At 41.5% G+C, this 144,179-nt stretch overlaps 3 protein-coding genes across 11 annotated transcripts; all 3 read right to left on the bottom strand.

Annotated features, from left to right (window-relative positions):
- Window positions 1-27,016: 27,016 nt before the first annotated feature.
- LOC132072258 (toll-like receptor 2 type-2) lies at window positions 27,017-32,989 on the bottom strand. The gene is made up of 2 exons (XM_059470422.1): window positions 32,910-32,989; window positions 27,017-29,376 (listed from the first exon to the last, which is right to left on the bottom strand). The coding sequence occupies exon 2, from the start codon at window positions 29,366-29,368 to the stop codon at window positions 27,017-27,019; it is 2,352 nt and encodes a 783-aa protein (XP_059326405.1). The 5' UTR covers window positions 29,369-29,376; window positions 32,910-32,989.
- Window positions 32,990-34,280: 1,291 nt separating this feature from the next.
- Window positions 34,281-42,022, bottom strand: LOC132072694 (toll-like receptor 2 type-1). 2 transcript variants are annotated; one of them, XM_059471186.1, is made up of 4 exons: window positions 41,943-42,022; window positions 41,753-41,871; window positions 38,805-38,874; window positions 34,281-37,008 (listed from the first exon to the last, which is right to left on the bottom strand). In XM_059471186.1, exons 3-4 carry the CDS (start codon window positions 38,816-38,818, stop codon window positions 34,623-34,625), a joined length of 2,400 nt encoding a protein of 799 aa, XP_059327169.1. In that variant the 5' UTR covers window positions 38,819-38,874; window positions 41,753-41,871; window positions 41,943-42,022; the 3' UTR covers window positions 34,281-34,622. The 2 variants fall into 2 exon arrangements, with proteins under 2 accessions (XP_059327169.1, XP_059327167.1); XM_059471184.1 differs by having other exon boundaries at window positions 38,805-39,423; window positions 41,943-41,975.
- A 14,984-nt stretch (window positions 42,023-57,006) lies between these two features.
- TMEM131L (transmembrane 131 like) lies at window positions 57,007-136,378 on the bottom strand. Of its 8 annotated transcripts, none has more exons than XM_059470385.1 (35): window positions 136,252-136,378; window positions 135,894-135,964; window positions 128,807-128,850; window positions 102,257-102,328; window positions 101,231-101,354; window positions 100,073-100,189; window positions 97,952-98,062; window positions 92,116-92,193; window positions 90,026-90,179; window positions 88,169-88,227; window positions 87,704-87,812; window positions 86,637-86,742; window positions 85,842-85,995; window positions 85,042-85,212; window positions 84,669-84,738; window positions 82,592-82,709; window positions 81,876-82,017; window positions 80,773-80,882; window positions 79,074-79,146; window positions 76,881-77,023; window positions 76,122-76,264; window positions 75,610-75,796; window positions 74,329-74,514; window positions 73,319-73,468; window positions 72,158-72,771; window positions 69,862-70,016; window positions 68,464-68,588; window positions 66,787-66,944; window positions 65,788-65,973; window positions 64,633-64,711; window positions 63,510-63,595; window positions 62,045-62,165; window positions 59,879-59,967; window positions 58,924-59,066; window positions 57,007-57,419 (listed from the first exon to the last, which is right to left on the bottom strand). In XM_059470385.1, the coding sequence occupies exons 1-35, from the start codon at window positions 136,373-136,375 to the stop codon at window positions 57,141-57,143; spliced, it is 4,851 nt and encodes a 1,616-aa protein (XP_059326368.1). In that variant the 5' UTR covers window positions 136,376-136,378; the 3' UTR covers window positions 57,007-57,140. The 8 variants fall into 8 exon arrangements, with proteins under 8 accessions (XP_059326368.1, XP_059326370.1, XP_059326371.1 ...); XM_059470387.1 differs by having other exon boundaries at window positions 63,510-63,592; XM_059470388.1 differs by having other exon boundaries at window positions 81,876-82,014.
- Window positions 136,379-144,179: the final 7,801 nt, after the last annotated feature.

The following is a 144,179-nucleotide window of genomic DNA, read 5'->3' as shown; positions in this document are numbered from 1 at the left end:
GATTTTGGAAATGGGACCTAGACTGCTGAAAATATTAGCAAGTAGAGGTATTATAATCTATCCGACACATGTGAAATGATGAATTTGGTTTCAATATTTGACTAGAATATGATACTTACTTGAAGAGCTGAAATAAGACATCTTCGCTTCCCCACAGAAACAGACTTTGTAAATTCATAAGGTACCTCTGGAATGCTAAAGCTAGCTCTGCCTTCACAAGTAAACACTGCATGGAAATCAGTCCCTCGATTCAGAACTGAGCTTTAGAAGCCTTGCTAGGAAGATTAGCATCCTTCTCAACTTTGTACTTAAGTAGATGAACTAGAAAAGATTTGTATTAAATACTTCTGTCTATAATACAATACAGCTGGAAGCTACATTAACTGTTGACACTTGCCTTGCAACTGCTGCAACTCAGTAGTACATAGCAAGGAGTAGTGTAAAAGTCAAAAGTATAGTTAGAGTACACAGAATCACAGAATATTTTGAGTTGGAAGGGACCCACAAGGATCATCAAGTCTGACTCTTAAGTGAATGGCTCATACAGGAATGAGATCAGTGAACTTGGCATTATTAGCACCATGCTCTCACCAGCTGAGCTGATCTCAAATGGATGAAAGAGATGCATTTCCTTGCATATGAAACTCAAAAGGACCTCCTAGACACGTAGAATATGGATTACAATACACCACATCTATGCTGGTAATGTGCCATCACCTACCTTAGGGTGAAGTTCACCCAGCAATAACTACACTTACCGTTTGCACATTGCATCCAAATGTGAGCTGCTCCATAGAGCAAACATTTTCTGCACTCCACTGCCAACTGTGTGTTCCCACCATCTTCCTGGGTCACACAAGGCAGGCAGTGTGTGGGCTCAGCTCTTCTGCCCAGCCCCAGGTGAGCCCTGAATGAAAACAGCCAGATATCATGAGTGGCTTGTGATGAGTTTGGCAGCTGAGCAGGGGACATACCCAGCTCCAGCTCCATATCTGCGTGGGGACCAAGCAACACATGTAGGTCACCTAAAGTGCACCTCAAAAACAGGCCCTCAGCCCAGACACTTCCAAAGAAACAAGTGTATTACAGCAGGCTCAGTCTTGATTTGCTGCTGTGGCTTGCCCAGCACCAGTTGGTGAGGGCAGCTAAAGCATTTGCAGTATCAAATTCATCTTGGTATAGCCCTGGAGCACATTAAAGGGTCCCCCAGGGACCTTCCCTTCATGACAAGGAGCCTGGGCTGGGGTGCTGTTCCAGCCCTTGATCTCCCACAGGCCAGGAGAGCAGCAGGCAGGAGATGCCAGTCGAATTACTATCTGCAGGGCAGGGCTCAGCACACCTGAGTCTTGGCGATTAAAAATACAGCTTTTCAGTCTTATGGTAGTCTTGATAATGCTGAGCACCTCGAGGCCCAGGCTTGCAGCATTTGCCAGCTGAACTCTCCTCCTGCTTGTCTGTCTCTCACACTCATTCTATCTTTGATCCTCTCAAGAGAAAAAGGATCTAGAAGAATTTGTGGAAAACTTTACACACAGCAGTACTCAAAAAAAGAGATAAGAAGGAGGTGCTGGTGAATACTGTAATGGCATAATCTACTTCAGTGGGAGATTCTAGTCTGGCTGATGCATTTCATTTCTGACACACTATTGAAAGGATAGTGTAGAGACAGAGGTTAAAAAAAAACAGAGGGCAAAATTTGCCAGGGAATTTGGTACCAACACATATTCTAGGTGGACTTAATGAAGTGTGAAATGATGACCTAGAGCTGGTCCTAGGGAAATAAGCAGTAAAATTCCATATACATTAATAGAAACAGAGGTAGCAGCATTGACTGTTTTGAAGTCTGACTCTTCAACAGCAAGAGAATCTATTTCTAATTTTCATGGTATGTATAAGTCAAGGACACCAAGGATTCAGAAGAGCCACTCCTGCTCAAACTCCAAGTAGAAGAGAAGCATTGTGAGTAGATTTAATGGAGCCCTACTGAAGCCACTGCTCTAATATAGCTGACAGCTAAAATGCAACAGCTCACTAAGTCTGAATAAAACATGTATTTATATACAAATGCAATAGCAAAAGCTATTGGGAAGAAAAAACATCAACCCTGATTGTCATTGTGTGGGCATATAATGAGGTGGAGAAGTAACTGTGGTCAGGAGAAAGTCATTCTCATAGTATAGTGTCAAGCAACTGGCTAAGTGCAAAGCTGCCCAAAGTTCAGTGAAGTCAGCCTGGTGACATGTGGAGCAGATGCTGAAAGCCTGACAGCTGGAAATGTTGGAAGCACTTGTCATCAAAAGGTGGCAGGAAGCTTATGTCAGCTGGAAAAGAGCCTGGATGCTTGTTGCTAGGGCAGCAGAGAGGGTTTTGACAGATAAAAGTGTTGGTGAGCAACGACTAGAGATAAGAGTGCAGATCCCTGGGAAGGCGGAGGAGGGCTGGTTCTTCACGTTTATCTTTAGTGATAGGGATACAAAAGGTCACTGCAAACCCCCAATTTGGGGCAAGGCCTTGCACGGTCCTCAAGTCATCCGCCACTATCTTAACCCTAGAAGGGAATTGTTAGTGTGACATTTCATGCTCATTCTCAGTCTTGTGGTATAAATGCTACAGCTAGCAGGGAGGCTGCAGATAGGAAAGAAAGCCAGGGGTGTGGGGAAGAAAAAATTCGTCTTTGGGAAGAGTTAGATTTGTTAGACTTGACCTTGAGAACCTGAATGACAAAAGTTATGTCCATGCCTGGCAAAGTGCCTTCTTTTTGTATTTTACTTTCCTCTAGACACATTCAGGGTAAAACAACAAGGACATAGCAGACCTGTCCTCAAGTAAATCTTTGGTCCTATAAAAAACAGAGGAGAAAAAAGACTCAAAAGTTCTTTATTGGGCTAGCTAAATCACAAGTATGTTAAAGAACAGGAAGAAAACCAAAGGTCTATCAAAAAATGCACAGTCTTCAGAAAGACTGAAAAATAAAACCTTGTTAGTTGCTGGTTTCAGTCCAGATCCAGTAAAAAACTAGAAAACAACAAAAATTATAAATCCTTTTGCAAGTTATTTTAAACAAGTTTTCCCAACTGTACAATATTGCTCAGAGATTTTCCAGAGCAAAAGCCTCTTCAAAAAACATTATAAAAGTCACAGTATTGATAGCAATTTCAGATAAATGGAACACCCAAGGTCTTTGTAAATTTTCACACTATGAGAAGTTTCATTAATCAAGTACAGCTGGCTGAACATTTTTTTCATTATATGGTTTATTGGTTTGGATGACTGAAATAAATTGGCGAAATTTGCGTAGTGCTGTTTCCCTTTCATTTCCAAGGTTGGCAGTGGACATTTTTGAAGCTATATATTCCAGTTTTGGTACCAGATTTGCACGCTGTCATTAGCTGTACTTACTCATGCACGCCCAAAGAGATAAGTGAGACAAGATGGCAAACACTTGTCCAGGCTGTGGGAGACCCTGGTTCAAGTCTGTCCTCTCTGCCCCTCTGTGTTCCACACCTCAGTTTGCATTGAGACTTCAACCAGTTACCAGAGAATTTGGTAACTACACATTCAAATGGGGGGTATGCTCCAAATGATATAAAGTTATATAATAAATTGGCTGTGCTACTCACTTTGCACAGCAGTGAGAGGACATGAGGTGGAAGGGTCAGAGGCCTTCTCTGATCCTTGGTCTCTCTCATGCCTCGGTAGATAATGTGTGCTATGGTCCCACATCCGTCTCACAAACAGAGAAGATTCAGCACAAGAAAGCTCACTCACAAATTCTGATTTACTTCCTTGATCCATTTGGATTATTTTATAAAATCTAGATATCCTAGAAAAGAAATAGAGCTCCACTTCAGAATAGTTTATTTCCAGCATTAAGACTTTCATCCAAGTGGTAGGCAAACATTTTAGTAAAAAGTTTGAAGCGGTTTGGAGTCTTGAATTTAAGTTTTTAACATCCCAGGTAAATTGCCCTAGTCACTCAAACAGCAGATAAAATGGGAGAGCTGAGACTACTTCTCTCTCATGTTTATGATCCAATCCTTTTCTTTTATTAAATGTACATGAAAACCAAATGAAACAGTTTGCCAGGTGTTAAAAAATGTTTCTATAACCTCAAATCAGTCTTTGTGCTATGCTAACAATTCTAAAGAAATTAAGTTTCCATTCAGTCCATAACATTTTCTTTGCAGCTCAGCTGCCAAAATGCTTTAAACCCAGCAACTATTTGCACAGCCCTATAAATTAGACTTACTAAAGGAAACAATTAGCAAGCCTGTAGCTTACAGGAATTTCAATTAGTACTGCTACAGTGCATTGTTTAAATAATTAGAAAATTATTCCAACTATTGTAAGCATTTGCAACACAAATCTGCTGTACATAGATGCTGTCCTATTAATAATGGAAGCTATAAAAAGCTTGAAAACCTAGTCTGAAGAGGAGATCACATGTTTGTTATTAGTCTAACCAGTATATGCTTCTCATTGTTACTAAATAGCAATATTAGAATAAAATAGGAGCATACAGGGAAATGTGCTTCTGTGCTGCTAAATCTGGGAGAAATCTAAAGATATAGGTGCGTCACTTACTCCATTCAAGTTTAAAGAGATGAGGATCAGGATAAAGACATGAACCCAATAATTATTAAACTTAAGGTGTACCACTGAACTAGAGTTCTGTACTAAATACTTAGCAGAGCTATAAAATCAGTAGCGAGATATCATGAAACCAAAATGAGTTTCCAAATGAATGTCTATTTCCAAATGGAAACAGCCTCAATCATAAATTAAATGTTTTAACCACAATTCAGTACTCTCTACTATCTTGAAATGCAATTAATCTGCTAAAAGACAGCAATACTTCCAATAATGATTAGCAGCCTTAAAAAATCCTGCACCTCTGATTTAGCTATGAAGCTCTAGAGATGGGCTAGCAGCCAGATGTTTATAAACTCTTTTCAGGTTACAATTTAGTTACGGTTACAGGGTTAGACAATGTACTCTCATTTAGCCCTCCAACTGACTAGCTTAACCATTATCTGTCACTTCACTGGGCATATGCACCCTGCTGGCTGCCACTGTCCAATGCCAAGTCATCTATTTCCCCACCACTGCTCGGCTGAGGCTGCTCCATTCATCCCCTAGACAGCCTCCTTTCAGGGGAGCATTACAGGCTCAACAGACCTCTTTGTTGGAGCTCTATTTTACACCACCATTTTTTGTTACCCGGATTGTGAAAGGAAACAACAGGGGATGGAGAGGAGACGGACTGCTAACACAGTGGACCAGAAGTCATCAACCTCAGCTCTTTGAAGTGATATGCACAGTAAACACAGAAACTATACCAATATGTGAAATAACCTGGTGGTCTAAGTGCAGGTCCCAACAGACACGCGGATCTATATCTACAAGAAGTCAGCATCATAATCAGCAATAACTGGCAACCTTCCCCACTATTTATAAAGAGCTGCAGTGTAATTATTCACCCAGCTCCCATTGATTATAATGGGATTTGGCTGGATAAATCCCCATGTAGCTCTTTGAAAATTTGGGAGCTTTAGGGCAGTCGCTGCTCCGAGGTGTAAAACCTTATACACATTCAGATGGAATGTGCTCCCTTCTGAACGCAGCAAAATCGCAGCAGTAAGCACTGTGAGCCCTTGATTACTGCTGTCTGCAAGCTGTTGTGAGATAGAAATGCACTCCCTGCAGCAGGACAGCACACTGACCGTGTGCTTGCAGGGCAAAGGAGTGCTTAAGGAGCACATGCCAAGCTTTGAAGATGTGCTTAATTCCCTTTGACTTCCACGGGACTAAAGCACGCACATGACTGCGTGGTGGCATGGATTCCAGCATGTGACCTGGGACGTAAGGCACTCTGCAGTGCTCCAGAGGCCTCGCAGCATCTTCACTTGTCAGGTTTTATTTGGGGAAGCTGCTGTGCACACACACCAGGCTGCTGAGCAGCTGCCTCCCCGGTGAGCCATGGGCTGGCTGCTCCATGCCTGCACCACAAAGGCTTTTGCAGCCCCATTGCTCCACTCTGTTGACTTCAGCAGGAGCAACGCTGCATTTCAGTGAGCGATGGCATCACCAGGGCTTTACATGCTGAGGTGACAGACACAGTGTGTTGAACCATCAGCTGAGCAGGCATAAAGGGCTTGGAGAACTAACTCTGTGCCTTTCTGCCTCCTACACCAGATAGCAGCTCCATTAAGGGTACATGTGCATCGCTCATTTCTTTGCCAAACTCTGACTTAAATACACCTGTTATTCCCCAGCCCTGTTATCTTTATTATTTAGGGCAGCTCTTTATCATCCAGCTTCAGCTTCCTCCCTCTTCCTCTTTCCTGAGCTTCTCTGAATGGCAGCTCTGTGCCCCTGGTTACCAGATTGTGTTTGCAAGGCCATGGCACCTTGGCCCATTGGTCCTTCCAGCACTCTCCACTACCATCTTCCAATCCAGCGGTGCCTTAGGCAAAATAAACACCACCAGAGGCAAAGCTAGTGTTACTTCTCTGTGACAACCATCTCCTATTTCTGCAGTGGGAGAGATGCCAAACAGTGGTGGTGTGGAAGATAAGCCTGCATGTGCTGCATTTACCATGGCCCACAACCAGTCTTCCAGAACATTTTACTGGTGCACAGATCTTGGGGTTCTGAGATGATAAATATTTCACCTGCTTTCATTTTATAAAATGCATGTTTTTTGATTCCCTTTTTCAAACAACAACAACAAAAAAAAATGAGGTAGAGAAGCCTAGTATCTAAAAATTAAAAATTACTAAGAGAAAGTATGTTGTTATTACAGAAAATTTTCTCTTCCTGAACCAGTCACATCATTGGGGAAACAAGGGGTTGGTCCTTGAATTTTCACTACTTGAAGTAAAGAGGCTTGCTTCACTAATTTTTGCAGATTTGAGGAGAAAACACATTTTAATATCCAACTTTTTGGCAGATTAATTTACTAGTTTTTGTCTGGTGTGTTTTGCTGCTTTTTAAGAACACCTTCACAAGCTAAAAGTGTTCTTCTTTTATCTGACAGTACCCAGAAACTGGACATAAAACAAACAATGTACAGACCAGTGTGTTTGTGTGCATGTTTCAGTGCATAGAAATTTGTACTTTTAATTTTAACCAGTGCAAATGGCAACTAAAACCAACAGCCTTTCAACTTTTGCAAAAAAAAAGTCCCATTTTGCATTTTATGGGGTAGTTAGAAAAACAAAATTTTATTGCCTGTAGAGGGGAACAATTTTCAGTAATTTGAGCTTATAGTGAAACCAGCTGATCTCTATCTTGCTTTATCTGTATTGTTTTATTCTTTGATCATAAATGTATCCAATGAATATTTTTATGCTATTTTATTTTTTTGATAAATTGTATGCATCATGAGATTAAAAAATATACTAGTGACTATTATTTTCCCACTGGGTTTTCCTTTCCAGTACAGTATTGTTTTGTAGTAACCACACTGAGAATTTGCCAAAGTTACCTGACAGACCCAGACTAGAGCTTCAGCAATACTGACATTCCTGCAAAAGTTCCAAGAACAAAAACAATCCACTTTTTTTACTTCCTAGGAGCCCCAGAATCCAGCCTAGTCAGTCAGAAAAAGTTGCTGTCTTGTAAGGCTAGAGCAAGCCTTTGGAGCATATCAAATTTATGAGAACAGAGACAAATCCAGAAAAGCATTCTTTAGAGAAAAGCTCAAAGAATAAAATTTAAAGTGTTGTGTTCTGTTGATTGATGGGTTAAAGATAACAACTTACGGGGCTGCCTGGTCATCAAGAGGGTGGGATGGAAAAACAGAGCCCCTGATGTTAATTGCACACAATTTAAATTTGGCTTAGGCTATCTTACACAGCTCCTTGCTGTTGATTAGATTTCTGCCAAGTGCTCAGACTCTCTTGTTTGGTAAGTGCTACAAAAATGCAGCATGCACAGGCTGGACTTGGATGCTGTTGGTTTATGCAGAAACATTCCTCTATCACCCAGTCCCATTTTGGCTGCCTGCTCCTGTTTCTTAAAACACTGCAGAAAGAAGGGGAAAGGTAGGATAACAACATATAACTTTTCCCTTGAAAATTTCTGTTTTGTCAGAAGTAAATTCTCTTTAGACCTCCATTTTTCTAAAAGAAATTCTGCTGTTGCATTTTAAAGAGCACTTAGAGATATAAACCAACTACTATTATAACAGAAAAACATCTAATGATTTAAGATTATTGCAAAGATTTTGATTCATATTCTGGGTTAAATGCCCAGTATGGAAGCTATACAATGAAACTGCATTACTTTATGACATGCAACCTAGTGTATTGAAATATATACATATTTTAAAAGTATGTACTTCTAGGAAAATATCTAGGAAAAGTTCACCATGCCACAGTCATTGGGGACTTGTAAAGGGTGGCCATCTCTGCAAGATCCTCAATAATGGATTCAGAAGGGGTCAGAAGACCATGGGCCAGCATCATTTTAGTGTTCTATGCATCAGATTAAAAAAATAAGTCATTACATGGCAACAGCAAACAATAATAAAGTTCAATTTGCTGCTGCCTTGGAAGGCTTTGAGGAGGCTGCTGAAAATGCCTCTCAAACTGCTTCCCCACAGCTGCTCATCAGGCACATGAAGCAAACCCAGCAGGGAGAGTGATAAAGACACATGTGCTCCCTCATGTTTATAACAGAGGGTGGAGAGGCCAGCAGAGGCAGTCTGGGCTGCACTGGGTCAGATGGAACAGGGAACAGCCTTGCCCATGCTTGGTGCCAGGCTGCCAGCGCTGCCACTGACACACTGCGGGCTGGGGTGGGACACCTGGCAGTGGCACCTTCCTTCCCACCCACTGCAGGGGTGTGACTGCCCCATGGCTGTGGCATGGTCCTGGAGGGCAGGGGGTGGCTGGAGAGAGGCTGGTGGTGCCAGGAGGCGTGGGGCAGCTGTGGTGGAGTGTCTGGCTGCAGCCCTGTGTGTGCAGGCTGTGTGCAGTGCGGGTGCATGGCTAAGGGGTGGTGCTGGCTCTGTGGTGAGAAGCCACGTTTTCAGCTCTGGTGACCCACAGGATGGGAGGGGGCACAGGTCTTAGGGGAGGCTAGATGCACCCCAGGCATTGCAAGAAGAGGCAGAGACAAGCCTGCACCCCTAAAGGAAAACCCAGTGTCCTGCTCCTAAAGAGGCACTCATGCTTCTCAGCCCACTTGCCACCACCCATTCTTCCTAGCCAGCCCAGCATCTTTCCTTTGCTCTTGGAGAATGGAGCCATCAAGAGACTTTCAACTATTTCCTGACCTAATGCAGCTTTCACAGAGTTTTACAGCAGCAGGCAAGGGTGAGCTGGTAGCTCTCTGTGCAACTCCTTGCATGAATCATTATCATTCATCATTTCAAGTGTGGTAGTACCAAAAAGCCCAGGCACAATTTTTGGGCAACGTTAATTCACAGCTCGTTAGCGAGTACTTTTTACCCAGCCTGCACAAATGGTATCTAGTCTTTATCTGAGCCTGCTGCTGACAGACACTGTGTTTACAGGAGGGTTTAGCATTTACAGCAAATACTTTTTTGCCAGGTCAGTTTGCCACTACTGAGTGGACACTGGTGAGGGCAAGTCATGCACATGGCCATACATTCACTGATCATCCATTGCATACTGATGTTACAGATCCCTACTGCATCCAGGGATCCATTCTTTTCCTGGAAGCCAAATAAAATTTTCACTGTTGCATCTAAATTCTGGCATAGATAGAAGATGTCATTATCAGAATGTGTAGGGTTAAAAAAAGGCAAACCTCACAAACAAAAAAAAACCCCAAAAAAACCAAAGCAACAAACTGCATAAACAACAATAAAAAACAATAAAAGCCAGTATTTTCTAGAACTTCCTCACTTTTATAAACTGGAAAGGAGTATACAATGCCATGAAACACTAGTAAATGATCTGCTGTCTTTGACATGCAACTAATTTTATTAAGACCCAGTTAAAAGGGTTAAGTTAACTCTCTACTAGATTAACTCCTAGATTGCTACAGAGTCAAATTATGGTGTGCAATGTTGAGTAAAGCGGGATCTAAACTATCCCAAGCAATTTCCAGTTTTATTGCACAGTGACAACAGACATCAGATTCAATTAGCAAGACATGAATGCATTTTCAGAATCTGCAAGTTTTTTATCACTTGCTAGCTGGTAAACAAATAAATTATGCAGTGTGAATTGAAACACATCTCTACTTGGAGCTATATAATGTAATTGTTGTAATTTAATTCAGCTCTAATGAGATTAGAGTTTGCGGATGTGTAATCCAGTATTTTTGTAAAGATACATTACCATACATTTGAACTACAAAAGCAAGGCTGCTTTATCATATTTGCTGACTTGTCAACACCTTTACTTGATTCTGCAAAAGTTTAGTAAGTGTTTGTTTTCTTTAGCCTTGTTCCCTCAATTTGATCCTCATGACCTTCAAAGGACATGAGATCAGGAGCTTCTTGCCTTACACTTTTTCTGACAGAAACAGCAAAAAGAGCTGAGAAAGCAGAATGGCAGGGGGGCACCTGCATGGCTTTGGAGTTCCTGCTAGGTGAAGTTGTATCTTTCAATCCTTAAATCCTTCTGAGTGTACATCTCTCCCCAAGTGAGTGGTGACTTGGATTCCCTGTTTCTCCCTCAGATGAGTAGAAAGTGCCATGCCAGTAGAAAGTCCTTTAAGGTAGATGGTAAAAGTGCAGCAAACCCCTCAGCACTCAGGAGCAAAACTCAAGGGCACATCACCCAGAGGGCTGGTGTATATGGCAGAGGGCTAAGGTGTACAAGGCAAAAAACAACATAAAGGGGCACATTTCAATCCTTATTAACCATAGTAGCCACCACCACATACAGACATTTAAACTGAAAAAAAAAAAACAAACAAAAAACCAACCCAAAACCCAATACATATTTATAAAAAATAAGAAAAATTTATGCCCTTCAGTTTTATAATTTCTATAGAAATTTTTAAGGCATTTACAGATTTGGAAGATCAGGGAGGAAAAACAAAAAACAAATGCCATCTTTGATAATTACCTTCTCTAAGAGAACTCAGTTTGCAACCACAAGTAGACTTTAGACTTCACTGAGTACTCAAACTCAGCTTTTCAGCCTCTTTCTGTGTGAGCTATACCATGGGCTTTATAGTGTACCTGTACAGTTGCTGGATTAAAGCATCTGAAAGATCAGACCCAGACCTTTGTGATCAAGCCTAGAAGACACTTTGTTTAAACCTCAGTTTGCTAATTTTATTGCAAGTGATTTTGCCCCCATTGAATTATTGAAGGAGTACAAGAAGGGCTGGAGAGGCAGTGAAATACCCATCCATGAAGATTTTAATGATTCAGCTGGACTCAGTCCTGAGCAATCTCATGTCCTTTGTTCTATGCTGGTCCAGATCTGCCAAGGTCCCTTTTGGTGAAAGTCTCTAGGCCTTTGGTGTAGGTCTCTAGAATCCCAGCTGGTCAGTCATTCTGAAGGAATTGCATGACCACTGTTCCCGATGTAAGTTCCTAAGCACTTTCCATGCAAGAGGGGCATAGGGAACTTAGCAACATGTCCAGTAACTCAAGGGACAAAAGGGGTGGTAAGGGTGAAGGGAAGAAACCCCTCATCTGGATGTAGTTCAATGTGAAATTATAGTATTTGTTTTGAATGCATTTCAGGAAAGTGATTTGTTATCAGCAGAGGAACAATGGAAGCAAGATAATTTACATATTGCTTGCAAATATTTTCATAATCAAATGATATGTTTATGGCAATACCAGAAACATTTTACATTTTGTTTACAGAAGTATGTTTAATAAGGAATTTCCTTTTCTTGAAAAACTGTACTGGAATTTTAATTATGTCTAGCTTAGTCTAGTTTAATCAGTTCCTCAGAAAAACAAAATAGGAAGTGGCTTTACAGTGATCATATGGAGGTTGCTGCTGCAGTACGTTTTCCTTAAGGCGCAATGGATGTAATGCTTCTTGTCCTTGCAAGTGCGACATAAAGCAATGATCCTTTAGCCATAACCTTAAGAGCTGCTTCTCCGGGGGACAGGTGGAGAGGGTGGGGAGGAAAGCTTGTTACCTCCCTGTTTCTGCTTCACCTTTCCCTAGTTCCTTAATTGCTTATTACCTTCCTCCCCGTCTCCGGCGCCGGGCTTGCCGGTGCGCTCCCCATAAGGGGGCACCCTCGGTTGTGTCCTGAGGGACGCCAGGGCTGCTCGGAGACGCTGCGGAGCCGCGCCGCGCTGCCGGCAGGGCCGGGCCGGGTTGGGCAGGGCCGGGCAGGGCACAGCACAGCAGGGCCGGGTTGGGCAGAGCCGGGCAGGGCACAGCACAGCAGGGCCGGGCCGGGTTGGGCAGAGCCGGGCAGGGTAGGGTAGGGCACAGCACGGCCGGGCCGGGTTGGGCAGGGCCGGGCAGGGCAGGGCACAGCACAGCAGGGCCGGGCCGGGTTGGGCAGGGCCGGGCAGGGCAGGGCACAGCACAGCAGGGCCGGGTTGGGCAGGGCCGGGCAGGGCAGGGTAGGGCACAGCAGGGCCGGGCCGGGTTGGGCAGGGCCGGGCAGGGCACAGCACAGCACGGCCGGGCCGGGTTGGGCAGGGCCGGGCAGGGCAGGGCACAGCACAGCAGGGCCGGGTTGGGCAGGGCCGGGCAGGGCACAGCACAGCAGGGCCGGGCCGGGTTGGGCAGGGCCGGGCAGGGCACAGCACAGCAGGGCCGGGGGGATGCGCTGCGCCGCGGTGCCCGCATGAGGCTGGGCAAGGAAAGGACACGTTCAGCACTGGTGAATAGGTACCCACTGCAGCGCTGCAACATCTAAGCTCAGCACCCACCATCTCACCGCTTCCTTCCAAATGGAAAAAAGTGTGGCTGCTCTTGCACTTTTTCCTCTGAAGAAGGGATGGGAAAGAGCCACGTGCTTCAAACCCATGTCCAGATTTCTGCAAAGTCAAAAGTTTTAATTGGATGCAAGCTTTGGCTAACATGAGATAGTAACTAATAGCAACAAAGAATGGCTTCTGGCTTTTGCCTAGTTGCTTGCTCAAGTCTGGATCCCAACAGGTTTAACACCGGCTGTGTCTGAACAAAGAAGCTGCTGCCCATCGGCAACCACGACACAAGGTCTGGATCTGCAATTCATCCGAGGCAGGCATCACACAGAATGTTGCAGCTGCCTTCCAGGAATGGAGACAGCACATGTCAGTCTCTTCAGCTGGAGTTCAGGTTACAGCTGAGGCGCAGTCAATGCACACACAGATCTGTAAGCCAAGAGGTGCTGCTGACTTCTGAAATGTAGTCTCAGAAGACACCAGGTCAGAGGGAAATTAACATCCAGGTTGAGTCAAGCTCAGATGAAGAATAAGATTCTTAACTACAAGAACATGAGACTCTGATCTAACACAGAAGCTTAGTCAGACTTAGATATGAAAAGATGCATATTTATAGCTCTAAGACAGTCCCCTTCTTCCTTAGGGGCTCAAAGAAATTTTATTAACTCTAAAAGGAAGAGAAATACCCCTTACAGTTCTCACTTTATGTAGAAGGAAGCAGAAACAGGGCTTTAAGCCCTCTTCTGAGTTTCCATTTACTTTGGATATTGTAGCCTTGCCTGTTGCCCAGATTGTGCTTGTTCAGTGGAAACAAAGCCACTGTTGGTCCTACAATGTGAAAGGCTTGTCTTGCTTATGACAACATCTTTCTCAGGTTACAGGTGGGAGTCACAACACAGTCCTCGGGGGTTACATCTAGCAAGACAACCAAGCCTCTGTGGAAAGCAGCAAACCATGGCTTTCAGTCAGGTGGAAATAGCTTTTATATAGGAAGAAAAAAATGAATTGCCTGGGAAAGCCTGGGGGAGTTCTAAAAAGTATGCATTTGTTGTTCCCTTGGCATTATCCTCCTCAGCAGTAATTAAAGTGTGTGAACTATAGAGAATCAACTACTGTCAAAAACAAAAGCCTAAAGCGTACAATTCTTACAGTTCTATTACTTGTGTAACTCAGTCTTCAGCAAATGAAGCTCCATTCCCCCTTTTGTTTACAGGAGCCAGTCACACCAACAAGGTGACATAAGCAATACAGGAAAAAATACATTTTTAAATATGTTTCATCCAATTTAGGGAGGATCTCATACGACCATAACCACACAACACTTTAATAAGTTTTGTGATGGTTTTTGTATTGCATTTAAAAATAAACAAAATATCTGCATCAGGAAAATGTTGGGGCCTCAATATCCAGTGCATAGCCGCATGACAGCATCAAAGGCTCCTTCTTCAGTAAAAGAGGAACTGAAGCAGAGCCTCTTTTAGTAAAAATAGCATCACCAGAAGGTGAAGTTCACTTTACACTGAGTTTTTGCAGTTCTGCTTCATGGTCTGCTTAGCTGGGAGAGTAATGTCTTCTCACACCTACCATCTATCTGTGTATCAAGTTACTTTATAATAGTGAACACTGGTCACCATGGGTCTCTGCCAGTAGAGGGTTTATTGCATTTATTCCATGTCAGCTAATTTAGGAATTATCAAAACAACTTCCAAGTTTGTGTGTTAAGTAGTAACTGTCTTAATGTTTCATCTCCAGACACTTTTGTATAATTTTCTAACACACTGTTGATCTCCTTGCATGAGCTTGCATTCTTTAAAAGCGTGTCACAAAGCAATGCTAAAGTGAAAAATTTCTACCTGTAATGTGACTGCCAAAATCTGGTCCCTATATTTCAAAGACAAGCAAATAGGACAAACAGTGAGAAACAAAGTTGGATGATTAATGAGATAAATTAAAAATAACTAGTATACCGTTTTGTATCAGATAAGAAAGCCTTCTGATTCAGGAGCAGAAAATGTAAGGATGGTTGTATTTCAGATTTAAACAGCTTGGTTAATGCATACAGGAAATTGTCCATTTGACATGAACACAAACAGAAAAAAAATCTTCCTTAAGTACAGGCAGGTCTAGACTTCTGCATTGCTGTTCTTGCAGGTGGCAATTATTATTCTTGCATTCATGTGCATATAGTTTTAGTTTGATTTGGTGAGAAACATTGAAATAAGTTGAAATTTGAAAAACAACCACATACTCATTAGAAACAGCCCTCTGCTTCTGCTTGCTTACAGTTTTTTTTACTTGCCACCCAGCCTTTTCCTACTTGGATTATGCCTGTATAGTTCCCATACAGGTTACACAGCAGAGCGTCTCATACTGGAAGAGAAGACACCAAACACCTTCCTCTGCCCCTAACAACATTTGCATCTTTAGGAGCAAAACAAAAGGCAAATCAGATGAAGAGGTAGAACATGCTATTTCCTGTGGGAGGGGTAAACCTAGGGTTCCCTTTATCTGATCAAATTCAGCTTTATTTTCTATTTTCTGTTCCAAGACCCCAAACGAAGCAAGTAGCCAGCCCTCCATTGCATATCATGGCTTGGTAGACAGCATCAGCTGGCAAAACTTTCTGTCTGAGTCTGAGATCATGGTGGGTCTTTGCACATATACACATCCCTACTCTGGACAGTCATGCTCTTCTCAGACATAGGAAGAGCCCAGAGAGAATTTCACAGCCCTGTTAGTAGAAATAAAGCAAAGGATTGCAATGATTGACTCCCACCCTTCCCTTCAAAGTGCTTTGCAAACATGTGAAAAAAGAAAAGCTTGGTTTCTTTTTGAAAGAAAAAGGAAATGAAGGTCAAAGGGAGCATAAAATCAGCCCTAAATGAAAGGGCATTCATTAGCTTTCTCAAAAAGAACAAAAAATAAAAAGCAGCAACTACTTACTAGATGCAAGAGAAACAGCAACAGCCTGTACCTTCCAAAAGAGCCTTATCCAGGCTTATCGAGAATGTAAAACGTCTCCTGAAAAAAAAGGCATGTTGGGGAAGGCTCCTATTTCAAAGAGGCCAGAGCAAAAAAAGTTGCAGCAAAGCAACCAAGGTTCAGCTGTAGATAATTTTGGGCAAGAGGAAAGAGATTGCCCTTCACCAGATGGCCACATATAAAGTAGTACAAAGGAAGGGGGTAGGAAAAGGGGAAAAAAAAAAAGAAGAAGAAGAAGAGGAGGAGGAGGAGGAGGATTTGGATGTAGTTTTAGTTGGGTTTTTTTTCTATTAAGTCTTGATTTGAAATAAAATGTAGGCCATTCTGATACCTGTGGTTTTTTCCTCCAGATGGTAGCTGACAGTTTGGGGTTAACTTCCACATGAAAAGGAAGCAAATTAGAGAAAACTATTGTTTCTCACTACTTCTGGGAATTTTATTTCAGATTTTGAAAAATAAACATGGAGCCTGTGTTCTGCTAATTCACCTTGTGAAAACCTGATTTCCAGTGGGTTTGCATATGTGTTCAAATAACACTCATTTCTCCATTTTACTCACAAGTTTTGCACTTAACGAGGTGCAGGCAACTGCTTGAACTGTATTATGTATTCTGGAAAGTGGGGTGGCAACAAAGAATGACCATCCTTGAAAAAACATTCTATCCTGTCCTAGCCTAGCCTGTTTTTCTCAACTTAAAGGCAGAAGTCTAATATAGCAAATGGGGAAGAAAGGAAAAAGCTTATTAGTATTCTGAGTCTGTATTTCCCCAAAGGAAATTCTGACTATCAGGTACTCAACTGACTCTTATAATGCAATTTGCTTGCTGTTGGAAGCTGTCCATTGGTGAAAATTAAGTAAATATGATACATAGGAACAAAGTTGTTCTCCCCTGTTATAAAAACATCTCCAATAGAAAGGCAGATGAAACACAAAAGCCTTGTGCCTGGTACCAGAGGTGGCTGCCCATTTTACTGATTATATGACCTGTATCATGTGGCAGTCACGGAATAAGAACTTACTTGGGAACATAGTTGAAAAATGAAACAGCATAGTCATGACAGCATTGATTTCTATACCTAAGTAATGAGGCAAATCTTGAAAAAATAAGGTTGGTTGATTTACTTAACATAAAAATTCCTGCCAATTTTCAATGTGCTGTCAAATATAATCATATTAACTAAACCTTAAAACCCCCAAACAGCCTGATTTATTATTTCTCCAATGCATATGTTTTTGGGTATTTGAATGCGCCTTCATCAAAAGAAACTAGATTTTTAGGGAGCCAGTTAGCTTGCTTTGCCAAGTTAAAAGTTCTGGTAAGGTCAATCTCTTACAACAAATCTAATTATTACAAGTTACTTTCTTTATGTACACAGCTTTTATCTTATGCCATAAGAGGGAAAGGATAGTGGGATAGTGCTCTTAGGTTGAATTTCCTGGTGATAGTCATTATTCCTCAGAGTGAGGGAGAGCATTGTGAGGGAAGCAGAGGACAGATGGATGTTTTTCAGTTGGTGCTTGTATTTAATCTGCATAATTAGAAAATGGGAAAGTTATCTATGACGCTGATGCTGACTTCACTTCTAGGTCTTTTTGAGCTCATTTAAAGTATGGTAATGAGAAAAACATTTTACCTTTGGGCAGCAATCTAATTTGTCAGGAAATTCCTCTTGCTATGATGAGTGGATGAGGAAAATTTGGAATAATATGATCCAGATGTTGAAGCTCCTATTTAGCAGCAATGCAGATGTATTATTTTATGGAATTGTCCAGATGGTGACCTTCCAGTATTACTAATAAATCAATACTGAGGTTTGCATCTGTATGGCTCCATTCCTATCTTTGCTCTCATTTACATGATGAAATACTCATGCATCTCATGTAGAGGCTAATAGTATTAAAATTAACAATCTGGAAGACATAAAAATCAGTAAGGAAAATTGAAACAATTACTGCAAGTAATATATACCAATCGATCTGATAACACTGTCACCCAAAATAAGGTTATGATACCATTTTTTAATTGATTTGCATTTAATTTTGCAGCTAACATGATAACAAAATTCTGTTACAATTTTGTATTAGAAAGTAGCCAATTTACTGAGTATGTGCACTCAAGCAGTTTTGGCTTTACCACTTAAATTGAAACTTAACTTTACTGGGAAAAAAAAAGAGCAATGCAGAGTACATAAGCACAGCACAGAAGGTTCATATTGGGCAGCAGCCAGGCTGGCAGGCAACAGAAACCCTCAGTGGCCTCTGGTGAGGGCTGGGAAAATTCGGGATCTGCAGTCAGGGATGAGCAGAGGCCACTGACCTGTGGCATGTCAAAAGGGCAGCAGGGCATGGAAGCAGCTCAGCCACTTTTACAGTCACAGACAGCAGACTGAGCTCTCCTAAAGTCAGGGCTGCAGGGTACAGAAAAAAACCCTAAAACTGACGTGATCCAGTGATGATGTGTTGTTATCTTCTACAGGCATTTCTATCTCTTAATTTAACCTTATATTGTAAAATATCAGTTTGTTCAAGGGTTCCATGCTTCCTGGGGCTTGGGGGGAATAATTTTTAAGGGTTTCTCCTTCTCCTTAGAGACGAAGAATTGAGTCCTCCTACAGCTGAAATCTGTGGCAAAGCTGTTTTAAGTTTCACAAGATTCAACACACCTTCCTTCAGAATTCTACTTTTTGGATTAAGGAAAGAGATTAATTTTCCATAGAAGTATCCTTTTACTCTAGATGAATTGTGCTTTTTGTTTGCTTTTAATGAATCCCCCTGCACCAAACCAAACATAGATTTTAAAACTGTCCCCCATCTCCCCTTAGAGTTTTTTAAATTTTATTTTTAGCAACATTTCTGTAATGATCTAGGAGTTAACTCTACAAACATGTATACTAAAGTCAGTCTTACTTTGTTTTTGCCATCATCAGGCCTCCACAGTCCCAAATCCATGGTTTATTAACAGAATTACAGAGAAAACTGACCTTACAGGGCTTTTAACTCTTCAGTGGGCATCAAATATGTGCTTATTGGAAAAGAAATAGAATATTTCATCGCTATGGGCAGCTCAAGCTAAATATATGTATTGAGTCTGATGAAATTTCATTTAGGAAAAGGTGTTTAAAACTTTAAGCCACAGCATTTTGTGCTGAAGAAAGATGTTTTAAGAAAGTCCTAAATTAGTCTGGTTATGTACCCAAGCACCACCCAGAGCAGTGCAGCCAAATGTGCCTCTCTGAAAGCTCCTAAGAGCAGCTCTAGGGCTTACAGGGCAAAGTGACTCCACCGACTTCAGAAAGCCTTAACCTTAACTTTAATCACCATACTTCATCTGAGTTCTAAACCAAACTTTAATATTTCTTCCAGTAAAAAATAATTCTATCAATAGACAATTTAGATTCCAAGCACATGATGTGAGGGGTCTGATGAGTTGTATCTCATTGTTATAACCAATTACAACATTGGATTTACCAATTATTTACAGGGTGCCAGGCAGACTAACATTCTAGTGTCAAAGGCACTCCTGGATCAGATACAAGTAACATTTTATGTCTAAAAATGTCTAAGTTTTCCAAAGAAGTAACATTTTGTATCTAAGTTTGCAGTTTGACCGTCTGTCAATCAAACCTGACCACACACAATGGAAACAGGGGATGTCATTACTTTGAAATGACTGTCTCAGTTTTGCTAACAGCCCCACTGCTGTTTATGTGGCTTGTTTCTCTTTATTTCACCATCAGCCTTTGCTGGTGGAAAACCCTGTCCTTGTGTGGAATGCTCACAGTTATTACCCTTACATCACTTTCAGACCAACCTCTCTTGGGAAGAACATCACAGGATGTCCCATTTTTGTTGCTTTTTGAGTTGTTTAGATAAATTTCATAGATAGTATGGTGACTTGGCTATATCTAACTAAAAATAACCTCAGTTATTTTCGACTTCTTCTAGTCCTGTTCTGTCCTTTGTCTCCCTCCATCACAATTCCAAACTGCTAGTTTTATTTATATTAGCAATATTTTCACAATTACCATTTTTTTTGTGAAGACTGAAGCAAAACAAATTGGGTTTGATGGGGGTTCATTCCTTTATTTTTTCCTGTATTATATATTTTTATTCACTTTTAAGAGCTAAATCCAGAAATATGAAACTTGTTGAATTTATATTAATACCTCAGTAGAAGCTACACATCCAGCATTCTGTGCCACTCTGCAAAATACACAAGGTCTTGAGCACTCTTTTTTTCTATCTATATGTTAGTGTACAAATTGTTCCTCATGATCTATAAATGCAACTGAATTTTGGGTTATCTAGATATAATGTTTACCATGTTTGGATTTAATTAGTTCCTTAGGTAGGTAACTTTAGATAAAATTGGGATTGGCAACTATTAGGATTTTCTATTTGATAGATTTTGCTTTGTATGCAGTGAAATTGCTCCAGGCTGGTCTCTTCACCACCCACCCTTTTGCAGAGTGGAGCTGTAGCTCCTCTTACTTCTTGGGGTTTTTTTATTGCATAGCTGACCTGGAGTTTGATATTAAGTCATTTTACAACTCGTGTTTGTGGTGTGAAGAGAGAAGGGGGAAACCCTTCAGCTTTGTACAGCTACTGTGTTCACTCATTTAATGCCCTAAACTCTGAGTTAATCCTCAGTTCTCCATTTATGCACCTGAAGCTGATGAGACATCAAAAGCCTTGACATAATGGATAAAAATAAATAAGAGCATTCATATCAAAACCACATTACAATTCTTTCTGATGATCATGATTTCCTACTCTACCACACTTAAATGTTGCTTGGAGATTTTCTCCATTTTGACTATTGCCAAAGACTTTTACTCCAGTGAGTTATTGCTTCCTCCAAACTACGGGCTAATTTTCATTTTGTTTTGCAGCAGCCAACACCCTAACACTTAAAATATGAATATGCTTGACAGCCAGCAATGTTGAGAGCAGGTTATAAACTACTTTTGGAGTCACAGCTACTCAGCTTTGCTACAGGTTGGCCAAGCTGACAGATTTTCTTATAGAAAGGGACTTTAGTTAAAGTCTTATTATACAGAACAATTAGATTCATTTCATTGTTTTCAGAAGGAACAAGAGTAGCCAAATGCCAATAAGGTGTTAAATGCCAATCAAAGAAATGTTAAATTTCTGTAGCCGAGAGAGCCCACTGAATATAAATTCCACAGAGCAAAATTTTTGCTAAAATGCAGCAATTGGTATTTAATCCCCTACTCCCAAACATCCCAACCCAACAGAGCCTGCAAAAATGTCAATGTGTCCTGTCAACTCTCTGAGACTGTGTTATGTGCAACAGGTCTTGGGAGACTGAAACCTGGCTACAAAATGTCATTAAACTGGAGCTTCTCAACATTAAAAAGGATTGTCATTTCTGCTGCTACAGGACACAGTGTAAAAGCCTTAAAATAAGAGCGGACAAATTTTGTAACTGTATCTTAAAAATACACCGGTGGGGGAATTTAGATAAAGAAAATATTTCAACAGAATAAAACTGAACAGTATTGGTAACACAAGACTGCTATGTTTCTGCCAAGAATTTTCCACCACAGCTACATACTTTTAGATTAATCAACTATACAATTTATGGGCAATAGTTCTGAGACTTAAAGGAACAGCTGATTAAAGGAACAGGGGGGCTGCAATATCTGCAACCTCTTCAGGAGGTGTTTGACTTACATCAGATGCATTATGAGGTTGATCTACTTGTTCTCGAGGAACCCCTGGAATTCCTGGTCAGACAGCAGCTCAAACTGAGTCCAGCACAGCAGCTCTGAGTGGGATGCAGAAATACTGGACAAACATAAAGAAAATTCAAATTCTATCCAGGTAAAATTTCTAGGTGCATTAAGAAGTTCTGGCATTTTGGTGAAGAATATGAGTAATCTTTCGTGGTCTTATGACAGAGAAGTCTGATGACTCTGTGGATTTTGCCATGACACTGCTTTCTTATGTAGTGTACTGTGGGAGTGATGGGAAGAGACTGTGGAGATTTGTCCTGCCTACATGGCTTCCACCACGGCTGTGCCTGCCAGGTACATCACCCCAATACCACTGGCAAGGACCAGAAGTGAGCTCTTGAATCTCTTTTGCCCTGGGTTCATGAGAATAAGGTCTAGGGGATACTCCTGCAGTAAAATAACCTCTCTTTCCCTGAGAAGAACTGTTCTTGTGCCACAGAAAAACGATTGAAGTCCCTCATCAGTCTTATGATTAGGAGAACACTTTTAATGCAGTAGCCACTGACATATGCCAGGCCTTTGGGGATTTGGGGTTTCCAACAGGCAAATCCCTATGTGCAAGAAACTACACAGTTTCTTCCTCCTCCAAAGTCTGTGAAAGACTCTTCTTGTCCTTCCCTTTTTATAGCTCCTACCTTCCCCTTTCAAAAAGGAGAATTATGCTGACATAATCACCTTATGTCCAGTTACTTAACATCCAGCAGATGGTTGCTAAAATTCTTGCATCAGCAGTAAGATTTTAATTATTCTTTGGTAACTGTACATCCTGGCAGTAGTAAACCCTGGCAACTGTAGCCATTTTCATGCTGTCCTTATCTTTGATGGCAGCTGAAATGTGTTTATGCATCCTTGACACTAAGCAAATATTTTGTTGTTCTTTGGCTTCCTTATTTCCTGTAAGTTTGATCTTGACAGTTTTACAACATCAGTGGCATACCAACAAGAAATTTGTCCAATGACATCTGTGCAGTCTGAGGACAGAAAATTTTTGGGGATATAAAAAAATAAGGGATCACTGAAAATACCTAACAGCTGTCCTGTAATCATGGATAGCTTTTCCATTTAATTATGAAACTATTGTTTTCTCCTCTTTTATGCTGCATTAAAAAATAATGATGACAATAAATACCAAGAAAAAAAGGAACTCAAACCACATTCAGAAACAACATTGTGCAGAGGCAAAAATAAAAAGGAACCCAAACTATTTTTCAGTCCTGTTACACAAGTTGAGGCCATGCAGATTTCTGGCTGACAAACTGATGCAAGAGTGGTGATAATCCTATAGTTTCAGGCTTAAATCCACCTTCCAGGTCCTTGATGCACAGCCTTTGTGGGTGTGCCTGGCAGGACATTAGACCAGGCATGCTGACCCACCAGCCAGGCCAGCTAATTCAGGCTCCACTCCTGTGCATTGCAGAGGATTTCCTCCAGCTGTGCCTGGGGCTGCCTGCCAGGTGGTTTAAAGGCAGATGTGGAACCCTTCTAACCAATGTCCTGTACCCTGGAGCTTGGCAGAAGAGCCAGTGACCCACATCTTGCATTCCAGAAACTCAAAATGAAAAGTATTGAATATGTGCTGGAACAATGTTACTAATCACTCACTTCTGCACTTCATAAAAGTATCCTGGCTTCTTGTGAGCTGGAAAATATGAATACCAGTCTGGATGTTCAGGACGTTGGATTCAGCTTTACAATAACTCCAAATAGTCCAAATATTTTAAGTAATTTGAAATTTTTTGGCTATAAAACCAGGCAATGTCCACACTCAGTCATTAAAATTATCTGCTGATGGTTTGACCAGATTTGCAGATGTAGGCATTGAGTCTTTTTTGCATTTGAAAGATTCTTTAACGATACACATGATACTGGGTTTCATGAATCCTGCATGCACCGCTGGTTTATTGTTGGCAAGAACCAAACTCGCCCACACTGCCCTGAGAAAGCTGATTTGAAGGGGTTGTTCAGCAATCCATACCCTCTCTGTAACATGTGTGCTTTTCATTTGGATTTTCTAAACCATAGCCTGATTACTTACTAATTCTTGTTTTGTTCTGCAGTGGAGGGATGAGATGGCCACAATAAATGAATGGAAAATCTGTTGTTATTATTAAGGAAAAATTATATTTAGGGAAGATGATAGGTCTGTTTGGCTTTACCTTATCTAAGACCCCAAGGAAGCTAGGAACAGAAAAGTACATATATATTTTCCTTCTTGATTTCAAGACATCCAGAATTAATTTTTATAATGAGAAGAACACTTTAAAGAATATAAATCATAATTTTATAAAGACCATGCAGTGGATTTTGTTCTTTAATAACATTTTTAAAAAATTATGTAATGCACTTTCAGAACTTTTAAATTATGTAATGCACTTTTCCCTTTTAGTAGTTAGCAAACAAGATTTTCCCTTAAGCTATTAAAAAAATAGTTGAAGCTCTGCTGCTTTAGTTTTCTGTAGAAAACTGCTTGAGTGAAAGCAATATTTAGCTTATTTTCTTAGAGCCTATTTTAACCATAGAATACTTAATTTTAACATTACCTCTATTAAAAAAAAAAAAAAAAAAGAAAATTAAATTACAGGGGGTTAAGGAAGTCAATTATGAACACTAAAAAAAAGTTATTTCAAAAATTTAACCCAATACTGTATCTTTGGTTCTGACTAAAAAAACCCCCCAAGATTTACCTATTGTTGCATTTTCTTTCCAGTTTCTTTATGAAGAGATTGTGTGGGAACACCCAAATATTTTATGGACAGCTTCTGGACTGTCTCTGCTATCTGGTGGTTTGGCAGTCAATTGTTGCAGGCATCATCCAAGGCATTACTACTCACTGGTAAGTATAGTTCTGGAATAGGATGCAGAATTTAATTTTTGGTGAAAATTAAAAGTGTTGGACATTTACCTGCCTACAATAATATGCATATTCTGTACTTAATTTTAAAAGACTAGAGAAAATGGCAATTGGTGGAATTCTGATGTGCTAGAAACGCTTTTGTCTCTTTTTGCATTACAGCAAGGCTCTGCAGCATGCTATGAAAACATCATGTTTTGGAAGCTTGTGCTAGAAAAAAAATGAATGAAGAATGAAGAAATAGATAGCAGAAGTAGCTTCTGAATTCAGATTAAACACGATCAGTATTTTAAGAACCTCTACATTGTTAGTAGAAATCAGAGATAAACTTACTTAATTTAAACTTTAATATATATATATATAAGAATAAAGCAGATATTTTATGAAGTGAAAGTCAAAAAAGGTGAAAAAAGGTTTAGATGCTAAAAAAAAAATTATGAGCTTAAAAAAAATAAAGAGCAAATCTTGAATACATAGAAACAAGGTGGCTTTTTTAGCTTAGATGAAGTAACAAGTTAGTAATTCTTATTTTGTGTTATGCCTACATTAACAAATGCAAAAATGCATGTAAATAAGCTGTTAATTTTCATTGTGCTGTCAAAGTTGCCTGCTTGTGGGTGTAGTGGAAGCTGGTGTGTCCTCAGCCTTCCCAACGGCTGGCAAAGAACAGGGATACCCTGCTCTCACTGCCACTTTGTTGTGCAGAGGAAAGTTCCAAACAGCTCAGTTACAGTGAGGTGTTTGAACACGTTTCTGTACTACATTAGATGCCCAAGACCAATAAAGCAATAAAAACACTAACTTGGACATGGTCTCATCACAGTTACAGCCAAATGTTGTAGGTGTTTCCATTTGAAAGCTTTTAAGACCTGCTTCTATATGGCCTGGAAATGTCCTAAGCTGCGCCCAAGTCCTGAACCAATCCAGAAATTCATAGTCCTTCTGGCCTATCAGAATCAAGATATTAGGGTTCACCCAGAATTTTCTATGGCTGCAAGAAAAATATCACAGAAACATTACTTTCTTTCTACATCAGCTCTGAAGGATGGGTCTGGTGACAGTCTTCCATTTGTTCAATTTTTCAATTAGGACTCTTGTGACAGTAACCTTCTCAGGAAATCACAACTCCACCTGACAGCAAACACAATGTCCTATGTGGGATGTTCTCCACCCACTCTAGTTTTGTGGACTACATCTACAGAGAGAGCAAAAGGTAGGAAACACTCTTTTCATGCCTATGTTAAGGTTCCTGAGCACAGAGAGGAACGTAGTGTTGGGTTCAAGGACAATATTTGTGTTTCCCAACTGTAGCTGACAGCAGCTTAAACTCCACTTGTAAAAGTCAGTAGAGTATTTGAACCCTACTCTGAAGCATCTATTGCAACATATGGTACAATGAAATTAGACACAAATCACCCTCCATTAATGTCTTTCATAAAGGAAATTATAGAAACTAAAAGCTACAACAGACAGAACTGCAGTGAGAAAGCACATTTCTACATTATGCCTTGCAACCACAATTTTCAGGATATCTGGGCATTTAATTTTCTGTGACAATGAAATACAGAGAAACAGTCCTTAGCTTCACTGACTAGGAGAGCTGGGAAAAAATTATTTGCTGCAAAAACTGACTTTTATACCATTTGATGAGAAGTGGTTTTTACAAAGAATGTAGAAAAACCCTTGGCTAGGCAACTTCCCTCCTGAAACTTTTGCCAAGATGAAGATGTATAAACTACACAGCTGTATATCTAAACAACTTTTCATCATTAAATATTTAAATGAAACAGCTTTTGCTCATACTGCTGCTTAACATGTGTAGATAACTACTCTTGTTTAACCTCAAAAGGCAGCTCAGCACCACACATCCACTCTCTCACTCTCCCCACAGTGGAACAGGGGAGAAAATCTGAAGGGTAAAAGTGAGAAAACCTGGGAGTTCAGATTAAGGCAGTCCAACAGGTAAAGTAAAAGCTATGTTCACAAGCAAAGCAGAAGAAAGAATTAATTTACTACTTTCCATCAACAGGCAAATGTTCAGCCATTGCCATGAAAGCAGGACTTTTACTTGGGAAGGCAAATATGGTATCCCCAAACATCCTCCCTTAGTCTTTCTTTCCCACAACTTTTAGTGCTGATGATGTTGTCATGGGTCATGACATTATGTATGGGACATCCTTTTGGTCAGCTGGGATCGGCTGTCCTCGCTGTGTGCCCCTGCAAATTATGACACACCACCTACCTGCTCGCTGGCAGGATGGCGTGAGAAACTGAAAATACCTTGATGCTGTGCAAGCACTGTTGAGCAATAGCAAAAAAGCCACTCTGTTATGGAGACTGTTTTGGGCACAAATACATACCACAGCACCACAGAAGGAGCTATGAAGAATATTAACTCTCTTCCAGCCCAAACCTGTACAACTATTCAGAAAAAATAGCTTCAAAAAGTAGTTATCTCATATCAAGTGTGAGAATTTGCAGTAGCCCTGCTTTCTGTTCTTGAGATGCAGATAAGTGATGGAACAAACAGGCAAGTGAAACAAATGCAGAGTAAATTCACTACATATTTATTTCTCATGCCATTGTCTAGGACCTTAGAGCTATTTTCAAATTATACCAAAACATCTGCTGCTGCTCTTCTTCGAGAGGCCATTCCAGGTAGGTCTTTGTGTTCATGATCTTCCGCAGCTTGCAGAACCTCTTGGGAATGGCTTTGCTCTGGATGGGCTCCAGGAGGATGAGAATCGCTGCATCGTTGTTCTCATCAAAGAGGCGGAAATGCGAGAAGTCCAGCTCGTACTTGCACCACTCGCTCCGCACAAAGTGCTCGGACAGCACAAAGAGCGTTTTGCGGCTCTTCTCAATGGAGTCGATGATGTTGTCCACGATCCACTTCCCCGGCACAAAGTCCCGCTTGTGCAGGCAGAGGCGGAAGGGAGGGCAGGCCTGCTCCAGCTCCCGCACCATGGTGTTCTCCACCCACTCGGAGTCGTTCTCGCTGTAGGAGACAAAGGCGTCGTAGCAGACGTCCTTCGGCGGGGCGCACTTGGGCTTCCGCTTGGCCTGCAGCCACGCCCACGTCATCCGCAGGTACCACACCACGTGGTACTTGTAGCCGACGGCCACCAGCAGCAGGACGACCAGGAACACCAGGACGCAGATCAACGACACCACCAGGGACCTGTGGCACTCCATCAGGGAGAGGCGCACAGCGCCAACCTGCGCCCCTCTCACCGCCAGCGGAGAGTCACACACGTACCTGTCCGGCCACCCCACCAGCACCTGGGCTAGCCCGGCCTTGTGGTGGACGAAGGAGAGGAACTCACAGGAGCAGATGAAGTTGTTGTCACTGGCATCCAGCAGCTCCATTCTCCTGAAGGACTCAAACTCCTCCTTGGAGAAACTGTTCAGCTTGTTTCTTCTGATGGACAAGGACACCAAGTTTGGAATGGGTGCAGCACCCGGCAGCGTCTTCAGCTGGTTTCTTGTGAGGTACAGCTCCTTCAGAGATAGGAGCTCCAGTCCAAACTCCTTCAGGTTGTTTCCACTGACATCCAACACTTCTAGTGATTGAGGAATGCAGCGTGTTACTTTAGGAATGTGAGTGCTGGACAGGTTTAAATATTTCAGGTGTTTTGGCCATGTACACTCCTCTGGAATCTCACCAAAGTTATTTTGGCTAATGTCTAAAACAATTAGGTTTGCTAGATGAGATAAACTTTTACCTGTCATTTCTAAGTCACTCAGTGAATTCTGACTTAAATTTAGAGTTTGTAGTGATGGCCAAGCACCCTGACAGGCTGAATGTTCTAAACTCAGGTCTCCGATCAAATTTGCACTAAGGTCAAGATATATTAATGACCGAAGATGTTGGGAAATTTTACATGGTACCAAAAAAACTTTGGTGTTTTGAACTGTGACTCTTGTAAAAAGAGATAGTAGACTTTCCACAGCCTGAAGATCAGTAAACAAATAAAATTCTTCTATAGCTAAATTCTTTATTGTGAAAACTCTAAGTGTCTGTGATTTCTTTGCTTGAAATTCCATTTTCCACTGTCCAGTTCCCAAGAGTCTACAGTCTACCAGCTCCAGCTCCACTAATTTTGGCATGTCTTCTAAAATGCTGACAATCTCAGGCACTGTAGCATCTGTTAGTAAAGTCTGTCTAAAAGAAATTTTCTTTGCAAAAGATGAAGACATGACTCTCAATACTTGCATTTCTGCAGCATTACTGAATGCTATTCCTCTCACTTCCAGCCAAGAGACAGAGTACACAAGGTCCCTAACAATTTCTGAGAGTGTATTAATACTTCTTATATTTATGATCATGTGATTAATCTGCTTAATTGATTTCAAACTTCCCTGCTCATACTGACTGAGATTGCTACCATCAATCCACAGCTTGTGCAGAAACTCAATGCCCTCAAAGTTCCCTTGCCTTATCACAGAGAACTGTGGGTTGCCCAGGTGGAGAGAGCTCAGGTTCCTCAGCCTAGAAAAGGGGGGGCTCTGCCCCAGGTCTCTGTAGGAATTGCCTTGAAGATGGAGGTGCTGGAGTGAAAAAAGGTGCCCAAACCACACAGGGGACAAGTGAGCCAAGCTGTTATTTGATAAGTCCAAGAGCTCCAGTTTTTCCAGGGACTGAAAGGAGTCCTCATCTATGGAGCTGATTTCGTTGGACTGCAGCAGCAGGGCTCTCAGGTTCACAGCCTGCTTCAGGTCCTGGGATTGGATGTGCTTTATCCTGTTGTGAGCCAGGTTTAACCCTGTGATTTTGGCTGTGAGCCCAGGGGGAATGAATTCCAAGCCCATGGAGGAGCAGTTGCAAAGCTGAGTGGCATCGCATGAAGGACAAGTCTGCTTCAGTGCTTGTTGCTCGGAGAGGCTTGCAGATAAGGCCATGTAGATGGCCAACACTTGCCAGGTGTGTGCACTCATTATATTGCCTAAAATATGAAACACAATCAGAGCAAATATAAGATGCATAGCTGCATTTCGGATAAATCTAAGTTTTACTGTTGTCTTGTTGAAGGCACTGTTAGAATATTTGGTTTTAACACAGTTCAGAATTGAAACAGATTCATTTACTACCCTGATCCTCCTCCTGTTTAATAAGTAGCCCTCATACTTCAATCTCACCTCATGTCTTTTTCTTCTGAATCTGTGAATATTATTTTGTATATCCATTTTTTTACCACAGGGGGTCTCCTGTACGTGTTTTAAATCCTGGTTACATCAAGAAGGGTCAGCATCTTACAGTAGATAGTAGCATTCAGGTTTGATACTTACTTCAAGCATATGTCTAATCTCTATTCTGTCAATAGGAAGAAAAGAAATGCATTTGTTTCAGTCCATTTTTCATCTTACATGCCTTTTCCTACTCTGATTGTAAATGTCCAGTGAGCAGGGAAATAAACACTTGCCTGGATGACTCTCACGTTGCCATCAGTCTGATACCTGCTAATGAAATTTAAGTTTGTAAAACTGACCATTGCTGCCTACTGTCTCAGCTCTTCCTTTTTACTGCCACATCCTTCTCCTCTGCTACTGCCTTTTACTGTTTTGGGAACCTGTGGCACAGAGAAGATCAGGGCAAGCCACAAGGAAGAGCCAGGGGCTCAGATCCGATCAGCTGACTGGACTAGACAGCTTTTTCCAGCCCCACAGCCTGTTTCTGGCCTTCTGGACTGAAATGATTCAAGAGAAGCCACACGGATAAGGATCCTGTGTTACTCTACTTTCACAGTTTTCATAATGATGATTTGGCATAGCTATAGTTTTTTGGGTTTTGGTTTTTTTTTTTCAGATATTCCTGCACTATCCAGCTTGTCTTTACTCCCAACAGGATGCCTTTAGCTCCTCTATCCTTCTGAGGAGCTGAAAAAATAATTTTTGAAGCCTAAGAGAGGTTTTTTCCCTTTAAAACCTTTATTGCATATTGAAATATAACCTTTTGTGACAAGGATCAAAAAGCATTTTTAAAATGTCATTTTTCCCAGCGTGCCACAAAACCCACCTACCTCAGTAGGTATCTTATTGAGGGTGGAAAGAGTGAACAATCCCCAAAGAGGCCAATCAGTGAGTTCACAAAATCTTTGTGGGCTCTCTATCAAGTTAATCAGGTTAGATTGGCTCCTTTAGAACTGCTTTCTTCCTCAGTCATCCCACTAGGATTCTGTACAGAAGATATACTCTAAATTAATATTCTGATTTGTTTTAAAGTAGCTGACCCACATATACAAGTCAATACAGAGAAGTCCCACCCTTCCAGCTGCATTATTTTTAGTCATAACTGCTTAAGATTATCCAAAAGTGGAAAAATTGACTGAGATGGCTTGAGCATATGGGGAGGGGAGGAAAAGTTATGGATAATTTTTTCAGTCACTCCATCTCCTCCCACCTGCAGGACTATAAACATTTTTACCCTTTATGTTACTTTCCTTTTATCTCTGTCTGGCTCTGATGTAGAGCTTTGGATCTTGAAGAACAAGGTTCTCTTCCCTGTCTTTAGATGCCCACAGCTGATCTGGTCATCCACCATGTCCTCCAAAGTCAATGTAGAGAAAGAACATCTTTTAGGAACAATTAATATAGTGTGTCCTGGACACCCAGATTAAGATGCAATAACTCCAAGAGTAATTATCCAATTACCTTAAAATTGGGTATCACAGTTTAGATACCTAGATATTTGATCCCATGAATCCCAAACAAAAAATGGTGGTCTGTAGTTAGACTCATCTTCTGTCCAGATGAGGCTCTTTTGCAGGGCTTTTTGGTCTCCCAAGAGTAACTGGAATAATGCAGGGTGTAGGCTAAAGGAGTACATCTAGGAGTAGTGTGAGTTTTACTAGCAACAGATTTGGGTGGTATTTTTATAGTTGTCATCAAATACTTACTTTTAGAAAATGAAGCAACCAGGCAACCTGATCAGTCCGAAGCTGTCTATAGGCAGGTTATTTATAGGTGGAAAATTGGCAGCACACAAGGGAACTGGGCAGGTACTGCACAGGAATTACCACCAGAGCCTCATGGCTCTCCACCTTACCAGCCTGAAACCATCCAAGTACTGCAGGACTTTAATGCATTTGGTGATTCAGGATGCTGACTTTCCAAGTTTTTTGCTTATCTGTAATCTGAACACACACCCAGAGGAATCCCATTCCCACCCTCATTCACTTTCAGCCATTCTCATCCCCTTCTGATTCCTGCCTAATGATTCTGCTTGAGAACCTGATTTACAAGGTAATTTCAGGCCTCTGCACAGCCCCATGCAGCCCCAGACCATGATATCATTGCCCTATGAAGAAATCACTTCTCCCTGTTGGGCTGGGAATTAAAAAGCCCAAATGAAACTGAAATGCAACTAAAAATACATAAACTTACACAGATGCTGTGTAAACTCACACAAGGTGCTGTGATAAACCAGGCATTCAAAATGTTTCTGAGTTATGGAGAAAGGGTCCAAGCCGTCAGACATGCTCAAGCTTATTTCCCCTGGCCCACATGAGTAGAAGTATTTGAGGAAATACACATGCATTCTTAAACAAAACCATGACTGACAACAAAATGAGATTCTATAAACCTCACAAATGGGGAAGGTTAATGTAAGACCTAAAATAAAGCACCAATGGCGTGCAAATTGATTCTAGCTTGGGGAGCACTACCCAGCCACATGTGGGCAGGTAAATTTGAGCAGCTCTATGGAGCCTGCAGAGGGAGGCTCTTCACTGGTTGGCGAAGAGGCCAAACCACAAGCAGACTGGGGAAGGCTGCTGCTCTCCACCTGGCAGTGTGTGGGTTATGCATGTCCCAGTTCCCAGCCCCCAGCACTGCCCTCACAGCACGTATGCACAGCCACACATGCACACACACAGCCATGCCTCTGCTTGCTTCCAGCACAGAAGGTGTGCAGCAGGTCACAGTTAGGTAAGGAGGAAGCTGATGTCCTGAGGCCATTGTTCAGTGAGCTCTTTCCTGGCTGAATTCCTGAAACCAAGGCACCCCACCTTCACTCCCAGCCTTCCCTGGGCAGTTGGTATCCACACCCAGGGGACACAACATACAAATAGGACAAATAGGACAAGGCAACCTCCCATGAGGAAACTGTGCAGAAATGCTGCAGTCTGACCCAGTTTGTCTCTTCCTCATTTGCTGCTTTCCTCTCTCCTCTTCCCAGAGGACATTGGACTCATCAGCATGTCACATCTCTCTAGGAGAACCTTCCTTTGCCTGCCATGCATCCCTGCCAGATGCCTGTGATTGCACCTTCCTGCTCTGCTTTTGCTGGCAGCCAGAAATCCCTCCCCACCCCACACTCCTGCTCAGCAGCCCAGAGCACCCTGGATCCCCCTTGCAGAGGAGGATTGGTGGCAGAGATTAAGATGCCTCTTCCCAGGGTTCCCTGTTTGCTTCTTGCTCTGGCATTGGAGCTCCACTGTCTTTCCCCACATGTCCAGCCTTCACCTACCTGAAAACTCACCTGTGTGCCAAAAAGATTCCCAGAAATGCCACCTGCAGCTCCAATGCCAGTCAACCGATGCTGTGTTTTGTCTCTCTCTTGCTGATCGTCCTTTGCCCAGCTTGCTCTCACGCCGCTGTTCCGTTTCCACTTCACCTCTCAACCTTGACAATATAAGCAGGGGAATTCCCACCTGGGTGATCTGATTGGCATAAGAGCAGTTACATTATCAGTCCTTTTAAATGTGCCAACAAACAAAAGTCTGGGTCTATGGTAAGAGTGTACTGTGTGAAAACTAAGGCTTCTCCCACATCTCTCTTTGACCCTCTCTTTGTAATGACTGGCAAGATTTATTTCCCTTCTTACCTCTAGGCACACATTTCTCCTAATTTATTTTATCAGGGCTCAGTGTTTGCTCTTGGATGATTCACTCATCAACTACCTGAAGTTCAGCCTTGATTAAGCCATGAGCTATATTTCTCCAAGAGAGTTAACAGAAAGATTGCTTCCTAGCAGACTTGGTAGCCCTGGAGATGACATTGTAACAGGAAAACAGAACTGAAAGTGGTGTTTACAGGCTGCACCTACGGAAATTATCTCGTGTAGACACATGTACACATACACACAGGAGTGTGAATAGATACACATTTATAAAAGCACATACACACACATATATACGTGAAGATGTATAAATATAGCAACAGAAAATATACAAATATACAAATGTTGCTATTTTTCAAATACTTAGTCAGCCCATACACCAAGGCTTTAGTATTTCACCACAAAACAACTGCATGTCTAAAATTTAATCAAGATCTAGACTTTCCTGTACTTAAACTCCAGCAAAACAAGCAATGGGGAACATGAAAATGAGTTGAGTTAGAGAAACCACACCTAACTTAATCCCCTCAGAGAAAATTTCAGGTTCCCATAAGAAATTCTAAAACACAGGAAATCCAAGCACTCAGTGTGGGACTGACTACCTTGATGTAAACATCTGTATCTACCTGCTTGTCTAGACTCCCTTTGTAATCAGTGGAGAGCAATATGATAATTCTAGGAGATACCTTACACTGAAGTAGAGAGATGAACTGCCTCTTATCCCTGTGATTTTCTCCACCGACTACAAAGGAAGGTAGGTAGAACTGTCAGACTTACATGGCCCAGTGATTACATTAATATGCTCTGCAAAGTAGAAGAGCAAAACTTAAAACTGAGCCAGTCTGCAACACCATCTGGCCCACACATTAGAAACACAGTCTGACATCCAAAAATAGAAGGCTTTGGCTATTTCTGTGGGTAGGTAGAAAGGAAAGTGGTGGTGATCATGAAGAGAAAAACAAGCATTCCCAGGAAGAAATGGACACAGGGAAATATTGATTAATGCTCATGGTGTTTAATTTCATTTGAAAAGTACAATGGCATTGTTAGAGTGGTAACAGGAGTAAAAAGTACAGAAATACCCCACACTCAGCAAAATGTACTTAGAAAAGTATATGGAGTCCAACATGGCTTCCAAATATCATGGTTATTCGCAGGGACTTTTAAAGACCAGAGCATCAAATCAATGGAAAGGCTAAAACAGGCCTTTTCCAGCTGGTAAAATGACAATTATCTCTACATAAAACAAAGCCAGTTGCAGTTACAAGGAAAAATACGAAAATAATTTTAGCAGCAACAAACAGTGATATACTGGCTTTTGTGGAAATAGGTTGAAATGGGGACTGCTGACTTTTATGACTTCAAGGCTCCTTTCAAGTTTTCCCAAAACACCTGCTGCTGCTGTTCACCAGCAGGCCACTCCAGATAGGTCTTTGTGTTCATGATCTTCCGCAGCTTGCAGAACCTCTTGGGAATGGCTTTGCTCTGGATGGGCTCCAGGAGGATGAGAATCGCTGCATCGTTGTTCTCATCAAAGAGGCGGAAATGCGAGAAGTCCAGCTCGTACTTGCACCACTCGCTCCGCACAAAGTGCTCGGACAGCACAAAGAGCGTTTTGCGGCTCTTCTCAATGGAGTCGATGATGTTGTCCACGATCCACTTCCCCGGCACAAAGTCCCGCTTGTGCAGGCAGAGGCGGAAGGGAGGGCAGGCCTGCTCCAGCTCCCGCACCATGGTGTTCTCCACCCACTCGGAGTCGTTCTCGCTGTAGGAGACAAAGGCGTCGTAGCAGACGTCCTTCGGCGGGGTGCACTTGGGCTTCCGCTTGGCCTGCAGCCACGCCCACGTCATCCGCAGGTACCACACCACGTGGTACTTGTAGCCGACGGCCACCAGCAGCAGGACGACCAGGAACACCAGGACGCAGATCAACGACACCACCAGGGACCTGTGGCACTCCATCAGGGAGAGGCGCACAGCGCCAACCTGCGCCCCTCTCACCGCCAGCGGAGAGTCACACACGTACCTGTCCGGCCACCCCACCAGCACCTGGGCTAGCCCGGCCTTGTGGTGGACGAAGGAGAGGAACTCACAGGAGCAGATGAAGTTGTTGTCACTGGCATCCAGCAGCTCCATTCTCCTGAAGGACTCAAACTCCTCCTTGGAGAAACTGTTCAGCTTGTTTCTTCTGATGGACAAGGACACCAAGTTTGGAATGGGTGCAGCACCCGGCAGCGTCTTCAGCTGGTTTCTTGTGAGGTACAGCTCCTTCAGAGATAGGAGCTCCAGTCCAAACTCCTTCAGGTTGTTTCCACTGACATCCAACACTTCTAGTGATTGAGGAATGCAGCGTGTTACTTTAGGAATGTGAGTGCTGGACAGGTTTAAATATCTCAGGTGTTTTGGCCATGTACACTCCTCTGGAATCTCAAGAAAAATATTTTGGCTAATGTCAAGATTAATCAATTTGGGTAGTCGAGATATATACACTGTAGTCAGCGCCAGAGATTTTAAAGAGTTCTGACTTAAATTTAAAGTTTGCAATGAAGGCCAGGAACCTTCACAGATTGTCTCATCTAAACGATAATTTGCAAGCAAATTTTCATGAAAGTCCAGATACAGAAGTGATGAAAAATTTCTTGCAAGTTTGCATGGTACCATGAAAACATTAGAGCTTGTGATAGTGAGTCTTTTTAGTTTGTTTATTTGTGATTCCATGCCCTCCAGGTCAAAAAACAAATGAAAATTCTGAATCACTGCCTTTATTACCGTTATGGTTTCAACAAAACTTTGTCCACTCCTTGCAATTTCTTCTGTGTTCCATCTTCCCTTCCCCTCAAGCACACAGTTGATTGCCTGTAACTCTTTTAAAGAGGTGATTTCCTTCAGTGACACTATTGTTCGGCTGACAGTTTGATCTGTGAATAAAGCTTCTTTAAATGTGAGTTTTTGCATCCTAAAAGGATGCGTAGAATTCTGCACCAAGCTTTTTTTTTCAACCGGTAATTCGATTTCTGCCACTTCCAGCCAAGTGACAGAGTACACAAGGTCCCTAACAATTTCTGAGAATATATTACTATTTCTTAGGTTTATGATCATGTGATTAATCTGCTTAATTGATTTCAAACTTCCCTGCTCATACTGACTGAGATTGCTACCATCAATCCACAGCTTGTGCAGAAACTCAATGCCCTCAAAGTTCCCTTGCCTTATCACAGAGAACTGTGGGTTGCCCAGGTGGAGAGAGCTCAGGTTCCTCAGCCTAGAAAAGGGGGGGCTCTGCCCCAGGTCTCTGTAGGAATTGCCTTGAAGATGGAGGTGCTGGAGTGAAAAAAGGTGCCCAAACCACACAGGGGACAAGTGAGCCAAGCTGTTATTTGATAAGTCCAAGAGCTCCAGTTTTTCCAGGGACTGAAAGGAGTCCTCATCTATGGAGCTGATTTCGTTGGACTGCAGCAGCAGGGCTCTCAGGTTCACAGCCTGCTTCAGGTCCTGGGATTGGATGTGCTTTATCCTGTTGTGAGCCAGGTTTAACCCTGTGATTTTGGCTGTGAGCCCAGGGGGAATGAATTCCAAGCCCATGGAGGAGCAGTTGCAAAGCTGAGTGGCATCGCATGAAGGACAAGTCTGCTTCAGTGCTTGTTGCTCGGAGAGGCTTGCAGATAAGGCCATGTAGATGGCCAATACTTGCCAGGTGTGTGTAGTTCTTGATTTGTGGTCTGCTTGGATGGACATTTTGCTGTAGGAAACAGAAAAAAGAGATGGTAGGGTCAAATTTTAATTTCAAACAGCAGCTGAAAACTCTTGAAATGCTTGCTGCACCACTTTTTTAATAATCTCAGATTAATTTTTTTTTAAATGCTATCCTGTGATGTTAGTCTCCCTCTCCTACTTGACCTTCTCAGACCTGCAACCATGGTGTGTTGCTCATCCCTGGAGCACAGCCATATCACTTGTCAAGAACCATAAAGACCATTCTTAGTATCCTGCTTTTCTATGGCACTCACCTCTTTCATCTCTCACATTATGCTCCCTCTCAGCCAAGAAGTTACAGCTGGATGTTTCAGCTCCAAATAGCGGAAGATGGTTAGATCATCAATGATCTGAATGAGGGAAATGAGTGCACACTCAGTTTGCAGACCACACCAAGTTGGGTGGGAGTGCTGATCTGCTGTAGGGTAAGGAGGGTCTACAGAGGGAGCTGGATTGGATGGATCCATGGCCTGAGGCCAACTGGATGAAACTCAACAGAATGAAGTACCATGTGCTGCACTTGGGTCACAACAACTCCATGCCGCACTAAATGCTATGGTCAGAGTGGCTGGGAAGCTGCCCAGCAGAAAAGGATCTGGAGGTACTGGTCAACAGGCAGCTGAATATCCAGTATATGTCCAGGCGGTTAAGAAGGCCAATGGCATCCTGGCCTGGATCAGAAATAGTGTGACTAACAGGACCACTCCCCATGTACTCAGCACTGGTGAAGTCACACCTCAAATCCTGTCTTCAGTTCTGGTCCTCTCACTTCAAGAAGGACATTGAGGTACTGAAGCCTTTGCAGAGCAGAGCAATGGAGCTGGGGGAGAGTCTAGACTTTAAGTCTTAAGAGAATCAGCTGTGGGAGATATAGTTGTTTAGCCTGGAGAAAATGGAGGCTCAGAGGGGACTTTATCATTCTCTACAACTGCCTGAAATGAGTCTGTAGTCAGTGGGGGTCAGTGTAGTGAGTGGGGTCAGTCGCTCCTCCCAGGTAACAAGTAATAGGAAAAGAGGAAACAGCTTCAAGTTGCACCAAAGGAAGTTTAGACTGGATATTAGGAAAAAAAATCACAGAAAGGGCAGTCAAGGACTGGCGCAGACTGCCCAGGGAAGTGGTGGAGTCACCATTCCTGGAGGTATTTAAAAGACATGCAGACATGGTGCTTTGGGACATAGTTTAGTGGTAGGCTTGGCAGTATTAGGTTAATGGTTTGACTCAATGGTCTTAAGGGCCTTTTTAACCAAAATGATTCTGTGATTCTATGATTACAAACTCTCACAGCCCATGCAGCATCAGCCTGCCCATTCTGTATGGCTACATGGCAGGCAGAAGCCCAAACAGAGCCTGCTCTCCCTCTCAGCCCTTCCAGTGGGCTGAGGTTTCCAACAGCACAAACTTTCCTGGAAGAGATCTGAGGGTCCCCTGCATGGAGTCTCACCAGCCTCAGGGCTTCTAAAAGCAGAGCTCTTGCCACACCCTTTTGCACACTGTGTAAGCAGTTCACATTCTTTACTGGAAAGGCAGAACAACCTGATATGAAATGAAGGCTATCAGACTTTTCTGTAAAACAACACCAGTAATAGATGGGATATAGATGTTACTGTCACCCCATAAACAGTGGACGTAATTAGAACAATACTGATTTTAATGTAAAGAAGGGCTGTGTTTCCTGCCACAGGTGCCAAAGAACACTCCACCAAGGTTGAACCGCAAACAGTTCCAGTAGTGCAGATGAACACTACCTGTAAACCCTGAATAAGCAGAGGTTAAGTACTTACCTTGTGTACTGCATGCTGTGTTTCAGTCTCCTTGTGTGCTGGTCAAGGCATCTGAATGGTCACTTTGTACCTGCAAGCACAACAAAAGCTGGAAATTTTTGACAGGTCTGATGAGGCGATAGTCCCAAAGTGAGAAAATATTTCAGCCTCAAAATATTGTTCTCTTCAAACAAAACTTCATATTCCCAGTTTCCCAGTGTCCTTTAACTAGGCAGCCAGTGAATCATAACAGTTTGCATCTCTTCTCTCTAGTGGTGGCTCCCCTGAGGAAACCATGGCTTCTGAAGAGTCCAGGATTGTCCAGCATGTATGGCTCACCCTTCAAACTCACTTTCAACCAATTCTACCATTGCTGCTGATTGGGGACACAAAAAATGAGAAGAGATTGTAGTTGAACTCTCTTCTTTGAAAGATAAAATTTAGTGTCAGTCTCTTCTTTTTGTCAGTCAGCTCCCATTGCTGGAAAGGCTGATGCAACCATTTTGCGCAAGTCATTCTTTCACAATCACTTCCTCCACTATTAAGTGCAGAAACAGTTCCCAGGCAGACTGCATCCATTTCCCTGTATCTCTACTTTCAATACTTTTTGTCTGGTAGGCACTGGGGGTTGTTCACTGTGCTGAGAAACAGAACATCTCAGCTCAACCAACTTATGTAAGTCTGTAAGACATTATCAATATATAGAGTGATGCATATATTATATTGTGTTGGAGTCAAATTGTTTAGTCAAGGAGAGTACTATAGAAACACTCAGCATCCTTTAATTTCCTAGGACACTACAGTCATATGTTGTCAACAGAAAATAAATAACAGGAATGATATTCTCTCTGAAGCAGAAGACACAGTCTGAAGCAAAGTATCTCTCTGTAAACATCAAAGGCAGTTTTGAGAGAGGAGGTTTGATGGCATTCATTTTAACCTGACTGAAGTAATACATGGTTGGTCAAATAGCCAAGCATGCTGTTTACATAAAGGGGCAGGGAGTCATCCTACCAGCTCTGAAAGGCAAGTCCTTTAAATTCAAACACTAACATTCCTATTGCAGTTACCATTTCTTTTCTGTGTTCAGAAATTGTCACCTTTTGCTGACCTCTTGCACCAAGAAGTACTTGCCTGAGAGCAGACAGAGGGACTGATTCCTACCACTTGTCAGAGGGCCCACAGAAGCATCTGTGTGATCAAGGGTGGCAAAGTGCACAGAGAGCCCAAATGCACCTCATAGCAACCTTCAGTCCCACTGCACTGACATGAGCATTGCACATTAGGTTAAGAGAAAAAGAAATTGGAAAATTGAGATACCCTTGAATTCTCTGACTACTACAGAGGGTAGCTGATGAGCATAACATTGTAAAATAGAGGCAAAGCTGTGGGGCAGAGAGGGGGAGGGAAATAGTCTTTCAGTGAAAGGACGTCATCAACTTCCCCAAAGCCACCTCTTCCCTCTAGCAGCTGAAATGGTTCTTGCTCTTCAACAGGGAAGACTTCAGTTTTCAAAATATTAACTCTGGGTTTAATGAGACATGTTACTGTATATTTTTGTCTTCAAAACTGCACCTCTCCCATACAGTAAAAAAATTTCGTTAATTTGAGAAGAGTTTTGGAGAAGAAGAGCATGTACATGATTCAGTGTGAAATGGGCACTCTCTTCTGTCTGTTACAGCTTTATCACCATGCATTTGTGGAGAATTGAGGTATGTACCAGCTGTTTTTTCAGAAGAAGCCACTTTTTCCTAACATACAGGCTCAGCCACCTCTCATTACAGATGGATCTACACTGGGCCAGGCTTTTGGTTTCTCTCAGAAAAAGAAGTCGCTGGTGTGACTACGCCACAGTTCACAAACCAAGCAGTCCATTTCAGCAAGCTGCTTAAAATGCCAAGAAATGTCAGGGCGACTGTCAGGGTTTATCACATTACCCAGACTCAGGAAGGTTTGAGGATGTGCAAAAATGCTCTCCACAAGCTGCTCCACGCACACAGACAAGGTACCAGCCACCTGCCTCCCAGAGCATTACCTTTCAAATTGAGGTGCAGCATGGCTCAAAACTTCTTTTGAAATCAAAGACTCTAAAGAAGGAGAAAGCTGCTGTCTTTTAAGATGAGAATACTCTTCAACTGCTTTTCCTCCAGAGTAACTTGCATGTTTAGCATTGAACAAAGATGCACCTTTTAGGTGCTTTCTCTCCCCTTCCAAGTTTATGCTATAATTAACCTTCCTCTTTAATACTGTTTGAAACAAGATCCATGCCTCCACCTACACTACGTTTTCCTAAGAGAAGCACATGGTTCTGCAACAAAGCTCTGCCTTTGTAACTGCAGGTGTTCCAAGCAGAGACACTGCATGAGCCTTTACCAGCAGTAGATGGGGATAAGACAGAGATGTGGCAATTATGTTTGAAGCTTTCTTGCTTTACATGTTCCCCTTTATCCAACAGCAGCACAAGCAGTACCCAAACTGGGCATGATGCACTCTTTAAGCACTTCCCGTTCCCAGTCTCACACGGAAGGATCCTGCATTCCCCGCCCCCTTCCTCTCTTTCCTTCTCTATGTCAGTGTCCACACTGAGAGCTGCCTGTTGCTTTTCTGCTGAGAAAGGACAAGTGAGCAGTGCAGAGGGGACCTAACCCAGGTCCCAGATCCCTGCCTCAAAGAAAAAGCAGAAGCAGTAGAAAAGGGAGGGAGGAATGAAACTATTGACCATGAAACTATTTCTGCTTGTGATGCAAGCAGAAAGCACACTTTCCAAATCTTTGTAAACAGCACAAAACTGCTTCCTCATACTTACCACTGGAAACCAGGATGTGTCAGTATGTCAGCTTGGCTGCAGCAGTGTCAGGCAGGCTGAACCTGGGATGCTTACCCTAAGTGTCCCCAGAAAACGATGGCAAGGAAAAGCCAAAAGTCAAATCTGTCCTTGCAGTCTTTGGAGCAGGAGGTATAATACTCACGTAATTGAAAGCAGAATGGCTTGGCATCCTTTCATGGTCCTGGGAATAGATTCTTTGCATGCACTGCTGGTGCCTGTGCTTTAATCTGTCTTGCAGAGCTTCAGGTATTCATCTTCAAGCTACAACAAAAAGGTACACAATAACAAAAAGTAAACCATTTTAATTTTGCTGTGTTCTGTATCAGGCCTACCCTGCCAGCTGTTCAATCCTCTGGTTAGATCTTCAGACTTGAAATTTAACTGCAAAGGACCCAATTATTTTTGTTTTTCTTCTGGGCAATCCTGCAGTTGTAGCAGAGCATGTTAATGATATAACTGGTTAGTCATTCAGCAGCCAGCCTACAGCACTGCCTCTGCCAAGGAAGCAGAGTTGTGGATTTATTTTTGTCATATCCTTCCTGAAAGCTTTCAGTCAGAAAAACACAACATTGATTTTCTACCTTAACTGAGGAGCATCTTGCAGGGAAGTTTGCACACTAAGACATCAAAAGTTATCTTAATGATATGGAAAGTTTCATTTTTCTAGAGTAGTTGTAACAGCATGACTCAACAAGAGAAAACATGTAATCTCTGCCAAAATATTTCGGGTGAGTTCTTGACTCCCAAGGAAACTGCTTCAACAGGAAACAGCCTACATGCAAGGCAAAGCTGGACAACACAGTTCCTTTCTTATCTTCCCTTTTAGGTACAGTGAAAAAACTTGTTTCTTACAGAAATATTAGGATATACAGTAAATATATCTTTTCCAGTAATACAGTGGGAAAAAAGGCAAGTTTTGACACCCTATTCTGAAGACCACTGTGACAAACACACAAAATCCTGTTATCACCACACATATTTTTTATTCCGAGATAAGCACTCTGAGACAACTCATGTGGTACTGGGAGCTCAGAGTTCAACCCAAATGTGATTGGGCAGGTAGGCTCCCAGCTTGCTGCTGCTGGTGATCCATCCCCTAAAAACAGACATAATCTAGAAATCATATTTTCTGCAATTTTCATAATGTTGATTGGTACAATGTTATCAACGTACAAAGCTGGTTCTTAAATTTTTTTAGAGGTCTTCAGGAAATACTTCAGTGTAGCTTTCTCAAGTACCACTCACACAGTGTTTTGAACTAACTATCTCACTCTTTTGTGTTGTTCAGTTTGCTTTGCTGTATCCTAGGCTGTTAGACCTAGAGGTCATCTAATATGGGCTGTCCAGAATGATGTTTGGACACCTAAGCCATATTTCCAGTTTTTAAAAGAAGAGGCGCCATTCCTGTTTCCAAACAAAGATTTTGCAGGATTTTGGACAGAGTCACAAACACTTACAGCTATGGGCTCCTAGCACAAGCTGCAATACCAGGGGGGCAGGGTTGGGACCAGAGAGGAATGGGATCTCTTATGCTTGCTGTTTGGACAGCTTCTGCTTCATTTCATCTCACCAGGAGAGAAAATACCCTGTCACAGCCCAGCGGGTACAAACCATCACTGGCAGGCTGTTGTGAGGAAGTTGGGGTTTAACATCCTGGCACCGGAATTTCCTATAAGGAGGAAAAAAGCTTTGCTCAGCTCCAAGCAAAAGCTCCTTCAAGAGAGGCTGGGCAAAGGGACATGCATGTTGGTGCATTCCAGTGTGGGAAGGTCCAGCAAACCTAGTCTTGCCTCATTCAGAGGAATGCATGGACATATTTTGTGCTTATGCCTAACTAGTGCTAGTAGGCTGAAAAAAGTGGGGTTTTTTTCCTGTTTCGTTTTGGGGATTTTGTTTCTTTGAATTTTTTTAATGGAAGGGAAACAGTCCTGGGAATGGGACCAAGTCATTGCAGAACCAGTTAGAGTTTGTTTCCTGTATGGAGGTGGAAAGCACTTTGCTGGGGTGCAGAGATACATATTTAACTGCTTGTTATACAATAGAAAAACAATTGTGTTTAACAGTTGGGCAAGAATCTGAGCAGGAAATGAAGCAGATCATTATAATGTACTATAAAAATATCAAGATTTTTGTATTTGTTCCAAAAAAGATAATGCCAGGATGTATTTTGCACAGGTAGTTCAGGCTTTGCATTCAGCTGCTCTCTCCCCCTGTATCTGATACCATGAAATATTTTAGACATGACAGTGGGTTTCAGAAAGAGAAAACTAGGCAATTCCAAATCATTTTTTCTCAGCTATTCAATACTTCAGAAGTTCTTTCTTCAGTGCATCTGCTTTTCTGCATTTATAGCCTATCAGTATGCCACATTTCTTAAAAATACAAAAATATCTAAGGTACTACTTCCGAGGGTTTTTTTCACTCACTGGAAAAACAACATGTTTTGTGAGTCTCTTGCAGGGATTGTTTCTATTGCCTTCTTTTGCAATTGTATAATTTTTAAACAAACTTTTTAGAAGCTTGACTTCAACCGAGTTGTAAGCATGCATGAAAACATAATTTTTACTGAAAATGAAAAGCCTGATCATAAAAAGATGTCAGTAAGTATTTTAAATCTGTGTGGTTTCTGATAGGGCCACCAGACCATCTTCAAATAATAAGCTAGTTCCAATATTGGACCATTCTCTTTCTGAATTTGAACATGATTGAAAACAGACTGTCCAAGCTGATTTTCAAGCACACACTTAGCTATTTTAATAATTCCTTCTAAATTATCCTCAGATTGCTTTTCTTGCTCTTCTGTAAGTTTTCTCGACTGTAACAGTACCAGTTTAGTAATGACAGATTCAGAAAAGACCATGTAACTTGTGCCTGTGCTGCTAGATGCCTTTTTGTCTCTATTACACTATCTACAGAAAGAAACACATGCCATGATGATCAACCTCAAAACCAAGGCGTTTTCTACTGCTCTGAAATACCTATATTTACAAACTTTGAGCTGAATGTCTCTCCAACATCCCAAGTAAGTTACATGGATGTGCCAGGAAGAGCATGGCAGTGCTGTAGCAATGAAAATGAGGGCTGTAGCAATGCCAAAAAGACTTGTGTATATCTCAGTAAGTATGGAAAGCATTGTAACTCATGCTTTCAAGTAAATTTCTCTGCATTTCACAGCTTTTGGACAGAAGGGTTGTCAAAGGAAGAAGAATCAGAGAAAATATAGGTAAAAAATCAGCAAATAACAACCAAATTCAATCTCCATAGCTGAAACTACATAGCTCCACAGCTAGATCTCCATAGCTCTGAACTGCAGGACCAGAATAAGCTGGTTGAGAGATAGCCACAAGGTAATAGAATTTGTCTACCTTACATCTGCTTTACCATAGGAAAGAACATCAAATTAGATGCACTCTCCTACCTTGTATCAATTCTGATTCCAGTCCTTCAACACATAACTCACCGTGAAGTTTGCACCTGTGGGCACAAGAAGATCTTTGTTTCTTTGGGTCTTATTATCCAATGTCTGCCCAACAGACTGGCCACCTGGTTTGTTTTCAGCTTGTAACTTACACTAGTGTCAGCATAAACATTCTTTTCTATTTATAGAAATTATGTTACATTTACACTTTTTTCATGCTATTTTTATGACATCATTTAAAATTAATTTCCTGAATGTTCCATGATTAATAGTGTCAACAAATTTCTCTAAATTCTGTTCTTTGGAGTACTTTATTTCTCTGGGGTTCATTCCTTGAACTCTTTGTTCCCAGCTCACATCTGGGACTGAAAGGCCAGGCAGAACATACTGAGATGTACAACCCTCTGTTGAGTGGCATCTTTCTTGGAGATCTCTCTGGTGCCTCCATGTTTGCCTCTGACAGTGTCCCCTCTGATATTTGCAAGGCCTTCCAGCTGATCAGAATTTTCAAGAGTCACTAACAAAAATGCAGTAAGTAATGGAAGAAGGGATGGATAAAGTAAAGGTTGGCTGGACTCTTCTCCCCTACTGTTCAGTGGTCTCAATTTTTCTGTAAAAAAAGTATTTCTCATACTTCTCATGATGAAGCACAGCCTGTGAATGAGTTTGGCTTGTTCCCTGTTTCTGCAGGTGGAAAAATCCTGCCTCCTGGCTGGGCAGCCTTTCCTTTTCAGGGGGAACTCAGCAAGGAGCTGGCAAGCTGGTTTGCTGGACAAGAAATCTGTGAGCTCATAACTTCTCACAGAGTAACAGGACAACATTGATACCAGAAACTCAGTCAGGGTGAGTCAGGTCTGCAACTGGATTAAGGGAGAAGGGAACATTTCCATCCGTTTTGGCTCCTCACGTCGAAACAGTCTGCCATCTGTGAAAGGAGCTGCTTTGTGCTCCCCTCTGCTTTTTACTCCTTGCAGGAAGGCCCCAGATAAATGCCCCATTCCCCAGGAATGCCACCAATCATAAAATAATCCCTCTCCAATTGCTCTCCCTAGCTCTGCTGGCACAATGACGACTGCACACTCTGCCAGAGTTAACAAGCAGGCACATTAATCCCCCCTCTTGCTAGAGAGTCTTTCCAGACCTGCCTCAGCTTTCTGTCAGTTGCTGTGCATGGAGGCAGGTTTGTTCCAGGATGATTCTTTGCAGGCATATTTGCAGGAGAATGCCAAGTGTGCACCTAATCTGAAATGACTGAAGCCCTCGGAGGCATGGGACCAGCTGTGCCGTGCTGCTGGCTCTTTCATTTGCAATTTTTCATTCATGTGGTTTACTTTGGCTGCTCGTCCTTGGTAAACATTGTACGACACTGAAACCAGGAAATACCCAAAATAAATAAAGAAATGGACGATGATTAATAGACCTTGCTTTGTCTTTCCAAGGATCTGCCTTACTCAGGCCAAATTCTTGCCATCCAAAGAGGAGTAAAACCTCCCTGAGAGCCTATCAGGAGTGAAGGACACTTCTAGCAGGGAAGGAAGGGATGGGGAAGCTGCTGGTCTCGTGCAGCCACATTAGGGCTGGCTCAGCAAGCCTTGCAAATCACATGCAGAACAAGAGCCTCACCCAGTTGCCTTGGAGGCATGGGGAAGTGGGAAGCTCACCATGGTGCCTCAGAGCTGGTTTGTCCTAAAATGCTTCCACTTCCCATTCCACAGTTCAGCCAGGGGTTTTCCTTCCCCTCCAACCTTTGCTTTTCCTATGACTTCTGCTGTGCAAGAAAACAACTTTGTAGATAAAGCCACACCTATAGCAGTGCAGGTACTTTGCAATCAGATGAACTCTTACTGCATTTTAAAGGGAAAATCAGACAGTGAATGTACTGAGGCACTGCAGGGCTGCCTGTCCGGGAGCAGGGCATCCTTGTTCCCTCTCTTCCAGGGGGGAAGATCCTTGTCAGAAGGGCAACAAGATCCTCTAATTCCCTGTCCCCACCAGTGGAAAAGCAGCTAAAAGTTGGGTCCCTACAATAACATACATCCAATCTACCCTATACATTTGCAGGTAGCAGGACAAGACTGCTCCTGCAACAGAAGGACTGGCTTTGCCTGGCTCTGGGAAGCTGTAACCTTCTGTTCAAGAGGCCTATGGCAGGAGGAAATCACCAAGACAAGCTGTCACCACTGCTCCTTTTCCTGCAAAAAATGCAGGACAATAAGAAAATTCAGGAAAGATACACCATGACTGCTGCAGTTCCATAGCAGAGAGAGGGAATTTTTTTTAATGTGCTTCATAAACCTCTGTAAATGCTACTATAGCTGGGACACAGAACAAAAGGAGTCGCTTCTTCTGGACAAGCTTTGTGAAGGAGCCAAGTGATTAGGAACTGGATTAAGCCTTGCAGAAAATGTGGGCAAAGAAGGTATGAGTGAGCACTTAACCACAGGATACTGTCAGAGATGGATGACATTGTCAGAGCACCAGCTGTGCTGAGACATCCTGAGTATACTCAGAAGCAGACACAGAAATCCTACAGGAATTATGGTATCCAAACTCCAGGGTGTCCAGATACCACTGTCAGTTGAATATGGGACATCCAAAAAGTAAATGCTAAATGCTTTTGTGTCTAAAGAGGCAGCAGGATCTCAAATTTTCACCAAGTCTCTCTCTTGCTTGTGGTAGGACTGTTTTCTAATTCTTAAATCTCAACACAAATGTCAGTAACTGTGACTTGCTGATTCTTCTACAACCTAAGCCTACCCACCAAAAGAGAGCTGACATTCTTTCCTTCTCTTTTTGTTTCAGGAGATACATAAAGTCTAATGGGAAAGATGAAAATCAAGGAAAAAAAAATCCCTGGTACAGGGTTTTTGCGGTGAAATTTTCTGAGGTGACATTGACATTCAGCTTCATATATAGAGCTTCTAGAAACTCAACTCCAGGCTGTTTTGATGGGGAATGCAGGGGAAGGGTACCATTACCAGATCCAGAGATTTCTCAAGTGTGCTTATATTTCCATCTCCACTGCCAAAATTTCACTTTTCAATCAAGCTAAGTAAAAGGTTAGACTTTTTAAAAACAACCATTCATGTAACACACAAACTAGGGAAACAAAAGAGAAGCCTATGTCCTGAGCAGGCAAGTTTCAGTAAGGTAAAAGGGGCCAAGAGTCCTGGCACACACAGCAACATTCCCCTCCCCTGGCACAGGGTTTGGCTCTCAGAGCAGAGCAGCAAGGCACCAGAGAGAGACAGACTGCAAAGCAGTGTGCAGTGTTTGTAGAAAGCAGAAGCAGCTGTTGCGCAGACCAACTTATCAAAGTCAGCATCTTGCACAAGGGCAAGCATTAGCTCAACTGTAACTCCACACAGTGTGGACTCCAAAAGGTTTATTCCAGCTTGTGACAAATGGCCTCCTCTGCCATCAGAATAAATTGTACAACTGGAAAACAGTTTTCAGAATAAACTGTACAGCTGAGGCTGGTTTTTGGAGTTTGCAGCAGCTGGCACACAGCATTTCCACCTGCTGCTAGGCAGTGCTGCAGTTCCCATGGGTTCAGTCATCTTACTCATCATACACACAACCTGTCTGAGACTGTGCTGCAGTGCAGAGCCTGCTTGTGCAAATCTGTGTTGGGCATGCCATGTCTGTCTTCTACCTGTATTTTTCTAGGAATTAATAGAGTTACTCATGAGTAAGCAGACTGATCTAAACAGCAGTAGATGCTGACGTACTCAGACACTTAAGGAGACCTGGGAGGCTCCAGAAGCTTCCTACTCCTTCCTCTCAGGAAATGCTTCCTTACCAGGCTCTCTCTCAGATCCCAGACTTGCAGACTTCTCTTAATACCTGCAGCATGTTTGAAGCAACACTGGGTCCACAGTAATAGTAATAAAAATAATAATAAAAAAACCCCAACCAGAGCAGTCATTAGGCATTTTTCACTGCAGGAGTACAGGGGGGAATTTGAAATTGGCAAATTCAGTCCCATTACTGTAAGGATACCTTCAGTCTGTAATTTATTGGAACACATGGGTGTGTATGCCTGGCAAGTGCTTTAAAATTGTTGTTTTGATCTTTGCTAAGATAAAACTGTAATATTTTATAGGCATTTGAGAACGTTAGTTATTGGACTAGTTAAAAACCACTTTACCACTTGGAATTGATGCCATCTGTTTCCTATTTTTATTCATAGAAATCAATACTTAGTTTTTTGAGGACTTGTCTAATAAACTCTCTATATCAAATATGAGTGATGGTCTGCCCAAGACAGCTGAACTTCTGATGGGGCTGTTCAATTGATATATGACTATTCAGACAAGAGGAAGCAAGGAGAAGGAGACAGAACAAAGGCCATGTCCTTTCACTCATCCCTCAGATCAGCTCATCAGAAAGAACAATACTTGGTTAGATTTCCGGTTTCTCTATTATATGAAATGGCACATGAAGTTCTTGCAACCAAAATCAAACCTGCAGCTTACTGAGCATCAGTCATGTCAGCCATTCTGGAAGATGCATCCAGGCTTACATTTTACTAAGGAAACTAACTTTAAAAAATTCATATTCACTTAAGGATTGTGAAGCATTTGTATAAGTAATTATTTGGTCCTCAACTAACTGTAGTTTATCAGTATTAAACAGAATTGTTATTAAAAACCTTTGAAGTAAATAGAAAGATTACTTCTGAAAACAAATCCAAATAAACCCTCCACCACACATATGCAGTTCATCTATAAAAGGCACAAAGCTATCTGTCCTTAATGCTATTGTGAATTGAGGGCAATCACCAGTTGCACATTGCTGTAGGATATTAAACTGGGTCATGAAGTTCAGCTACTACAAGAGAAACTCATAATCTTGCCTGCAAACTTCACTCAGAAGGCAGAAGTACTTACAGACAGGAAAGTGTGTCACTGTGAGCTAAGCAGGCTGTCCACCCCTGGGCATTTCCATCAGGTCTTTGTGTCCCAGGTTTCTGCTTACCATCAGGAGTATCCCACCCTGCAAGCCACAGATGTCTCAGGCCAGGCCACGCGAAGCTGTGATGTTCCAGACTGCAATCAAAAGCAAAAGCAAACCCTGCAAGCTGGGAGAGGGAGACCAGCTGCACTTGGTGTGATGTGTGAGAGGTGAAGGTGATAACAAAGGGTCAGGAGAAAATTGCTCAGCCACATCTGTGCTCACCAGAGGGCTGGTGTGGGAAAATTAGACAGCTGAACCTTGATTAGCAAAAATTAGATAACTGAACCTTGATTAAGCAAAAGACACCTTTGGTCTGATTTCTAGCAGCCCTGGAGAGTGCAGTGCATGCCAAGGACATACAGATGGGAAAAACTGAAACTTGGTATGCTAAGTCATTTGGCAAATGCATGAACTATAACAGTGCTAACAGGGAGAGCCTGAAATCAAACGCAGTGAATGCCCCATGTCCTTAGCCAACAGGAGGAACTGGAAGGTGCCTAACTGAAGGCTAATAACCAAAGGAGGAAGACAATCTGGGATTAAGCAGAGGCTTTTACCAACAGAAGTAGGGCTGGCATCTCCTCTGGTTAACAGCTGCTTGCTTGTCTGCAGAGGGACTGATCAACCTGCAGGCAGCTCTGGGAAGAGCTGGTCAATACGAAACTGCCACTGAGCTTCAGAAGCCATTCACACCACAGACTGTGGCTTGTGTGGCTGAGAAGTGTGGGGGAAGCTGAGGAGGAGAGGGGCTTCCCACTCTGCTTTAGAAACAAGGCAGCAATGAGGTCATTTTCCATTCCCTCACAAGTGCCAAGTGCCCTGTCCAGGACATACCTGTGCCATCGTGAGAGGGGCTGGAGGCAGAATGAGCCAGCCTGCCTGCAAGCAGCTGGAGGAACACTGCTGGATGCCTTTCATATGCCTTTCTCATATGAATGCAGCTGATAAGAGAGCAATAAGCTCCACTGTCTCACAGGTCTGAGGAGAGTGGTGGGAATGGTACAGCATTTCCTGACATTTCTGCAAGCTTTCCTTATCATCTTCAACATCTGGACTGCACTGTTCAGCATTTCCTACACCACATTGCAAATCACCTTTCATCTAACAAGGCTGTGTTCAGTGAATAAAGTGAAATATTTTTCTCACTAAATTAGAACCAGCCATGGTAGCAGGTTCTTGTAAGACACTGTGCATTGCTGCAGCACCCCAGCATTGCATGAGAAGGAGGTTATTTCCGACTTTGAAATAGCCCTGCACTGTTACTGAATATTATTTCTAATACTGAAATAGCACCTGCTGATGCCCAGCCCAGGGAAGGCAGCCCACCCTCCATGTTGTCTCTGAGAGCTGGAGCAGGGTCCAGGCATAGGCTCCCTACACATCTGTGCTAACAAAGACCTGTGAAAGCATTAGCTTCCTTCACAAACTGTACATCCAGTCAAAATTAAAACCAAATGGCTTCTAGCAAACAGATCATTTTTCCAGAGTGGTTGGAGAAGAGGTCTAGCACAGCCTGTCAGCCCATGGTACAGAAGTCATAACCCAGAGCATGGCAGGGACAGTCATGGGTAAAATCTGTTGCCTTCTCAAAATCCTTGCACAAGAGCTGAATTTACTGAAGAGGATGGGGCCTTTTTGGTCACTCGTGAGGGTGACGTTGTCCTTCCAAGAGACACGAACACTTGCACTCTGTTGCAAGCCAAGCCTGGCTGCTGGCAATTTAGCTGACATGACTAATCATGCTAGATGAGAAGCTAATCCACAACTCATCTGGCACTAGTTTGTACACTGGGCAGGTCCTGCATTCCAAGCCAGCATGGTCCCTATGTGTGCAGGTTGCTGGCAGCCTCCAAGCAGTAAAATCTGCAGAGAGGTGCAGGGGCCCATGTGGAATCACCCAGACCTCCACCACCTCGAAACAAGGCTGCTAAAAATTCCCATAGCCCAGGGAGTAACATCCATATAAAACCGGGGGAAAAAACCTTCAGAGCAACCCCAGGTGTAGAAGAGGTCTGAGGGATTGTGCTGCTGTTGTTGCTGAAGAACTCAGTAGGAAATGAAGCAGAGCAGAAAAAGTGAGCTGTACAGCGTATGGCCCACAGTTCCAAAGGAGGTGTTTTAGTCAAGCTGGCGCAGACAGATTTTGCAGAGAAACCCACTCGGGAGATGAAGGGAGGAACAGCAAGATTCAGTTTGCAGCAGGTCAGGAGTGCCTGTGTCTACACATTAGTAATGAGCTGCAGAGGTAGGTGCAAGCCCTCAGGACCTCAGTTGTGAGACCACCTTGTAGGGCTGGGACAACAAATCCTCTCCCATGCTCTGTTCTTCCACAGTGCTCACCCACTGTCTTCCACTCCTCCACACCTCAGCTTGCAAAGGAAGCACTGCTGGGACTTGCCCAGCAAAGCCTCTTCTCGTGCAGGACTGGGCAACTGCCCCAAGCAATACCAGGGACCTCCTTCTCCTGCTGGGACACCAACCTCTGCCAGAAAGGCACGGTGAGTGTTGCACTGCATAGGAACAGAGTAGGGCCAGGCAGCACAGCAGTCTTGGGGAGACAGTGAGCCTTCACTCCACTCAAGTGTGTTGCAGAAGAGGACGTGATAAACCCTGCCCTGAGCCTTTTTCTCTATAGAAGCGGTCAGAGAGACTGAACAACAGGACGGGGCAGTCAAAGGCAGAAGCTAAACACACCCATGGTGACAGGGAAGTGCCACTGGGCACATTTTCCAGTAACTGCTGAAAGCAAAGCAAGTATGTGAAAAGGGCAAAACCAGAAGGAGGTGACTCAGTGACTAAGAAAAATAAACAATGGGTGTTTCACAAGAATGAAAGGGAAGAAAACAAATGATACCACTGTCAATACCAGCCAGGAGCTCACCTGGTAAGACGGCTCTGCAGGAACCTGTGGTGCTGTGAAGGCCATGACTTCCCAGGAGTCACAAAGGCTTCTCCAGAGGCAGAAAAAAGTTGGGTGGTGGAGCTGCAGGCCCTGCCAGCTCTAGTGTAGGTGGTGGAAACCTCCCTTGCTTCCACCCCTTCCAGAAGATTAAGTTAACAGCTCTCCAATGAGCTCATCTGCCTCCCAGCAGTCAGATCTCTCACCTGCCCTCAGAGCCCTCAGGCTCATTCTGTCAGTACTGGTCATGGCTCCTGTGAGCAGCTGGAACAGTCCTGCATGCCCAGCTCCAGCTGCAGGAGCTGTAGGACAGATCTGCCAATCACCACTGTACCTGTGACAAACTCAGATGAGCAAACAACGACAGTGCTCCCCATGTGGGCCTGCCTCGGGGACAGCCCTGTCCCTGCAGCTCCGAGCCCCACAGGTGGCACTTGCAGCTCGGCCTCGCCCATCTGCTGCTCCCATGGAGCTCAAAGCAGGCTCCCCTGCTGGACTGGTGGCAGCCATGCTGCTGGGCTCTCCAAATGCCTCCCTGCAGGAGCAAGCTCAGCTCTGTGCCAGCCCCACCCGGCAGGGTCCCAGCAGAGCACTCCCCTCTCCTGCAGGGAAGCTGCATTGGATGCTCCCCTTCCCTACAGCGCAAGGCTGGCCCAGGAAAATATCCTGCCACAGATTCTGGCTTTGTCCAGGTGCTGCCTCTCAGTACCAACAGACTCCCAGGAAATGTGACAGAAATATTCTCTGGTTCCATAATGGAAATACTGGCCCAACCAGGTAGGCTTGGCCAGTATGGCCTGTGAAAATCAAGGACAGTGGTAATGTGGTATCCCTAGTTCTCAATGCACATATAAGAAGCCACAAACCTGCTGGGAGCAGAAAGCAGGGGTGACTGTCACTTTGTCCCAGTTTTCTTGGGAAACCAGTGAATGCCCTGAGACTAAGTAGTGCTCACATGGTGACAGAAGTCAATACTGAATGCCTGGAACTGTATCCATGGGGATTTCCCCCCATTCCATCATCAGCCCTACTAGTGAACTGGGCAAGCTACTGCTCTTTTATACTGGTATTTTTGGTATTCCCGTTCCAATTTTAAGCATTTCTTTGGTCAACTAAGAAAACTTTTGCTGAAGTCTCTTAAAACAGTACCATTTTCAGAGAGATCAGTGAGGGTCCCAGTGCTGCTATAAGCACAAGGTAAGAAGCTAGAAATTACTTTGCTCATGACAATGAGATGTCTTAAGAGCAGCCTCTCCAGTTCACTCCAGCAGAACTATAATCACTTTGGTACCAAGCAATTATTTATTTAATATTTCCCTGTACTGTAGGAGGAAAGATTTTTAACTGAGCCCAATCCTACTTGCATTCAAGTAGATTGCTAATTAAGCTACAGATGTCTCCTGATGGCAGCAATTATTTCTAGTAACCTTAATGAGATTGTTACATTCCTTAGTTATTGTCATGAAAAGTTATATGAAAAACTATACCTAATACTACATAGCTCCTAGGGGAATAACTTCTGGATCTGTTCTGGTTTGATTAAAGGGAATGATTCTTTCCTTTCTTAGCAATAGTTCTCAAGCTCTTTGTGGCTCATTCCCCTTGTCTTTTGTTTGCACTTTTAACAAGACTGATGGAATTTTTCACACAGGTCTTCTTTTCCAAACATTCCTATCTGGCTTTGCTCTCCCTGAATTCTCCAGTGCCTTTGCTTGGTTTATTGCATAATTTTTCCTCTCTTTTCCAGTGATTGACTCTGTTTAGAACATACACTTTACTTACAACAGGGACTCAGTGCCTATCAGAGCTCCGCAGGGCTTCAGGTTGTTGTTTGCTGCAGATACAAGAAAACCATGTCCTTACACTGGAACTTGAGGAAAAGCCTCTCTTCAGTGCACAGAAAATAAGGATATCCTTGAAACACTGAATGGAATTAACAGAATAAACTAAGGCAGCTAAGCACATCTTTTCACATCATCTCCTCTCTCCTGTGTCTTTTTGTCCAAAATCCATGCATGCTATACAACAAGTAGTATTATCCAAGGAATAAAGAAGTTCATTCCATTTCAAACCAAAGGATCATTTTTTTTTTAAATCTGTATTTATTGGGTTTATACTCCCACTCTATTCCTCCTGAAGTCTCTTACCATAGGCAAGAGGTGCACAGAAAGCATGTCAGTGGTTATGACTACTTCTCATGGCTTAGTACCATTTTCAGGAGCATCAAAGTTCATAGGAACATGTGAACTTCCCTTCAGAATTACAAGCAATTACGATTAAATTCGAGTCAAACAGATTCCTGCCCAGCACAACACATCATGGAAAGCAGCCATAGACCCAGGTGCTAATTCCTGACCAAGCAATTAAAACACCACAGTTCAGAGAAGCATTCAGCAACGATCTCATTTTTCTGACATTGAAACCAAAGGAAGGCTTTGGAGCACCTTGCACACAAGCAATTAGAGCAGGTAAATGTAGGAGCTTTTGAATTTCCCAACCACTGCCTGATTACCTTCTGAGCTAACCCAAACACTCGTGAAAGCATAGTTGGCAGAGTAACTTTCAACAAAGCTTACTTTGCAGGAACTACTGATTTACTGAAACAAACCTTTTGTGGAAATGCACTGTTTTGGCTAAAATATTTCAAGCCCTGGGATGGCATTTCTCGATGAAACCAGCAAGATAAAGGAGCTGGTCTGATAGCTCAGCAATGAAAGAGAATAGCAGGGCCAGAATTTAGGTCTGAGATTACTGAGTAGCCTTGCATGCAGGCTGTGAACTATTTTGCAGTGCCTTTTCTGCTCTGTCTTTGAATAAAAACATAAAACAGCCTTGATTTCTTAGTGTCAAACAGAGCTCTTGTCTTTCAGTCACTCTGTGAACAAAAGGCAAGATGAAATTAGGTAGCAAAAAGTGAGGAACTTGCTCAAGCTTGCAGAATCCTCAAAATAGTGTTTAGACCCTGATGGTCTCCAGTGTGACCTCCCATGAGGAAAAGGACTGCCACCTCCAGTACAGCAGGTCACATGTGGCTTCATTCAGCCAGGCCATGAACATGAAGAAGAGATCTCTTCACCGGTTGAGGTACCTGTTCTCCTGCAGCATCACCCTCCAAGGGACATCATTCTTCCTCATGTTCAACCTCCCATGGAGCAATCCATCACCATGGCCACTTGCTGTAATGCCTGTGGCCACCACAACATGAATTTGGTTCTGCCATCTCTATGGCTCTTCTTTAAGCAGTTGTACAAAACTGCTACTGGATCCACTTTCACCTCTCTCTTCAGGCCTGACAAGTGCCCTTGTGCCAAGGACATCTCTGAACCTAAGGGACGCCTCCGCCTCCTTTTGATGTCCAGGCACACTCTGCCATGCAGAGAAAAGGGCTCTACAGGAGGGGTAAGCAGAGACATCATGGTGGACTGAGTCCTGGCATGGGTGGCAGCATTTGCTCAGCTGCTCAGTTTTAGTCTCCTAACATAAGCCAGCACATTATCATTCTGTTTGGGAGAGTGGTGTGAACTCTGCTCTCAAAGAAACATTTCTTTCAGCTCAAGCTTTGGCATTTTAAACAAGTGCAATTAAATGCACTGAAAATGCTACTGCAACATGAAAGCTAAAAATAACAACACAAAATGCCAGGAGTCACTCACAAGAAAAGTTCCTGGAAGAAATGCCCACTCACCCACACTGCACAAGCTTAACATTGTCCAAGCGACAGCTTGCAATTTGAAGCCAGATAAACAAGCCACAATTCAGCCTTTTTCCTATTGCCAAAAGTCTGCACTCACTAACAACTGTATCAGCACTAGAATTGACACCATTTGGAAACTCTCTGATCTGCATCAACAGGTAGGTCCCCAGCTACTATTTGGTACAGATGTAATTACTTATGAGTGTAAGTAAGTTTGTACCCACAACTGCTAAACCACTCCTAGTTTATACCACAGAATGTAAACTTCAGAAGAAACATGTGCACTACAGGTTCATGGACGCTCTTAAGAACTAATACTGTCCTTGATGATGATAAAAAATTTGAATTTCAAATTTGTAGCCTTCATCTGACAATAACAGCATCCTGAATATGCTGTACTTTTTAAAATGCACTGAATGCTCAGACTTCAGTAAAAAAAATTTATTTTCAATATAAAAGTGCCAAAATATTCACCAACATTGTAATCTATCCAGCAACCAGCTTACTCTAGTAATCAAAATTGCAAGCATCTTTATTCACATTTTTAAATCAAATTCCTTTCACACGTTTCCACAATAACCCGAGTCCCTCGAAAGTGGGAAATTTGCATTTCGATTGGCTGCTGTAGTCCATATGTCCAAGTTCATGTAGGCACGGAAGGGGTTAAACCTCGGATAGTATTCCTGCTTACACATAACTGCCTGATTCTCCACGTGGGTTGAATGTTGAGTCGTGGCACTGACGGGGCAGCAGCTCTCATAAACATCACTCTGGGGTGCCCAGATGGAACCAAAAAGTCCAGACATTGGAGACAAGCTTCGGGTGCTTGAGAGGTAGGGCTGCAGAGCAAGATAAAACCAGCATGGGAAACTGCAACATGGACCATTTGCCAAGGAAAATCTGGAAATGCTAAGTACTAAATGGGAGAGAGGAAGCAGGATTTATGCAGAAATTTAAGAAATCCACAAGTAGAAAATTACAGAGGAGTTTACAAAGAAATATGGCTGCCAAAAATATTACAGCAGCATTAATGTAAATGTATGTGTGTGTGTATGTGTGTGTGTTTAAAAGCCCTCCACTGAATGAAGTCACATGAGTTCCTCCCTGCACAGCACAGATATTACTCTAAGAACAATATACTACTCAGTTCTGGTCAGACTGTTGAGGGAAATAGAGGAGAAATGGAAGACACACAAAGATCACCATGCATACTTTGAGAGTTAAAATGAAAAGAGAACGATGCCTAGAAATGACAAGAAATGGGCTGAAGTATGCGTCAGTCCAGAAAGACTGTGCATGCTGGGAGCAGAAAGGGATATTCAGTGTGAAAAATGAGACTGTAATTGGGAGCTAGGGAATTTAGTTAGAAAATTTTGAAAGCTTATAAAGAACCTCCTGGAGGGCAAGATGTATTAGTTTGCAAGGAAGTCTCTCAGCGAAGGTCATGGAAGCCTTGGGACTTTTAAAACTGAATGAAACATTGAAATGTATTGTGGAGAAAAGCTCGCCAGGGAAATGAACTGAATTATCTAATGCATTTTCCAATCTCTACCTTCTGTGTTTCCTGGCATTCCTGAATAAAATATGAAATAAAATATATGTTTATTTTAGGAAAAATTCTTCTACCAGTTTTGCCACTTTTTAACATAGACGAATTTTCATTTTTACAGTTGAAAATATTTCTTGCTTTATTTACTTAGTTTCATTCAAAATAAACCTATAGTAAATTTAAAAAAAAACCAAAATACAGTATTTTGAAAAATGAGCAGAAGAGAAGATAGTTACAATTAAAGACCACCTTGAACTGAAGTTACTACACTGCACTGTGAGATGACAAACATGGCTAGTCTGGAGTATAACAGGTTAAAGTCAGGATTCTGAAATCTGCATAAATTCAGCTTAAATCGCTTGAATTTCCTACCAAAAAAACCCCCTGTTAAAGTACCTGAGAGCAGCTGTCCATTCAGCTCTTTAATTTTCAAATCTCTCTGGGTTTTTCTGTCTGCACTTTTTGGGTTTTAGCCTCAGGTGGACACACTGATTTTCACAGAAAAAAGTCTCAGTAGACTACATAAGCCCAAAATATTTTTCCATGTGTAAGCTGATTTTAGTCAATTTTCAGGCAAAAGGATCATCTCAAAATTTTGCAGACAAGGTCAATAACATCCGTGACAAACAGCTGGGAAAAACCTGGGCTACCAATGCTAGCATTAAACACAAACATCAGAATACTTAGAAGATTCATGAAGAACATGTAAGCAACAGGTAGGGAAAAGACAGGAATACACGAGGAAGGCTGTGAAGGAGCACGCAAAGGCAGCGCCTCACAGTGACAATACTCACTGTGGAGTTGACATAACTGGCAGGCTCCCAGGCAGGTGGCATGTTGGGAGGAGCATTCCAGGTGGAGGGACAGTTCTGGTCAATGAAGGCTGTGTTCTGCATTGCTGCAGTACCTGGGAAGCCACTGGGGTAGTTCATGTTCTCTGCAATTTATAAAATCAAGAAGACAAAGTAAGACTTATGCAATATAAAACACTACTAACATTTCTGTGGAGGAATGCTGAATCTTCTTGAGAGTGAGTCAGGCTGGGTCTGACCTAATCCTTCAGTGACTCCATGCAGCGTCAGGGTAGCACAGCAGCGAAGTGTATCAATTTCTGTCAACAGGACTACCACTCTGTATTAGAGACCCACTAACAAATTGTTATCAGGAGGACAGGATAAAGACTTGGCAGTCCCTCTGCTGGAGAACAGAGACAGAACGTGCATGGCAGAACCTCCACAGGCCTCACCGCCAACATGTCTCAGCTCTAAGCACCCAAGGGATCAGCGTGCTGCCTGGGATTCTGCAGTCTGACCTTTCATTAGTACTTAGGTAGGTAATGCTAAAGAATTCTAGATTGCTGCCAGTGTGCTTCCCAAGCCAAGAAACTCTAGCCTGGAAAGATAATTGGTCACAAGAGGCCTTGTATTTCACACACTGGAAGGCTGAAGCCTGCCAGAGGGGAAACAAAGAAGATTGTACAAAAAGATATGTGTAATACTGTAAGCACAAACATTTCTCTCAATTCCCTCTGGAAGTCCTGCATACTGCCTTTTCAGGCTCTATACAAAGGCCAATATTCTCATCCACCACATGCAGTCATTGTTTATTACTACAGAACACACTGCTGGAAAACGTAAAGTTGAAAGCAATGAACATCCGTGTATAGAACAGCTCAACCTTTTGTTCTATAAAAGGTGAGAGGAAAACAACCATGCTCTGTTATAATTAATAAGCTTTATTTCATCCTACCTTCTGGGAAAGCACCATATTCATTCATCTCTAGTGGACAATACATGTTGGAAAACTGGCTGTCACAAGCTGCATTCCAGTCAATGAAGCTGTCTCAAGAAAAACAAAATCTGCAGTCAGAAACAGTTTGCAAAACTTCTGAAAATTACTTAGAAATACTTATTTATTGTAAAGCTCTTGTCAGCAAAATACCTGTAACTGATCAGCAAAATACCTGTAACTGATCATGAGGCTTTTCACATACCACCTGTCAATTTTGCCAGTATCTACTCTATGCTACTACACAATCACAGCAATCTCTCTCACAGAGTTCTTTTTCCTCTGGGAAAATGAACAACTTGTAATGACAGTACCAGAATCCTGCAATGCCTAGCTGGGTTCAACTTTCTTCCCTGTAAAAAGAAAATAACTGTACTTCTTCCCTACAATCAAGTATTATGTGATTTGAGGTGGCAGAAGAAGACATAATACATTTGAATGCTTGAGAATAACAATTAAAATGGAGATTTCTATTTTCCCAACCAAATGTGCTAAAGTCCTGTTAAACAGTGCATTTTCTAAGATACACATAGATTTCTAGGGGTTATACTTCTTTAATTAAAATAATTTCAAGAAGATTTTTTCAAAAGTAATTCCTAAAGACATGCCAATAATAAAATAGGCCCTGCTACACAGCAAGTCTGAAGTAGTCCAACTCTGGATCCAGTCTGCAAAAGGATTTCATAAGAAGCTGCTCTACTTCAATTTTACTATTCAGCCAAGCAGCTATCTGAAGTTATCACTACTAAATATCAATACACAATTGCATGGGTGTGCATGTATTTTTTGCTTATGAAGTCCAAATTGAGATAGGTGTATGAAAGCAGTCACAGAATGGGCAAGGCTGGAAGGGACCACAGTGGGTCACACGGTCCAGCCTCCCTGCTCAAGCAGGGCCATCCCAGAGCACATGGCACAGGATTGTGTCCAGAGGGTTGAATGTGAGAGATTCCACAATCTCTCTGGACCATCCACTCTGGTGTGTGGTCACTGCACAGTGAAGAAGTTCTTCCTCATGTTCAGGTGGAACTTCCTGTGCATCAGGTTCTGCCCACTGCCTCCTGTCCTGTTGCTTGGCACCACTGAGCAGAGCCTGGCTCCATCCTCTTGGCACCCTCCCTGCAGATACTGACAGACATTGATGAGGTCCCCTCTCAGCCTTCTCAATGTACAGGCCCAGCTCCCTCAGCCTTTCCTTGTAAGAGAGATGCTCCAGACCCTTAAACAACTTTGTAGCTCTTTTCTGGACATGCTCCAGGAGCTCCTGATCTCTGTTGTACTGACCGTGGAGTCCGGAACTGGACACCACTCCAGATGTGGCCTCACCAGGGCTGACAGGGGGCAGGATCACCTCCCTTGCCCTGCTGGCAATGCTCTTCCTGATGCACCCCAGGGTACCACTGACCTTCCTGGCCACGAGGACACTGCTTGCTCAGGGACAGCTTGTTGTGCATCAGGACCCCCAGGTACTTCTCCTGTCATTTTGGATGACAGGATACAACTTGAAGAACTGGCCATATTTCACTGCTATGTGGTGGCAGAGTATTTCTGCTCTCTAGTTTGTGGCACATCTTTCATTACTAAAATTTGCTGGGTAAGCAGTGTAAAATATAAGAGCTAATCAAGTTCATTACCACAGGAAGATCAACCCAAATATAGACAGACCCTGAAACATACCAACTTGTATCCCTAAACCACTTTTATAGTGGAATATTGGTCTTTATAAAAATGTCTGTTCCTGCCTTTAACACAAGTACACGCTGCATAACACACCATGTGGCATACACAAGCTACAAGCAAGAGTGCAACAGATTTCAAAGTCAGGCCCTCTGCCTGCAAAATGAGTTAAAGCATTTAACAGCTTTCCAAAAGTATTTAATTAAACTTGAAAAAAGTTCTAGAATATCTATACATGAACAGGGACAGCAGTGAATTTGTATTAGTAAAATTAATCACAATGTACTCATGGAAGAGCATTAACAACTAGAACTAAGACTGAAGTGGCAGAACGACTTTTATTTTAACTATCATCTGCCTTTACAAAAATTATTAGTAAAGTACAGTCCTCTGCATTACAGAAGCCTGAACAAAGCATTATCTGTAGTTTTTACACAAAATGTAACTTGCCTGTTGTGGACAGAGGGGGTTTCTTGGATCATGCATGGTATATTATTCTCAAGGTTGTAGTTCAAACTGTTTGTCATGCAGACTGGCTGGGCAGGCCACAAGTCTCCTGTTGGGTAAAGACCTAAAAAAGGAAAGGGGAATGAAATACAGAGTAACAGGAAGGAGACTCCTAAGATTCTATCACATAGACACTTTACTCTCAGATCCCCAATAAGGACTGTCTGCTAGAAAAAAAAATCCAGAGTTACTAAGCAATTTTTTTTGTGATGAAGGCCCGTCTTTTAACACATCTCAATATTTCTGTTTTTTAAAAAAGATATATGTAAGACCTGAACCGAGAAACCAGAATTCAACAAAACAGGACAAGAAGTTCCTACTGAAGGTCCTTAAGTGTTCAGCTGTCAGTGCCTAGATGGCACACTTCCACAGAGCAGGAGAAACAGCAGGGATGCAATCCCCACTGGCCTCCTTGTGCCCACCCCTTAGTCACTAGTCACTAATCACCTCTGAAGTCCAGCTACACAAATGCAGCAGGAACAGGGTCAGGTTTCTAACACACTGGAGCCATTCCTGACCAGGCAATTTGTGAACTTATTAAATGCTGTATTTAGCCTCTAGCACAGATATTCATTGTGCTGCTCTTCACGGACTGCGTGTCCTGACTGCCCACAGATATTTGGTTCCTATCAACTCTATGAGAACTGGCAGCTGGAGAAAAGAAAAAATCAAATTAGCAATTTCCATGAGACAATGCTTGCAAAGTTGGCTCTATTTCATTATTTCACATGATACATATCAATATTGCTACCATGGAAGAAGGTTATTCAGCATTTATATCCTATCAGACAGTTTAAACCTACAGCAGAAGGGCAGGAAATGCTGCTGCCCAAAGAACCACATGTCCTGACCAGCTTTCAAACTCCACCTCACCATGTAGCATGATGCTTTTATGAATCCCACTCAAAAAGCTAATATTACTTCCCTCTGAGATACAAGCAATGAAAATGCAAGAATTTTAACAGTGCTACACAACCTCACTCATTATTGCTGTCAAAGAGAGCAAGTCCCAACTGTGGATATTTAGAGAGAAAAATGGTCATGTTTGATTTGGTGCCAAGCTTCACTTTAACACAGCAAGCAGTGCTCTTGATCTCGCAGCTGCATTGCTTCTGGACATTAATCTGTACACAGCAAGAAGATGAAAAAAAGAAAGAAGACCTAGAACATGAGTTGAAAGCTAAATGCTGTCTTGACACAGAGAAGATGAAACAAAAAAATATCAAGGTTAAAAGCAAAAACTGTCAAGGTTTTAAACCTTCATTTGCTAACTTTGCACCCAACTTGCTTAGAAGCAAGTAAGTTCTAGTAACAATGTGTTTATCAAGTTGGTGCATGTGTAATTAGCAACATCACTAAAACTGCTGGGCAAAGTGTGAAAAAAACAGCTCCAGTTGTTAGTACTGACCTTTGTTTTTGTCAGGATCTGCAGCTATGTCAGTGAAATTGGGACATAAGGTCTCAGGATATTGGGGGATGCTGTTCATGTCTCTGCTGAATGAAAAGAAAATTTCATTTCTTAAGTCTCATAATCCAAACTATTTCAAAGGAAATATACAGAGATGTAGAAAACATTCTAATGACAATCATAACTGCTATTGTGCTATTGCTTTTCCACTGTCCTGATTCTTCCTATTTCAGAATTACAACTGTGCAATTTTTAAAAGTTTTTTTCCAATTAAAAGCCAGCTACTTATCACACATGCAAAATGAATGAAATTAATACACCTTAATTACCCCATTTTTATTATCCAGTTATCAACCTATTGCAAATTAATTCAACAGCTGTTCTCTAAAACTGGAAAACAAGCTGCAGTTCGTGAACATCAGTAGGACCTCTTATAATTTTTGAACAACTTTCAGGTAAGTTTACTTTTATGTCCATGAAGACACCCAGAGACACATGAGTGTGAATTTGGTATTTATCAAAGCCAACCCATCAAAGGAACTAGTCAAAACAAATAAAAGAAAACATTTTCAAGCACCAGAATCCCAAAGGAAAAGGATTGGAGTATTTCTCCTTGTAAAAACAGAGAGTGGTCAATGAGAAGTGAAATGAGGATTCACAGCAATAAAACTTGTAGATGCTATCTCCACTGCAGTAAAGAGGGAGAAAAGAATGTGGAGGAGGGAGGAATCAATTTTCATGCTGTATATCCTAGGAGAACATTATTCCCATTAAAAAAATAGCATCAACTTGAAAGTCTTATTCCCACCTTTTTTTAAAAAATACAACTAAGCAGTAATGGAAATATAAGTTGCTAGGATCTGGAAGAAGTCAAAGTGGAAAACCAATTTCCATTTTTTTTCCATTTGGAAGCTTTTATTGTACTTATGCAGCATAATCAATTTTGCTTATATCTTCTCAGGTACTGAAGATGATTCTTCTTCCAACTAGTAAGTACAATCAGATGATCATAAAAAATTACAAGATAAAAGGTGCCAACAGGTATTATCTATCAAACTGAGACAAGGCTTCAAGTTGGTGTTGTTTCTTTAATGCCTTACAGGTGTAGATTCAATTTTTTTACCTGGTATTGCAGATGTTATGAGACAGATTTAGAGTGATAGGAGTTTCAGATGGAAAATCATTTTGTGAAATATTCTCTCCTAAAGAAAAGAATGACTGTGAAAATCAAAGATCCTTAAAAAAGAAGAATGCTCAGAATATACATCCACACAAACAGAATTATCAATGGTGTTAATCAAGTTTTCTCTCACACTGGATTATCACTAACTGCATCAATTTCAAGGCATGCTACCTAGGTCCATAGTCTTAACATGTATTTTATGATTTAGAAGTGATTACCACACTCTTGAAGGAGAGGTTCCTTGTTACTATCAAATTAAGTCTGAATTTAGAATGACTTATTTTCTTTTTTCTTAGGAGGCATTATAATTTGAACAAACAGGAAAGTCATATACACATGATTTGTTATCTATTAAATCACAGGTTCAGACAGATCACACACTATCATTAAGAAATGTCAAATTTTATACATACACAAATACACATGAAGTTTCTGGATATTTTTTAATAATTCAAACCATCTTTTTGCAGGTACCCAAACCAAATAAATACTTAATACTTCAGACATGAAACATATCCTGGTGTCACTTTAGTACTTTAAAATTTACTTCTCGTGCCACATCACTCTGGATAATTATGGCAATGACTTTCAACTACTTTAGTGATATTCAGGTATTCAAGAATTGCAGTAAAGAAGCACAGCTCCCATTTCTCATACTAGTCAAGTGGCTCAGGTGTTCTGGCTATTTACACCTCAAATACACCTATCCAAACCCAGCTCCTCAAATCTGAACTGCTTTCACACATTCCTCATTTGTGCATTACTGAAATAGTTTTAATGTTAAAAAAACCCCAGATAATGTGATGAATCAAAGGCAGAAATTGCTTTGGCTATTCTGAGTGCCTCTCAGTTCTCCCATCCTTCCATGACAACTGTGCATATTGCTTATTGAGGAGCCTGACAGTAATCTTCATCTCTATGAAATGTGTGCACTTCTTGTCAAATACAAAGTTCTTTACATCCCTCCTTGTGTGTCTAAGGGGTGCTCTACAAAAGATGAGTTTATGTGCCCCATGCTGTGGTAGGCCTTTCCAATCGGCAGGAAGGCTAAAACTCTGTGCTCTACTGTGAAGAGGAGCTGTTTGCAAAACTTACTGGATGGAAGAAAATGCCTGGTAGTAATCATTGGCTTTTTATCTCCATCTGAACTGCTGGTACTGCTCCAGCTACCCCAGCTCCCTCGACTTGCACGAACGCTTCCTGACGAACTTCCACAATCTGAGCTTGAATCAGAACAAAACTTCTCCAAACACTTCTTTTTGGACCGCTGATAAAAGTTTTCTAAAAAGTTGGGGAAAACAAAACAAAAAAACAATCAAAAAAACAACACAACATTTAAGAAAGTCTTGTCAGGGAAAAGTAATCTGAATCATGAATTTACATGGATTCTCTGAATTTACTGATGAGAGAAGAAATATTTGCTGGTAGCTTCAGTAACTAAACCAGCCCCTAACATAAGGAGCTTCTGATCTACATGATATCCCAGTAACATGAATGCAGTGATGATACAGTGCTGCTATAGGCCATAGGTTCAAAGAGGAAGTGCATACTGTCCTTTGAAATAAATACTTAATACAGCAGACATGAAACATATCCTGGCTGTAGGAACATGCATATGATAAAATGGTGCAAGTAATGAATTCATAAGTGATAGATGCTCTTATTATCTCATTAGAGATGCAAAGGACAATCCTATAGAAATTGATAACTTCCTTCAGATCTCCTCTTCCCTAAAGCCAGGGAAAACAGATGATTAAAATCCTGATGGAAAGGCAGGAAGCGGGTATCCAAGCTTTATTTGAACACAAAACCAGACTACCAGTCTGTCTTTCCTTCACCAAGAACTGATGGATCATTGCTTCAGACTGATTCACTTTCTGGTCTGCACCATGAATCAACCCCATGGAGAAGCATGCAGAGCCCTTCAGAAGTCAGCAGCTATTATTTCAGGCACTGTGTCATACCAGTCCTGTCATCTTCACATCAGGGTTCAAAAGGGAGACAAGCACAGGTCTCTCAAGTAAGGAATGCTCTACTGCCACAAAATTAATATTCTGTTTCTTTCCCCATTTTAAGATAATTAAGACTGCATACCTGTTTCTCCCTGTATGGACAAGTTCCCAGCTTTTTGGTCTGCTTTACAATTTTCCCCGTTGTTCTGAGGACACCAGGCTCTTATTCCAATATTCGCTCTCAGATCCGGCCTTTCAAATTCACTGCACATATGCTTCAACTCACTCTGCTCAGGGACCCTAATAGAAACACACCCCCCCAAAAAAAAAACATGTTTGCATTTTACATTTCATCTGCAGTTTTCCTTTCCAGGCATTAAACACTTCAACTCACACAGCTATCAAGGCAAAGTGCAGGGGTAGCAGTAGGTTTGGGAGTCTTATTCCCCAACTTTACAGAAACCTAAAAAACCTTTCAAAAAATGCAATATCCTACCACACAGACTACTACTTCTCAGAAGGAGAGGCAAAATGACATGTGCATATTTAATTCCATTCTCTAATGCACCTGGCAGAAGGCAATCAGATGTTGCAGTGATAAGCACAGTTTAGCAGTGTACAAAGATATAGATGCAAAGAAAAATGTGCCCTGTGCTCATTTCACTGGCACAACTATAACTAGAGTAAAATCCCAATCTGGAGCAATCTTAACTTTTTGCTAGTAAAGCTGGAATGAAATGTCTACATCCAATACCATAATCAGAGAGTATTGAGGAAAAATGATTAAAAGTCAGCTGTCAAATTTCTGCAGAAATGGAACAGTTCCATCTTAACTCAGAAAGCAGCAACTGCTGAATTGGTTCAGGGAACAGACACTAAACTTCAGTATTTCACTGCTCATTTTTTATCCTTCCTATCTACAAAGGTGTGCATCCAGCAAAGATTTACACATGCACTGACTTCCCACAAAATGAACAGAAATGTGTATATAACAGCCCTTTCAGATTTACAATCTCCTTTTAGAGTCCACTGACCTCAATAGAAGCACTTGCAATAAAAATTAAGTCTGTGAAGGCTTTGTAGGATTGTGACTTTAATTCAAAGGACTGGGGGAGGGGAAGGCGTAGGATTTTCTCCTCAGTAGTGTTTCTATTTTAAAAGGAGTTTGTAACAAGTATTTTTAAATAATTCATACAACTTAAATTTAAAATATATTAAAAAATAATTAAAAGTAATTTACAAAATGCATTAACACAATTCTCAGGGGGAAAAAAGTAACTTTCCACAGTGCTCACTCAATATTCTTTACAATCTAGTGCTGCTCTAGTTGTTTAAATCATAATAGCAAAAATGAAAGCCACTCTCTCATTTCTACACATTTCTCTCCCAAAATTGGTAGAGGACAACATCCCTCCAGTTACTCAATATAGCAGATGATTCTCCTGAAGATGGAATGATTTCAACAATTTTATTTTCCTTTTTTCAGTGAAGAAAACACATGACCAGAACTTCTCCAGACACTACACAAGGGGAAGGAAGCAAACCATCCTAACTTCAGAGACAGCACATTCCAGACTCTAACAGAGAGCTGCCACGGCTATGCAGAATGGGCTGCATCTATCTACAGGGAATATTTGAAAATTTTTTGTTTTGCTGGTGATATTTAGTAGTGCACATTCCTAAAAGTAAATGCTCAGGACAGGATTAATGTGTGTCTACTTAAATAGATAAAGTAATCCTGCCTAATGTATTATGCAAAATCTGCAGAAACATTACAGCAACTCTGGGTTTCTTCATGATTTGGTGAGGCAATACATACCTTGTGGATATATTTACATTCTTCTTCTTATTTTTCCTAGATGTTCTATTTCTATTCCAATTCATATTTGGTACATTTCCTTCCTTTTTATCCTGAGGCTTCTTCTTTCTATATGCATCTTCTTGCTAAAGGCAAAAATACAAGCTGAGACATTGTAAAATGAACTTAACTTAGTCAATGAACTCCACTGGATTTTTCTAGCTAAATTTCTCTGGACAGAATGGCCTGACCCAAATGCATAGTTACTTCATGATTTAGTAGCTTTCCACAGCACATCCTCTTTCCAGCACCATCACTTTAACCAGCCTTTCCAAGACTCTGTCCATCAAGACAGCAAGAGATGATGAGATAGGAATTTCTGAATTCCCAAACTTAGCATTTTCCCTTTCACAGCATCTAGCTCTGACTTTCAGGAAAATAAAAAAATGGAGGGAGAAAAAGTAAAGCAGTCAATAAAATTCCCAATGTGCTAAAAACAAAAAACATCTGCCAGATTTATGATCAGCTGGTGTGCAAGTTCAGCAGTAATAAATCCTCCCTTTCCTCAGCAACTGGAGGCAGTGGGGGAAGGCATTCATTTGAATTACAGCTGAGGAAATTATGGAGTAAGTTACCAGCAAATACTAGTCATTTCAAGAAATGCAAGAAACAAACTGAGCATCACCAGCCACATGGGCAAAGAAGTTTGTAACAACAATTCCCAAAGCAAGACAAGACCGTGTCTTTTCTCACATATTCCCCAAGCAATGTAAGCAATTCTTCCTTACACCTTTTTGCCATGGGATTTATATCCAGTACACAGAATATAAACATAATCCAGATTCTCAGGTTCACTAATTGCCTGATGAAGTTCTTTTAGTGTTTTATGCTGCCTGCAACAAAGGTACAGTCTTGATGTGTTTATCATACTCAGAAACTAGGGGTGAAGAACGATCCTTCTCAGCAACTGCATAATCTGCTGAAGGGCTTCTGCCTGCTGTACTCCCAAATGCAAGTTTCTGATGCAAAGCCCTGGGTTTGGAGATCAGGTCTGCAAGTGAAGGCCAACATGCCCACTTCCCTTGCAGAGAATGTTCCCACATCATTAGTGTGGCTGACAGCTGGCATTAGATTCCAGTATGCTTGTGCCTGCTCTAAGAGTAACAATCCCTGGCTGTGATATGGCTGTTTTGATTTTTACCCAAACTGTTCACCATTCCATAAAGCAGCATGAATACACAATGGATGTGGGACAGCACATTGCACTCTTCCTCATTCATCTGATTTACAGCATTTCAGGTCTGTGACTCTACAAAATAGTCCCTACATACACACACATATCTGTAGGTATATATATATGTACATAAACTATAAAAAGAGAATTTCAAATTTGAAAAGGAGAAAGATCACAATACCAACCTCAGAAGAAGTAATCTCCTCTTTTGCACAGCATGGAGTCTCTTCCTTGGGTCCCTTACTAATCTTTTTCTCTGTGGAAGGCTTTAGGTTGATCTGCTTTTTTGAAGTCTCACAGTTTTCTGTTTCATTCCTGAGAGGCACTTGCTGGCTATTCCCTACAATTAAACAATAACAACTGTTTGTATGGGAAGAGAAGGGGCTCTCAGTCATAACCACATACCTTTCTTTAAAAACAGCTTTGTATTGCTTTCCAAAACACAGGAGACTAATGTCTAGGCTGATGATACTGGAAAATTTTAAAACCAAAAGCTAATACAATGTAAAAACTCTTACAGCAGCTGCAAAAAGTAGCTTTGTGCTGGTTCATGGTCATGAGCACACCACTCCCAGTGCATACGAAGATTACACAAGTCCTGCTCATCTCATCTGAATTTGAGCTACTTGGTAGAATTTGAAGCTAGAGAACATTGGGTTAAAAAACAAAGAGGAAAAAACCCCTGCAAGCTGAGTAGGGAGAAAGGGCAGCCTTTACTTGGTGCTTGACACCTCAGAAGTGTCCTCTGCATTCACTGTGAAGACAAAGGGAAGTCATCCTTTCTTTAGCATGGGTTCCATACTAAATGTTCTTTTACTTGAGAGGCTTATGAGGAAGAAGAATTACTTTGATCTAAGAGTCCAAAAGATGAAAGATTCAAGAGGAAGCCTGCCTCAACAACTAGCTCAGCTGAGTCACATTGCTCTGCCTGGGCCAGGACAGGACAAAATTCACTTTGCCTCTGATTGGTTCCAGGTATCTCAGAGACTGCACTACATCCGCAGTGGTCTGCTACCAAGGCTTTCAGCTGCTCTGTGTGAGAAATGTCATCATTTACTGAACTGAAGTGGCCTTCTCAACTGGGAAAAGCACACCCAAATGTTTTTACAGTTTCCTGCCAACCAAGCACAACATCCCAGCTCTGAGTCAGATACCAGCTCTCCTCTGGAGGGGAACAGGCAGCCATGAGGACTGCAAAAGGAGCACATGTGAATGAAACACCAGGTGAGGGAGAGTGCCAGAGCTCTAAAGAATGCTCTGCTGCTCTCCAGCATACAAACATGTGAGTACCTGAGGTCCTGAACTCCCTGTTTGCACAAAACCAGGTCTGTAATGATAATCAAAGTACAAACACTGCAACATGGTACTTTTTAGACTTAACACATCCTACTAAATGTCTTGAAACACAGAAATATCACATGCCGGATAGTGCAGAAAGCCACAACTGCTAATAGACAACAAGAGAGATTACCTTTAGTGCTTTACTACTGAATATAATGAATTATCTCCTCATTCAAAGCAAAGAATAAGCAACAATGCATTTTAGGAGCATAAGACAAATACCTCAAAATACTCATATTCAAAATATATCTCAAAATACCTTGTAAGAATGAATGAAAATATCTTGCCTTCACCTGAGCTTGCATGCTTGTATCTGTTATAGCTCACAGGTAACAACACAAGAAGCAACAAGCCCATGGTAGCAACTACACAAGACAGCAGGGCCTGAAATCCCTCTCTGATGGCTCATTCCCTAAATAAACTGCCACAGCTACAGCAAATGCCAGTTTTCACCATTCAATTACTTTGCCAAGTGCCTCAGTAAAGCCAAGCTTCCAGAAGATACATTCTCCTATCCTGCTTTTGATTTCTCCCAGGTGTACTTCTGCTGTTCTTAAAATTTTGAATTGTGAAGCTAAGAGGTGAGACTTCCCAGGCAGCCTAGCCCCACAATTTCAAAAAAAGAAAAACAAGATTAAAAAAATACAGCTATGCAATTACTGTGGAAAACACTGATTTGCAGATTCTTACACAATAAAAGTTCACACTATCCTGATAAGGTTTTCCTTATTTTGGGTGGTTTTATCGGAGGAGTTCTGAATATCTGCTTCTGAATGTGCTTGCTTGGTGATTCAACCACCGTATTTTCAGTGGACCTGAAAATAGCAAACTGGGATCCTTCTGAATATCTGACAAGGGCAATTTGTGTCTTATAAGCAGATCTATGACATCAATTATTTTAGCAGTTAAAATGCTACAGCAACAAGCTTGAAATTTGTAAACCAAGCAAATTTACGATTTATAAAACAACTTTAAATGTAAGCTGCTTCCTTGGGAATGTAAACAGACAAAGCACAGTAAACACATAAGAAACACCACAATTCCCTTGTCCTACGCAAAAGACAAAATCCTGATCACAGTGAACTCATCAGAAGATTTCACTTAGTAATTCAGACTGATAGAATTTGAGGAAAAAATTACCACTAGTTTTCCTTATTTCTTGCAGTTCTGGCTGTTGTTGAGGTGAATTTCTGGGCAAGTGACTTTCAGGTAGCTTCTTGGACATCTTCACAGAACAGAACTCCTGTTCTTTGAGCTCAGCTAGATTTTCTGAAGTTTTAAGGTTAGTTTCCTTAGGAAACATACATGTTTGAAGATCTTCCTTCAGATCACACTCTGAAGAAGTATTTTTAACGAGAACTGTATTTTTCAGTGTACTTTCTTCTTTACCCAGAAAGTCTTCTGGAAGAGTTAAATTCTTGTTAACGTTTATGCCATTTGCATATTTCAGAGTTACCCAGTTCTCACTGACAACATCAGTGCAAATGTCCTCTTTTGGTGCTGAGATTTGGTTCTCTGCAATCTGATTCTGTTTCTCATCAGCAGCTGCAATGGCACTGCCAGCTGCTGTGTTTGGTTTCTGCTTACTGTAGTAAACTGAACATTTGTGTTTCTTCTGAGAGTGGCTGTAGGTCGCAGGACTTCTCTTTGCCGCACTCTGACTTCGGCTGGAAGAAGTGCCTACAGACAGGAAGCCCTTCCCTTTACCTTTATCTGAGGAACTATAGGAATCCATAAATGTCTTGCAGCTTCCCCTTGAGGGAAAAAAAAAAAAAAGGGATTTGTTTTTCTTTACAAAGCCATCATGAATTGTTTTATGAGATATTGTTGTAAGAAAAGAAAGGGGGGGTATATTCATAAGCCATGAAATTGCTTTAGGTCTTTAATTTACCATACCAGCTAAGCACATTCTGATTTCAGTGAGAATTGAGCAACACTCTAAGTATTTGCTCAGACTTCCAACACACATGCTTCAATGAGTAAATGCCTGACTGACCACTCAAGAGGGTCAGATTGAGAACAATCAATACATTTTCCATTCTCTCCATGGCTGTCACACCTGGTGTATCCTTTAACTTTATCACACAATTTTTACCTTATGTATTACTCACAATAGTCAAGATTAATAAACCCCTGAGTTCCTCCATTCCTCCTGGTTTGAGGTGGAAGTTCTCTAAAAAAGGCTGCTTGGAACACTTTAAACCAGCACACAGCAATATCAGTGAGGGTCAGACAGAAACCACCACTCCACAATAAACACAGTAGAAAAGAAGAAAAAAAAAGAAAAAAAAGTATTTTTACTTGTAGGAATCAGAGCTGATTACGTCAACAGAGTTGCTGTTCTGCTGTGGTGAAGCACTAGGATTTGGCCTCTGTCTTGATTTCATGAATTCTGCTAGAATATACTGGGCTTGCTGGAAGGCTATCAGAATCACTCCAAGCAGGGACAAACTGCCAAAGAAAACAACAGATACTGGTGTCTACAACTTTCAGGAATATTCAGTGAAAGGGTTAAAAAGCTTCTAACAAGATACACTTATCAAGTATTTTTTTGGTAAATTCTACAAAAAAAGACAGACAAACTCAAAATACAGCCTTAAAAATTATAGTTGTAATAGTACTTTCTTTTCCTTTTTTTCCTTATAGGCCTTACTAGTCATTAGCTCGATAAAATAACTCAGTCATGAACTTTAAAAAAAAATAGAGCAAAGAAAAAGCTCATTCTAAAAGAGATAATCCTTGAAAGTAATTTAGAAGTAACTGTGTTGTAGTCTTACATCATATCATATTATGACCTATCAGCCCACTGTTCATTTATGATAGTCATCATCATTATTTAGGTATTTATTAAATACTGTTTCTTTCTTTTCCTAGAGAAAATGCTGGCATAAAATGAGCTACAAATGCCATCATACTTCTGAACTAAAAATTTAGATGCAAAATATCCTCTCTCTCCATGGTGTACTAATTGCATCAAACATATATGGATCAAAGCAAAAATCTTTCTAATTCATCAAACCACCATCTCAATCATGCAGTGTAAATTTTGTTAGCAGGAAAACAGAATGAAAAATTCCTGTTTTTTCAGATCCCTGTAATCTTCTTCTGTTGCATCTAGAAGCAGGCAAAGTGGTCACTGCTGTCACTTCATTTGTGTTCTGACTGTTTCCAGTGTCCAAACCACACAAGCAGCAGCACAGTGTGCAGGGGGATCTCAGTCAGGGATGCATCAGCCCATGTGTGTTATCACCACGGCATTCACATGCACTGCATCTTGTAGGAGCTCTGGGGTGCTGTGAGGAAAGCCTTACCTTACAAAGAGGACAGTGAGCCTCCAGAAAGACTCTTCCCAGCTGGGTCCTGGCACCACATCCGCACACAGCGGTAACAGATGGTGAGGGAGAGTCACGTTGAGCGTGAAGTGGAACTCCAGATCAGCAGCAGTCACCAGTGTGAGCTCACGAATTACCCATGAAGATGTAAAGTCAGGAGTGAATCTGTCAGGAAAAACAGAGGTGGTGTTACTTTTTCATTGTTTGGCTGAATTTTACTTTCTGAAGTCACACTGATAACAAAAATACAAACAATACGATGATGACAACAGGAACAACAACAACAATAATAAGAAAACTAATTTAATAAAATTTACCAATAATTTAATAGCATTCTTAAAATTACTAAAATATTGCCTCATTATTACTATGAATTATCAATTTATTAATCCAGTAATAACAGTTTAGTTATATGAAATAATATTATTTAATAATATTTTTTAAAGCATACTTAAATTAAGTGTCCACTATCTGCTTAAACTGTGCAGGTGGCATTAGGTCATCTTAAAGTGGCAAAATATGTGGCTTTATTGTGACTCTTCACAATATCTTGTTACTGTGACATGTTTTCTTTTTATCAAGGCAATATACATCATCAACTCAGATTAATCAACAAAAGCACAGCTGCCCAGCATACAGCCAGCATGATTTCAGAAAGGGCCAGGTAGTACTAGCGTGCAAAGCTGGAAAGATACAGAAAGCAGAACAAACACCAGATTTGTCTCTTCTTCTACTTCCCTGACCCATCTCAGTATTCTACTTGATTGCTAGAAGGTATAACTTGCCTTTCTAATCAGTAGAGGTAAATCTGTTGTATGGGAAACCACAATTACTTTACTACAGTAACATTAACTTTACTTTTGCTTAAGTCACAGTAGTATCTTTCACTCAAGGATAGTTTAAAAAGAATCAGTTTTAGACTATGTGCAATGCTGAGAAAACATGACTAGATTGTGGTCAGGCTACTTGGAACAAGCTTAGAGAATAACAAGCAAATAAAAAATTGTGGCAACTGTTTCGTTTTAATTTATTACTTCATAATGCACTGATAAAAGCATGTATGCTGCTTTTTAAAAATAATGGGTCATATAAAGAACCAGTATTATATAATCCATTCGTTACTGTTATCCTGCGGGAAATTCTTACTAAATTTCTATTCAAAATTTTGTGTGTGGTATGCCATTGGAGTGTCTGTTTCTGAAATTAATTATTTCAAATTTCCACTTCAGTTATTTTGTCAACAAATTTGTCAGTGCTTACACAATGCTGATTTCTCGTGATGAGTTTTGAGCTAGGAAAAATTCCCGACAGTCTAACACTTCAAATCCATATCCTTGGCAACTGTAACCATTGATTTTCATTGATGAAATTGTTATAGGAAGAGGCCCAATATTCTCTACTTTGAAGTTCTTCGTAATGGATAGAATTTGCTTGCTGTCTTTCAGTTCTTAAAGGAAAAAAAGAGAGCAATTAGTTTACAGTGCATGAAATTATTTTCTTACATTCATAAATAAATTGCTATTTTTACTTACAATTGAATAAAAAAACCCCATAACTGACCAAGATCTAATACAGACTATTCTGCAGTAGTGTATTTCTAAAACTTTTAACTATTTTCAGTCAGAGTTTTGACAAAACAGAATCTACACTTCTCAGGGCCAAACTCTTCAGCCTTGACCATTCTGTTTCTGTAACATTACTGTTCTGTAAGAGTTCCAGTGCAGAGCAAAGCAGGCAGCTGCACAAGCAGAGACCTGTGTCTCCTTACTCACGTCGTCTGCAGTCCATTAGTGTTGCTTCTGGCACCTTGAACCGAAGGGATCCTCCTGCACCTGGGAGTCTTCCCCCTACTTTAAGCAATTCTTTGGCTCCAAAGCCTTCTACATTCACCACATCCAGAACAGTTAAGTTGTTTCTGCCATAAAATAAAAATCAAGCAGTCAGCCACTAAAGCACAAATTAAGTTTGCAAAGTCATGGCTTTGCTCTCTAGGTGCCAAACCAAGATAACAAGTGTAGAATCAGGAGCAAAACCTAGACAGTTTTCTCCTAAACAGAGACAGGATCACTCCAGAACCAGCCCCTAGTGAATTTCAGACAGTAAAAGGAGCAAGTTTAGTGACCAGTGCCACTAGATAACAACTGTGTCACCTAGTGAAAATGGTTGCTTCTTCAATTAATAAACTCCCTTTTCCTACAAAGGTAACCAAAGTTTGGCTGCATAAAAGACTCACTGGATCCATAACTGCTATCATTATTAAGTCGGGTTGAAAACAGCAAAGCCATACAATGTGTTTCTGTCTTAACTCAAAACTGCCTCAGTACAGTCACATGCATTTTACAACCCTCTGACAACATATCAAGAAAATTAATGACTGAGACATAAGGCACAAACACACTCTAAGCAATTTTTATTAAACCAGAGGTATTCTGACTTTCAAATTTTGAGCATTTGTCTATGTGCCAGGACTTGGCAAATTCATTTTTACATTGAGCTGCTTGATTCTCACTTAGAACTAAAATTTGGCTTACCTGATTAAAATAAGGGAAGCTACTCTTTTGTAGTCAAGAGGCGTAAAAATTACACCAACTTTTCTGGTTTCCAGTGGCTGTAACCTTAAACAAAGCATCTCAGAACTGCATTTCTTGCTGATGAGGTCCTCTTGATGTGCATTCTGTTAAACAAAAAATGCATTTCTTACTCACAGAAAACATGTGTGTTTAAAGATGTCAATAAAGAAAGCACTGTATCACCACTTAGCACCACACAGAATATTTCTGGCAAGGTGCAGAAACTGCTAACTAACTCGTTATACCAAAGTCTTTCCTTTTGACAACATAAAACATCAGATAAGATTTTTTTATTTGAGCAAAAGTTCATATTACTGCACTTATTATGAGGAATGTATTACTTCATTATTTAAAACAGCTTTTATTTCCTCAGATGGAAAAGAAATTATATAGTGTCTTTCATATTCAAGAAATCCTGAAACACTTCACAACACAAGAACTGAAGTGTATTGATTGCACAGGGAAATGTGGCAACCATTATACCCTCAGTGCATGACTTACAACTTGATTGAAGTGAGAAAGGGACTGCTGGTAAATATGCTGATAATTTGAGTCACTGGAAGGAAGCCAAAGAGAATTCTCAACTATATTAATTGAAAACCAGAACTACCAGAAGTTCACTTAGTCTGGAAATAATGTAAATTTTTTTAATACTGTTGTTTATTCTTTCTGCCTTTGAAAAATGAAAATAGCCCTATAACTTGCTCTTCCAGAACTGAGGTCCCTTCTTTGAAAGGGGTGATCAGATACCTATAGCAGTCAAAAAAACCATAAAGATTCCAAAATGGGCTCTCACTTGGTTGTTTCTCAGTTTATGGGTGTTGTACTAACAGCTTTTCTATCATTTTCAGTTCAAAATGTTTTTATTCTTAGTCTTTTTATGAAAAATAATGCACAAAAACTATCAGAACCTGCATTTAATAATCAGTATTCATTAAAAGTAAGTAATGTATGGTGTTTGCAAACTTCCCCATGTCACTCCCTACAAAGATGAGCCTAACAATTCACTGCACATAAAATGACTAGGAAAATGACATCAAATGCAAAAATTTAAATATTAGCAACTATTTATTTGGTTAACGAGGCAAGATCTGTCTCATATGTGCTGAAAATCTACCTAACCATGCATGTTCCCCCTAGCTCTTCAAACCTAATGAAAACCATGTATTGCACACACTGATGTGAAGATCCACAGCTATTTTTCCATTTGGCCAAGAGTACGGTGTGTGGGACTGTGGAAGCTCACTCCTCCCCCTACACTACCTTCCCTTTTTCAGAGTGTGCCTACAGGCTAGGATTTATAAACTGCTGTCTCCTCTCTTTTACAACAACTCTTATAACTGTTGCCAGAAAGGAAAGGTCAGCTTTGATTAGTGCAGCAAACATAGTCTTTTCTTTTTACAAGGTACAAATATTTCATTAAGATCTTAAAGCATACATGCAGAAACCTGTATCTATACAGGACAATAAAGATGAAGCTGCAGTATGCCCAAACAGCAAGGAAAATACATTAATTCTGGCCTTTTGTACAAACCAGAAGTCTTAAGAAGAGATCCTCTGGGTATTCTGGATAGTACTCTGGTCACCAGAATATGCCAGCATCCCTGATACAGCATTTTCTCTGTCATCCATGACACAACATCTCAGGGTTTAAGCACAGCTCAGCACTGGTGTGCCATGGTCAAGTGCTACCACACTCATTCAAAAATGAGGCAATGGGAACCAGAGAGAACCATGACACTCCAAACCTGAATCCAGAAGTTGCAATGGCATGAAGCTGATATGTAGAAATCCCAGCTCCTCCTCCCATGAACTACCTGACACTACTTCCCTGATCTGAGAAGAGAACCAGCCTGCTCCTGACATCACTGACTCCACAGCCTGACACTTCATGGTCAGCCTGGAGCCAAGGGTGAAGCCCCAACAGCACATCCACACACTTGTAGGCATGCATGTACTTCCTCCCCACAGCTGTATTCAAAACTGACCCAAGTCCTGAAAATAATTAACTACAAAGATACAAACCTGATGAAGAATCAAGAAAACACTGTGAAACTGCTTTGAATTGCTCTTGGGAAGAACCCAGAAGTAGCATAGCTAGAAAAATCCTTCTCTAGTGTGTCAGACCACTTCTATCAAAATTAGCCATCTTACCCTGTGAGAACATTCATCCATTAGCCTGAATTCGGTGGTTGTGAAGTTGATAGCTTGCACATTTATGCCGAACCTAAATATACCAAAACAAAAAGTTAAGCATTTGAAACCCAGCCTGTCAGAACTGCTTTGACTTATTTTTACATGCTGGCATCTATTCTTAAATAGAGACTACTTTTACAATTGCATTTTGGCAGTGTGAAATATGGTGGAAATGTGGGTCTGCATTTCAAAAGAATACGCTGCAAATCAGTTTTATGTGGATTACACACATTTGGAAAACAGACAAATGGCTGGGCATTTTAGGTCTGCCAGTGTAGAATATTGTAAAAGATAACAGTCAAGAAATAGAATTTCTAAGCCACACAAACACAAATTCCCTGAAAGTCTTTCTGCTCACATAACTGTTAAGAAATAATCATCATTAAATCTCATATAATTTATTCAAAAATCCCTCTTTCTGCTCATGATTTGTTTGGGACAAATTCCTATTTTCCATCACATAATGTGCAAATCAAATTCACTTAAAACAATTGATTTGTTTGTCCAAATGCAAATTATAAGCATTTGACATTAAGTATTAAAAACCAACATAAGAAAACCAACACATAAAATATAGATTATAGACTAATGGACCTCCAGCCACTGAATGAAAACTCACTTGTCATAACTATCTATGACATTAGCTTAAAAAGAACCAGTTAATGGATGTGATTTCTGGTGAAGTTAGAAGATCTGCAGAAACACAAGTGTGCAAATACAGAGCAAATGTAATTGCAAACCACTAGAAAGAGTCTATGTGGAAATAGTATTTAGTATGCAAACAGATGGAGTTATTAATGTGCATATATATACAAAGACATATATATGCACATGCATGTACCTATGTAAAGGAATGAGGTTAAGGAAGCAATTACACAGGGATTGGGACCCCAAATAAGCAAGATACACCTAAGCACAGGAGTAATCCCACTGTCTCTAACCACACACACCTACCAACTATAACATTTTTTCAAAGATAAGTGTGACAGGGCTTATTTTGGTGAGCTTCAGCTCACTCACCAGATCCATTTATTATTAATCTAACTCTCCTCTAGATTTCTCATTAGATCATCATCTCAAATCTAAAACAGAAAGGCTAAAACAATGCAGAAACATTTACTTAGCTGACCCTAAATATTTATGCTGAGGTTGCTCCCTCTGAATCTGCATTTTGCTTCCCAGTTTCTATTTCCTCTTTGACCAGGGTTATTACCTAAGAAAAGACTAAGAAGAAAACTCTTCTCTGGGATGGTTCAGATACCTTCTTTTCACTGATCTGTCTACAGACTCTATAGATACCAACCAGCACTGTGAGGAGATGCACAAGCCCAACCCTGTAAGCTCTTCACCTCACCTGGGCAGCTTGCACTAAGCCTCAGATACTAGAAGATGAACAACTATAATATATATCTGGCAGGCACAAACTTGCTTAAAACATGTTAAATTTGTGTTTTATCAATGATGAGGTACACCATAAAGGCATGCACCATACAGGGAGCTGCCCCAAACAAGGCTCTGTCTTCCAAAATGGGTCAGAACATAATCCCCATCTAAGTTACACTTTGAAAAACTAAATAAAACCCAATAAGTAACAATCATAAGGCATAGCAAATAAGATCTTTTAAAAGGGAAAACAGTATCCTGAGATAGTTATTACCATTTGTTCAGCAGACTCAGTGAAGCTTGGGGATCAGGGTAGTAAGAAAGAGGCAGAAGCTGCAACGTAACTGGGAAGGATGAAGGGTTTCTTAGTACGAAATATTTTACCTAAATAGTTTGGAGGGGAAAAGAAAGAGTTAAAAACTACATATTTGAGAACTGGTTGGTAAAATAATTCAACAATAGCAATACAATTTGCATTTCCAAGGGACTTCAATCTGGCTTTTGTGTCAATGCAGTATAATCATACATGCACATGACTGCATGTAACAGCAGGACATGTCACCACAATGTCAGAATTTGCAAAATCAGCTAAGAGTGCATTTTGAACCACATACACAAAAATACAGACCACCCCCACTCCCCAAACAATCCTTTCATTTGGATTTTGATTTATGCAGACAGATGTGAACAAAGCTCTAGCACAGAAGAAAGTTAGTGAGGTGCCATCCCTTCTTAGAGAAGTCTGAATGCAAGCAGGTTATAAAAATTTCTGTAATGACTAACAATTAAATAGGACAAATGGAATATTAAGGTAATTCACAATATGTGCATATGAAAACTATTTCCATATGACTGACTCTGGACTAGGCTAGGTTAGTAGAAACCTAAATCTGACAAACAAGAAAGAAATAACTGTCAGTGTGGCTGGAAGATACATTGCTCTGCAAGTGTTGTATCTCTCATAAATGTTTTATTATTCTGTTAGACAAGACAGTGGCATGAGGAAGGCCATCCTGTACAGCCTTGCACGCATCACTAATGACAACACACCCTATCCCTAGTCCCATGTTCAATTATTTTACCACAAACATGTAACTTATATAATGAACACAAGGAAAGTTTAACAATAACAAAAAATTGTTGGTTAAAACCTACACTGCTTTACTCTTCTCCTTGTACTAAAGTATTACAACTAGCAAGCTAGGAAACTTACCAAAGAACCAAAGGGATACAAATTTAGTGTCTTAACTGAGATCAAAACACCAGTTCATAAGCAATATGAAAATGTAAGCAGCACCAAATATTAACCACAGACTTTGTTATTTAAAAAAGCTAAACACACAACTCAGAAAAAAGTGTAATAACAACCATCCTCACCATGCTACTTTTAACAGCTGTGGCATTAAAGTTGAGTGTAAGGCCAGGCTCTGTAGTCAACCGTGGCAAGAAAAAGGCAAAGGATTCCTCTTCAGAGTTCTTCTGCTGAGTAAAGCGAGCTGATCCTAAAATACTTCTCCTGCTTTATTGGCAAAAGCAGAAAACTTAATTAGTTTCTTTTTTTTTCTTTCCAACAAAGAACTACAAGATGATTTGCCAGGACCTGTAACTGCATGAATTTATCTTTCCTTAGAAATGGTCTCTACAAAAGAAAGTCCATAAAGCTGTAGCTTAACAGCTAACTTTTGTGTATGTAGGCCAGGGACTAAAAACCATGAAAGCCATTCAAAGACCCTGAGAAGACTGCTAAGACTGCTATACAACCTGATGATGAAGGACTCATGCAACTCCATAAATGAGCTGGTAAAACATGCTTGGACTGCATTCATGCCAGGTAGCCCTGGTGAGATAACTAGAGTCAGAATATTATTTACATTTTAGGCTGAAAAGCTTACTTGTGGCTGGCAGTGCCTTGAAATGAAAGCTGGGGGAGTCTGGGATGCTCTGAAACTCCATGTGCTTCAAGAGAACTAACTTAAGTGTAGAAAATGGTCCAGAATGTTTTGTTCTAATTAAGAATACTTCAGAACAGAAATATTCTTTCTTACAACACTCTACTGGCTTGAATGAAGAACCTCAACAGATTCTGTACAGACCTGCATGCTTCCCCACGTCTTATTTTTTGCCATCTTTCATAAAGGTCACTTGCAAGCTCAGAATCCACGTCCCAGGCAGAACGGTCCAGAGAGAGACTCTTCTGCCAAAGCAGATTTGCTGAAAGGATAATAGATTTTTCAGATTTTACAGAGATAATATTTGCTCCTTCCATCAATCTACTTGAGAACATGAGTAATCAGTATCTGCAAAGCATCCAGACCCAAAACAAAAAAGCCAACCCACTTTTTCCCTTCACAGTGAGAATAAGCAAGGGTGTATATATATATATTATCTTCCATATCAGATTTGTTTAAAGAAATACATCTGCAAAACCAAAGTAACTGTACATGCAAACAAGAGAATGGGCATTGCACAGGCTGTGTATGCTTTAGTGAGACCTTTTTATTGCTGCTATTCCTAATAGATGCCACTGAAGAGTAACCAGGTCATCAGCAGTCTACACAGTACTGTCCACTGATGGCAGTAAAGTACCAAGATAATATGCTATATAGTGGTTCAAAAATATAGTAGCATGGCACAGCAGGGAACATAACAATTCCCAGTTTGGCAAAAACAGTCTTTTCATTTTAGCTTCTTTTCTAGATGATGATAATTTTCTCAAATTATTCTTAAGATGAATTGCAAAGCTTTACATCAGTCTAAAGATTAGTGTATTTTAGAAAGTTACACTCATATTGGTTCAAGCATTTTCACACAGCAGAAAGTAGTTAGAAAAGAAAGCTTCTTTAAAAAGAAAACAAAAAATACTTATTTTGAAAGTGCATGTACTTTATTTTACAATCCTTAATGTTTAAAGTAATGAATTGAGATTGGTGATTATTGGAATAATCTAACTACAATTTCTTTAGGTCAGTATTTCCAGGCTAATGCATTACACATTTCTGTTTAACAAACAGTAGTATCCTAAAGCAGAAGGCAGAATACCTGTAAGTACAGATCTCATTATGTGTATTATTAGAATGAAAATAAAGTAAGCAACAAGTATTCAGTTGTATTAGCCATATTCCTTCATTGAGATTGAAAAAAAAAAAAAAACCAAAAAAGCAAACATTTTCTTCTAAGATACGGACCTTAGCATGCAAGTGTCTCAGTAAGTGTTCAAGTCACATGTTTCTATTGGTCACCTCAACTCTCCTTTTCACATCTGACTGACTACCACCGCCTTCCTCATATCCTCACACAAAGACACATTTTAGGAAACATCATCTTGAAAACCTTTCCAGGAGAGTGCTCAAATATTTAAAGCCTATGCTATCAGCTGCCTTCTGAAACTCCTTACTGCACAGAGAGCAAAAACCACTATTCTGAACCAGCTTTTAACAGGTTCAATATTCTTTAGACAGTATCATGCCATGTTAAACCTATTGCTGTATTTTGCTAAATGCTAGTCAGGTACTTAAAACAGCTCCCAGCATTACAGTATCTGGAGATGGATTCTTCAGTCCCAGAAAAAAAGAGACCCCTTCCTTCTGTTTCATATGATACAGTGTTAAGGATGCTGTTTTACAAGCCTGATAAACCATATTTGCTGAAATCTATGGAATTATTGCTGTGGGAAAGAGATAAAGAGGAGGCCTTCAAATTTAACTCTAGATATAAGCAGATATTGGTAAATTTTTTTGTTTGGTTTTCATAAAAGAACTCCCAGGATCTGGGCCCAGGTTATGCACATTTTCTAATAACTTTGAGTTAGTGGACAGTTTTACCATTCTACTTCGACATGTCTCAAGAAAACACGTATGAAGAAAGAAAAGGGCAATACATCATCAATGAGAATTCATAGGAGAGTCTTAAATACTAAAATTAAAAAAAAAAATGTTTCAAGACAGAACAATAGCTTAGCACATGCTATGGAATTAGATGTCTGAAATAGTGCGCCGTGTACTCAGTTCCCTCAGCCATTTATATACTCCCAGGACATTTGTTTTTAAACAAATGTAAAACTAAGTACTTGCATGAACAATCTCAATATTCTCATTACAAGTCCTGCTAAATAAAATGAATTTTCTACAATAAAACCAGTCAGATGCCAAAAAAAGCCTTAGACAAACCTACCTGAATCAGACTTTCCCAAGTAGCACTGAATATCACAGTGGGCAATTGCTTCAAAATTAAGATCTCCCTGCTGGAAAAACAAAACAAAAACATGACAAAACAAGAGAACAAATTTCACTTTCTCAGTGCATAATTTCATAGAGTCAAATAAGAGAATTTTGAATTAAGATAATTAAGTGCCAAGAGAACAATAATTCCATTGCTGTTCAACTCTGGGGACTTAACCTCTCAATCTTCAGAACGGTCTAACAGAGTGGTCTGATAGTGAGCTTTTGTTTCAGGACTAAGAACAGATTTCTGGCCTGACAGACACTGCTGCAGCTGGGTTTGCAGTGCATAATAACAATTCAACACACACAGCTGAACACCATACCTTGGACACAGTCGAATATATCTGCAGAGGTATTTCGAACATCACTCCCACGTTTGTGGACAAACAAATACTAGAGAGCACATTTGTTACAGTGTCTTTCACATTGAGCTTCAAAGAAAAAACATTCCAGCAGCCTGGAGGTAGAGTCAGAGGTTCAGCAAAGTTCAGAATCTGAAAAGAATGAAACAACAGCTGAATTAAAATTACTACAGCACATTCTGACACAGCTGGTACCTTGAAAAATGCGAACTTTCTTGTCTTTTGTGTTTTTGCTGTTACTACATGGCCATATGAGCTCATACCTGATCCAAACAGTGCACGTACACAAATCTCAATATCAAACATAAGAAAAGCCATTTAGATGCCTATATCGTGTGCTTATTCCTAAACCAGATTTGCCTGATTTGAATCAAGCAGTTGTGCCAGTAAATCATTGGCTTTAAAGGTCATCTATGCAGTAAAGGCTTCCACTATGAAGAAATGCTGAATCCTAGAGAGCACAAACACACACATTCAACAATTCTGAGAACAAAGCAATGGTCTGTAATTTGATGCATCTGTAGCTGCAACTCAAATGAAGGAACAGTTGTCAATAAAACAATACAAAAGTAAGCTGGACAGTGAATAATGCCTCTTGAGACAGTAACCTAATAGTTACAGATGTACATAAACCTTTATTTTTAATGGATTCCAACCAGTTCTAAGAACACAAAGTTCTTCAAAGAACCCATTTTGTATGTCAAAAGTCCATATCTTTAAACCAAATACAAAACATTGTACAAAGAAGAAATTAAGCTTACCTTAACTAGGTTCTTTGTTTCTCTGGCTATGAAGACCTCATTCAATTCAATGCTGAAGTAAAAATTGTTTGTAAACCATATGGACCAATATCCTGAAGTATTATGATGTGGTTCTATATGAAACAGTGCTGCAGAAGGATCTACATCAAAATACCTATAAGTAAATACATCAAAAATACAAATACATCTGCTATTGTCCTTGAGTACACAAGTGGCCTACACAAGAGAAGATAACATAGCATTCGTGTATGATGGGGCTCTTCTAAGTTTTCCCAGAGAAGAACAAAATTATTTATTTGGGAATAATGATATATGAGAGTAAAAATTCACAAGAACCATGTAAAAGAGACATGCAAAGTATCTATCCCTCTTGTCATGCTATAGTACAACATTGCCCATTGCTTTATGATACAGCAGGCTGGATGAAATTAGCAAAAGATGACTGAAGCAGGAAAAGACTTCACATTTTTTCTAAGACTATCCAGCTTCTGCATTGCATTAAAAAAGATGCTGGAAATTTTATCATAGACTAAGCAACGTTTACATGATATAAGCTCCTAAAGCACATATTTTTACGGGCTCCTAAAATTCTTCTTGGGATAAAATACAGAATTACTGCTTTAAATTTGTGACATTTGGCAAATGGCACAGCAACAATAGGAAGAAGCCTCTTCACTGACCTTGGAATCAGAGTGACAAAGAAAGTTAACGTCATCTCTTAAAAGTAAGGCACAGTATTTCTATTATAGTATCAGTGCATGTTAACAAACAAACAAAAATCCACTGCCAACCTACCCTTCCATCACAGGACAGAAAAGACAGGCTTTGAGTGTTGTAGTGCCTTTCAAAAGATAGTTCTCGCTGTTGTCAGAATAAAGACTTTCACTGTCACAGGATGCAGCTGGGAAAGAGCAGACACGTGGAATACATCAGCCACAAGCATATCCAAAATTGTTTTCATGGGAAGATTTGCAAGAACACCAGAAAGGGCAACCTTTGCTGGTGCAATGCTCACACAGGTGAGTAAAATATCTAATTGTTTGAGTCCTAAGACTCAATTTTTTTCAGAGATCTCAAACCTTGCCATAAGAAATATTCATGAATGATAAACACCTTCAAAAATACACACACAATAAAGCTGTGAAGAGCAATTTTAACCACCTGTCATTGGCATAGCATTCTTACTAATCAGAGCACACTGCCTTCTTTCAACAAATGAAAAATTCCTCTGAAAAAGAGAATCACTTAACATAACAGTCCCTTCTTTCTTCTTATTCATCTATGTTTTCCCTAGGAAAACATGTCTCAATGTCATTATGAAAGCAGCCTGTTTCATTAATGTTTCAAGTCTGTACACTGCAGTCTAGTGGCCAGAACAGGAAGCAGGCTGGAGTCAGGAATGCTTAAATGCCAATCTCTGCTCTTTTACAAACATGTCTGGTTTCAGGCAAGTCTCTTCAATGGTCCTGCCAAGCAATGTCATAGAAAATGACCACCCAAGCACAATAGCCTTTTAGAAAACATATTTTAAACAGAAAAAAACCCACATAAACCATAAAAGGATGTTGAAAAAGTATATTCAATAATTATGCTTATTGTAAAGTCAGCTAACATTTCAGAAACTGGTTTTTGCCCCGTTTTCAAGTATGTATAGCTTAGAGCCTTCAACCAGCATAAGAAGAACCACATATACACAAAAAAGAGTGGAAACTATTAGCAAAAAGAATTCATCCCCTTTCTCAACAAAGTCTAGACAAGATGATTTTGAGATCTTTCAGGGTCTCTGCTGAAAAAAAACTACCCTTTTTTCAGCAATTAAATACTGTTTAATCATATTATCTCCAAATATGGGTTACCTGTACCTTTACAAGAAACAGAAGCAACTTTTGTGAAGTTAGTAGATGATGAGGATAGCAGTACTGGCTCAAACTCCACAGGGGATGTGTATTTTTGTGACAACTGCCGTATGTCCTGCAGGAAGACAAGACAAGTTATTTTTATAGCAGTACTACCCTTATTAGTGCTGCAGCTCCTGTATTAGTCTATCTTCTTGTCAAATTTGCATGCCACCATCTGCCATTTTCTCTTATCTTCTAAATCAACACATGAATTTTTATTCAAGATAGCAGCTCTTACATATTAAAAAAAAAATAATCCATCACTGAACTACAACATGTCATCTCAAGGACCTACTAGACATTTGGGCACACTTTAAAACTTAGAAGTGTGACATTTGCCACCAGCAAAATCAATCTGCTATTAGAGAAAGCTAATTCCCTAATCAAATTCACCACCCTAAATTATGACTTCCTGAAGCCCACGATTACCTGTATATGCACCAGGCTGTTTCCAGAATGCATGATATACAGATCTACTGATGAATGACCTGTCCAAAGGAATAAACACCATGGTAAGATCACTAAGGACAGAAACACTTGTTTTGTCAGACACTCACAGGAGAAGCAATCCCAATTTAAAATTTAAAATCTTTGTGTGACAGATACCCTTGTAAAAAGGACGAACTGTTCACATCTTGAGCTGGCAAACATTCAAGAGAGAAATAAAAATGCTTTAAAATGCAAGCATCTCCAGGAAATGATGCAAAGTTGGATTCAGCACTTTGGGCTCAAATCAGGAATGGTCTATTACCCAGCAGGTAGCAAACTATTGCCTAAAGCAACAGGAGACAAGGGTAACACAGCTTTCACCTGCTGGTAAGGTGGTACTGCTATATTGGGGAACCACCTTTGGTCACTGGCACCTATGGTCCCATCCACAGGACAGTAGGAAGATGTAGAGGACCAAAAGCAGGGCAGCAGGACAGAGTAAGAGGTGACCATCATACTACAGTCCTTCCACAAGGGAGGTAACTAAGTTTTTGCCCTTGCTTATACTTGCATTAAATCAGTGTATGCAGGCTGACATGAAAGGACGTTCTCCTGCCTGACCAGCCATGATTTCTAATAATGTGTGTGCTTTGCTCAGCTGCTTGAAAGCAAGACTGCAAGTGTGAGCTTCCAAAAGAGGGTTCAAGGTATTGACTATGAGCTCCACACACCCCACAGCTTCTCCTCTGCAGCCTTCCCAGCTGGTTAGTTCCCCTGTGCAGACCATGCCTACCTGCTGTCCCACCAACAGCTAATCCAAAAGGCTTATAGGACCAACCTCTAGCACAGACAGGACTTATAATTGCACTATATTTAACAGAAAACAGCCCTAAAAGATACTTCTAGTACTTTAACCATCAAAAGTGTTAACAGTGAGCACCCTTGACAGAACAGATGGGAACAATTTTCTACCAGCATTAGAATAAATGTACATCCACAACTCAACATAACAAAGCCATGGCATCTCACTGGCAGGGAAACTAGGTTTACAGTGGGTATTTCAGTTTCAGCTCTTGAAATACCACATCACAGAACAGGCATGAGGGAAACAGAACACTTCATAGATATTGTTTTGTGTATATTGTATCTATTGTTTTGTGACTAGATTTTGAAATGCATCTCTCAAAAGACAAAAAAGATCATGTTCCACTTCAACAAGTATGTTAAAAAATATTATTTTAATCTGGATTCTTAAGCAGTTTCTCATTCTCCAATCAGAAAGGAAAAGTGGCAGAAATGTCTAAAAAAAGCTATTCTACTAGACTGCAAGGCTCTATAAATAATTTAAAATCCCCTGATTTAGAGGATTTGCAGCATAAAGAAACTGCAAGAAGTTGATTGTTTTGCCTGTGGAATTCTAGCTTACAAGAACAAATGATGTGCACATCTGTATTATCTCATTACCCTACTTTCCATAATGGCCACTATCCCCAGTACCATATAAACCACTCTGCCTTCACAATCCCATTATGGTCAATTTAATTCATGGGAAACCAGAAATGCAGTTATAGAATTAAAAGGACCATGTCATCTTTCCACACTATTTAAACACGAGGGACTGAAGAATGAAAGAGATCTAGTTTACAACTTTACAACTGTTACCTTTATGAAGAAAACTGTTTATGATAACTCTGCCTGACACAAATTCTCTGCTAGCTGTGTTTAACTGAACTTACTTGGTTTCCCTTACTTGTGAAATTAAGTTGTCACTGAATTTGCCTCAATTTAGGATGTCAAATTACAAATTATGTATAAAACCAAGCTGAATTACACTTAACAGGTAGATTTAGGACTTACCTGAGGTCTTTGTTCTTTCCATTGCTACATAAACTATCAAAAGATTCTCCAGTAAGTATTGTCTGTGCTCCACAAAATCTTGCTGGGCATTTTCGACTCTTACTGTTAAGCTCATTTCTAGCAGCATTGGGTCATCAGACATAAAACAGCAACTCTGGAGTGAGACAAAGGGATATGGTGTGTGTGTGATGGGGGAAGAATAGAAAAAATTCATTACACTAATGAACTTTGAGAAATTAATCAAAGCTATTATCTAAGAGACAAGGTTTCCAGCACCAAAGTGCTGGCAAAACAGAAGTAATTAGGACCTTTGCTAAAATCTCAGCAGAAACCCAACACAGTGCAGGTACAGAGAGCACAGCAAAAACAAAGACAAAAACAACTAAAAAAGACACTGAACCTTGAGAGAATGCAAATTTATAAACTGTCTTAGTCAGTCTCACCTCAGGGACTGTAAAACAGTTTCCTTTGTTAAATCCTCTGCCTTCAATAAAATGTGCCATAAACAGACTGATGCATGTGTCTTAATGGTAGGAAGACAGTTCATGTTCACTGGTCTGTTTATAGTTAATTTTTCCAAATCCTGTGCTTTTGTCTCCATTTCTCACTGAAGTAATTTTAAAAAAACAAACATACATGTACAATTCTTAATAGAAAACACTGTTGTCTGGCTAGAATACTTCAGAAAAATACAAATAGGATTTTATTTCTGTCTGTAAGTAGTGGCTGCTGTTAACACAGCTAAGTCATAGCAACTACAAGGACACAGACACCATTTTGCAAAAAAAAAATTAAAGTCAACAAAGCAAAATAGAACTAGACAACCAACAGTGAACAACATTAATTAGTCCTGCATCAAACCACAAAGGTCACTAAATTCAAACGACAAAGGTCACTAAAGGAGGACTAATTTGCTCAGGATGGAGGATTAGGAGGAGAAAACTGGCATGGGAAGTGCTCTCAGAAGTGCAGCAGAACACTTCCAACTCTTGAGATTTCAAGTGGCACAAGCAAGTACAGCAGGGGTGGGGAAGTGCCTGAGGATGAGATCACAGCTCACACAGCATCAGAGACCCCCAGCACTTGAACTAGCTGCCAGGAGCAGGAGATGGGCTGCCATGGAGACTGGGGCACAGGCGTGGTGCGCCCTAGGGAAGCTGAGAGCACAGGGCAGGAAGCTGCACTCCACACAGCCTCCCTAGGGAAGCTGAGAGCACAGGGCAGGAAGCTGCACTCCACAGAGGCTCCAGTGCTCAGGTACACCTCAAGCCCCTCAATGCGCTGCGCACCGCAAGAACCAAACGGGGAAGTGAAGCGGCTCAGGAATGCCACCATGTGCAACACGTGCTCCACACAGGAATACAGCTATGGAGCCTGGGCCTCATTGCTCAAACTCTTACAAATTTCCTCATTGCTCCTGGGGCACGAGGTGCCACTGGCCACAGTGCGGGGCCAGCTCCTCACCCACGGCGTGGGCACTGAGCAGCACCTGCCCATCCTGTGAGGACACCCAGAGACGGGAGGAGAACCCGGGAGGCACCGCCCAGGACACGAGACAACCTCCTCTCCTGAGGGCTCAGTGCTTTTGGAGAGGCTAACACACTCTGCTAACACACTAGCCCCTCCTCAGCTCTGCCCAGCTGCCCTCATGCTCCCCTGAGAAACAGCCCAGGCTTCAGCCTCTCAGCTCACTGATCACTTCTCACTGGGAACCAGACACTTGTGAAAAGTTTCTGGAGAAAAGAAATTACAGAACTCTAATCATTTTTGTGCCCCACGTCAGCAGTACAACAACACCTACCCATCAGAATGCTTAGCCTGTTGGAGTGGTTTTGGTTTGTTTTTATGTGAGGTTTATGGGGTGGTGGGTATAATTTTTCATCTCCTTCTCTTCTAAAGATTTTTGTGTGATATGTGTGACACTTAATTTGTATCAGAGAATACAATTTTATAAAAGCACAACTCCCCTTTAAACTGAGACACTGAAAACTACATTTTTGCTAAAACTTCTACAGCTGTGGAAAGTGTCCCTCTAAGCTGGGCTTAAAATAAGAAGACTTACATAGATATAAAACAATAATAAAACATACCTTAACTTGCTGATATGTGTCATTAGGTAAACTGCATTCAAGCTGAACCCGTAATAGACTAGCATTCATAGTTTCTGTCTGTAAGAAAGAAAAGTGAAGAAAACATCAAACACATTGCTTCAAATATTATACAAATCCAATTCACATACCATAATTTATAAAGATAATAGGACTGCTTCCTCATATATGTAACATAGCAATCCTCATATATGTAACATAGCAATGTAAGGAATTTTTTTAATGAATACAATTACTCTGTACAATAGTTCAGCAATCAGTCTCTGAATCTCAACACTCCATCAATATCTACCTACTTATCAAACTATTATTACACTTGATTATTAAATATTTATACAGCATCTGCATGAGTACTCTTACAAATTTTCTTATACCAAAAAACCTGTATTCAACAGGGCCTTTGTGTGCAATATAAAAGCTTGTTTCCTTGTTTTCTGTGTATTTTCTTTGCTGATTGGACACTGAAATACAGTATCTAGGCCAAGGACATAATGCTTCTTGGATGTGGTCTGATACACAGGCTTCATGCCAAAATGGACAGACAGAAAATACTTGTTTTGCCTTTTTATTCACTAGAATAGGAAAAGAAAATAAAATAAAAGATGACATTGACTGTGGCAGTTTGTAAAGCACTCATACATCTAATGGGGCAACAGCACTAACAAAGCCCAGTATAGTCCATGAAAGCTATCTGGAAATCTGCACTGCCAAATTACTGGCACAAGCTGCATAGCCAGTATATCTCAATTCTGAATTAAATTTAAAAAAAAACAAAATAACAAAAAAAGCCAGAATCAGAATGGCAGACCTGTCACTCTGTCAGTGCCTTTCTTACAGCCAAATGTCAAGCTAATTTTGAGGCTCATGTGGAACCCCCACCCTCTGTTCTCTTGTGATACTGATATATCTGAGTAGGGTATCTGCAGGTTCAGGTTTTTGAAGGTGTTGATGAAACTGACTTTAAACAATTTCAATAATTTGATGGTGAAAAGCAAAACTGAAGAAATTTTTGAAGGTATCTAGCATCCTATTTCATGCCTTTTTAGTACAGGAAAAATAGGACAGGCACATGAGTAGAGAGATTCAGCACATGTGTGGCATTTCATGGGGTCCAGTTTTATAAAAGCACTGCCAAAAGGAAGCCAATATTTGCATTCCAAATTCAACAGGATTTCATACCAAAATGACTGAGGCTTCACACAAGAGGGCGACCTAGCCCCTGTAAATGTGGTTAGTGGCAACTCAAACACAGTCAAACACAGTCCCCAGCACAGCTTTCTGGGGGCTCAAACCCCTGCAACGTCTTTTCTTCTTTTACAGATGTTTTGTCTGTATCAAATTGTGAGAGCAGGAAAAAAAAAAAAAAACCAAAAAAACAAACACATGGCTGCTAGTGGAGTTTTAACAAGGCAATAAAATTAAAACTTTGGAGGTCATTTTCTGATCAGATAAAACCTGATGCTTAAAGTTCCCTTTTCAGTGCTTCTTTGAAAAACACTACTGTCATTTAAAGTAACTTAAGACCCCACATCCATATTAAAAAAATCAGCTAGATTGTATTTTTCCAGTCTTTGTTTTTCTTGACCTGGCATAGATCTAAGATGAGAACTGCTGTCCTTAAAATTGAAGTTTCAAATGTACAGAGGGGGAAATAATGCTACTGGGGTATATTTGCTGTTGATCTGTTTTCTAAGAGAAATTTTTATTTCTTTGTGAGGCTATCTTCAGAACAGGAAATGGATTTGCATTTCTCTAAGGCAAACAATAATGCATAACTGATATGCCCAATATCTTACAGCACCAGCAGGATGGCTCTGAGTTAACCCTAAAGAGAAGATAATGCATCTGAGAAGGAAACACTGTCAGAGGCAGAGTTTCCAAACAGACAAATCCAGGACCATCTCCCAGCAGTGCAATCACTCCATTTATACTGTAAACACCACTGCTAATGAATCAGAGCAGAGAGCTGAGTTATGCAGCCAGTGCTTGCACCAGGGGCAAATTAAAAAGGAGAGGCACAGCAGGGAAATCTCAGAGAGAGCTCTGCAAAGCACTGCCACTTAATTACCTGGTGCCTCTATTTTGTATTAGGTACTCGGGCATACGTACTTGAATGTACACACATACTCAGCACCCACAAATCCTATATGAACAAAGACAACTGACAGAAACCACACAAATGGTCTTGAAGATTTTTGGATATATTCTTGCATCATTACCAGGACTGTAGAGTTCAAATCACTTCCTGGAGTTTGTCTACAGTCTCACTGAAAAAGAACAAACCTCCTCTTCTTCCTGTAGGCTGATCCCTCAAAGTTCCTGTCCTGGACAATCCCTGGCCCTAAAGTGGTATTTCTATTCTGAATGGTGTTAATAAGCTGTCCCTGCAATAATGATTCAGCAGAGTTTCATCAGTTTTTTGCAGGCAGTTATCAGGATAGCACACCAAGAAAGCTCTACTGTCTTCCTTCCTTCCCTCTCCACACCCAAGCACCACACTTGGACATGTTTGCTTCTATGATCCTCTGCCCACCAGAGCAAAACATAGCTTAAGGAGTGCTACATTTCTGCCAGTACTTGCAGTATTTCCCAAGCTGTCAGTTCATAAACTTTGACCTCCTCTGGGCAGTCAGCAAAGCGGTATCTGTGTGTCTCCTACGATAAGACCTTCCACCCTGCATGCCACTCCTCCCCTGACATTTCCACCATCCTGAACACAGCCAGGCAGTGATGTAGCTACCCTCTTAGTGCTGTCCAAATACTAAACAATGCCAAAAACCAGGCAACTATAGCAAAGACTACACCCAGAAGCTGCGTAAACAAAGATGACCTATATGGGCTGCACCATCTGTCACGGCTTAGTGGTAACTAGCCACTGCTGAGTGGCCACGTGGATGTACAACGGATTCACACTGTGGGACACCGCTCTTCTTCCTCCCAACAAGTGAGCCACAAACCCAGAAATCCTGGGATCCAGGAGCACAGGCAGAGCATGCCAATCCCAACCCTTCAAAAGCTCAAACGTTGAAAAGGGTCACAGAAAGATGGAGACATTCAACAGTAAGAAAGGCAAGTTTGCTTTTTTCTTTTCTTATTAAGCACAAAAGTTTCTGCTAAAAAATACGCGGGAACGAAGAAGAAAAAAGAAAGGCCCTTGTGCTTTGCCCATTAAAAGATAAAGACAACACACAAAATCCATGGGAGTTCATTTTCAACAAAAAATTCAAACACAAACCTGTCGCACATTGTATTTCCAATGGAAACATTACCGTAAACTTCCATCTGTAATCCCCAGGTATATGTTATATTTCCAACACAAACAGCCTATAGTGGCAGAATTTATACCCATATTCCCTATTTACAATTCTGGCCTTGACCTTCAAAATAGTTTCAAATTGAAGAAGCTCCAAAAGGGGTGGTCAATTTGGTGAAGAAATGGACAGCCCATTACCAAAGATGCTACAGAGCATGGACACTTCAGCTTGACAAAGTGAAAGTTCTGATGCCACCTACAAACACTTCTAAGTGTCAGAAGCAGGATAAGTTACATAAATTAAATGTGCATCTCTATATATAAAATGGCCACAAAGCAATTTAAATTGGAAGTCAGGTGTAGGTTTCCAACCATCAAAGTAAGTATTTGGGGTAACAAGGCCTCCAGCAATTCTGGTAAGTCACTCTACCTAGCACATAATGGGACTAAATGATGTCAAAGATTTTTTGGCCTTGATGACCAAGGATGTCAATTAACAATTTAAACACAACCACCTTTAAAATAGAAGGCAAAATACAGACACACAGCATGGAGCGCTCTGTCTGAGGTTTCCAAGCAGTATAAGTGGACTTCAGAGGTAAGGACACCTTCCATGTTTCAAACTAAAAGCTGTCATGCAAGGTTAGAACTCAATCATCCCAAGGTGAAAAGGGATGTGCAAATGAGGCTCATGCTATCCTGAATTTATTAAAATAGATATTTTATGTCAGTTAAAAATAAACAGGGGAAAAGAAATGTGCATATGACTAAGTGAGTATGACTGGTTTGTTTTAAATGCTTTTTCACGACAAGACTCCATTCTACGTGTAATAGTTATTCAGCTTGCCCTTGTGTAGTCACTCACTCAAACCTCATCAACCTCTCTTCCTTCCACATCTTCTGAGCTTAAAATATAAACTGGACAAAACATACCTTTTTTTAAATGAGATCTGGATGAGAATGTAAGGGAGATGAATTGAAAAAAGGCACTTCTGGAGAGGACAGCTAGCTGTAGAGAAACATTCTTCTGAGAGGAACTCAAACTCAAACCATAAACTCCTGTCCAATATTTAGATCTATAATCTTCAACAGCTGAGGAGCCCATCCCACTGCTGCTCAAATTGATAACATGCAGTGAAGAGTGTTACCTTAATTACAACACAGCACAGAAAAACTACACCCAGAGCTTGGAATATTGAGTCAATGCTCTCTCCCACCTCATGTCCTACAAGATTAGTGCCAGGTGGTATCATGCTGCACTGCTAAACATGACCTCAAACTTGTACTCCATACAAATAAAACATAGGATAATGTTTGTCATTCTACAGTGAGAAAAATGTTAAATGTAGCCCATAGCTCCTCCACTCTGGAATTCAGAATGAACTGTAAAAGAGCATGTATGCAACTTTCAGATTCTACCTGACAACAACCCATTGAGCTAGATATGAAGAAGCAGACATTAACAGCATAAAAAAAAAAACCCTTCTCAGTTCTACCTCTAGCACCCCAAATTACAAAACCTGAAGACTTTTGCTTCCTTTCCAAGAGTCTGTCTTTGTTTGTCCACAAGCAAGTGCAACTGTGCAACTACAGGGAAGAGACTGGTATGGAGGAAAAGAAAGGGAGAGAAAGAAACTGTGCACTAACATTGGATAGAGGTAAGATTGACCTAAGATATACACAGCAGATTGAAAAATACAATCTGTGCTGGTGTTTTTTCTCAGAACAGAAGGCATCACAAAGGCAATTAACGCAGCTTACATTTAGATAAAGTATTACATTTTGTTACATGCTAAGGTATTCTAAGTATGTTTTTGGAAAAACAATGTCTGTGTATAATACAACAGGAAATCTGAAAGATCAGTTTTTCAGATTAGTTATTCACTTGAGAGGTTCTGTATGGACTGGAAGACTATGAAAATATCTGTAACTGCAACCAAATGACAGAAATCATTAAACTTCTTTCAACTCCAGTATTTACATCTCATAAATTCAGCTGGCTGTGCTCTCCAGAGCTCCTTTGCTCCCAGTAAGCAAAGCTGGTATCTTCAGCACTGGAGGGGAGGAGGGGCAGGAGGGGATGCTGCAGCCTGACTCCCAGCTCCCAGTCTCATCCATGCAGCACACCATGCTTTTTAACTGTGGCTAATTGTTGGTGTAACCCTGCTGGAAACTCGCATGGGGAACTGGCCAGAAGTGAAAAACAGAACAAACCAATACACCTTCCCATCCTTCTCAATTTTATGGTATAAAGTTAATTTTTTTGTTTAGGGCAGACCAATTCTCTAGTTCAGTCAGAGCAGAGCCTCACAAATAGTTTTGTCAGCACAGTTTAGAGGGTACCCCACCATAGGGGCACGAAGAACAACAAGTGTGAATAGTTTAAATGCCAAAGACTGTCTCATGAAGCAGCTGATCACAGTAACCCTGCATCTTGCAATCTCTCTCCTGCGGTCACTGGTACTCGGATTTTTTGCTAATGTTCCTTGCATCCTCACAACCTGAGGTCAAAAATCTTTGTGGTTAAACAGACTTGGGTTTCTCCCCTCACAATGTATACTGTACCAGTGTGTGTGATGCCTGGATGTTCTGAATCTGTGGAAGCAGTAAGTAGGCATTTGCTAGCTGTACTTTAGGTTCTTCTGGAGAAGACACCAGACTTCCTGTTCCAAAAACCTGGTATTAAAAGAAAAAGGTCATTACATCAATATCTAGAATTTCAGTTTTAACAGCAGCTTCCAAAACTACATTGCTAATGACAACAATCTTCCCAAAAACAGATCAGTTTTTCACATTAAGTTCTTTTAAAGGACAATAAACATAAAGTTCCAACGTAAAAAGTTATCATAGACATAATGGCACTTAAGAATCATCACTCATTCAGGCACTATTACAAAGACAAACAAAGTACTCACTAGCAGGACATCAGGTTATCTCAAAAACGAAGCACCTACATTCTCCTACTATTCTCCAGGCAATTACAATACATCTATCACCATTTAGGAAAGAGGAAATTTCTAAGAAAACTTTGTTACTAGTCCCACTGAATATTGAATTCAATGGCTCTGCCTTAAAAATTGAGTAAAATATTTTCTCATTATTTTGGTTTTTAAAGACTGCAGTTTTCAGAACATTGTAAGAGTTGTAATTTGGATGGCTCTACTGCATTTATATTTTGCTCCACCAAGATTAATTTATTGACAAGGAGATGCACAATAACTGAGGGGTGTGGAGCCAAGAGAGATCAAGGAGGCAGGGGATCATCAGGGGCTAACTAAAATTACTTTGGGCTTTTCACTTGTATGCATATATTTGTTGTTTTTTAAGAGGAAAAATCCACGTATTTTTAATTAAGAGGATAATAAAATGCATTTTATGCTCACTGAGGATCTCTGACTACAGATAGAAAATACCAAAACAAAAGGAATATGCCTTTTTTTCTTTTTAATTGAGGTATTTAGAATACAGTGGTGCCTTGTCTCCATTTGGGTGATTCTTCTGAACATACTCTCGAACAAATGCATTAGAAACATCAGATGTTTCAAAGCTTTGGGGCTCTCAAGAGCACTGTAACTGTGCATCAAACACTCAAGTCATGCCTCCTTTTGACTCCTAAACCTAATGTGAGCTGAAAACATGGACAGCTACTTGCTATGTCTCAGGTAGCTGGTGAAAATGTCCAGGAAAACCAGCCTGCTACTGATTTTTGCAGCAGTCCAACAGGAAACAAACTGATTTTGAGGAGGCACTGACAATTGCTTCCCTGCAACGTGTTGATAAAAGGCTGAGCTGACTGGGCAGTAAATTAAGGGCACAGAGAAGGGTGAGATGTCAAAAAGAAAAGGTCAATCACTCTAAAATGCACTTTTTCCTCATCCTTGATATGTTCCTGCCAAATGTGGCATTACCTCTAATAAATACTAGATAACTGCAACATTTGTATTAAAATCCCAAGTATTTCAACTGAACTTACCTAAGCTTTTATTTAAGGAGCTTTGTTTTCCAGTACAAGATCAAAGTATAGGAATGAAATAGTTTGATGATTGATTAAAACTGTCATTCTTTTTAAATCACTAATTTCAGAGTTAAGATTTTTCTTCAAAATAATAAAATCCAAGAATTGAGTATATAGTGTCCCTTAAAAATTTTTTAAAAGCTGAAGACCTTCTTAAATTCACCAGTTATTCAGAAAACAGACAGCTTTAAGGCACAAACATTATTTCAACTTTCATGTTTTATGGGCCTAAACCTCTAACCTTATGCTACATCCCCAATGTGTTTACATAAAATCCTGCAGAGTAGCTGAAAACCACCTTAAATAATTCCTTGTGGGTTTTTCCCAACAAATGTATTCCAGCACAGTGCAGTCTAGACTACACTAATATATGAAACTAATTAAACCATGATCTTTTAAGTACACACATACAAATACACTTGGTTTTACCACCTCAACTGGCCCCACTAACAGCAGTAAGTTTAACCACATACATGTATGTGATCATGACACTAGCATGATCTGGTAAAAGGGATGAATTGGGAACATTACCCCACCTGATCCGTATCAGGAATTCAATTAACTTTCAAAGTCCCTAAAATTATGAAAACCAATTTTTAAAACACAAGAAAATCCAAAACTCAAGCTAAAAATAAGAGCAGTTCCCTGATATGAAAAATAAGAGCAGTTACCTGATATGAAAGAACTCCATGAGATGAGGTATTTATAAATAATGAGCTTTCAATGCTGCCTTCTTCTGTGGGCAGGAAGAGTACTCTGAAAGATATCTTTCCCATGGCTGGAATCACCTGCAGAGAGCACAAAGAAGCTTGCTTGCTTGCTTGGTGCCAGTGATCACACACTCCCCACTCAGTCACAGGGCCCAGAGGACACTTCCACATGTACATCCCCATCTGCCAATCCCACTAAGCAGAACCTCAGCACTGAGAAGATTCATCTGTGTACAACTCTCAACTCTTACTACAAAGAGCTGAGATTACACAGCAGCCTGCCAAGTTATGGCTGGAGTTTCTCAGCTAGCATGGGGCCTCACCAGCCAAGGCTTCTTTTTGGATATTAACCCTGCAGCACGGACAGCCTGTGAATGCACACAGACACCTCCCCACACAGAGAGAGATGGCTATTGCAAAGTGAATCAGTGCCCCTGTGATACACAGGCAAATCAGCCAAGCTGAACTTGGGCAACACTCTCAGTAACTGTGGAATAACAATGACATTTATGTCTGCACAGTAATAGCCACTCAGCTATAGTAAAAGCAAAAATAAGATGAAAACATAATAAAACCCCTTTGCACATCAGCAGAGGATAAAAACTGGGCTTCATCCAATTGAGACCACAGCAATTCATTCTTAACATGCATTATATTGTTAAAAAAAATCAGAGTTGAAATAATGGTCTTAGATCATAAAGGCAATTATGCCCATTACTGCAATGCAAAATACATAAAACATTTCACTGCAGGTTTTTCTGACAAATATGCAAGACTGTTCAAAAGACTGAAAATTCAGGGCTGTAGAACACCCACATGCCTGTGGATTACTGCATAATGCTGCTTAAAGCAGAATGTGATTTAAACAGCCTCTCTAACACTGAAAAATTCTTCTCCTCCTCTGTTACTGTCAAACACATTTCCTACTGTAGGTTTTGGATGGCTTCTCCCAAACAAGTCTAAGTAGAAGTGAACAAAAAAACCACTAGCAAAACAGAAAAAGAGTTGGAGGTCCTACAAAAAAGCACAAAAACACAGAATGAAGAGCTCATGCCAGAGGAAGCAGGAAGGCTTGGCACTTGGCCATTACATACTTTCCAAAAGTAAATCAACACTCACCCGGCTATGAGCGGGAGACACATGAAACTGTCTAGTAGCTGTAAACACTGAATTGACTACAACATCTCTATCTCTACTAGGGTTGTAGGCATGCAGCATTTTAGCTCTGGGTATCCCCAGTAACCTAAAGCAGGAGAAAAAAAAAAAGATAAATGATTCACTTTATAAGCACATGAAAGGAACAACACAGATTACCCTAAAACATGTTCATCTGCAACAGTTACCTACTTGTAATTTATCTCTGGAAACACACCAAACAAATTTTGCCCTTAGTATACAAAGGCAAATATGTAACACTGGGATGTGGGGTACACTTGGCCAAAACTCACTGGAGTAACTAGAAGTTTAAAAAAAAAAAAACCCTTACAAAGCACAAAGTTTTGGATAAAAATATTTAAATAACTGAAGTCTTGTTTTGTCAGCTAAAGCAATGATTGTCTTGAGGCTTTTGCTTTAGCTAGTACACCCTAAACCCCAACATCTCAGACATTCCTCCAGTGCATCCTCTGAAGTATTCCTTTTACTCACAAGGAGACTGTGTTTCTTTTTGGTTACTGAGAGATCAAAGTCTCATTATCACTTAAGAACAATTTTTAAAGTTTTCTTAAAAGACAACTAAGAAAAACCTCATTTATTCTACCAGTATGTTTTGCTTGGGACTGGATTTTGTTATCTGAATTAAGAGGCAAAAAACAAGTCCTTCCTCCACTAGAAAGGCAATCTTTCAAAAATGAACAACCAGCATGAAGCAATTATTTGACATCCATGCAGAATCACCTGAAATGTACATCCAGAATGTATTATATTGCCAATTATCTTTTCCTCCTTCTCAGAACTATGTTGATTTTAACTTACAAAACACTGCAAGGCAAGAAATGTACTTCCAGCTCTGTGGCAATTACTACTTCTCTGTTTTTCAGATAGTGGCATGATCCCAGCTAATGCTTTTTACCCAAATGGAGCCCAGTGTAGCTGTTCCTCCACACCTCATTATTAACCAAAATAACAATCATGTAGGATACTCACTGCATTCCAAAATGCAGAACTGATGGGTGAAAATGTAAGGCCTTCCCATTTGGAGGCATTTTTGCTGAGAAGCTGAAAAAAAGGGAAAAGAAGCCACAATTAATATTTAGTGGGCATGATGCTACAATCTGCAGGGAAGGAAGATACATTGCAGGCTCTTAACTCCTATTCTGAAGCTTCCTTCCTTGCACAGGTCTCCACAGCCATGCTGGCACCTGTTTATGGGGCTGTGCAGTGGACTGCAGAGGGAAAACAACTGGGAAGAGTCCTGAGGAATGAAAATTACGTCAGCATGGAGCAGATTACTCGCCAATTAAATATCTATGGAAGCACTGGGACAAGCCCACCTGAGAGATGTAGAGGTAGAGAAGTAAATAGCAGCTTGGGCAAAAGCAGAGATAGAAGAAGTGCTTACATAGCTGTAACTGTAATGTAAAAGCCAGCTTGCTTCTTCTATGCAGAACAGAATAAAAAATACTGTGAAGCACATATACCATCATCTTTCCTTTGCCCTACAAAAAGTCACAGTAAAGTTCCTATTAGTTCTAGGACATTTTTAGCTTATTTCAACATTACTCAATACTCTGTAACATAGAAATTCCATGATATCTTCATCATTTTCTCAATTAAAATTTGTCTTCCACAAGTCCCAAAAACCACAGTGATAAAAAACAAGCCTAGCATTTTTTATTTTATCTGCATACCCAGTGGCACCCTGTTAAAAGCTTCCCCAGAAGCAGTCTGCATGTTGAATAGCCAGAACCAGTTTCATCTTTACTGGATGATGCTAATAAGCATCCTAGCAAGGATGAGTCAAAGAAGGGAGAGATGGACTGTGGTCTCATTAGGTATCCAGCTGCTTTGCATAATTTGTGGTAGTACAGTCAATTGGTTCCCAATTTTAAAATGTAGTTCTGTGACATTACACCTTTAATATCTCTTACTGTGTACAAAATCCTGCTGTGATATTCTAAAGCAACAGACATCATAATTTATTACCAGTCAGGAAAAATAATACTTATTATTATGAAAACCCACAACTTTTATAAAAACATAGAATCATAGGATGGAGAGAATTCTCTCACTAGTGTAGCAGGCAGAATGCAATATATCCAAGTAGCATTCCTGAGGAGGTGCTAGTGACAGCCTCCTTCCAACCACCTTGTCTCTGCAGCAGCCCACTCTTGCTCCATTCCTAGAAACACTGCCACAGCCAGCACCTTCTTCCCCTTCCAAAATTCGGCCTCAGGTACATACTCAGAAGTTAAGTCTGAGTACTGTTGTAACACATACAAATTAAAATTACTATTGTAGTAAAAGCCACAGATTTGAGGAAGACATGTTTCTTAAAGGCCCTCAAATCCTTTTATTGTATGCATACACATGAACAGCAGAATAAAAGTTAAGCCACTGGTTAATGCACTACAATATGACCTGGAACCTCACCACAACATCTTACAGGTACTGCTGAAATACCTCTTCCCACCAGAAAAATCTTTCCTGACAACAGCAAGAAGTTGAGTGCTTCTCTCTGCCAATTCATGTAATTGGCAATAGCTCTCCAAGACTTGTCCTCCTTATGAGGAATTCTAGCAGCATCAGCTCTTTCCCTCTCAATTCTTGCTCTTTGCAATAGGTACCAAATGCACCAGCTGGGTGCAAATGCAGCAGTGGATGTTGGAGACTGCACTTAATTTGGTCTAGGTGAACATGGCCATGCTGTAGCACTGGCTCTTAAAAATGCACTGTATTGCTGTTCAGCCAACCTTCTACTAGTCAAAAAAAAAGGGAAAATCCCTGTAAGAGTAGCAGCAGGAAGATCCCAGGGGTGCCATTTATTCCTTCTGGAGATGGCAGCCTGGACCTTGCATGGCTGAAGCCAAGACTCAGTTAATGACCTGTGCAGGTTCTGAGCAGGCTCCTGAGCACCGAGATAACTTTGGAGCATCCCTGCACACCGCTTGACCAGGAATGGTCCTGTGATTACAAGACATCCAGCTTCTGCTCTGCACCCCACAAAAGCTGCCAAGTCACTTCAAGCTCCAGCCTGGCCCAGAAAGCAGCACAGCCACATTCCTGTGGCACCATGCCCATCACCCAGCCCACCGTCCAGCTCCAGGGCAGCTGCACCATTCATCAGAGGCCCCAAAGCAGTGCCAAAACATAACCTGAGAGCTGAGTTTCTTCAACAACAGAACTGGTAGAAAGAGAACTACCACTGCTTTGGGTTGGGTTTTTTTCCCCTCAAGGGAAAAGATGACAGGTTGGAATAATGGGAACAGGCAGGAGAACATTCTGCTCATGACAATCGAACAACTAGGACGTGCTTTGAAGTGCACCACTGTACAGAGAAAGAGACAGGCCCATCTACATTAGAAGTGCACTTCTCCAGTTTCTGTCTCTAAAAGGCAGCTGGAAGCTGGCAGAACACCATTCTGCATCCCCATGTTCCAAACACAATTCAGAGCTCTGTGGGGAATCTGACACTGAAATAAACACCAAGGCAATTTACTTAGACGTTTAAAATTTGAAGTCACTTCTAACAAAAAAAAACCTACTTTTTTTTCTCTAAGAACATCATCTTACCAATAGATTCACCTCAAATTATGCCCAAAATTGCTCTTTTAACTACAGATGATGTGTCCAAAAAAAGTACATGGATCCTTTCATGAAAATGTCACAGGCTTGGGAGAGACAGAAATATCTGCCTAAGAATGGAAGTCTTGAAACAACAAGTGTGGAGAAACAGGCCTCTTCACAACAGAAAAGGCCCAGTTTCCAGTTTTACTCTTTCAGTGCTTTAAAAATCTGCTAGCATCCCATTCAGCATGTCATCTAACAAAGCTGGTCCCCATGTTCCATGGCATCTCTTTTTGGCAGACCAGTTGAACAGCATCTTCTGAATGGCAGATTTTGATAGAGCAGTTCAATTCCAACATTTCAGAGGATACTTTTAAGCATGAGTGAACTGGAGGAGGAAGAAACAGAGGAGGGCAAGGAAATTCTTGGCAATTACTTTGAACGGTCGGTATGCATCAAAATTCTAGTTTAAATGGTGCTATTATCAATTCCCAGCCCACCAGTGCAATGCCCCTCTTCCTCTCCATCCACACAATATATCTAAAACCCTGACACCCTGAACTATCCATTTCCAGGAAAAAAGAGTAAGAAAAACTGAGGAGGGCACCATATGGTCACCCAGAGCACCAGGAGGCTCTGGGGACAGGTTCTGGCAGGAAAGGTGAGGGTGAGCCCACAAAAACTTCAGGTCATCACCCTCGCTTGCAGAAAACACCCAGGAGAGAGAGAGAAATCCAAATGTGCACACAACCATCAGGAATGCCTACCAGGGAGAAAGGTGGATATGGAACTGAAAAAAGTGGGCTGGAGGGGAGGTAGGGTAAGGAAGAGGAGTGACACCAGGGGAGAAGAGCAGGATGGAGGAATGCAAGCACCATTAATCACTTGTGCAAGCAGAGGAACACATAACTCTAGGGCAGCATTTTTGGGGGAATTTTTTTGTTGTTTTTTAAAAGGTGCATGAGCTGTAAAATGTTAAGCTACCATATTCCCTCCACTAAGAAGCCCCAGAGGTGTTTGAACATGGAGAAGCTCCAGCCTTTCACAGTGTTTCTTGATTCAGGAAAGAACGTTTTGGTGTCCTGTTGGTTTGGGACTATCAAAAGGAGATGCTAATATAGGGATGCTGAGAGCACTGTTAAATACAGCATTGATATTGTTTTGCCCTTGCTTCTTTCAGTTCTGTTAGGCTGTGATGTATTAAGTAAATACAGGTAAACAACCAGGTCAGTATTTACAGTCCCAAAGCCTAATATTTTTATGCAATGTATATTACAAACATTTGTTTAAAATAAGCAAAAGCCTTATGCTTCTCCCAAATTCCAACAGAAACAGATCTTTTTTCACAGGAGATTTGTTCCTATTTCACTGGTCAAAATCACAAGAGAAATATTTCTCCTAAAAAATCCAAACAAAAGAGCAGATCCATCTCAATAAATTGCTGGAGATTGCATTGGGGTTTTTTGTTTGTTTTGCCTTTATTTTAAATGTAATTTTAAAACTGAGTTAATTCATCTGATTATACACATAAAATACTCAATCTGCAGAATAAGCTGCATTTGACAAAAAGTGAAGGACATTTCCTGGAAGGACATTTATCCCAATGTTGCTTTTTTTTCTATTAGCTCTTTTATGTCTTCCTTGTATCTTTAATTCTTTAATTGATTACTTTATACTATCTTAGCATGCATATTATCTGATGATTCAGATAGGAACGTCTGTAGTTGAAAATAATCACAAATGCTACTTGGTTCCCTTTCTTCTTCCTTCCTTTTTGTATGCTTTGTTAACAGCACATGCTGAAAAAAGCAAGTCAGGGCAAGGCATTTTATTGTCAGGCCTTTTGCTTTATGGCTGTGGGGTTTTCTTGGAAGCAGCAGGCAAAAAGGACTGGATTCTTGAACACACAAGAGGTCCTTTTTGAGTGTATCTGTTTAGGCAGTACAGGTGGTTTATTTCTCAGTATATTGATAAAAGTAAAATTTTACTTATGTTGAGCATTTTAGCACTTTGCATGACCAGTGCAGTCATGTTAATGAACCCACAAGACGAGGTTTTGAGATGTGAAAGCATGTATGTATTGTACAGGAAAGTACTTTTTTTATGCAAGCTGAAATAGAGAAAATGAAATAAAACCTCTCTTTACTGACTAATTTTACATCAATTCCTCTAAACTACATGTGATAAAGAAAACACAGAATGGAACACATAGGGAAACAATCAAACACAGATACTTTTAATCATGCTGACTGCAGCTGATGCAAAAAAATTATTCTGACAAATGAAAAGAGGTAATTAAGGGGTAATAGATATAGAAATAGAAAAAGCAGCTGAATCAAAGTGTTATGCAGAGCTAATGCAAAGCTTTGGTTCATCATATCCCTAATCCCTCCCTTCTCTCAACTTCTCCTTTACCAAAGGTAGTAAAAGCAGCTATCAGTATTAGGAACATTAAAGTGCAGCTCCTGAGAGACACACAGTGCCTTTGAAAGAGATCATGAAATTGTTTGGAAATACAAAATTAAAACTTGAGTTTACTATCAAGGCAACTCTGAACTCTGCCAAAACCAGAAACAGGAACGGTTTTTAAATTATGAATTTTTTGTAACCTTAACTTCCTTCCTAGAGACAGAAAGAGTCCTCAGAAACCAGGAAATTGTCCAGCTTGCAATAACCCTGCACTGCTCATGGCCAAGCTATACATGGTGTGTCCCTGTGGGGCTTTGGCACGTGGGGAAGAGCAGGCACACTTGCCACCCTCAGCTCCAGAGACTTACAGGACTTCTCCTGAAGCCCTGTACCAACCTGTGACAATACATGAATCATTCAGTCTCTCTAGATTTTTTTTACTTTTTAAAGAAAAAGAATGACCAAATGAGAATTTTGAATGCTGGAAACCTAGAGGTCCCAAAGGCTCCCTTATTTTTAGCACTGCATTTTTTAGGAAGACAGGGAGGACTGACTCACTGCTTCTGAATGCTTGGGATTTGTAACCCATCACTAGGAATTCACTTACATGCTTTACCAGAGAGCTGTGCTTCTTCTGGAAGAAATTTTCTTTTTTGACTGTGAGGGTAATGAGGCACTGCAACGCATTGCCCAGGGGAAGTTGTGGGTGCCCTGTCCCTGGAAGTGTTCAAAGCCAGGCTGGACAGGGGCTCTGAGCAATCCAGTCTAGTAGAACTGTCACTGCCACAGCAGGGATATTTGAAGTAGACTGAGGTCCCTTCTGGTCCATTCTATAATTCTGTAAGAAGGATGGTTGCCTTTATTTCCTATGAAGCACACTGCATGCATCAAGGACTGAATCCCAGACTGTGGAAAGCAGGAAAGGCCAAAACAGTGTTATCTGGCAACTAACATGTGCATGTATACCTGCTGTTTTGCATGTTTGTGCTACAGGAAAATAGGCAAGGACAGCTAAACCAGAAGAAACCAGTGAAATGGATGAGACAAGCTCTCTAAAAACAAATCCCATAATTTATGGCATAATTTAAGGAGGAAGGCAAGTCTATCAACATTTTCTTTCTTTTTTATTTCTTAAACTACTGAAGTTGGAAAAGCAACATATAGCTAAGACCTGCCCACAAAAGTTTCAATGAGCGGATGACTTATTTACAAAGGCAGTGAAGTAAAAAGGTAGGTAAGCCTAGCCTGTGTAAAGCAGAAACCATTTTGTTACTACTTCCATACTTCCACCTGGTCCCTCATGCATTGCTCTGCTCCAGCCACCTGCTCTGCTCCATCCTCTGGCGCTGGTGTTTCCACAGCCATGGGTCACCTTCCTGGGCAACCTTCTCTCCTCTCACTGCCTGTGCTCCTCCCCTTTTCTACCAAGTTCTGCAATAGCATTTACACAAACCATTTGCACAGCATTTACCTAAGCCAGCAGTGCTTCAGTTTCATTCAGTACAAAACAACAAAAACTGCAATGATCAAACTCAAGAGTATCTCACCCGATAGGCCTTAAAGCCACATTTCTCAATGGGGTGTAAATGGGAGGACACAGATTAAAAAAAACTGGCTTATCTCTCTAGCCTCACAACCAACTCCAAAGAATTTAAATACAGACCACAATAAAACTGAGATTAAGACTTGTAAAGAAATCTAGGGGAGATGATGATCAGTGAGGGACAAAGTGCTACAGAGAACATCTTGGTGAAAAGAAAAGGCTTTCTTCCCCAGCTGCACCTGTGGTTTGCATTTTAGTAGCAGGAGCAGCACAATAAAGTGTGTTTAAGAGCAAAATGGAATTACTCCCTACCATAAATCAATCCCCAACTTTTGAAATAACTGAAATCTGTAGTAAATTAAGACGTTAATTCACAATTACTTGAATTCATTTGAAATTATTTTCTGAAATTGCTTCTTTGGAATTCTTTACTTACCCGAATTTCAAGCAACTCACTAGAGATATTCCAGGGGGACCACGGACATTTTAGACATCTTGGACAGACAGCAACCAAGCTACTTGTTCTGGATGCCTGTCCAGGGCCCACTAGTTCAAAATGCACATCAAACACATTTTCCTCTGAAGCACCTCTACTGCTGCCAGCAAATCCCAAATATCCTGCCAGGCAGAACATCCACCTTCATTTTATTTTTGGCTTCATATAATTCAACAACTACATTTACATTCTGCAATATTTCATGAGGTAAACTCTGATAACTGCTCTCAAATAAAATCTTTAGCTTGCTTTTCTCTTTTATAAGCTTCTTTACAATTTATCTTTTTCAAAGAAATCAGCAATCTTCCATTAAAATTAAAACTATATAATGCACTCTTTTCTTTTTTAAGTTCTTCCCAAGACAAATTAAAAGAGCCACTTGCCCAACACAAACACACAGTTTTGGCTCCATCAGGAGCCTTGGTATTCTTGATGTTTTGTCTTTACCAGGTCCTGGACTTATGAGGTTTTAATGAAATTACTGCATTTTCATGTCTCTCTGAAGACTGCTTCTAGCCCGTGAGTTTGCAAAATAAAACCAAAAATCACAAAACCAGCTCATGCTAATTTTTTTTCCTTTTTAAACATCAAAATTTTTTAGCCAAATTCACTTTTTTGCATAATTTGCTGACCCTCTAGTTGCCAAACCCTCAAAAAAAACCCTCAGAACATTTAGACTGCCTATGTAACACAGGTTTGTTCTTAAAAAACTGCCACTAAGATCATAAATAATTGCTGAGATGCTAATTTTTGCCCACCTTACTCCATTAACTACAATGAATAAGGGCAGCCAAAGCTGAAGCACCCTGTCCTATTTAATTCATGTACAGAAATGGTTGCTTTTTGAAGAACACTGCCCAACTCTCACAAAACTCAAAACCTCTACAAGAGAAGCTATCAGTCTCCACATCTCTGAAAGATCAGGTCCTCCAGCCACACTCCTGCCCAGCATCTCTGAACTGAAAATAAAACATTTTCAAGTGAGATGTGCTGCTCAGAGCCTTTTTCAGACACTTTGAAACCACGAACCCTAGAGAAAGGGTGCATGGGGAAGTACCTAGAGAAAAGGCTTCCACAGTGTCAGCATGCTGCCTCCTCTGGCAAAAACCAAAGCACTAATGCAAGCCTTGAGCTGAAATACCATGAAATTTAAATGACTCTTCCCTACCCACAGTTTTCAAAGCCTTTTATTGAAAGCAGTCAAAATTCACAGCACAGCCCCATGAAAGAGGCAGGATAAAAGAACCTTTAAAAAGTCAGGAGATAGGCCACAAACCCACCTGCCTTTTACCTAAGAAGAACACAATTATTTTTACTTACTAGGTAGCAAAGCCTTTATTTCTGTCATTGCAATGGCAAAATGACAGCAGAAAATTTTAGTGGGAAGGGCAGTTTTCAAGCACAGGCCAGTATTAACATAACTACAAACTGAACAAAACAAGAGGCAGGTATTTCAGAAGAAGCAAATTCTATCGCACCTGCCTCAATTAAATTAATTCCCACAAAAGTAACAATGAACCTATTTGCTTTCCCTGCAGCATGCCTACAGACCAATTACTAGTAGAGAAGGAAGAGATCCAAGTGACCTCACCTTTTTAAACATACCAACTGCAACTCTGTTTTTAACAGTAAAAATAAAAATTCATTTCATCAAGCACATCCAGTTTTACTCAAAAACTCTCTCCAAGCTGAAGAGCAAAGGGCCAGCTTCTGTCAAGTAAGTAGTAACCCTTCCTCCTTCAAGTGTTTAATTTCCACATGCCAGGGAAACTAGTTTTCCTCCAGCCCTGAGAATCTGGCACTTGCCTTGAGAAAAGAAGGATGCACCGACAGGAAGCACTGTGGGGCTGCAAAGCTCACAGCAATAGGAAGTCACATTCTTGTCAAATTTCACTGCACCCAACCATTTCCTTTTTCTACATCAAGCACAGCCAAAAATTTCTATCTTGAGAGAAACCATTTTAAGTTGCAGCAGTTCAGCAAAATGCATCAAAGAGCTCTGTGGTCACTGATAAGCTTGACCTGCTTAGTAATTAAGAAGTGATAATCTTCCTACAGTAATTAAGAGTGATAATCTTCCTACTGGAGCTGCCTTTTGCTGTTTCTACATTAATCCAAGCCTTTTAGTTTCTTTTTTATAAGGAAAGGCCTGTAGGACAGCATGGATCTCAACAGCCCATAGGAAACGTTTGCACTGAACCCTTTAAGTGCCAAAAATCCCACAATCCTTCCCCTTGCCTTGCTCCTCCCTGGGAAAAGAAAAAAAGAATGCTAACTAAAAAGGAAACTAAGCAAACACAAGAAAACTCAGACTTAGGACTTTAAAAAGTAGTAACTTCTGCTTTTAATTTATTCCTGTTGATCTGGACAGTGCATCTGATACCAGTTTCCCTCAAAAGAAGTTACAGAAAAGTCACTAAAATCACATCTCAAAGCTACAAAAGTACCCCAATAGTGGAAAGCATCAATCTGGACTTTGCATTTTTTCCTCTTTTGTGAATTTCAGCCCAAATTTTTAAAAACAAAGTATAATCTTTGAGCATCAACCTTTAAGAATAGCAATTTACCCAGGAGCATTCAATACCATGCCTTGTTTTAGCCAGTATGAAGACAGACAACCAAAATGAGCTCAGTATGGAAAACTGCATAAGTTATCTCCAAGCACGTTAAAAGGCAGCGTTAAATGCTACAAATGCAAAAAAAGCAAACACTCCAATATACAGTTTCACTCTACTGGCAGTAATTTATTTTACAAACATGCTGGGGAAGTCCCTCAAAACCTTAAAACCATGCACCACTTGCAAAATCCTTTTACCAAACCACTTGCTTGAGTAATAGACCAAGACAAGCTTTCTCAGGGCTATGTTTCAGTTTTATAAGGACAGAAGTTATTGCCACTATTGACTGACGAATTTATTAAAAACTTAATTATCTCCTCTAGCAGATGGAACTTCATACAAGACTTTCTGAAGCATCTCCAAGTGCTTCAAATTTGTTACCACAAATTTAAACTGCATAAGTTTCCTAAAAAATACACAATTTCTCATGTAATTGAAAAGCATTTTCACAAGCTGTACTACATGAATGTGAAAATATGATGCAAATAAAAATATATGGAGAAGAAGCAAGGCTACACTTTTCTGTAAGGTACTGTAAGTGTGGTGCTGCAGGGGGAAGCTGTGGTCACACAGACATCCTATGCATGCCAAGGAAACTAAGCTGCTCCCTCACACTCCAGGGGCCACTACCAATCTTCAGGATGAAAAGTTAAAGTCACTAGCCAAATACCAACAGTGAAAAAGGAGTTTCAACCCCAAACCACCAACACTCTCACAGGAGCATCACTCTCTTGTTCTTGTTTTCCACCCCTCCCAGTTGGGATGTGCTACATCCTCTTTAGGCCCCCTCCAAATGTTTCAGCATCCTTTGGTGAAGCTTTCTGTTCTGGTGCACTAATTCATTGAATCTATGCCATATGTGATGTGTGGAATTCTTTTTAGATAGGACACAACATACAGAACCTTATGAAGAACCTCTTAAAATAGCAATAAAAATATGCAGACAATTTTTTTGTTCACTGGCATTTATTAACTGATAGCACTGTGCATTTTCATCATCTCTATGCTTCAACAGCACAGTCATAAACCTACTCTCAAACAAAGAGCTTTTCTCTTCTAGCTTCCCATACAAAACTCTGGTTATATTTCAAACTACATCCCCTCCTGCAGTCAGACAAAGAAAAGGGAATCCTGCACAGTGTCAGACACTGCACAGTGTCACACTTTTTCACCTAAAGCCTGTAAACCCCCAAGGTGACAGGACACCACTGCGGAGAGCCTGCACAATTTCCTAGGCTGCCCCTTTTGAAAAGTGCAGCTTGCTGAGCTCTCCTGCCTTGTGTCACTCATCACTCTGCTTTGGGGTGTGCAAAACGGAAAGACAGCCCCATGACTTAGTGCTATTAATAAAAACAAGCATGCTCACGGTGTGTTTTTGACCTACTCCTAAGTACTATTGTGTATTTATGGTTCACTAGATTATGCTGTTAAAGGAAACACACAGATATGAAAAAATTTATACCAGAAAATTCAAACTGGCAAAAAAACAACAAAAAATTGGCATTACCAGGATTAGTAATTGCAACACTTATCACAGAAACCATTGGGTCCTTACAAAACATCTGGGATCTGTTGAAACCAATGCACAGCACATGCTCTCAGCCAATTTCTTCTGATGTACAAAATGCTGCAGCATTCTGCTATTATACAACACAGAACCATATGAAACACAGCCTGCTTCACAGGTTTATTAACAAAATGTCTACCACCAAAGAAACCTCAGGTATGTTATGGCTCTGAATTCCAGTAAGGGGCACCTAAAGTCCACAAGTTAACATTTGTTTCCTTCAGCAGGATAGCTCTGAGGAAAGGGAGGAAAATTAGCAGAAAAAAACCAGCAGGAAGTCAGCTTTTGATTATTTTATACCCTCTAAAAATGTACTTGCAATCAAGTACAATATTAAAACTCTACCTCCCCTAGACTCTTGCATTTAGTCCTTTATTTCAAAGCTAGGAAGCTAATCAGAGCTCACCAACTGGAAATGTTCACCTGTGAAACCAAAGGCAAAGCACTACTAAAGCTATTTTTAGTTCCTTGACAAGCCTCTAACCAGACATCTGCCTCCACTGCAGTAAAAGATGCACTTTGCTTCTGCATGCAGAAGAAACATGGGGTTTCTCAAGCTGCCCACGAGAGGAAAAGCTCCTCCAGACACGAAAAAGATCCCTCTGCAGCCCAAAGGTGTATTTAACTGGTCTTGGCCATTCATCTCTCAACACTTCTTGCTCTTCAAGATAAGCAAATTGATGCCATGGTCCCACATGGGAACACACACGAAGGTCCCACTGAAGCCAGAGGGGCTTCTCATCAGCAGAGGAGCAGCTGAGGTGGACTGAGGAGCAGGACTCACACACAGCACTTTGCCCCTTCTTATTGGAGCATTTGGATATGTGGATGGACATACAAGAGCAAGACAAAAATCAGCAAAGTGCGTCCAGCCTCTGAAGAGGCTTCTTCTGTCACTCAATGGCAATAATTTACACAAAAAAAGGAGCAATATGGCTTTGTAAGGCAGATCTTCAATCATGTAAAGTTGGAAGATGTGGCTTTTGGCACGAATGTGGCAAAAATAGAGGAAATAAAGAAACTTAAGGTGCTGCCCCAAACCATGGCCAGCAGTAGGTAATGTGGATTTGCAGTTACCACAAAGTCACATTTTCAACACTTGATCTTACCCTTCCACAGCTTGCAAGCTTTCAGTGGGTAAAGGGAAAATAAAGAAGATCTGCATGTTCAAGCCAAGTGTCATTGTCCCCAAACCAGTATGCACACCCAGAACGGCTTAACCTCCAAGTCAGGCAGCATGGGAAAGTCACAGATGACATGGGACAACCTGAAGTTTTCCAAGTCCCAAACAAGCTTCTTCAGCTTGGGTATAAAGGCAAAGGTCCTCATCTTAAAATCTGGAAGCGTACACTCTGTATGGCTGGGCACTGCCCTGCCCTCCCTGCACAGCAAACGTTTCAGTGATTGTTTCAGAAACAACAAAACACAGCCCATCGCTTCAATGACCAGAAAGCATGAATAATTGTTTTTATTTACAAGGAGAGAAAAAAAATCCAAGCAAGACTGAAAGCATGGGGACCAGGGCAGGGGTGTGTGTTTGTTTTAAAGTGACTACCCGCCTCTGCGGGATCAGCCACATTATCCCAGCAACACTGAGAACGCTCACAAAGGCCAGAAATGTCCCCTTTTGAAAAGGGCAGTTTAAACGCTGCAGAAACTGGGTCAGCGATGGGCCACAGAAATACCTAAGCAGGCAGCAGGCACCTCGGGAGCTGCAGGCAGCAGGCGTGCAGCAAAGGCCTCCAGTGAAAGACAGAACACACCAGGACAGAAATCAGACAATAGCTATTGAAGAAAGGCAGTTAATAGCAACAAAGCACGTAAAGCACGGGTCAAGGAGTCGGTCAAGTACAGGCCCTTCAGCTCTCTGCCCTTCTTCAGTTGCCAGGAATCAAGATTTAGACACAAACCAGAGATGTACATGGCCCACAGCACCAGCAGGCAGGCACAAAAACTGAGCAGGCATGTTAAATCCACAACACAGTAAGGAACTGCAAAACTTATTCTACAATATATGACAGGGCTGCTCGCTTGCCAAAGGCAGCACATTGCTTCTTGTTCTTCTAGTTTCATTAAAAAAAAAAAAAAAAAAAAAAAAACAAAAAAACCAAAACAACAAAACAAACCAAGAATTACACAATTTTTTCTTACACATGGTTAGTGTACTTAGCATCTCTGTGTTCAGGTCTTTACTGTTGTACATTTATTGACATGCAGACACCTTAACTTAAAAATGCTAACCACAACTGCAATCGATAGGACAATGCAACTTAAATTTATGAAGGCAAAATCTGAGAGGTGACCTACAATGTCACTAGTGAGGCCTGACTCACTGACTGCATAATAGCTGACACCAAGTCAGTGTGCAGCAGGACTGTTGCACACATCTGCCAGCCACAGCCAAGAGACTTGTTTCTGTTTTGCAGAGACCCTTAAAATCATTTGACGTGAACGGAGGTGGTGGCTACCCAAGGTGCACACAGTTATGAATCACTCACTCCCTCCTTTCTCTCATTTCACTTCCCTTTTGTTATTGTGTATCTTTCTCTTCATTGTTAAGATTGAAATCTGCTGTTGTCCCTTATCAGTTTTGCCAATCACTTGAAATGAGCAAGCTCTCATTTGCTCCCTACCTACCGGTATCTTTGTTCACTTGGTGTTTTTATCAGGGCACGGCTTTTTGCCTTGCTTTGTTCTGTTCACAGTCTGTAGTGTTTTTTCACTTGTCACCATGCTTTGCCCCTGCCTTTGCCTTTCCGGCAATTACACCCCGTCCTTCCCCTGCTGCCAAATTCTGGCCCAGTCATGTTCAGCATCACATCCAAGCAGTTTCCAGTGCCATGTGCAACTTGCTGGCTGGCCAGCCTCTCTCCCCACAGCCAGGCAACCATGCATGGATGGTGGCATCCTGTTTCAGCTGAGTTTTGTCTTACCCAACACACTGCTCTGAGCTTTGGTAAGAAGAATCAGTCTAAAGAGGAGAGCCCTATGCACCAAAGCAGATGTGACCTGTGAGCAGCACTCCCAGGGAAAGGTCTGGTGGTTGCAGAGTGCCTTTTGTTTCTGCAGCAGGAAGTCCAGTGGGACCCAAGGTGCAGCCACAGCCTCTGCCCCCAAAGAACACAAACTGATGAGCTCAGAGGGGACAAAAAGGGGAACAAACTGCACTCAGTGCAACCTCATAGTGTAGTCTGCTGCAAGACAAACACTGACAGGCACCTAGCCAGACAGTGAGAACTTAATGAGGGGAAACAAAACCACCCCTGTCCTCCTGCCACACCCCAGAGCAAAACCCCACTGCCCCTCCATCCAGAGATTTAATATCAGGACACCAGTGCAACCATCGCACTGGGCAGCACTCAGGTACAGTGACAGCATCACTACTCCGAAATGCTCAGCATTTGAGGCTACTGCATGGCGCAGGGGCTGACCTGTATGGCATTGCTTCAGCCAGGACCTAGTGCTTGATGCCCTGACTGCACCAAAACCATGAGTGTCCAGCTCTGTGCATGATGACAGTCACTTGTCAATAACTTTGGTAGAGTTCTAAGGTAAAAAGACAAACCTTTTATATTTCAATTTTGAACCCTTTTAATAATCCTTGTAAGATTGTCCCTACTCTTCAAGCAGAGAGCAAACAACTTCACACAATAATTTCTGCATTATTAACTACTGCAAAGGCAACCAAATCTTTCAGGATGACACCTCGTACCTACTACTGTGACATTTCATGCAATGCACATCTTCATACCCCAAGAAGTAGTCAAGTAATTACTTTAAACTTTAAAATTACACTTTATTTTCTACCAAATGCAACCGTTTTATTAATGAATCACTGCGATTTATCATCCAAGAAAATTTATCAACTGTATTGTCAGATAATTCAGTAGAATTCAACTAGTTTAGCTTTTTATCATTCAACTCTCTCAGGATTCAGCTGTGTTGTGCAATGACAACAGCTAACACTGAAGTGTAAGTGAAAATGATGGGTTTTAAATGAGGGAAATGTCCCCACAGACCACACCTGTTTATGAACCGCCGGCCTGGAACAGAGGAGTAATTGACAGCTTCCACATATTCCCACCCAGAAAAGCCTTGAGAACATGGTGCACTTTGGCGTGCTGACACAAGCCACAAGGAAGTCCGAGAGCCTAAAAAATCCAGTGCACGTGCGATTTCAATTGTTTGTGTAAACTGCACCTCTTGTCCAAGCGCGCTACAGCCGTGGAGTAAAAAGGCAGCACAACATGCAGGAACCTCAAGACCTTGGAAGCCATTCAAAGGATCCTCCTCACAAATAATAAAAAAACAAGCATGCATCTGTTTTTTCTCTCTCCAGTGCTAAACATCATACTGAGACTGCTGGCTCAGAGTCAAACAAGTCTCCAAAGTCCCACTTTGTTCCAAGTGCATTCCCAACTGGCAGCACAACACATTGCTCCAACAAATGCCAGGAGATGGCATTGAAGTGCACACACATGTTTGAACTGAATTTTGTCTCACACATGGCTGCTGAACCTGTTCCTGTCCTCACTGATAAGAAACAAATACCTGCAGCTGAAGGACTGCAAAGAGTTGCCTCATGTCACCAACCCCATATGCTGCCCACAGAGGAGCTTTTTGGAAACACTCACTAGAAAAAGAATACCAGCAGGAAGCAGGATACCAGATTATCTTTTCAATTTGCTTTTGATAATAACCAGAAATCACAGAAATAATTGAAGCAGCTTCACAAGAAAGGTCAGACCTCAGCACCAACAAACTTTAAAAAGTGTTAAGTATTAACATTTGGATTCACTCCTTGACAGCCACTGTCAGCTCTGAAAGAAGTGTGCAGGAGTCAACAGGAGCACTCACAGTGACTCAAAGCCAGTCCCCAGAACTCCTAGAAATCTGAGTCTCTATAACAATTCCCTTTTGGATCCTCTCCTGGAACTCTCAAAAGCTTTTCAATCAAGCCTTCCATTAATTCAGGAGGGGAAACTGTTGGAACATGGCAGAATTCAGGGGTCTCAGAGTACAACAAAGAAGAGTAAAAAAAGAGAGATTATTCAATTTCTACTAGATCAGATATCAACATTCACATGATTTAAAAAAGCTGGGAAATTCTCCTCATGAGATAAATGTAAATGTGCTACCAACAGGGCAGATAGTCATCATTTATCTCTATCTACTTTGTAAAGCTGAGACTCCCTATCCAATTCAAAGTTAACTTTTTGTTTTGAGAGGTGCATATGCAACAACAGAATTATGCTTCACTGTCTCAAAGAAAATAAATAGGATACAGAGAGAAACATTAAAATAATGAATAGCAATTTTAAAAACTCAAAAGCAATATACAACGATTTATACATGCAAAAGAGTTAGCAAAAATCTATACCAGAACAATTTGGGCCTGAGGTCACTGTTTTTTCATACACACACACACACACACATATTTTTAAAACTCAGGCTTCTTAATGTCTTCCCAAGCATTTTCATGTGCGTCAAATTATCATGCTATTGATGTGCAAGTGTCTCCAAAGGCCAGACCAGCTTCAAATCTTAGCACTGCAAAGGGAGCAAGCTCTTTCATAATGCAAGTGCAACCATGTTACTTTTTTTTGGCACCATCGCATTGGCCAAAAAATGTTTTAGGCTTAATAAATATTGAGTTGTTTTCTGCATTTCTCATATTTCCTCACAGAACATGCTGTTACAAACAAACATTTTAAACAGAACTTTTTCTTTTTCATAAAATCCAACTCCGAAACAACAAACAACAACACAGCCCATACTTTTGATAGCACTGAACAGGACACACCATCTTTCTTATTATTATTTCCAAGTCTTTACAGCTTCTTCATGTGTCCTCACAAAGTTTTAAAGCTGAAGTTGGTTTTTATCAGGCAGTAACTAGAAGCATTATTTTGGACTTTAAATTTCTTGATTTTGCCATCTGCAGAGTTCTGGTAAGCAGGTGGGTCAGATGGTAAACAACTAGCTAGAGCTCTGCAACAGTATCTTGAAGCAGACATGGAAGATAAGAACTTCAGTAAAAATAAGAACAGAGGCCTACTTCTCACCTTCCTCTAAGAAATTGTTTTTCCTTCTTCTTCTCCTCATAATTCTGAGCAAAAAAAGCTGCTTCTGTGTGTGAGAAATTCCCGTGTTTATATAAAGTCAAATTGCTCTACAGAAAGTAAGGTCTATTTTGTACACACGCACAAAATATCCTGAGTTATCCTTGCCTAATTATATTTCCATTGCTATTTCTAAAAGGTACAAGACAAATTAAAAAAAACCAAAAAAAAAAACCAAAAACACAACAACAACAAAAACCCCTCAACTTTATTTGTACACCACTTTGGGGCCAGGAGGTGGAGAAAAAAATAAGGTGACAATTAATACCACAGCTTTGCCCTCTATCCTCCTTATCTCAGTTGGCAGCCTGGACACAACACAGAATGGTGGACCCCTGAGACAACAAGCAGACACCTAAATTATTCACAATGATCACATGTTTCTCCCAGGTGACTAGCTTATTTGATGAAAGCAAACTTCTACAAATACAAAGCAAATATTTGTGGTGAGTACTCAGAACTCTGCAAAAGAGTTAATACACACCATTGTCACATGCAAGTATAATATTTGATATATACTGTTCCCCTCCCTGAAGTGGATGGGGCCTTTCTCTCCTGATGAAAAAGGGAGTTGGGTATTTTGCAATAACCACCAAAAAGAAAAAGTCTCTTCCCAAAGCACATACTGAAGAAAGTGGATAAAGAATGATGTCTAAAGACAACATATGTTTTGAACTTACAACTATTTATAACTACCACTATACTATGGCAAACACCTAAACTACTGAAAAGGCTCCTTCATCCATGTGCCCACAAGTCATGCAGTCAGAGCCACAGCCAGGGCATGAGCACCGCTTTCCTAGAGGACCTTTCCTTGTCAAAAAAAAAAATACGCGAGCCATTAAAAGCTAGGCTTGTGTCACCTTTGAGTATCCACAAAGATGAAAGTCAGGTAACAAGTGTGCCTATAGCTCTTTATTACTACATTAGATAGATTTCAAGAGCTTTCATGCTCTGCTTATAATAATCAAATGAGAGTAATGAGGTTGGTCATTCAGAAGCAGACTGCACATAAATTCCTACAAGTGAGCAAACTGTTGTTTAGGTTTTCTTCTATTTTGTCACAATTTGCCAATCTGCAAGAGTAGAAAAGTGGTGAAGCTAAATTCTTATATTGTGTCAATTTTCAGACTGCTGACACTGGTCTACAATTCCAGATGTCTGTTGCTTAACTGCAAAATGGTAAAATTACTGCAAATTAAGTCCTCTTATAGGCAACTAAGCAACAGCTATTATGGAGGTGAAAATAATTTATTTATAATAAACACACAGACCAAAAGCTAAATCCTTTGTGGCCCACTGCCCACAAATCAGAAGGATTAGCCTGAGATTAACAGACATCTGAAATCCATTACCAGTGTATTAAAATGTAAAAGTAGAAGCATAATAAGAAAGTTCCTATTCTGAACTACTTATATTAAACAAGCAGCAAGTACAGGCTACGGGGACACCAAGTTTACAAACGAACATGAACAAACACGCCACAGCAGCTGTTTACTTTTGCTTTTCTTTCCCTCTTCTGTAAACACACAAAATGTGTCCCAACATCCCCTTTTTCAAAACAAATCAGGTTAAGTTTAACAAGAAAAATGCCATGTTCCCAAGCAGACTTGCAGAGCCATAGCAGCATGCAACTGGCCTGGCATTAAAAGCTCACCTTCCCCATGTGTTTGCTGAATGACTGCACCAACAGGCTGTGCCCCGAGATCTGCCTCTGCTCTCACACAGCTCTGCAGCCAGTACTGAACCAAACACAATGGGAAATAAGACACTATATGCCCTTGTCCCACCTGCTCAGACCAGGCTTGTCCTAACTCTAAAGGGCATGCATTCTGGGTGGGCTCTATCCCAAAACATAGGCTGTGGGGAGCTTACCAAGTGCCAAAAAAAAAAAAAAAAACCCAAAAAACCAAATGATGTGCACGTGCGTGCACCAGCTAGCAACTGTTCACACAGTGCTGCCACTGTGTGATTCTCCACACCATCCACCCAAAACCCAGGAGCTGTCCCCCAGGCTATCCATCATCGCAGTGCAAGTGCTTTGCCCCACTCCCACCCCACAGCCACTGACTTGAAGGTGTTACTCCTAACACACAAGAAGCTGTCCATCTCAGCCCCACACTTTTGAGGACTGGCCTGCTCATCTCACCCATCTCACCAACAGTGAGCAGAAGTGCAGATCTGGCTGGGCTCCTCCCCAGCTCCTCCTGCACTGCAGGTAAGGGAGCAGCCCTGGCACAGGTACCACCACACAACCATCCATTCCCAGTCTGCCCAAAAGGCAGGGGCAGGAAGAGGCAGGTCTGAAGGACTGAGGAAAGAGCAAAAAGATGCCACAAGGTCCGGAGCAGTGCCACACCAGCGTGAGACAAACAGAACAGAGATGACATCCTGCAGGTGACACAGGGCACCCGTCCCACACAACAGCCTGTAGACACTGAGGGAGAACTTACGTGCACGTTTTCAGCTGATGCTGCCAAAGAGCAACAGGGAAACCAACCAGAGAATGATCACAAGTAAATGTTAACCTGGCAATAAAACAAATTCTTCTAATCCAGAGAACTTGTAGGGCTGCACAAGGCAAGGGAGAGCACCAGGCCACAGAGTGCAAGACATCATCTTCCTCTGGCAGTACAGACACTACAACCATTTCAGGCATGGCTGAGACAGAAGTTAAAAAAAAAAGTAGAGATTCCGTAAGACAGTATGCAAGAGATCTGCAGAAAATACAGAGAACAGAAAGTGAAGACATTATTAACAGAAGAAGACAAAGAAATAACTACATAGGGCACCAAAACGTATAGTCTGTCCTTTTAAAACAGATCATTACATGTGAGAAAGTTTCCTCCAGTAGCACATATCCACAAACACAATTTCTCCATACACACTAATCCCTGTGCAAACAATGACCTCACAGCCCCAGCCTGCTATTTTTACCAGTATAGAAACTGGTGTTTCCATAGAAGCCTGTGTGGCTTTTCAAGGCATCATGAGCCAAACAAAGGCAGAAATGCCAACTGGCAACTTCCATACCAAGATTGCCTTCATTTCTCAAAGCCAAGTTGTCACCCACAGATGAGAAAGTCTATTTTAGATGGCATACAAGCTAACATAGATCAAAGAGTGTCTGGTCCAGCCATTAACATCCTCCAGCCCAAGAGAGTGGGCAAAAGTGAGAGAAATATACATTCCAGCAGTTTGTTCAATGCAAACAGACAAGATTTTGATGATGAGTGGGACTGCAACAGCAAGTCTCAGAGTAATTAAATATGGCCACACATCACCTTTAAAGTATTTCCATCAAGGTCAAGTAGGACCTACACTGAGGACAGAAGTTTGACATTTCTTTGCAAACAAGTGCAAGACTGCCATGTGCCATTATCTCATGATCAGAGAAAGCTACAGGGTCACCTCCTCAGTTTGGTATGGAACACTGTACAGCTGGCCTGGGCAATTTGTCTCATTTATGAAATGTCTGAAAACAATTTAGAAATAAAGAAACAAACAATAGCTGAAACATTTGTTAGCACACAGCACTGCCATGCAATGTCCCAGGGAAAAAAACAAAGCCCATTTTTTGATGGTTCCTTGTACCATCAGGCAAGCAATATAATTCTGTAAAAGGACAGGTATTTTGGAAGAAGCAATGCCCACATGAAGAGCTGTTCCTAACAGCATCTAATACAAAGTTCAGCAAGGCAAAGTTCATCAGTAAATCAACTGCCACATAAAACAGAGATAAACAATTAAAGCAGCAGGAGTTCAGCCTGCCACCCTAGCTGTGCCTGGCAGAGGCATAAGGAAGGAGAGAAAGAATAACACTGATTACTATGGAAGGAACTATCTGTTTCTTCATCTACAAGAGAACCTCCAATTTCACTGACTTCTTGCAATTCTTTTCAGTAAAATACTTTTAGTCCAGTTTCACAATACCTTGTGTTCCCTACAGGTGTTTCCTTAGGGATTTTTACCCAAGTGTTATAGGTGGGTGTGTCCATCTTAATTCTCCTCCCTTACTTCTACGGATTAGGTAAATTTCATTTCTTTAGGCATCCAGTAAAACTTAAAATTAGTAGTCCCTTGATGATCTAGACAAAGTGGAAGTGGGATACAACAGCCATGATTATCAATTAAAAACAAAAGTTTGCCAGTATTGAAGAAGGTTTTAGTGCTAACCACTAGAAACATACATTCTGTGCATACTGCAGAAACTGTACCTTATTCAAGTACAGTAATGGGACTAAAAAGCTTTTTCCCAAGAAACTCCACTTTTTCTTTTCTTTATTAATACACACATGGATTTTTGCTTGTTTTGCAAAAGAAAAAATTTTAAAAACACTAAACTCTTAATAAAAGCAGCTTATATATATATATATATATATATATATATATATATATATATATATATATATATATATATATATACTATTACAAGTTAAGACCAAGCATATATTCTAGAAAAAGTCTTCATGTAGTTAAATTTACTTTTGGGGTAAGTTTAATCACAGTCTAAATGATCAGTGGTACTCCATACAAGTTTAGGTTGAAAATATTAAGATGGTTCCTCTCAGACATCTTAAGCACTCACTGACACTCTCAGAACTACTTTTCAACTTTTCATTTTGAAACACTTTCTCAATGCATACTCACTTTGATTTTGATTTTAATAGAAAATATTTAAAAATAAATACAACATAAACCTTTGTTTTTAATATTCATACATTTCTGCTGGCACAAAACCAATTTTTAGTCATTTCAGTTAAAAAAAGCAGAAGGAAAAAGAAAATCTGGTTGATCCTAACTTATTTTTCAATCTTTTTTTTTCCTGCCATAGCCACCACCCAAGCTAGTTATCTGGCACACAGGCATACCACTAGTCCCACGCCACTACTTTCTAATTGGGACTGTCAAAAACGATGGCACTAAGACCACAGGCTTTTTGGAAGGATGAGTCACCTCTGAAGTGTCTTAATACTCCATCCACAGTGCCAGAGCTCATTTGTGCCTCTTGGCTAGAGACAAAGCTGTGGCCAGGGAGGAATTGCAATGTACAGTCTCAAAATGCACAGGAGGCTCGTTCTCCCACTGCCACTCCGGATTCTTCCTGAAACAAACACTGTAACTCCATCTCCTCAGTATCCCCTAAACCCCCTAGCAATTCTGCAGTCTGTGCACCTCCACTGCTTTGCTCTCTCTCAGGCAGCTACTAAGCTGCTCCCTTGCTACCTCTACCTTCAATTTCTCCTCCATATCTGGAGCACTATTTCACAGGCACAGCAAAAACAACAGGATTAGGAGTAATTCCACCAAGCAATCAGGAGAGGTCAAAGTGCTGGGCATCAGCTGTCACTCCCAGGCTGCACTGACACCCTAGCAGGAGCCCACTGGGAGCCAATACCACCTACTGCTCCAAGCAGCTCCAGCCCACAGGGTCAAATGCTCTCCAGAGATCAAAGGCAAAGGTTCAACAGAAATGCCCGACTGAGCCAAATGCATCACACTTGGAATTTTCCTAGCACTTGATACCCATCAACTCTAAGCAAAGTATGCCCTGCCATAGGAAAAGGCTGGAAAATGTCCTCTTCCTGGCTAATTTCATTCCATACTTCTAGTATTTTATGGATTTGGATTTCCCTTCTCGTAGACAATCACTGTGCATCACATATTAAGAACGTGTGCTCCACTTGAGTACAGCAGTTTATTCTGGTGCAAATATTCCTTAATTTGCCCAGCTGCAAAACTGCATTCTCAAAGGTCTTTCTCCAGAAGTCCTCAAAATCCAAGTACTAATAATGACATACACATGAAATTTTTTTTTTTGTAGTCCAAGTCTACTTCCTTGAAGAAGAAAGCTAAAAATTTTGATAGCATCATTTGTGCACGTCACCTGACAGTACTGTCTCTTTATTTGTGCCAGACTTCTGCATTTCATAGAATATCCTGAGTTGGAAGGGGCCCACAAGGATCATCAAGTCCAACTCCTGGCCCTGCATAGAACCATTCCCAAGACCCACACCAGGTGCTTGAGGGCACTGTCCAAACACTTCTTGAACTCTGTCAGGCTTGAAGCTCTGACCACTTCCTGGGGGAGCCTGTTCCAGTGGCCAACAAGAAAAACTGAAAAACCTTTTTTCTAATATCCAACCTAAACCTCCCTACACAACTTCAGGCCATTCCCTTGGGTCCTGACTCATTTTGCTGCTTTAGCAAGAATCTAAACCTTCAAAATTTGTAACTGCCAGTTGTGGCAACCAAAATCACCTGGATTAAGGGGCAGGTGTACAAAAACCCCAAAACAAAACAAACAAACAAACAAACAAAAACAAAAAACTAACCTCGAAACACAACAACAAAACCTTTTCTTGTCAACATCTGTCATTGACTGTTATGAAAGGCATCTTTTTACTCCTAGCTTTCAAATGTAAGAAAAGGTTTTTAAGGAAACTCAAAGCTTTTTGACAGGCTAGTACAAATACACATGACTTTAATTGTGTTAAAGTCTGTGGCCTGAAGCAGTACTCAAGTGTCTACTATGCTGCATTTCTTATTTCAGAATCTGATCCAGAGAGACACAAAACAGCATGAAGGAACCCGTGGAAGCATCCAAGCAATCAGAATAGCAGGAATCATAGGGTGGAAATTAAGGAGTTGATAATGATATCCTTGCTCAGGGCAGCTGCAAACCTATGGACCTAATCAACCATTTCTCATTCACCTCTGAAGTAGCTCTTCACAAAAATTACTATTTTGACAATGTCTTTCACCTCCATGCAAATTTCTCTATTTGTTAAAGCTAAACCTAAGGTAGAAACGGTAAGACCACATTCATCTCCCTTGTGCACTTGCCACAAGAGCAGCAAACCAAGAAGACCACCCCAAAAGGAAGATCTGATGAGGCACATGCACAGGAAGTCCGTTAACAGACTGTTAATACTTCACTGCTTTTGTTGTGTTTGCTTTTTTCAAAGTAGGTTAACAGGCTCCCAAGGAACCCACTAACCTAGAATCAAAAACTGAATAAAACAATGTTTTTGAAAGAGACTTTCTCCTTTATACACCAAGATTATGAACTCTCTATACTCCCCTCATCTCTGGGGAAATTTCTGATTTCTCTATCTCCTTTAACCTCTGCTTATCCCGTACATTAAGGTGCTTTGCTTCTTGGGGCTTCACATCAAATTACAGTAGCTTCAGCTGATTTCCCCAGGGCATGCAGTCAGACAATGAGATGAAGATGCTGCAAGCTTCAGGTTTTGCTGCTACAGGAAAAGGAAATCCCCATGATTTCACCATATAGCAATGTAAGCTACAGGAATGAAAATTAATCCAGAAATAAACTAAGAAATTCTAATATTTCCAAGGTATCTTTGCTGCCTCTTTTTCGTGAAGTCCACACTATAACATTCCTTCCGTTTGTAAAGCGCACACAGGTCTATGTATGTGTTTACATACAGCAGCAAACCAAAATAGTTTAGAAGATGCACACAAGCCAGGATTTGTTCAGGCAAGTTTCCTGAAGCATTTCAGTATGACAACAGAAGGATGTTTCCACCATGCAAGTGAACCTCTACAAACTTTACTCCCAAAAAACAAATTCATTTTTGAAAATTAATAATTACTAGAAAAAAAATTTAAGCACCTGAATGATGTAAAAAAACCCCCAGTCAAATCACCTATCACTTTTTCCTCTCTGAGTCTCAAGAACTAATTATTTTCAATATTTTTATTATCGCCATAGTAGCCAATTACCCCATCCACCTCCAGAGAAAAATAGGCAAGTAGAGAATTTTTTTCCATCTAAATTACATCTCTCTGACAACTAAGGAAACAATCAGAAACAAACTTAAGCACAGCACTAGAGACTGCTTCCTTCTGACTACCTCTCAATAAAGAAAGCATGCAGGTAATAAAGTTACACAGTAAAAATTCTGCATCCAAAACATAACAGTTCCCAGATGAAAAGAAAAATCAGAAACTTCTGTATTTGTGCAGTGAAATGCAGCTTTCAGTATTTTACCCTTCTTTTCACAAGAGGAGGTAAGAAAAAAAAAAATCCCCTCTGCAGGTAGGAATTGGGGCACTTAGGCAAGCACAAGTAATCAGCACCAGCTGTCAGCAGCCACAGTAATTCTCACATCCTGTTTCCAAACCATCTTTGTAATTCCCACGGAGATGAGGCACAGGAGCCTTAATGTGATGCTGGGCTCAGATGAGAAGGCTCCCAATGGGGCAGCAAGGGGAAAAGCCATGTGAAGAAGCATTGCAGTGCAGGACAGACCCATCATAACCATCCCACTCCCACTCCCCAGGCTTACTCCTTCTGCCAGCTCCCAAGTCTTGTGTGTTATCAGATCTGTTTGCTCTCAGAACTAAGCTAAGGGCAAAGACTGGAGATAAATGAGAATAGCATTTGTGGCTGACTGCTGCCATCAGAAAACAGTGCTGTTCCACATGTTTGTTTTAAGTCTTATGATCTTTCTGGCTGGCATGGTACTGAAAGCTGTAACCACATTAACACATACCAAAGGAAGGAAGTGTTTCACTGGTAGATGTCCAAGCATTTTAACCTGGACGCTCAGAGGAAACAAAATGCATCTTTAAAAAATTATCTGTGATGCTATTTACCCATCCCTTCCAAACAGAAGGCCTGATATTAACAGAAACCACAGAGTTGTGACTATAGTTTTGAAGAGCTTCATTATGTATCTGATTTCAAGACATAAGGGTAGAATATTTATTGTTCCATAGCAACACATTAATAAACCTTTGGCTTTAAATTTCCCTCACCTCTTTCCTTGCCTTGGTGCAAATTAGCACTCCAAGACTGCTTACATTTACAAATTTTGTAATGGACCACTGTTCCTTGCCTTAAAAAATTAATTACAAAATATACAACAAAACAATTAATAAACATTTAATTTTTTGTGTGAAAGCAATGAGAAGTAAATTCATCTTAGAGACAGGATTAGGAGAAAAAGATGCAGGAAGGTATTTTGTACTTGCATATGCAGAGCACAGGTTTTCTGGTTTTGCTAATAAATCAATATTAACATTAAGTTGAGAAAATTGTAAGAACTCAAGTAATAAAGAACTATTTAACAGGCAGGAGAAAAAAGTAATGTTTTAGTAGTCTGCCCTAATTACACTTTGGTATTTCCTAAAGCAAAAATCCAAATGAACTTCAATGCTCTTGCTTCCATTTGAGTTTAGCTTACCTTTGCTCTTGTGGATGCTCTTCCACATCCTCCTCCGAATCAGCCTGACAAACAGAGAAAATACTGTGTAAGAATCTCAGAACAGCAACATGCTACACTGGACATATATACCACTTTAACTCCATCACAGATGGATTTTCATGTGACTTGTTAGCAAAACAAATTCAGAAACTTAGAATTCCTATAACTCCTTTACAAGTCAGGTAAGGTGGTTGATGGACATCCCATTTGAGGTTTTAGCTCATCTTGCAAAGGATAAATGGTGACTTAACCTAGGTACTCTGCTGGCTCTTCCCAAACGCTGACTGAACAGACTCATTTTCCATTTATGCATCTGTACAAAATCCTCTCACACACAGAATCTAAAGCCAACAATTACCCTGAAACTACAGAAAGACTATTTCCTCTACTTTCAAATTTTCTGCCCCATAGTAAATTTCAATAGCCAGTACTTGGGGAAATAGGATGCAGAATGCCTTGAAATGCAGATCACCTGTCAATGCCAAAAGCAGAGTACCACATTCCAACTGGCACAGGTGAGGTCACAAACCCAGATCTTATCACTGATTAGCAGAATGTACAGAAAGCAAAGAGAGCAGAAGCTCTGAACACATCATCTTAGCTCAGCTGCTGCACTCAGGTAATTTTTAAGACATGCAGCTGAATTGTGTCAGCTTGGAGTTCACCACTAACCACCTTGAGCTGTCTACAGAAATGAACTCAAGTGTTGGTTCAATGAGCTCCCTGCAGGAAATCCATGTAAAACAAGGAGGTAGCTACTCTGAACTGGCCAAGATCTCCAGGAAAGCTTTAGGTACAACTCAAAATGAAGTGTGTTACAGCCACTCAACCCCTGCTGATGAAACCAGGGACAACTTTAGGGCAATTAACATTTTTCAGGAGGAGGTCACAGTCATCCTGCCAGGAACAGCTGGTGAGCTTGCCCAGCTTCTGCTTCTGCAGGTGATGGTTCTACAAACTCTACAAACTAGAGACCTTAGTAATGAAAAGGTAAGGGGAAAAAAATCTTTTAAAATTAAAAGGCTGTACTTTCCACCACCCCTCCTACATGTTTCCCACGTAAGCATATCACGGAACAGGCCCCAAGCCACCAGCTTTGACTTTACCTATTTTCACCACATACTGGAAAAAAAAAAAAACACCTGTAAACACAAAACATCTTTCTACAGGCTTCAGATGTTAAGCACATCAGGCAGTCCTACCTGCCTACTGAATGGGACAGACAGCAGGATTTCTGAAGATCTGAGCTTCATGTAGCGAGGAAAAACTACAACCACACTCTGGCAGCAAATATGCTGAATGCTAACATTAATGCTAATAATTATTGTGTCTAAAATAATGACCTTATGGATAATACTAATACAGATCTTGCCAAAAGCTACCAGACACATCTGAACTTCCATCTTTTGTCACAAGCAGCTCATACAAGAGAAGCAGCACAGCCTCCACCATAACATAACCAAATCTGGAACAAGATTGACAGGGAAGTACAAATTAATTTGAGGACTTGACAATCTTTCTGTATGTCTGCCCAGAGGTCAGAAACACCATGCTAATTGTCCAGGATCTGCAGGACACAACAAAGCTCTTCAGCTCAGATCTACCTAGAGGTCCCAGCACCTGGCCCCCATGAAGACCCAGCCATCTCCTCTAGAGACCTTGCAAAGCCTGTCTGCTAGACTTAACCAGGATGGCATGATACAAACCCATCACATTTTCCAGCTTCTCCAAGCTCCTTTTGTATTTTTAGGACCTCAGTACAATACCAAGCAGAACTAGAGGACTCCTTATCCACCTTCTCCAGAAACAGCGCCTCTGCCACGGCCAGATAGCAACCTATCCTCATTTTAAATGGCTTAGTTCCTCCTTTAAATGGCTTAGCATCTGCCAGGCATCAGAAACCTGGGTCTGTGTCATTACTCTGTGCTCACCCTTAACACTAGCCACCTTACTATTTCTCCTCTTCACTTTTCACCAAGCAACAATGAAGCAAACTTCCCAGTCTACAGTGCAGCCACAGCACATCTCAACTGTGCAAGGAAAAAAAAATTAAAAATCACCTTCAACTCTGATCACACACAGACCTCAATGTTCAGCTTTCTCCTGTCTTCACTCCTCTGTGTGATCCAGGCTACATGTGCATGAAGGTTTACACTGAAACTAGTATTCTCAAACTACAGGACTACAGGGGGAAGGAAAGCAGCAAGACCTCCTCAAAGTCAAAATGCAGTTCCCAACAGTCTACCTATAAGAAGAAAAAAATTCCCTTCCTCCTAACAGTATCCTGAATATGGGGCAGGTGCTTATCTTTGTTGGAAAGCCCCTGAAAGCACCCCTCTTGTGTCACACAAGTCTCAAGAGTCTGAGCTGACAGCTACTGCATAATCTGCATGGCCATCCAGCCCCAAGTCCTATCAGCACCATCCAGAAGCTCAGCTGGTAGTCTGGAGAAGCCTTTTAAAAGCCCAAAGAGGAACACAATTCCCACTCCAAGCCTGTCTCAGACTTTCACACAAACTGTGTGTCTTCAGACAAACCCTGCTTTGAAGTAGGTGACTCTGTACAACTAATTTGTGCACAGCCCATGGGCTCGTTAATGCCACACTGCAGTGCCGCCTATCTCTGATGAATAAGATCAAGGTCTTCATCAGCTTTCAAAACCAGCAAAACAATTAACCTTATTAGCCCCTGAGCTGCACTGAAGAACAGAAACTGAAGACAAGCTCCTACTACTTGGGAAAAGAGAAAAATAACATCTTTCAAACCTGAGCAGAGCCTTTTAATGAAAACTCAGCCAGCAGTTCTGTATTTGTTCAGTGCCTATAACAACTATGATACAGTAAACACTGCTGTATCTTCCTCTAAAATTCAAACACCTGAAACAATGTCACAGTAAAGTGAAACAAGAAGTTATTGTAATCTCCTTAGAATATGCAACCAAACTGAAACATACACAAGGTGTTCCTCTAAGGAAACATCTTGCTCATCTCCTACATGTGACACACAGGAACAGCAGAAAACCCATCACATCAGTCAAGCACTGCGCTGACACCAAAATACAGTTTTGGTACACACTGACTTTGATGACTTGCTGTCATTTTCAGCTGTGATAACAAGAACTAAAACTTAACCTTCATTACGTCATTTTAAGGTAGTCCCTCCCTCCAAACTGAAGGGGCCAAAGTGAAAGCGCTCTGCAGGTACCCAACCCGCCTGCCCCTGCCTTCAAATGCTCCCAGTAACCACCTACATGGTTTCTCACAGACAGAAACACACAACTATCACTCTCTGATACCTCTTTTAAGTGGTGGAAGCCTTGAACAACAATTGCCATTTGTATTTCTTTCCTACACTTGTATGTATATGTTATGTTTAAAACATAACTAACTGCCCTTCAGCTTTGCACTGAAGTGCTACAACCTGGCTGTAAATATCTGGAGCTTTTTCAGCCTTTAGTAGTGAACGGCTTGGGTGTCAAGTCTCACATAAAGGAGCTTTTCTCTCAAGCATTTTACTTGAGTATGTATTAACAAGTTGCAAACAAACATGCAAAACCACAAAATTATAAGGGACCTATAAAAACCACAACTGCTCTAATCAAGTCTCTCACACTCAAGATTTTCCATGTCAAAATCCCACTGGTTTTCAAAGAAAAATCCAGCTGCCCATCCCAGGGACATATGCTACGAAAGGGAGGTTAAGAGCAAGGAGAAGGAGAGCAAGGCCAGTGGGTGCTCCGTGGTTACTCCACGCTTCACACCACCTTCAACAAGAAAGAAGAAACGGGCACAAGGGAATACAGCCACCGCATCCGACTGGGAAAAACCAGCTGGTCTCAGAGCTAAAAAGGGAATCCAGGAAGAAACATTGAAATGCTGGAGGAAGCAGCAGACCAGTGGAAGACAGTCAGCAGGCTAGATACAGCCAGCTCCCCCTCAGCCCCAGCACGCGAGCCCACGCACACTGTCACCAACTGCAGCGCTCCGGGCACCCTTCGGGCTCGGCTGCGGAGCAGGAGCAGTAGTTGAGCCATCCCCAAACAGCTCTGCAGCCTTCAGAGGAAGCCAGAATCAAAATCCCACAAGCTTGAGGGGAGGAGAAAAAAGGAAAAGCACAAATACGTATAAGAGGGAAGCTGGGAGGGGGCACACGAGAAGCACAAACAATGAAAGGGAAGCAAGAGGAAACAGAAGGTAGAACAACCAGGCGGGGTGGAGGCACGGGGGCCCTGGGCGGCTGCGCTCCAGCATGCAAATTCATGCAGTTCACGTAGACAAAGCAACGCTGTGAAAGGCCTAGAAAGCAATTACAAATATTAAAACGCTTTGTTTCCCCTCCCTCACCCCTTAACGTGATGTCTTTATTCGCTACATGCTCCTGGAACAAAAGCATGCGCAGGCAACCGGATGGCTGAATGGGTTACCAATCCACCCAACTTTCATCCTCAAATTCTGCAGGCAGCAAGGAATGTTCAAAACTGCTCTGTCACAGGCAGGCAGTTGATGATGCATGGAAAATAAGATAATAGTGTAAAGCCATGACAGAAAGAGAAAAACGTCCAACAGACAGCATTGGTAACCCGCCAGAAACAGGCTAAAGGGCTGGCAGACAGGGCAACCTAATCCATTTTCCTGCTGAAAGCAGTTGGAGGGAGGTGCTTTGGCAGAGGATTGTGCACAGTTCCTTCCCTGGATTTTTCACTTCTGCAGGTAAAATCCTCATTGGTGCCACACTCCCTCCAAAAAGAAGCAGGAAAAACAAAATCAAGGGGCCAGAACAATCCTCTTCCCAAAGTCTTCATCAAAACCCATCTTCAAACATGGGAATGAAGCAACTCTTGGATATTCCCTACCAAACAACATTTATTAACCACTCAAAAGCAAGGACGTTCTCCCTGTTACTACACCCTCACCATCACATCACCACTGCTGTGATACATGAACACTGGGCAACAATCCTCATCAAGGGTTTAACTGAAAAATTCTGTTCTTGCAAGAAAGAGAACATGGAAAACCTCCTTGCAGCAGTAGTAGGTCAGACCATTTTTTAAAGTGAAACGTGATCAACAAGCAATAAACCTCTTGCAAGTTTAAACATCTCTCTAACAAAGGGCAAGCAGATGTTAACAGATGTAGCGACTTTCCACATCTCAGGAACTGATGCTGGCTTCTCCACTGATGCCCCTCACCATCCCAGCAGTCACCCAGGAGGGCAACGATGTTGACACTTCTTTAGGACCTCACAAATACCAGCCAGAGGTATTTGTGGCTGGATGGGCAGCCCTCGACTCCTTGGGCATCCAGGGAAAAGCCATGACCAGCCACTGTGCACCAGTGCCACCGCTCCATAAAAGAGGTGCTGAAAGGGTCCCTCGCCACATCCACAGGGACTTTGGGAAACCTCTTTTCCTCCTCACCACAACAAATGGAAAAAGTGGTTTCAAATGTGGCCACAGGGCTAAAGCCCAACAAGGGCTGGGTAAAGCCCAAATCCACATTTGGATGGAAACAAAAGAGTAAGCATCAGGGCCTGTAACCAAATTTTTGTCTTAAAACCTGTTTGAGGAGCCCAGTCCTTCCATTCAGCTTGAGCAGGCACTCATGCATCAGATGCTGCTGTAGTCCTCAAGCTCAGAGGGGAAAACCCATGCAAACCAGTCAATGCACCACCAGTACTCAGAGACCAGCTCATCTGACTTTAAACCTCCTAAATCAGCAAGCCTATTGTGATTTACTTCTCACTCCATCACAACTGAAGCCAGAAGACTTCTTTCTTTCCTGCCTGTAACCTCTACAGAAATGATGGAGGAACAGCAGCCTCAGCTTTGTCTTCACTGCTGCAAGAACTGAGCGAGACCATATGCTCAACTATGCCAAATTCACGGGTCATTTATGCCTGGTTTTTCTTTAGCCAAGCTAAAGCATATTTTTATGAGGATGCTCAAGAACAAAGTGTTTTCCAAGAGGACCTAATCTCCTCAGGAAGTAAACATCACATCATCACTCAATTGCAGCTTCGCTATGAGAAGCAACTAAAAATGACTACATTACACAGTTCTACATCTAATGCATCTTAACATCTCCACTGTAAAGAACGCAGATGCACAAGGCTGTGCTCCTCAAGCATCTCTGCACAGCGACTCTACACCTCCCCTTAGCTACTACCACATCTGCAACAGGCAAAATCTCAACAGCACAACAAATGTATCTTATAAAATCATTTGGACATACAATAGATAACACTTCATAACACCACAGTACAAAATGCTGGGTGCTGGGAAGCAGCATCAATTGTTAGCTAGCTAAGAAACAGCACTTCTGCTATTTTTCCTTACATTAATGAGTGTCAGTGGCTGAGCACTAAACAGAGAATGATATATGGGCTGAAGACAAATAAATTACCCAGTTTTGCCCCTCATATAAGATGATGTCCCTAAGGACTGCTTCTTCCCGTTTATGAGCCTGGTGCCTGGAAGTCTAGAAGGCCGAGCTCAACATATGGCAGAGTCCATCAGTGCGAGTTAAATGACTGCCTCAAATGCCATAAACTCCAGACCCCGCTCCCAGCGCCCCTCCTCGCTCACCAGCCCCGCCGGGCATTGTACCATATTGGCTCCTCTCGCCAGCACAGAATTTATCACATCTTGTTACTGCCCAACGAAAGCGGCTAAACAAGACAAAAACAAAATGCGCTAGAATGAGAGGAACGGCACCATAAATGATGTGTCATTTGAGGGGGGAAAAATGGCTTCACCTGAGCAGGCCTGAGATATAAATATATGCATATTCACGACAGGCCCGTCTAGTGCGTTCCGACCCCAAAAGCACTAGTTTAAAATAAATAAATAATTAAAGGGGGGGACCCCAAACAGAAAATAAATGAAGCCGAAGCAGCACGCCGCTGGCCAGGCTGGGGGCCCGCGGGGCCGGGGCTGCGCCGTGACAGCAGCGGCGAGCGAGGCCGCCCCCGCCCCGCCGGCCCCGCGCCCGCCCGCCGGGCCCCAACACCCCCGCACCGCCCGCAACGGCCCCGGGCCCTCCGCGCCCCCCCCCCCCGCGCCCCTCACCTGGGCGGGCAGCAGGAGCTCCCCTTCCTCGGCTTGCCACAGCTCCACCACGCCGGGGATGGGCTCGATGGCTGCGGGGGCAGAGAGAGAGAAAGCGCGGATGGGCAGGGGGCGGGCGGCCGGAGCCCGCAGGCGGCGGCCCGGCAGAGACGCGTGGGCCGGCGGGTACCGCGGGGCCGGGAGGAAGGGAACCGGAGTCGAGGGGAGAGTTGAACCGCGTCCCGGCCCCATTTGTGTCCCCGGGCTGCCACCGCGGCAGCCGCCCGAGGGACGGCGACGGGGGCGGCGGCTCCGCTCTCAAGCCCGGAGCGGGCAGTGCCGGCATCCCCGCCCCGCTTTGCCCCGCCGGCGCTCTCACCTTGTCCCTGCGCCTCCCCGGGCCGAAAGCAGGGCAGGAGGACGTGGAAGACGCCGAGCAGGAGGTTCATGGCCGCGGCCGCGCGGCAGTAGCCGCCGTGCTGCGGGAAGCGCAGCCCCGCCATGCCGAGCCGCGCCGCGCCGAGCTGCGGCTGGGGCGGGGCGGGCGGCGGCGGCACCGGGCACCGCCCCCGCCTCAGCGCGGCTGCGCCCGCCCCGCCCCGCCCCAGCCGCGCACATGGCCCGGGAGGAGCGCGGCCGTCCCGCCGCTCCTGGAGGCGCCGCAGCCGAGTCCCCCGCAAAGCAACAGGGAGGCGAGAGAGGCGTTGTGGGAAAGACGGATCGGTTTTGTGTAGTTCGGCCGTGCGGTCGGACCGCGAGCTGCCCTACACCCCGCCCGCCCTTAGGCCCGTGTGGGATGTCACCGCGCCGGGGCCCGGCTCTCCCCGGTGATTTTTAGAACCAAAAAAGCACGATAAGTGCGAAGGGAAGGAACCAGGATGCCGCGCGAAGGGGGAGGGGAGAGCGCAGCGAGGAAGGCGGGGGCGCGTGGTAGGGGGGAAGACAAAGTCCCCGATCTGGTGGTCCTGTTGCACAGGATCGTTATCAGACGATCGCTAGGACCGGAAGGAATCTCTGCACATCATAGAGTCGACCCCTTGCCGAGGCAAGGTCATCTGGAGCAGGTGACACAGGAACTCCTCCAGATGGGTTTTGCAGGTCTCTAGGGAGGGCAGCCTCTTCCAGTGCCACCAGTCCGGTTAATCTGCCTCAGTATTCCTTCACTGCTTGGCAGCACTATATGTTTAGGGTCGCTGCTGCTGTTCTTAAGCAACAGTGTTTTGGTCTTAAGCAACTCTTCAGGTGCCTGTTGGATCTCTCAAGGAATTACACAGTGTTCGCAAAACAGAAGTGTAGAACAGAGCCCAGAGATTTTTGTGAGGGTCACAAGGTTTTAACATGTATTTCACATACCCTCTAATTTCATTTTAAAGTGCTTTTTTAAAAGTCTTTTCTGCTAAAAAAAAAAGCCCCCTCAGATGCCTTAATTATGGGAAAAAACAGTTGTTAAACTAGTTCTGCAAACCTCAAGGAGAAAAAATAAAGCAAATACTCTGCTAACAAGGTTTGCACGGGCCCCAGATTGCATCTGGTTCTCCCCTTACCAGTCATACATAGTAACTCACACAAACACTGGCAGCATGGGACTCGGTCAGCAAAGGCTCATAAATAAAGCTAAATAAATTACAAAAACCATTTTTAGTCCTGAACTGAGACAACACATGAGGACATTTGGGACCTTGGTCCCCAGCAGTGGTGGGTCACCTGCCCAATGTCCTTTCTGCTCAGTGCTTGGAAAAGCTTTTCCCACCCAGAGGCCATTCAGGTTTGACTGCAGATGCAGGTGGGTCTCCACAAAGAAGTGCCCACTCTCTTCCTAAAGAACACTTTGGCATTTGATGTTGCACAACCACCAAAGTACAGCTGGCAATGCAGCCTTGTCTCCTGCCCCTATCCTCCTCTTTTTCCTGCTCCCTAATGGTTAGACAGGTCTTTTGTTTTCCACGCTGTCCCCCTGTGTCTTTAACCTCATTGCCTGGGCTTTCCCACACATGGGCAGAGGAACACTGTGGCACCCCTGCACCTGTGCCCCAGAGCACCCCAGGGCTGGCAGAGAAACACAGCCTTTCAAAATAGGAATGGTTGGATGTTTCTGTGTCGACTAACATGTGTCTATGCTTGGACAGGTGCCTGAGTACCTGCTTTAGAGAAAAAGAGAGTACCTCCTCATTATATGACAACCCCACCCAGGGGCTGCATGGCACCATGAACGTGCTGTGCATTCAGTAGGGAACAGTTCCCATTGCTTCTGCAACTACTGGTTCCAGTTGGAGTAGTCGTTTGAGCTGTAGAGTAATATTATTTTAACTTAGTAGCTTTTCCTGATAAGTTTTTAAAAAGTTGTGCCAGCATGAGTTGATGATTTTTTGCCTGTCTGAAAGTCAACTCCATTTTCAGTGCCTGCAGGAAGGGGTCTGGCAAGATACAGCTTGGGGTTTAAAGGGAAACTCCTAGACAGTCTTGGTTTAGCTAAGCAGGTTTAAAAATGTCAAGTGAGAGAGTTGGCTTGAGCTGCAGTCCAGGTTGGGACAAGACTCACCCTGGAAATGGTTCCCCCTTGCTCTGTGTAAAGCAAGGGATATATGTTTGCAGCTTTGGAAAGGGCTGGGGAGCAGGGGAAGCAAGGCTTTCTACAGTCATGGTAGAGCCGCTTTTACCAATCTGAACAGCAGAACACTTCGCTTTCTGGAGGCTTTTTTAGATGCAATGGGCATGACTGGGAGGAAATCAGGGCCATGATGTGATTGTATGGGGAGATACTTGTGTAACAGGCATCAGAGGGGAGCAGGCAGCCTAATTACATTGCTGCTCCTGTGCCTCTGTGCATCCCTTTACCAGCAAAATATACCTGAGACTCTTCCTCTGGTGTGAGATGAGATGAGATGAGATGAGATGAGATGAGATGAGATGAGATGAGATGAGATGAGATGAGATGTACCTCATGCCATGTATGTGGAAATACTCCATTTTAGACCAACTTCGCTCCTCTAGTCTGACTGCAGACCTACGGGTGAGAAGGAGCTTGGTGTGAAAGGGGAAACAAAGGCTGCCTGGCAAGTCCCTGCTGGCCCTCTTTGATGGGCTACCAGGGTACTCTTCTGTTCCTCAGAAAATACTGACTAATCTGGAGCGAATGGATTCACCCCACTCACCGGGCAAAGCAAACAGGGCAAAGCAAACAATTGTTAAAACATTTGGATGAGGAACTTGTTGGATGATGCACTAGTGGGGCATGGTCCAGCTTGTGAACCGGTGCAGCACCTCCTGCTCTCTGCAAACATGACACTGCTCTTCGAAGCTCACAGACCTATTGATGATGCTGTTTTCCAGCTAGAGAAGATTTTTTTGAGGCTGTAGACATACTTAGTATTCATGCAAAACAACTCCCTGCGCTGTTGTACTTTAAAATCTTTGACTTGTTTTTTCAGGAGTAGGATATGCTGCTGAAATATTTATTTTTACTGTTTGCCTTGCCCTTGAACTACAAGGAAAAGGAGCTAAATTTTACCTACAGCAGTCTGGAAATAGTGCTGTAAACTTCTGCAAATCATAAAGCACACAGAAATTAATCCAGCCCTAAATGCCATTACAAATCCCTATTACTTGCAACATGGGAATAGTTACTTACCTTTCAAAAAAGATGTGAGACTTTACAGAAACACTAGGCAAAATTAATTTCTGGGGGAACTGAGCCCAGCAGAAGACTTTATAGTATGCAATCATATCATTTGCAGCCATGTATTGCACCACATGCAGTCAATGCTCCACATAAATTGAGCATATTTAGGTATTTCAATTAGGTGCAGTTTGAGAGGCAGTATGCACTGAAGGGGGTATATTTTCCTTTTAAAAGCCCCAAGAAAGTGGTCAGCTCACTCTGCAGTGTTACCTTCACCTTGCCATCCCCAGCAGGGAAACCAGCCCCACTGGCATGAGCTGATATGCCCATCCTAGGGTCTGCATCAGGCTCCAGTGGAGCTCAGGGCCTGTCCTCCTCCCCAGTGGCCTCCCTCCCTTGCCAAGTTCCTGTTATCGGCCCCATGGCTACACATCCCCACGCCCGGGGCCAGCCCTATCAGCAAGTGCAGCACTGGGCAGTTCCCCCTGATAAGACTACAAATCCCAAAGAGAGATCGAGAGGTGATAACGTCTTGCCTTGGGTCATCTCCTCGCCCAGCTAGCTCATTCCGCCCCAAATGACGGCCTTTCCCCAAACACCCCTGCTGGGCGACCAGGGCATTCACCAAGGGCTCCGTCCCACACAAGGACAGCCAGGTCCTTCAAACCTGAGCGCACACCTGTGTGATCCCCAAAGGCCAGCGCATGGCTGAATGCACAGGAAGGGGAAAAAAAATTAGCGAGAGAGAATCTGGCAGGGTACAGCCATAAAAGTCTGCTCGGCTGCCCGCGGGACAGCTGAAGATAAGCAGCCCTCCCTTTTCTCCCTGGCATTGGCCCCGCTGCCTTGCTTAGCCAGCCGGCGTTCTGGGAGCAGGCACTCTCCCTCCAGCTCAATGTTTGTGTAGCTCCCAGCAGAGCGGGGCTGCCATCTCCGTCAGGGCCCCTCTGCATCATTAGAATAATAAAACAGTACGGGAACAAGAGTTTCTCTCTTCCTTCTGGTGACAATTACTGTCATGCGCTCCACCACTGCACGCTCCCCCTCGCCCCCCCATTCCGAGCAAAGATTCTTAGCGAAGATTGTGAGTGCAGCTCGAGCTGGGCTGAGCCTAATTCTTTTAAAGACTAATTCAGCCTGATAAGAGTGTCTGGGACAAAGCCTGCCCTGGCAGAGTAATTAAAGAAGTACAAATTGTTTCTAAAACCACACGCTGGCAGAATTTTTACAATTAATGACCAGTTGTCTCTGCTGGGGCTTGTCAGGGAGGAATCGCTCTCGTCTTACGCGTCCGATCTGGGTCAGCAGCCCATCCATCGCCTCTGAGGACGGGAGAGCGAACAGGCAGCGGCACTGCCCCAATAAGCTGTTAATGACACCGCACTCGTTACTGCGGAAAACAAACATCTTGTTTCTAAGCAGAATTTTTGCCAGCTCGCTTTGACTTTCTAGGTTGTGATTAAACACAGACAGAAAACTAGGGTACTTACCTGGCCTATTTTTTTTTCATTTTCCCTCTTCTCATGCATTTTTGATTGAAAAAATCTGCATGGTAAAGGAAGCACCTATATGATCACACAGAAGGTTTGATGAACATAGAACAATATTAAGTTATTTGAATGGTGCAACTTCTGAAATATTGACAAGAAAAGCAGAATGGTTAAGTGATCTATTAAAAAAACCCCCACTTGCTCTGGAATCTCAAGTATACATACATACATGCATACATATATATATATATATATATATATATATATATATATATATATATATATCCCAAACTCCTCTGTGTACTGAAGAAGAAAGGATAGTAAATATTTTTATTGTTAAAAGTACTGTTACCATTGTGGTATCAATCAAATGCTAGGTAATTAAAAAAATATGCTGATGTGCTCTGTCCTTTCCTTGCCCTGCTCTGCCTACATTTTTTAGCACATACACTGCATCCACTTGAAAGCGTGGTGGATCCTTGCACACAGCAGGATTTTGCAGTCTCCTGCGGGACCCACCATGTTACAATAGCGTTCAAAGCTTTATAAGCTTCATTTAGTTTCAGCAAGCCTGCTGGAGCATTGTCTGTGCTTAAAGAGGCATTTAAACTAAAGCGAAGCTTTGAAAGCTTCAGAGACAATGACGCTGGACTCCCTAAACCCATGAGTTCACTGCATGGTTTGAAGTGATGGCATCATGTAGAAAACATGACACGCTGCTCTGAGAGCCTGGCAGTACCTAGGCACAAAAGAGGAGGGGGAACAGAAAATCTGGGGTGCACATTGAGTTTTTACCACTGAATGTCATGCCTGGACTAAAGGGAAGAAAAGCATTCTAAATTTTTTTCTGCCTTTGAGATTTGTACCTTTGCATATTTATTCTCTCATTCTGGAATGATTTCTAAGCCATTGATATGTGTGTTTCTAAGCTGTTATGAATAAAAGAAAATAACAGCTAGAGCACACACAATAAAAACAAGGCAGGATGCAGCAGCCATGCTTCCACAAGATGCCCAGCTTTTGTTCTACGTGGTTTGCACATCCCAGGGCTGTTCAAAAGGCAGCATTTAATGCAGAACTACATTACCTACGAGCAAAGGGAAAGAGCAGTAAAACAGGCATCAGTAAAACTGGTTTCCCAAAGAGGCACTCATTTTTCAATGTACAACACTGTTTGTCACCATTTCTAGGCAAGGGCATGCAGTTTGCATAACCACAGTGAGAAACTGCATTGGTAACATCTCAAGGCGAGAGGAGAAAATCCTCTTGAATCCCAAAAATAAGCATCCACCCTACCCATGCCACCTCACTCAGGTGGTGAAGGTTACAGGTATTCTTGGGCTGCAGTGGCATGAAGTTCCCATTCCTGCCTTGTCAGGCTTCCCTGGGAAAACCCCCAATGCTCCTGATCACCAGGGAAAATGATGAGGAGAGGGAGACCCCCACAAAAATGGCAATGATCCATGTAAAAACAGGATGCCTATAAGTAGATTGAAAGGACAGTCTGTAGCAAACAGGTGTAATAAATACCAGCTTTGTAAAAAAGCCATGGTGCCTGAGCAGGTTTAGAAATAAAACAGTAAAATAGGATTTCACAGCATGACAAATGCTGTTCAGTTATGGCTGGGCACACCTCAGCAGCACTCAGAGCCATGTCGCGTCTCGCAGGCTGCATCTCATTCCTAAGACCACAGCACTTCATGGGGGCACAGCTGCAGGCAAAGCTTGATGGGCTGGAAAAGGACACGGTGTGAGCCACAGCAGAGTTACCATGTGCCTAATTTTCAATTTTGATAGCTGTAGAAGGTTTTACTGGGGGTAAAATGTCATCTTATTTAACCTCAGTCCTCAGCCCAGTGGAGCCATTTTTCACTGCAATTGAAAATAATGAACATAAACTAGTTGGAGGCAGATAACGGGCATGGGAAATTTGAGCTTAAAGGGGTGAAGCCTGGACAAAGTGTAAAGCAACCAGAATCAGTTTAGTGCCACAGCACGTCAGAAAAAAGCACAGCTGTCAAGAATGCAGCACTTCCACATGTGTGCAGATGCTCTTAAGGGAGGAAGACGCATTGATGACATTGAAAAAACATAGCACAAAAGTAAAACACATTTAAAAATACAACCAAATTGGAAACAGTACTGTTAGAAGCTTACTAAAACACTATAAACTATTGCTGCAGCTATTTTTTTAAGTCCTGAAGTGTTACTATAACAAAAATAAACATGCTGATGAAATAGAAGAGAACAGCAATGCCAAACTCCTGGAGAATTGAATGGCAAATTTGCCAGAGCTGTGCTTCCAAGATTGCCTCCACATCCTATGATAATGGGTCACAGATGTTCTCTTTTCACAAAAAGAAGTTGAATGTGTTTATTTCTTTCATAGTACCGGCCAGAGGGCAGTTAGGGGAGCAACTGGAAACCTGTGAGTTGCAGTTACTTGATTGAATAATCTGTTTGAAAAAAAGATGTTGCCGTGCAAAATTCTCCTCCCCCCTCCACCACTCCCCTGCCAGTTTTGACAGCACATAAGAGTTTCACTTCCATCCAAAACTGAGAGGGAAATTTAGGTAACCCAAAACAATGTAATGTGCACAGTCTGTGAAGTACCAGGGATTTTTCATGCCACAGACATAAGGCCACCTTTTTTTTAACCTGCCCAAAGAATCCAGGGATCTGGTTGCTGCCCAGCTCAGTGCCAGGGCATCGTGATGCACATGCAGGTCAGGCTCTCCAACTGCAGCCAGGTTCCCTGCCTGCTGTGTGAGAGTTGCCATGAGGAGGGATCTCCTCTGGGCATGGCCTGACCTCTTGGCTCACCTATCTGCTGAAAACTTGTGTGGCTGCAGCCACCAGCTTGTCACCAAGTGCTCTCCTCCAGCACCTAGCTCTTTCCTCATTTAGGGAAAAAAAAGCCACAGTATAACAAAGGAGAAAATAAATCCCTCCCTGAGGACAAGGGGTGCTATTACAAAGCCTTCCTGACCACCCCAAAGCATTGGCATTTAACAGTATTCATGTCAAGGGTGGTTTTAATGTGGGATGAAGAGAAGCACTGCCTTGCACCCAGGCTGCATGGGCAGCAGTGGTGTGGGTGACAGGTTACTTAGAGCAGTACAACTCAAATGACATGAGGACAAGAAAGCTCATGGCTCCCATACTCAAGCCACAGCATGAACAGTCCTTTCTGGATAC

This window comes from Ammospiza nelsoni, chromosome 4 (assembly GCF_027579445.1).
Source record: "Ammospiza nelsoni isolate bAmmNel1 chromosome 4, bAmmNel1.pri, whole genome shotgun sequence".
In the NCBI taxonomy this organism is placed as follows: domain Eukaryota; kingdom Metazoa; phylum Chordata; class Aves; order Passeriformes; family Passerellidae; genus Ammospiza; species Ammospiza nelsoni.
This window is presented reverse-complemented; position numbering and strand designations above follow the sequence as displayed.

What these genes read in the sequence shown, in the direction of transcription:
- LOC132072258 (XM_059470422.1), bottom strand. Translation starts at nt 29,368, where the DNA reads ATGAGTGCACACACCTGGCAAGTGTTGGCCATCTACATGGCCTTATCT.
- TMEM131L (XM_059470385.1), bottom strand. Translation starts at nt 136,375, where the DNA reads ATGGCGGGGCTGCGCTTCCCGCAGCACGGCGGCTACTGCCGCGCGGCC. An exon ending in ACACATATCAGCAAGTTAAG is followed by an intron (nt 90,180 to 92,115) that starts GTATGTTTTATT and finishes GTCTCACTCCAG; the next exon opens with AGTTGCTGTTTTATGTCTGA. An exon ending in ACTAATGGACTGCAGACGAC is followed by an intron (nt 75,797 to 76,121) that starts GTGAGTAAGGAG and finishes TTTTCCTTTAAG; the next exon opens with AACTGAAAGACAGCAAGCAA.